Source organism: Engystomops pustulosus, chromosome 4 (genome assembly GCF_040894005.1).
Source record: "Engystomops pustulosus chromosome 4, aEngPut4.maternal, whole genome shotgun sequence".
Taxonomy (NCBI): domain Eukaryota; kingdom Metazoa; phylum Chordata; class Amphibia; order Anura; family Leptodactylidae; genus Engystomops; species Engystomops pustulosus.
Window position 1 is genome coordinate 87,410,881 of NC_092414.1, and position 144,179 is coordinate 87,555,059.

A 144,179-nucleotide genomic window follows, 5' to 3' on the forward strand; every position below is an offset into this window, starting at 1 on the left:
GCAAGGACGCATCTGATGATGACTAACTTTTTTAATGGATGGAATAAAAATGACTTAACGAATACAGGGATCTTTTTTTGGAGTGCTGGATCCAGATTTTGTTTTTCCTTTGGATAATGCAGAGACTCCCATCCTCTGTTCAGCCCATGAGATAGTGCCACCATATAGCACATATACACTGACTGCACTCGTCCATGTGAAACAGCCCTAGGTTGTTTAATGCAGGACACCAATTCCTTCCTCCAAAGCTCACCCCCATCCACTAGGTTCCAGAATGAGCTAAAATCTTGAAAAGTTCCAAGACCCTTTAGTAGGGCAGTGATCTTCATGTTATCTTTCCATGTATCAATTGCTGAATGAATGACTAAAAGAACCTGAGCCAGTTTTATTCTATGAACCTATAAAATGGTTTTCTATTACTCTAGGGCCTTGTACTGTACAAAAAAAAGTAATCAACTCTGCAGAGACATTTCCAAATAATAATTTTATTTGACCACAGAACAAAGAGTTTGCCTTGCTTAGAAGAAGGTGTTTGGTCTCTTGGTGGTGAAGCGGGGCTTGTGCTGGCGACGCAGAACTCTGTGTGGCAGAGGGAACTTGATCTTTGAGTCCTAAAAAGGTCAGAAGTAAAACATATGCATTATTTCTAACAAACAGACTTTGAAACAGAAAATTCTACTTCTGGTACCATTTTCTCCATCAACTACAAAGGGAATATTTTTCAGTATGTAGAACCTAATTAACATCCAAATCACTGGTCTAAATGTCAAGCAATTGGAAGCTGCAAGGGGTGGGGGTGGGGGGTGGGGGATGTAGATTCCTTACTGCTGCATCCAAGTTAACCAAAAAGCAGCATCTGTGAAGGGTGCAAAGTACTCGTTTGGGTTATACAAATTTACTTTCAACTACGGAGAGTTCAATAAACCCCAATTCTGATTATGAGAAGGCTCCATCACAGTCAGCGAACAGCATCACAATGAATTATAGCTGCATCCCCTAGATAAGTAGGAGAGTCAGAATCTGCTTTCACATCACTGACTGTATGCCATTATGCTAGGTAAAGTGCAAATATGTTTTCCAGGACAAGATAAGGAAAACAATGCGACTTCAGCTACCTTGTACAACAGCCTCATTATCCAGCAAGACTTTCAGGAAGTTTAATGAAAATCATTAGGCTTCCTGAAAGTCATGCTCAATGTTAAGGGGGCTGTCTTACAAGGTTGGTAGAGAGGAGTTTTTCTTACCACAACATGGAAATCATTTGAAGAGAACCCCTTAGTGAAGCATCAATGGCTGCAAGTCTCAATCCTGAAAGGAAGCTTCAACTGGCAAAGCCTACCATGATGCTAGCCATAAATATTGAAACTTGTGAAGGAGTTGGAAGATACAGCTCGCCTACAAGTCTAAAAATTCCTCGACGAGGTAACTGGGTATTTTCTTAGAGGTGAACAGCATTGCTTTTTGTGCTGCCAAGCCTAAGCTCCAAGACTAGCATTTATTTCTATACTGCACTGGTCAACCAAATATAGCCAAACTTTTAAATGTAAATGACAGGAAATAAAAACTGAATTTCATGATGAGAAGCTACTGATAATTCTGTTGTGAAACGGTGTATTACTTACATGGAACTGCTTGATGGCTGGTCTGCGACACTTGTTGGCAGGAATCACCTCTACTTTCATGATCTGAATGGAGTGTGCACGAGCACGATGGCGTGCACCCATGTCACGGTCTAGGAGTAAATGTAAAGCCTATGAAGCTGTGCAGTTAAATCAGTTTCTTAAGTTTTTAAAATTCTGAATGTAGAAAATACACAAGATATTGTATTTAACTAAAAGGCAATATGAGTTGGAGAGTAAATTAAATCACAAGAACACTGGATGGATGGTTATTGTAATTTTCAGTTTATGATTAAGATTGATACAATATATTTTTGTTCATAGGTTATACTATACATAATTATTGGTGAAAATGGGGTTTCAGGATAAAGTGGCCTTTCTGAGATGTGGCAATAAGAACCATTTTTTTTTTTTGCATTTGAGCTGTGTCATAGTAGAAGTGATTTGTGGGAGAAGATTCATTCGAAGATTGAGACAAATACGTAAGGGCTCTCACTGTTGACTAAAGAAGTTATTGCCAGATACCGCATGAGCCCAAATCCCCCTCCCCCGAAAAATAGTTTATTGGTTGGCTTTAGTGGATAAGATTATGAGATAAACTCAAAAAACCAAAAAGGATTAGATTGAAATATTGGATTAGGATATTTGGATGAGATAAAGAGGTTATTGCCCCCCTTCTTTCCTACTGGGGTGCAAGAGCATGGCTCATTGGCCAAATCAGGGTTAGTGGAGACATTTCTGGACTATGCATAGGCATTTTTATGGCTAATTTGGGTGTAAAGGATTATTCCTAGAGTGTATATGATCCTTAATAAGGAGATTGACATTTGAGGTCATTTGTGTGGTAGATTTTGTATATTTTTACATGTCAGATTATTAAAACCCCTTCAATTACTGCCAAAAAATTTTTTTTAATTTGAATGACATGGCTATCATTTGCATTGATATTATTTAAAAATTTAATAAAGATTTGGTTATTAAAAATAAAATCAAGCTGGACAGTTGCCTACGTGTACATAGAGATATTTTTCATTCCCCGAAACCAAGTCTAATGGAAAGATGCCATTAAGATTACCATTGAAAAAGCAAATTCCACCATGGAATAAAGCGCAGCTAAATGTTAAACCATCATTTCATAGATGCAGACATTAAACTTCATTTTTCAGGGAATCTGTCATTAGGGAGATCATTTTTACCTGAAGCGACCAGGGATTTGATATTGTTCATAAAAGCAGTTTTTTAAATGAACATGCCATAGGCTCTTTCAAGAGAAAGAAAAAGTCCCAATAACAGGCTCCCTTTTAGAATTTCTTTGAGTATTTATCAATGTATAAACACTAACTTGTAAAGTTAAAAGCCTCAGAAGATTAGTTACATTTTATGGAAAAAATAGAAGTACTTACAGCACTGGGTCACTGCAGCAGCTGTAGTCAAGTCTCTGTACTCCCTGTACATGTTGTGTGTTCCACTACGAGAATCATAACGCAGCCAGATGCCGAAGTTTTTCACCTTCAGAGGAGTTTTCTCATAAACCTAAAATAGTAAATATAGAATGTCAGCTCCATTTACCAATGTAGCCTGCTATTCTTGTAATTTGGAAGAAATTCTGACATTGCGCTCAGTAGTTACAGTATTCCTCACTATAAAAAAAACACATTCATGTTTAATTCCATTACAAGAGGCTTAATGTAATCCCCTTTCTAAATTGTAGCCGTTCCAGAACCATGAGGGATCCATTTGAGAGCTGCTAACTACTCCTATAGAATGAATGTAAAAAGGGAACCCATCCTCTCAAATTTACACGCCACAACAAGGGTTGTCTTCATGGTGTAACAAAGATTTAAAACCAGTCCCATGCCAATGACTTAAGCGTTTAATAGACTAAAAGTAGCATGAGAGCCCAGAAAAAACACTGCTCAAGTGCTAAAGGAGCAAGAGAAAGTTGGGCACAATGTGTAAAGTCAAATCAGAGTGGCTAGAGTAGCCCCTTAGACTCATTTACAGTTTTAAGCATTGATTTTAGAACAAAGGAGGCCATGAATAACAAATTCTGGCCTGGTTTATCATGCTTGATTCCAGATTTTTTTTTGAAAAAAAAAAATGCAAGAAAAAGCACCACCATCTCAGACTAAGCGACTTCACTTAAAGGGGACCTACCACCACGATTCTACCTCTAAAGGTAGAACGGGTGGTAGGTGGATAAATGGGACGTAAGGATAGCCCTTTTTGGGCTAATCCTTACGTCCCGGCTATCCTTTTGTAAACTTTAATCAGTTGATATGCTAATTTAATTAAGCGGCTACTGCACTGCACAGAATGTCAATGGGCTTTCCTTGATTGTTAACTCATCCATCATGGAGAACCTAGCACCTCAAAAGTTAATAAAAGCAGCAGTGGCTTCCAGAACCAATGTAGTGCAAGAAGTGGCACTGAGCAGGTTATTTTAGTTCAGCTCCTGACAACTAGAATGCATCTTCTAATTATCCATGGCAAGTGTCTATATACAGGTAGTGAATCTAAATATAAACTTGTATAAAATTGCATTTTGAAGGAAACCTGGCCAAAATTTTGGCATGGACAGGTTCCCAGAGAACCACAAGGATGCTGTTGATTCAGAAAAGAAAAAAAAAAAAAAAGATGGAAGGAAATCAAAGTTCATTATATGCATTTTGTAGCAGCTTTTTTTTTTTTTTTTTAGCTGAATCAAGGGTGTCTTGAGGTTTAAGGACTACTGCAACCCTGTCCGTACCGAAATGTCCGTTAAAAGTGGCAACAGGTTGCCTTTAACAGATTTATAGAACCTTGATTTCACTTTCATAGGCACAACAGCTCTTGAAAGGCGACAAGGTACAACCTTACTTTGGGCACAACAGACAAGATTATCACATGGCAAAATAATAATCTTTGGGTTTTGTGTGCCATTCTGCTTTAAACCAGAAACTGAACATATTATAGGCCAATTCTTGTCCTATACATAGAAACTTTCAGTGGTATTTTCTGATATGTCCTTAGTCCCAAACCAATTTCTTCTGTTTTAACAGTGTTAAAATGTCAAATGTTTATAGACCTTTAAACAGGAATATGCCTGCATTTTAGTAACTTAATATAATTTACACTGATACTATTTGGGGAACTGAACAACCTTTAGATCAACTTATACATTTTACACAGATATTTCTATGGGATACTTTATCAGTAGATCAAGCATTTTGGGACAGTTATAGCCCATGTGTTGAAGATTTTTTTTTTTTTAATTAGGGCAACATGGAAAAGGACTACTAGGGTCTTTGAAGCCTAAGAGGCCCAATAGGTAATACAGTATACATGTACTGTACATTTGCGGGTGCCAAGCTGTCATTGCATTGTGTTAATTGTCACCAAAAGTGCAAGAAGAAACCCCATTTTAATATCTGTACTGGTTTTATGCAAGGACTTACTTGTCCACAGTACACAATCTCGCCAGACGCCTTCTTCATCTTTTTTAGTTGAGATACAAAGTACCAGAAGCGAGACTTTGCCACAACATTGTTAGGCGCAAAGATTCTCATACGGTAAAGAGGTGGTGCAGGCGTCTTGGTTGTGGGCAGACTGCGCCCAATTACTTTGTACTCTCGAAGCTACAAGAAGAAGAAAAATAAATAGAAGTTACACCAGAGCTGACAAGTTATCCTTATATACCAGAGGTTTAATGTCACAAGTGTGCATAAGAAAAGTGTCAGTACCAAGTCTAGTAGTTTCTGCAGATGAGAATAGGAGATCAGAGCATCCGACTTTTCCTTCAATACTTTTATAAGATTTAACCTAATAATTCCTAGAATGGACAGATGTCACATAGGAAATATCTACAGTAACTGCAATCTGACATATCCACAGGAACTAAATAACATAAAAACACCCCTGAATGCATCACCTGCGCCATAGGGTGATTGCACATAGAAATGTGGATCCCACTTAATAGTGAGCTCTTCACCACAATCCCTAGTAAGGCTAGTCTGAGGACACAGCATGCTGCAGTCTGATCTATGACACTGGCTTGTGGGATCTTCGATTTCACTGCCATGAGCACAGCAGCCCATGGAAGGCGACAAGATCCCATTACTATGTGCACAACAGACAAGACCATCATGGAGGGAGCACAATGGTCTTTGGGTTTTGTGTGCATTGTACAGGAGATGTGTGTATACGTAGTTATGTGTGAGACGCATGGGGATGTATCGGGCGGTGTACACACGAGGGAGCGCCGGTACCGGTATGCGGTTACCGGCGGCACTTCACCCCAAGTGCCTCTACAGACTAATGTCCGCAGTCGTCCACACACACTGTATAACCCCAGAAGGCGCCTCCAGACCCATCCAGAACCCTCCACTGATGCCGCATGGCTGAACGAGGGCCGCCATGATGTAGGCCGCAAGAAACGAGTGCCGATAAAACGCGCACAAGTCGCGTCCAGCCCGGCCCATCGCACACAGGGGATCTCGGGTAAACCCTATGGTCACCATGGAGCGCCCCCGTTCTTTGTGTCTCCCCTCTGCGCCCCGGTCCCCGGCAGTTCTTACAGTGCCGGACGCCTTCATGCTGCCTCGATCCCTGCCGCCGAGCGAAAGGAAGTGCCAGGGCCTGCGCAGCGATACGTCACCCTGCTATTGTCTTCCTATTGGCTGGCTGCGAAAATATCTGGGTTCCGAATTGGTTAGACAATCTGTCAGTCAAGTTGTGCGTGGAAGTGCTGAGAGTATGTGTGCCGGCCACTGACATGTTCAACCTCAATTCAATCTGAGGGCCAGTTCCATCTGCGTTTGGCTTCCGTTTTTCCGTTTTTTTTTTTTTTTTTTAAACAGATTGTCTGGACAGATAAATTAATAGCAAAGTATCAGTTTTTTCAACAGATTGGTTTAGAAAATTGGATATTTTCCTTCCCTTCCTTAAAAGAGTGAAGAAATGGAAGTTTAACAGAGGTTTAATGTATCAGTTAAAAATCCCATTGACATCAATGTAAATTTTATCCATTATGGTCAGTTTGGCATCGTTCCGTTATTCATGCGTTTTTTTCAAATGGAGAAAAAGTACTGCAGCCTCCTCCTTTTTTTTCTGCCCAAAAAACGGATACCTGCCTGAACAGAACATGACAAAGGACATAAAATATACAAGTCAATGGGATCTTTAATTGATACATTAAAGCTCTGTTAAAACATTCATTCTTAACTCTTTTAACAGAGTGGAGGTAAGGAACGGTAGTGTGAACTTTTTTATTACAACTATTTGCTCAAGTAACGGAAGGTCTAACAAAAGATGTAAAAACGGATACTGTTGCAAGACTATAGAAATCAATGGCAAAAAAATGTTCTGTTATTCCGCTTTTTACATAAAAACTGCAAAACTGAAACCTGAACGCTGAAGGGAACTAGCCCTAAACCGAAAAATGTCAGTCTACTGAAACATCTAAAATTTCTAAGGAAAGTATTAGTCATGACGCTTACATTCCTGTAAGGGAAAAAAAAACTCCTTGGGCCAGTTCAGATCTGTTTTCAAGCCACGTTCGGTTTGGTTGCCTTTACATTACGTTTTGAAACACATTAATACCACTGAGGAGCCTAATTGCATTACTGTTACCATTTACAAAATGCAACTGTTAACGCAATCTTAATGAGGGAAGCGGGACATGTTCTGTGGCTACCTATCTACTGGGTGCATCTGTGGGGGCTACCTATCTACTAGGGGGACGGGGCGTGTACTGTGGCTACCTATCTACTGAGGGCATGTGGACTAGCTACGTATCTACTGGGAAGGCATATGCAGTGGCTACCTACCTAGTGAGGGCATGTGCGAGGACTACCTGTCTACTGTACATCATTTGCTGTGGCTACCCATTCAACTGAGGGAGACATGTGATGCACTGGCTAACTATCTACTTAGTAGCCATGTGCTGTGCTAGCTACCTATCTACTAGGAGGCATATGCTGCACTGGCTAACTTTGTACTGGGTGGGCATGTGCTGTGCTAGCTACCTATCCACTGGGAGTCATGTGCTGCACTGGCTACCCATATACCTGGGAGGGGGGCATGTGCTGCACTGGCTACCTATGTACTGGAGAGGCATGTGCCATGGCTACCTATTTACAGGGGAAAATGTGCTGTGGCTACCTATCAACTGAGGGAGGCATATGCTGCACTGGCTACCCATATACTGGGGGGGGGAGGGGTATGTGCTGCACTGGCTACCTACCTACTGGAGAGGCAAGTACTATGGCTACCTATATACGGGGGGGGGCATGTGTTGTGGCTACCTATCTACTGGGGGGCATGTGCTGTGGCTACCTATCTACTGAGGGAGGCATGTGATGCACTAGCTACCAACCTACTGGGACCATGTGCTGCACTGGCTACTTATATACTGGGGGGGGGGGGCATGCGCTTGGATAGCTACCTAACTACTGGGTGGGCATGTGATGGACAGGCTACCTGTCTACTTGGGGGGCATGTGCTGTGTTTATTTTTTTTTTAAATCAGGTAATTTTTATTAAAAAAGATTACAAACATTACATGAATAAAAAATATTTAAAGACTGACTCAGCAGTGGTTCTTTTACAATATCACATTTGTGCATTGCATCCATAGTTACAGTACAGTATGGAAATGTGCAGCCTTCAAACATACAGTATATTGAAACAAAAAACACAAAGAAATCCCCCCTTATATCAATCCCCCCACCCTCCCCGTGAGCCAGCTTCAACTATAACCAGTTGCTACCTTGTTTCCTGACTTGGGCATATGCATGTGCTGTGTTTCTACCTATCTACTTGGGAGGCATGTGCTGTGGCTACTACCTATCTACTGGGTGGGCAATCTATCTACTTGGGGGGCATGCGCTGTGCTGTCTACATACTTACTGAGGGGGCATGTACAGCACTGACTACCCTTCTAATGTGGGGGGAGGCATGTGCAGCACTGGCTACCTATCTACTGGAGAGGCATATGCCTGGCTGGCTACCTAACTAATTTGGGTTTTGAGAAGTTATTAATGACTTCAGCAGTAGTTGAATTCCAATGTTTAGGATTGGAAGGTTTAGGATGTTTATGGTCTTGTGCATGTAGCCAAAGAACTACAAAATGCTGCAGCAGTCTACGGGCGCCTTCCCACGTGCCATTTTCTTTGCGTTTTTACATGCATCCAAAATGCAAGTCGGAGGGGGTCTGCCTTAAACGCATGTGTTTCATTGCAAACGCATATGTTTTGGCCAAACCCCCTCCCGCTTTCGTTTTGGATGCGTTTAAAAACGCAACGAAAACGGCACGTGGGAAGGCGCCCTATGGTTGGTATTTGCTGTATAACATACAGCCGCTGCACCTATGTGTTGAATAGTTGTTAACAAATGACGGAAACCCGATCGACCCTCCCAGATGTTCTCAGGGGGCAGTGACTAGAATAATAATAATTCTTTATTTATGACTAGGTTTCTATCATTGTACATTTCTTGCTTTATAATATGTTCCATTTTTCATCCAGGATCACGCACTGTTATAAATAGGCCTATACTTTTCTCTGACTACTCTATAGTAATGTTAGTGAATAAGTCCTGAGCTGTAGTAGTGCAGAACCAGCACATTGTATTGAGTCATCTGCTTCTGTCTGCATGTCGAGTCAAGGTGTCAGATGAACCACAATCGAAACAATGTATAAACCTTTATGTCCCCTGATCCAGTGATGCTGATAGCAGCCATTCACATCTTCTCGTTACTGGATCAGTGCGCGGCCTGTAGGCTGCAGCCGCCATTATAGTCTCTGACTCTCACTATGGAGAACACGGAGCAGCAAACCGAACGAAAACCGCCCAGCGCAGTCACATGACCTCCTCGCGGCACGTGACCCTGACGTCTCTTCAGTGTAGCACATAACGTGCGCGGAGTGATGCGGCTGTAGAGTGATCGCTGGGGTCAGTGTAACGTGGTGATGACGTCTGTGCGTCGGTGACGTCATATATTAACTAGAACTTTGTGTGACGTCAGGCTGTAACCGTGAGATTTTCCCTTACAGCCCGCAGCATGTATCCGACCCCCGTGCACTCTCATGTTGGCAGAGGAGCTTTCAGTGAAGTGTATGACCCGGCTGAGGACACGTTTCTTCTCATTGATGCCTTGGAGAAGGAGGCAGAGGAGCTGAAATCTGGGTAACTGAAGGTTTCCTAGCTCATTGTATGGAGTTCTGTATGTTCAGCCAGTATTACTTCTATGGCTTCCAGACCACCTCTCCACATATACACAACAGGCGCCCTCTGCTGGGATCCTAATGGGCAGCAGCACACATAGGGGATCAGGGGCACCCCCATACTCATGTTTCTTGGGGGCCTTGGAACCTGCAGAGATCACTTTTATGGAAAGGTGATACAATGTTGCGTTCATGGCACTTAGCAAGCCCAAAGAAAACCCAATGTTCCCTCAGCATGTTATCACAATTGGAAGTTTTGGGTTGCGCCTTAAACGCATTAAAAAAAAGCAGTGTGTGAACACGGCCTGAGCATCATAGTGATGTTTAATACAAGAAGTACCTTCCTCCCTGCACAACAGCAGCGCTGAACTGTAATCCTGATCACAGGTCCTGCTACATATGGTCAGCTCATGGTTGTGTGAGGGACAATAAGGCTGTGGACACACTTGGCAGAATTGTTGCATTGGAATTTCTGGTGGCTGAGGCATAAGTGATTTATCAGTGTAGCATTTCTATATATCCCATCCGAATGCTGCAAATTAGAAAAGTGCAGCTGATGGATGGAGCTGCCTGTCCCTGGTTCCTCCTGTGTGATGAAGCCCGATTTCTCTTGGCTGAAGTGGCTGCTTAAAGGGGTATTCCGGGAATATGAACATCTGACACAAAAACCCATGATGATTTAAATAAATGAATACAACAATACTCAATGTCATTAGTCACAAAACTGAGCTTAAATAGTTTGATTTTATGATTTACAAAATTTATCGCCTCTCTAAAGTAGGTGGAGTTATCACTAAGATGGCCGCCACTGGAAACTACAAGTCCCATGATCCTTTAGCTCTCAGTAACTCCTCCTCCCTCTTATGCTCTGCTCCCAGTGATGATGTAACATATTTTCTTGCTCTGTTACCATAGTAATGATGTGTAACTGCCATCACCACAACACTAGCCATACAGGATGCACTGCAACCAACCGACTACAGCCAAACATAGTGGTGATCACATGACCTGCCCAGACAGGTACAGGAAATGTGATGTGGACATGTGACCAGCGGCCATCTTCTGTCCTGTGTATGCTTCATAACGGACCGCACAGAGGAAATTAACGGACTGATTAAATGGCCAGTAACATTTTAATTCTTCATTACAGTCAATGTCATCAGCATTTTCTGCTAAGGGGAGCAACATTTTATATAACAACTAATTACACATTAGCTTATATTTTGAGTACCCATTTGTATATGAATTATACTGATTCCTGGAATACCCCTTTAATCCTGGGCTGTATTATGTTCCCAATATGAGTGGACTGCTGATCCAACTGCTTGGATCCCCAGTGTTCATTAGACCTAAGACCTCATTCACACTTGTGAAATACTGACCAAATACGCTTGTTTTTTCAGTCAAAATCCGTCTGCTATGGCGGCACTGGTTTTGCAAAAGGAAGCGACTTCCCTTTGGAAGTAGTTTGTCTTCTCATACCATTTTTTCTTCTCTAGAGTTGAGATCTGCCTAGAGATCGGCTGTGGGTCTGGTGTGGTATCTGCATTTGTAGCATCGCTTATTGGACCTAAAGCCTGGTATCTGTAAGTGTATTTTACCTTTTTATGGACTAATGTGAGGAGAGGTGCAGTAGCATGACTATTAAGGAATGTCCCAGACAAGTGACGGGAAGGGTCATCTTCTTGGGACTACCTTCCATCAACCACAGTGATTTTTGTCCATCTTTGTATTAAACCATGGATTGTGTGTAATGCAGCCCTAGCATTGTTACTTTTTCACTATTTTATGCCATAACGTGTTAAACATCCTAGGGAGGCCAGGAAGTTGAAAACGTTTTTCGTGGAGCTGCTTTTATGGTAATGACCCAGCAGAGAAAGGGGAAAATAGTCCTGTGCAGGTTTATCCCCATGAGACTATTTTTGAGGAGTAAAACTGGTTATACAAGTGTTATAGACAGTTGTACAGGTGTTATTGTTGCCTCGGCCAGACATAGTACCACTACAGGTTGTGCTTTGTTTTTCTGTTATTTATAATGGCATCTGCAGATGAGAACTTAACTGAAAATTGTTTCTGATTCATGTTTTAGATGTACAGATATAAATCCCATGGCAGCTCTGTGCACAGTGGAGACCGCAAGTACAAATGCAGTTCACATTGATCCTATCATTACAAACTTGGTAAAAAAAAAAATAATAATAATAGGAATATTGGCTTCGTGTATGTTAACATATGTTCATCCATTAATTCATAAATATATATATCACCTCTCTGGTTTTAATGTGTGGGATATTCATGTGATAATGGTAAAGCTCCCGAGAGCATCAGCTTCTCTATGCAGTTCCTCGTTAGTATAGTGGTAAGTATCCCCGCCTGTCACGCGGGAGACCGGGGTTCGATTCCCCGACGGGGAGGCACTGATTTTTACATTTCTAATATTTATAAATCGTTATTATTGTAATTGTTTTTTTTTTCACATTATGAACCATATGACTTACTAACATAATATAACACGTAATACATAAAATACTGTCTGTTTGGAGCTTGTTTGCATTTGAGGGGGCACATTGTTTCTGCAGGTTGTGTTGCTTCTCGATATGTAGCTTTACTATTCAGATGAAAATCCTACTACATATGATGTCTATCACTCACTAAATGATGGTGGAAGTGTTGTGTGTAGGAAATATTTTCATTGATGGCTTTTGTATAAAAATAACTATACTGGGATTATTACTACTATTCAGTAAACTCCTACTAAACAGCACCCCTAGTGGTGAGCTCTGCAGAACTACAAGGGTCGTGGTATACGTTGATAGAAACTTCATACATATTCTACTGTAATTAAATTAGGGAGTTGTTTTTTTTTCTATATTTGTCAAAATTCTTTATTCTTGGTTGGGAAATTTTCTGATGCTGCTGTTAATTGCTGCTATGGTTGCTAGAGACTAAGAAGTATATATGGCTTTGTGATTCAGAGGTTTTCAGACCAACTAAAAGCTTATGTGACCGGCTAACACAAGAGAGCATGGCACAGTTCTGCTATGTTTGTTAATACATTGGTTATATACTCTGATTGCAGGTCAGCGGATTACTGCCACGTTTACAAGGACAGATTGACCTCCTTCTCTTCAACCCTCCTTATGTTGTAACCCCTTCGGAAGAGGTAACTGATAGATTATATCGCCTTTAGTGCTACTAATCTAAGAGAAATTCTGACACAGTTTGAGTTTTAGTTATTTAGTGTGTTGCTAATATTCATGAGGATGTATTTTACCTGTTCATTCCTACCTAGACGCCTGTGCTAATAATGCTCATTGCTTTTTCATAGGAGCAGCACAACAATATTTAATATATTATAATTATAATAAACATGAGTTTCCTTCAGTTTTTTTTATTGCAAATCGGCAAAACAGTTGATAAAATAGCAACAACAATTGATGTAAGTGCAGATGTAGGTATAGATGGAAAACATTAATAAAAATAAATATTTATATAGCGTCAGCATATTCCGCATCACATACACCTCACAAGACATTACAGAGCAATAACCTGGTTAGATGCATGCAGGGTCCTCATTCCTACTATTTCAACAGCTTACAATCCATAAAAGGTTCTGAGTCACTTCTCAGATGCAATTTAACCGTGCATTGTACTATTATCTGAATCAATACGGCTGACGTATCGAGACTACAGTAGGTTGATACAGCTCTATTTTAAAATATAATTATTTTGCTCTTTATCTTCTAGGTAGGAAGCAGAGGAATAGAGGCAGCCTGGGCTGGTGGTAAAAATGGCCGTGAAGTTATAGACCGGTTCCTTCCTGTAGTCCCCACACTCCTGTCTCCAAAAGGCATCCTGTATTTGCTTGTTCTGAAGGAGAACAATCCCGGTGAGATGTTTCATGTCTTGTTGCTTCATAGGTTTTTTTTATGTTTTCCCTTATTGGTGTTAGAAAATAGTCCTATGCTTGGACTACAAGGAGGAGTACTGTGTGTACCCCTGAGAGGCTTTATATTGTGTATATACACTCACCGGCCACTTTATTAGGTACACCTGTCCAACTGCTCGTTAACACTTAATTTCTAATCAGCCAATCACATGGCGGCAACTCAGTGCATTTAGGCATGTAGACATGGTCAAGACAATCTCCTGCAGTTCAAACCGAGCATCAGTATGGGGAAGAAAGGTGATTTGAGTGCCTTTGAACGTGGCATGGTTGTTGTTGCCAGAAGGGCTTGTCTGAGTATTTCAGAAACTGCTGATCTACTGGGATTTTCACGCACAACCATCTCTAGAGTTTACAGAGAATGGTCCGAAAAAGAAAAAACATCCAGTGAGCGGCAGTTCTGTGGGCGGAAATGCCTTGTTAATGCCGGAGGTCAGAGGAGAATGGGCAGACTGGTTCGAGCTGATAGAAAGGCAACAGTGACTCAAATCGCCACCCGTTATAACCAAGGTAGGCAGAAGAGCATCTCTGAACACACAGTACGTCGACCTTTGAGGCAGATGGGCTACAGCAGCAGAAGACCACACCGGGTGCCACTCCTTTCAGCTAAGAACAGGAAACTGAGGCTACAGTTTGCACAAGCTCATCGAAATTGAGTCACTGAGTATAGTTGCTGACCATGTCCATCCCTTTATGACCACAATGTACCCAACATCTGATGGCTACTTTCAGCAGGATAATGCGCCATGTCATAAAGCTGGAATCATCTCAGACTGGTTTCTTGAACATGACAATGAGTTCACTGTACTCAAATGGCCTCCACAGTCACCAGATCTCAATCCAATAAAGCATCTTTGGGATGTGGTGGAACGGGAGATTCGCATCATGGATGTGCAGCCGACAAATCTGCGGCAACTGTGTGATGCCATCATGTCAATATGGACCAAAATCTCTGAGGAATGCTTCCAGCACCTTGTTGAATCTATGCCATGAAGAATTGAGGCAGTTCTGAAGGCAAAAGGGGGTCCAACCCGTTACTAGCATGGTGTACCTAATAAAGTGGCCGGTGAGTGTATATCAGTTTAGGCCTCATTTTATGGGTCACATCGGGGCTACCCATGGGGTCCGCAAGGTGAGACTTGCATGGGTTGTGCCAACTTTATCAATGATCCCCTCTCCCCAGTGGTATATAAAAGTCTTCCCTTTACCTGTCTATGTAATACTAAGTGGATATTTATGCTTTCAGATGACATCCTGGAGAATATGAATTCATATGGATTAGAAGGATCCAAGGCTCTTTCTAGACAAGCCGGAAGAGAGCATCTTACTATATTAAAATTCCGCAAATCTGCAAATTGACATTGAATGCAGTGACATCTACTAGGGAATATATAAACCCCTTTATTGGCACAAGTGTCACCCCCCAGAAATTAGAATGTCCAGTCGTTTGGATCCATGTTGTCCACTAACTTAAAAGGACACCTGTCACCTGCCTTGTACAATGAAGCGTTTCCTGTTTGGCCTGACAATGTGGATTGATGGCTGAGTTAGACAACTTTCTTCAACCACCACATGTGTGTTGACCAGCTGCTTTGTTGTGGAGGTACTTACAGATGATGTAGCTGATTATATGGTAGAAGGACCATTATCTGAAATATGAAATAACAGAAAGGACCGGGATCATGCGGGAAAAAAAACCAAGGGGACCGCTAAGACAAAAAGATAATCTGTTTAACCCACTCTGGCTCCCAATGCCCGGTACTCCCGGTTTCAGGCTTCATGCTCGACTGCAAGTCACAGGGAATCACTTGACCAGGGGTCTTCATTTTCTGTGTTGTCCTCTGGTCCAGGGTGGCAAATCATAGGATGAAGCAGGAAACCGAGAGTACTGGACTGACTTGGGAACTGGAAGAGTGTTTTTCTTGCCCCAGCACCGACCCCTTTAAGTCTGTGTTTTCTGCTTTGGATTTTAACAGATTGTGAAGCAGAAGATCACCTTAAAATCCCCCTAAAATACTAGGAAATTCTGTTGATATTTTTCACTGTAATATTTTTATACCTTATTGATTCACCTGCAAATAAAACATTTCGCCTTCTGCCTGCTTTCACATTTAATATTGTATGTATATTGCGTGTTCTTTTATATATTAGGGTATGTGTTTTATATCGCATTGTGACATATCATTTTCCCTTCGGGGATAATAAATTACTATTATTGTTATCTTAGATTATTTAATTATACGCATCAGTCTCTGTCCCCATGGGGCTCACAATCTTATCAACCTACCAGTATGTTTTGGATTGTGGGAGGAAACCGGAGGACCATTTGTAATGAAGTCTACAGCCTATATTAGATGTGCAGAGAACTAGTGATGTAGTCCATGGGGGAGATTGATAAATGGTTTTTCTGGCCTGTTTTGGCGTAAAAAAGTTGCACAGTCACTCGGTCCCCTCCTGGTGTATGTTCTGCAACTTTTTATGCATTTTGAGACTTTTTTGCGAGAAAAATCCCAGACACAAGTAGAGCATAGGAACGTTTATTAAAGGGCCAAATCCTATTTTAATTAACCCCTACGGGACACAGCATCTTTTGGCCTTAAGGACGCGGCCCCATTTTTCAAATCTGGCCTGTGTCACTATAAGTGGTTATAGCGTGGGAACGCTGTGAGATATCCAGGGGATTTTGAGATTGTTTTCTCGTGACACATTGTACTTCAAATTAGTTTAAAAATTTGGATGAAATCTTTTGCGTTTAGTTATGAAAAAAAACAAAATTTGGCAAAAATTTTGAAAAATTCTTTATTTTCAACGTTCTAAATTCTCTACTTTTGATTCAGAAAGTCATAGCACCCAAATAAATTCATAACTTACATTTCCCAAATGTCTGCTTTATGTTGGCATGGTTTTTTAAGATTCCACATATTTTACTAGAATGTTATGAGGCTCAGAATTTGGGTGCCATTTTTCAAATTTTTTGTAAAATCGCCAAAACCTGTACTTAGATGGACCTGATCAACTTCTAATTGACACTGAGAGGCCTAAATAATAGCAAGACTCGTAAATTACCCCATTGTGGAAACTACACCCCTCAACGTATGAAAAACTACTTTTAAGAAGTTTGTTAACCCTTTACGTGTTTTATAGGGGTTAAAACAAAATGGAGGTGCAGTCTGCAAATTGTAATATTTTTTCACAATACACTCATTTTGGGTGGAAAATTAAACATTTAAAATGGATTAAATTAAAAAAGGCTCCACAAAGTTTGATACCCAATTTCTCCCGAGTACACGGATACTCTATATGTGGTGGTAACTTCTGTATGGGCGCACGGCCGGGCATAGAAGGGAAGGAGGCGCCATCCAAATCAGATTTGCTATGTCACATTGTACAGGCTATAATTTTTTTCTTTTTTTTAATGAGGACCTATAGGGGCTTATTTCTTTTGCCACATGAGATGCACTTTTCTGGTATGTAATTTTGGGGCATCTACATTTAATTGGTGAGATTTAATTAACTCTTTGTTGGTGGAGGAAATGAAAATCATCAATTTTTAGGAAAATTTTTATGAGTTTTTTATTTGGCCGTTAACCATACCATAAAAATAGTATATTATTTTTATTCTATGGGTCGCCACGATTATGAAAATACTTCATTTATATATATTTTTAATTTTTTACCATTTTTACTGAATAAAAAGTAATTTGGCAAAATTGTTGTTAATTTTAGCATCACTGTCTTTCATATGTATAACTTTTTTATTTTTCACCTCACAAATCTGTTTAAGGGCTTATTTTTTGCAAGAATGATAGCTCTTTTTAGTGGTCTTATTTTAGATTGCGTAACTTTTTAAAATCACTTTTTTTAGAGCATTTTTAAAGGGCATTAATAAAAAATCATCTTTTTCAGAGAGAGTTTTTTTAGGTTGTTTTTTACGGGGTTCACTTTGCGGATCTAATAACAATTCTGTTTTATTATACAGATTGTTACGGACGCAGGGATACCAAATATGTGGGGGTTTTGTGTATTTTATTCAATTGTACTGAATAAAAACAAATTTGGAGAAAATCTTATTCATTTTAGCATCACCATCTTTTCATATGCATAACTTTTTTATTTTTTGGCTGACAAATCTGGTTAGGGGCTTATTTTTTGCGAGAACAGTTGTTCTTTTTAGTGGGCTTATTTTAGAGTGCATAAAATTTTTAAAATCACTTTTTAGAGCATTTTTTATAGGGTATTAATTAAAAATTATCTTTTTTCGGAACGTTTTTTGCGTTTTTTTCCTCCGGCGTTTACCGTGCGGGTCCAGTAACAATTCTGTTTTATTATGCAGATTGTTACGGACGCGGCAATACCAAATATGCAGGTTTTTTTTGTGTTTTTATGTTTTTTATACTTTATTAAGTTTTTTATGGGAAAGTGACATTTTAGGGGCTTATATTTTATGTATTTATTTTTTATTTATTATAATGTGTAGTGTTAACTGTTTTTGCATTTTTTTTTACTTATACATACTTGAACTTAAACCAGTGATGCTCTGATCACTGGTTTAAGTCCAATACACTGCTCTACAATACTATTTTATTGTAGAGCAGTGTAAACTGTCTGAGCAAGCTTGCGCATGCTCAGACAGTTTACAGCCAGACCCGGAAGGGGTCTGGCTGCCATGGAGACCGGGCAGCTCCGGGGCACATGCCAGTCCTCGGAGCTGCCCGGAAGAGGATCGGATCCCCCGGTAAGCGGCACGGGGGATCCGATCCACAGCAGGAACACCCTTACACGCCGCGGTCATGCTTGACCGCGGCGTGTAAGGGGTTAACACCCGCGATCGGAGCCGGCTCCGATCGCGGGTGTTACAGCGCGGTGTCAGCTGTGATAGACAGCTGACAGCCGCTGCTTCTGGTACCGGCTCCGTTCGTGAGCCGGTCCCAGAAGCTAGACGTTATACTACGTCCCGGTGCGCTAAGCATCTAGCCCCGGGGACGTAGTATAACGTCGTGGTGCGCCTAGGGGTTAAAATGGTGGGCAGCGAAGCTCCAAAGACTGTCCCAAGGAGCTGGTCTAATGATAAATAACCCCCATGTGTGGGTAGAAGTGTTACCCAGATCAAATGGTATCACAAAACTGAGCGTCAAACCTTACAGATCAACACCACTTGCTTGGTCCCCTGCCAGTATTTGAGCTGCCTGTAAGGCACACATCACGTTTTGGGCTGTTTTAAAGCATACGTTTTCAGTCGGTTTAAAAGTGTCCAAGAGCGCAACGTGTGGCATCACCCTAAGGCCGGCTCCACACGTGGCGCTTTGTCTGCGCTTGCAAATGCAGACAAAGTTGCGCCCACCAGGGCGGGCCTCGGTCCGATCGCATCGGCGTTTCCATAGAAACGCTGATGCGATCGGGCCGAGGCTCACCCCGGTGGGCGTGACTTTGTCTGCGCTTGCAAACGCAAACAAAGTGCCACGTGTGGTGCCGGCCTAAGGCTACATTCAGATGACCACGTGCCCGCCGTACTGAAGCTCACCCCCGCCCCTCTCCATAGAGAAATATGCCGCCATATCCGGGGAAAGATAGAACATGTCCTATGTGCGGCACCATACCACTCCCTGTGGGGACGAATGCCCATTGCTGGCCTGTGGGGTTATGTATATGCGACGTACATACGTCGGCTGTAAAAAAAAAAAAAAAAAAACTGTCAAAACCGGATGCATTTTCAGAAACACATACGTTTTTTAACGGACTGCTAAAAAACGGACTAAAACGGGTTCAAAACGCAACTTGTGCCACCATCCTGAGGCCGGCGCCACACTTGGCGCTTTTGTCTGCGCTTGCAAACGCAGACAAAGTCGTGCCCACCGGGGCGGGCCTCGGCCCGATCGCATCGGCGTTTCTATGGAAACGGCTGCGATCGGGAACGAGCCGCCGGTGTTTTGCGTTAATTTAACGCGAAACACCGGCGGCTCGTTCCTGATCGCAGCCGTTTCCATAGAAACGCCGATGCGATCGGGCCGAGGCCCGCCCCGGTGGGCGCGACTTTGTCTGCGTTTGCGTTTGCAAACGCAGACAAAAGCGCCACGTGTGGCACCAGCCTAAGGGTACATGGATGCCATAATCTGAAAGAACCAGAGAATGAAGCTAACACATTATAGCACCACACGTAAATAGCAAAAAGGACGGGCACTGATTACTCTATTTAACACCTTTTCACACCAAAAGTAATAATATTAATAAACTATATTCTGTCTATCCAGCAAAAAGAATACAGTGACAAAAAATTGCAAGAAGTTACCTAATTGTGTTATAAAATGTACTTAAATTAAGGCATTATAAAGGTATCATATAACATATCAGCAGCTTTAGGACAGGGGCCACAAAATAACAGCTTTCTGATGTATGCAGGGTCTGAGGACAGTGAAGCCTGAATTAAGTTGATGCAACAACCATACTTCATGTAGCAGAGTGGCGCAGCGGAAGCGTGCTGGGCCCATAACCCAGAGGTCGATGGATCGAAACCATCCTCTGCTAGTTTTTTTTTTCCTCTTATTTTTTTTTTTATTTAATTTTTTTTTGTTTTAAATTCCAACTTCTATCTTTCTTTGCCATTCATTATATGTTTCAATATGTATTTTATTTTTACTATTACTTAGCACCATCGCTGCAATTAACCGATCATACATCGGTTCTAGCTATTGTTCGTCCCGCTCCCTGCTATAAGCTATAGTTACATTTGGTACTTATTTGATGTTCATTATGTATAACCGGAATAAAAGGATAAGGCGCGCCAGTAACCGGAGGCTTCAACGTGATCGCAATGGGATGGAAAGTCTGCAGTTCTTAGTGCTGCAGACAGGTGGCGCTGCTCTCCGGCTAGAGTGGGCAGCAGTCTCATTACACGCTGATCCCTGCTCCGGAGGTGGCCTGTGCTGTGACACTTTTGATTCCGTTGTAACGGATGTAGAGTGTAAAGCAAACTGAGATGATGCTGTATGCTGCTGGGCAAGTCAAGGGTTAACTGATAGCTGTCTGTGTTATGTAAGTGGATAGATAGGGCTGGGAGGTAAGTCACTCTGCGAACTGTTCCATGGTCACTCTGGTGTTCTTGCTGCAGTTTTCACCAATTGCAATCCAGGAAATGAAATCAGCAGATCCAAGGTTTAGGACACTTTGTGGTAGGAGATGTAGCTGAGGATAAAAGGTTTATTGTATTTACATCTGTCAGAGCCATATAAATATATATTTTTCTTCTTTTTTTGTATTGTATGATATGCCTTTAAGGGTGATGCTGTACGTCACATTTTTGAACCATTTAAAAACGTTTTTAAAACGCATGTATTTTTGAATGTTGACCATGCATTTGGCTGCTTTGCACCCATTAATCTCCATTTCTAGAAGTGAAGGCAGCTGTGAAATAGATTACCGTGCGTTTGGCTGGTTTTAATCTATTTCACAGCTGCCTACACTTCTAGAAATGAAGATTAACCCCTTAACGCTCTACGCCGTAGCTCTATGGCACAGAGGTATAAGGAGTGTATGAAGCGGGCTCACCGGCTGAGTCCTCTTCATACAAAGGTGGGGTTTTTAGCATTTTGCAGAAAACCCCCACCACTAATAACCGCGGTCGGTGCTTGCACCGATCGCGGCTATTATCCCTCTCAATCACCATCTTTGTTATGATCGCCGCGCCCCCGAACGTCATCGGGGGGCGGCGGCGATTGGTTGTTATGGTAGCCTCGGGTCTTGGTTTGATCCGAGGCTATCTGGCTTCTGCAGATTCGTTACAATGAGCCAGTGGCTCATTGTAATGAATGACCTGCAAAAATGCCATATATTGCAATACAGAAGTATTGCAATGTATGGTAGGAGCGATCTGACCATCTAGGGTTAATGAACCTTAGATGGTCTAAGAAATAGTGGAAAAAAAAATAAATAAAAAAATTAATAAAATATTAAAAATTCAAATCACCCCCCCCTTTCCCTAGTACTGATATAAAACATAATAAACAGTAAAAATCACAAACATATTAGGTATCGCCGCGTCCCAAAATGCCCGATCTATCAAAATATAAAAACATGCATGACGGGTTCTCTTTAAAGGGGTTCTAAGCAAAATGCATGGTAAACATTCAGAAACGTATTTAACCCCTTAAGGACGCAGCCATTTTGTAGCTTAAGGCTCAGCCCGATTTTTTAGATTCTGACCTGCATCTCTTTATATGGTTATAACTTTTGAACACTGTTACTTATCAAAACGATTCTGAGATTGTTTTTTCCCCACATGTTGTACTTCATTTTAGTGGTAAATTTTGACAGATAAGTTTTGCGTTTATTTACAAAAAAAAGAAAATATGATAAATTTTTTGAAAAATTTGCCATTTTCGAAATTCTAAATCATTGCGTTTTCAGGCAGATAGATTTACCAGCTAAATAAGTTGCAGAATAACATTTCCCATTTGTCTACTTTACATTTTCATAATTTCTGAAATGTCTGGATAATTTATTTTGATGTCACGCGGCTTACAAATAGAATATCGCTTTTCCGGATTTTCAGAATTGACTATTTTGGGGATAAATACAGTTTTGAATGAAATTTTACATATTTAGCATCAAAACCCCCTATAAAACCAACCCATTTTCAAATCTGCACCCCTCAAGCTATCAGAAACAGCTTTTACGAAGATTGTTAACCCCTTGAGATCTTCATAGTAATTGAATCAAAATGGAGGTGAAATTTAGAGTGGTCATATTGTTCCCTTATACGTTCATTTAGCCCTAAAATTTACACATTTCCAAAATATAAAAAGAGAAAACCCACCATACAATTTGTTCTGCAATTTCTCCTGAGTACAAAGACCCCCCACATGTGGCTGTGACTTGTTTTATGGGCGCACAGCGAGGTGCAGAAGGGAAGGAGGGCGCTGCAGCTGCCAGGATTTTAGTTTTCTCGTTGCCCCCTTTTGAAGGCTATAAAATTTTCGCTTTTTCGTTATTTGGGTCATGTGACGGCATTTTTTTTGCGCGATGAGATGCTTTTTCCATTGTTACCATTTTGGGGTTGGTATCACCTATTGTTGAAAATTTAGGAACTTTTTTTGAGGGCAGGAGTAGAAAAGCATCAATTCTGTACTGGATTTTTTACTTTTTTTTTTTTTGGTGTTCACCGTATAGCCTAATAATCATGTTATCTTTATTCTATGGGTTGATACGATTACGGGGATACCAGACATGAATATATTTTCTTACGTTTTACTAAATTTGTCAAACAAAACCCTAATGTGGGGAAAAATCTATCATTTATGTATTGCCGTCTTCCAAGTGGCATAACATTGTTACTTTTTTGGCTACGGAGCTGGTTGATGGCTTGTTTTTTGCGGGACATGTTGTACTTTGCACGAGTATCATGTCTGAGTACATATGGTTTTTTGATCGCATTTTATAGCATTTTTTTTGGGATTGAAAAGGTAAAAATCATAATTTTTGGAGGGTTTATACCAGTTTTTTTTTACGGCGTTTATCGTGGGGGTTCAATAATGATTTACTTTTATTCTACGGGTTGTTACGGACGCGGTGATACTATATATGTGGGGTTTGTGTTATGATTTAGACTTTTTTTGAGTTATATGTCTCTTTATATGTTTTGGGAGTTGGGGCATTTTTAGTGATTTATGACTTTATTTTTTTATTGAATAACTTTTTTTTTTTTTACTTTTTCACTTTTATACCATGGGACATGAAGAAGCAATCTTCTGATTGCTTCTTCATGATAATATTCTGCAATACTGATGTATTGCAGAGTATTATCAGTGTCAGCCTATACACTTGCATAGGCTGGCACTGTGCCAGTAAGATGACGTCACAGACGCCATCTTACTGGCAATTCTTGCAAGTAACTCTGGGGTCCAGATCGGACCCCAGAGTTACTATAGCAACGATCGGCGCCCCCCGAAAACGGTTCGGGGGGGCCGATCGTGGAGGAAAGACCCCCCAGATGCAGGTTAGATGCCGCGGTCGTGCTGACCGCGGCATTTAACGGGTTAAGCACCCGCGATCGGAGACAACTCCGATCGCGGGTGTTACACTGGGGTGCCGGCTATTAGTTACAGCCGGCACCCCGTGTTTCCCGATGCCGGTTCGGCTCTGATCCAGAGCCGAGCCAGCATAAGCGCCGTGGCGGATATATCCACCACTGAGCGCTAAGTCACTGCGCTCCGTGGCGGATATATCCGCCACGGAGCGTGAAGGGGTTAAACGGACTAAAAACGCATGCTTTAGCACATCACTTGTCAGCTGCGGGTGCATGGAGAGGGCTCATGGGCTGAGCCCTTTCCACAGCCGGTAAGTATTATACTGTAGTATGGCAGTATATGATAGGATCAATCAGACAACCTAGGGTTAAAGTAGCTTAGGGAGTCTTAAAAACAGTAAGTAAAAATTATAATAAAAAACCCCTAAAATTTCAAATAACTCCCCTTTGCCTAAATCATAAAAACATCAGGTATCGCCACATCAGAAAATGCCCAAACTATCAAAATATAATTTTTTTTTTCCACTGTGTTTAACCCTGTAACAGAAAATAGTGCCCACATTTGAAAATGCCACTTTTTTCCATTTTGAAAAACATAAAAAAAATTCTATAAAGTGACCAGAAGGTTACACAGTCCTAAAAAAGGTAGCACTGAAAACTTCATCAGAAGTCGCAAAAAAATGACACCACCCTCAGCTCTGTACATGAAAATAGTTGAAAAAGTTATTTTCGCCAGAAGATGGCAAACTCTGAAAAAAAAAATTTTTGTACAGGTTTTCATTTTTGTAAAATGTATGAAAACATTATAGAACCTATACAAATTTGGTATCCCTGTATTCTCAACGTTCCAAAGAATAAAATAGACATGTCATTTGTGGCGCACAGTGAAAGCCGTAAAATCCAAGCCCACAAGAAAATGAGTTTTTTCAAATGAATTTTTTCACCAATTTCACTGCATTTGGAATTTTTTCCCCGCTTCCCAGGAAACGGCCTGGAAGAATAAATACCATCACTATGAAGTGCAGTTTGTTGTTACATAGAAAACAAGCTTCCACACAGCTCTTTATGTGTAAAAAAAAAAAAAAAAAAAGTTATAGATTTTTGATTGTGGGGAGTGAAAAATAGAAATGAAAAACAAAAAAACAAAAGGGCCAGGTCCTTAAAGGGTTAAAACAGTCCAAAACCGCAATGTGTGGCAGCAGCCTCAGGGCGCGTTCACACGTTGCGTTTTGGTCGCATTTTCATTGCGTTAGAAACGCATATACAACAGCTGATGAGAGGTGATTTTCCTAATTACATTACCGTTTACCTTTGTAAATGCAATGTTAACGCATGAGTTAACATTGCGTTTACAATGCGTTTTGTAAACGGAAATGTTAACAGTGATGTAATTATGCAACAGCTGAGGAGGGGTGATTTGCCTATGCGTTTCAAACGCAATGAAAACGTAGGTCAAAACGCAACGTGTCAACGCGCCCTCAGAGTGATTCCAAACATGGCGTTTTGAAACAGTTTTTGGTCCGTTTTTAAGCAATCTGTTAAAAAACACGCATTAAAAAACGCATGCGTTTTTTGAAAATGCATCTGTTTTTGACAGGTTTTCCAAATTTGCGCAATTAAAAACAGACAAAAACAAATGCATTTTTGAAGTCATGCGTGTTTTAACGGACTGCTTAAAAAACGGACCACCTCAAGGTGCGTTCAAACCAAGTTTTTCAGATGAAGTTTTTGAAGCTAAAAGCAGGTGTGGATCATAGAGAACATATCATAAAGGGCGCGGTTTTGAAACGCATTACAACAGCTGAGATGAGGTGATTAGCCTAATTACATTACTATTAATGTTGCATTGACACTGCGTTTTGTAAATGCAAATGTTAACAAAATGAAAATGTAAATGCATTGTTACACTGCGTTTTGTAAACGCAAAGGTTAACAGTAATGTAATTAGGCAAATCACCTCTTCAGCTGTTGTAATGAGTTTCAAAACGCACTGAGAGAGGCTGGCCCTCTTTTTTTTTTCACTCTACTCCTGGTTTGGACATCAAAAACTGCATCTGAAAACCTGAACATTTGAACGCAGCCTCAGGCTGGCGCCACACGTAGCGCTTTGTCTGCGCTTGCAAACGCAGACAAATTCACGCCCACCGGGGCGGGCCTCGGCCGTTAATTTAACGCAAAACACCGGCGGCTCGTTCCCGATCGCAGGAGTTTCCATAGAAACGCCGATGCGATTGGGCCAAAACCCGCCCCGGTGGGCGTGACTGTCTGCATTTGCAAGCGCTACGTGTGGTGCCAGCCTCAAGCCTCGTGCGTAATAGAAGTCAAAATACAAGTCACTTTGTGGCTAAGCAGAAACCCTGCACATATCCATTCAAACAACAGCACATGGCAGTGAGCATGAGGCACAGGTCTGAGGCTGCATTTGCACGTGGCATGCGTTTTGAAACAATACAACAGCTGAATAGAGGAGGTTTGCCCAATTACACTGCGGTCAACCATTAACACAATCTTAATGCATGTGTTAACACACATTAACAGCGGTGTAATTGGCCAAATATCCTTTCTTCAGTAGTATTTTGTTTCAAAACGCATGCTTTAGCGCCTTGAGGCAGGAAAAGGTGCTGCAGGATTGCGTATATGTTGATATGAATGCCTTGGAACACACATTAGGGTGATGCCACACATGGCTTTTGAACAAGTTTTTGGTCTGTTTTTAAGCAGTCCGTCCAAAAACGCATGCGATAAAAAAGCATACGTTTTAGAAAACCAGTTTTAATTAAGATAATTGGTCACACCTGTCAAAAATGAAAGTGTTAAAAAAAGAATGCATTTTTTGGCGGACTGCTTAAAAATGGGCCAAAACGCATTCAAAATGCCACGTGTGGCATCACCCTTACTGGTGGCTAACCCACATGGATTTAGTGGCATCATAGTGGATCACATTTCTACAAATCCCACCTACATGCTGCTTATAGCAATGATTAGCGCTGTAGGAGTTTGCTAAATACCAGCTGCAAATTGGAATCGCTGCAGAAGCACTTCCATCAACCAAATTCATCATGTGTGCAACGCAATGCGGATTTTCATGCAGATTCAATGGCATTCTGGTCATATCTATGCTTCTTCCCATTGTTTTAGATAAAAGTGTGTAGATTTTACATGCACACAAAACATTTCTACCTGGCTTCCAATGCAGAAAATTTGCCAGGAGAACCATAATCCTTGAATTTCATTGTTATAAAATGTAGATTCCTAGTTCTCCTTGGGACATAGAAAAGCACCATCCAGATAACCCTAGGTATCCAAACTAATCCTTGGCAGGGCACTGAGGAGCAGGAGCACCATTTGACTTGGTTTTAGGATGATAGTTTTCTTATGTAAAGAAACTTAACTTCCAGTATATCCACAGGAAGTAACCACATCTTGAAAACTGCAAACTCAAGGGATTGATCATGGGATAACATGAACATTTTTACCCTCCAGGTGTATTAACCCCTTAACGCTCTGCGCTGATCTATCAAAATATAAAAACGGTTGTTATGGCCGGTGGTGACCTCCGAGACGGGAAATGGTGCCCAAATGTCCGAAATGCGACTTTTACACCTTTTTACATCACATAAAAAAATGGAAAAAATTATCAAAATATCGCACAGACCTCAAAAATGGAAGCAATGAAAACGTCGGCTCATTTAGCAAAAAATGACACCTCACACAGCTCCGTACACCAAAGTATGAAAAAGTTATTAGCGTTAGAAAATGGCAATTTTTTTTTCTTTTTTGTACACATTCGTTTAATTTTTGAAAATGTATTAAAACACAATAAAACCTATATAAATTTGGTATCACCGCGATCGTACCGAACCAAAGAATAAAGCTGAGGTGTTATTTGGAGCGCACAGTCGAAGTCGTAAAAATTGAGCCCACAAGAACGTGACGCACATGAGGTTTTTTTTTTTTAAATTTTTCCACATTTGGAATTTTTTTTCAGCTTCGCAGTACACGGCATGTTAAAATAAATAACATTACAGGAAAGTAAAATTTGTTACGCACAAAATAAGCCCTCACACAGGCCTGTACACGTAAAAATTAAAAAGTTATAGGTTTTTGAAGGTTGGGAACGAGAAATGAGCGAAAAAACCCTGCATCCTTAAGGGGTTAATTTATGTTTTTTTAAGTGAATTCACATCTAAGCAAAGAGAATATCAATTAAAATAAAAATTCGGTATGTTTCTGTATGCACCGTATGTTGTACACCACATGTCAGACACTCAATAAATTGTTGGAGTGTGTCTTTTTGAGACATTCTACACAAGCCTATAGGGACCTGAAATTGTGTCTTTTTTGGAAGTAACTTTCTAAAGCACTCTTAAAGGACACCTGTCATCAGGTCTCTGTCACTTGTCCTGTCACCTCTACCTGTTGGAGCAGCTCACAAGGATCCCATCCCAGCCTTTATCTAGTTATTTCATACATTATTCATTGTAAAATCATCTATTCTTTATCATGTAAATGAGGCTGGTCACATGGTCAGAGGCAGTGATGTCACCCCTGTTACCCCTCCCCTCTCCTCATGTCTGTGTATAATGTATAGTAAAGTATTGCTGGTATCTGTGCTGCATCTGCTGACATGCTGCATCCTCCTAATATACAGGTGAGAGACACAGACATCAGCTACACATGAATCTGACATGTTCTGCTGTAACATGGCTGCCTGGAGCTGCTGTATCTCTCCTAAACACACACACATGCACACACAGGCTGCAGGGGGCGTGGCCACCAGCACCAGGAAGTACATCATTATACAGCCTCACATCATTATACAGGCTGTCAGTCATGCACTGGGGGTGTGGCTGTGCCTCCCACTCATGAATAGAGTGGACAGCTTGAATATGCTAATGCTTCATTGGACATTTCACAGGTCATTTGCATACTGCTTTAGGACCTCATTGCTTAGGTTTACAGGCATGTAGAGGGACAATAAAGGGATAGAGGCAATGCTCTCTAATGGCAGTTTATGACAATATATTTAGTTTAGGGGGGTTATTTTGCATGACGGGTTCTCTTTAAGGTCAAAATGATCACTACACAAATGTATCAAAGAGTGTTCATAAATAAGGTCAGATCTAGAAGGGTAACATTTTTATTGCTCACCAGTGTAGTGTAAATGACCAAATGTGACATAATTTGCACATGGTGGTCTCTCCCTCCAGAGACCGGTCACATTTCTGGGTGGACAAAATAATTAGGTCCACATGTAAGGCAATCATAAAAGATCTGAAAGTAAATAGTGTGCCATGCGGATTTGCTGCAGGCACATCACCTTGTAGAAAAAAACCTAAGGCAATCTACACATGGGCAAAAGTTACTGCTCAATTCTTTGGTGAAGGTGAGCAATCATAGTCATTAACCTCTTAACGCTCAGCGTCCGATATATCGGACGCTGAGCAGATGCCGGTTCAGCTCAAGATTTGAGCCGAACCGGCATCGGGAAACACGGGGTGCCGGCTCTGACTGATAGCCGGCACCCCAGTGTAACACCCGCGATCAGAGTTGTCTCTGATCGCGGGTGATTAACCCGTTAAATGCCGCGGTCATCGCGACCGCGGCATCTAACTTGCATCTGGGGTGTCTTTCCCCCACGATCGGCCCCCCCGAATCATTTTTGGGGGGCACCGATCGTTGCTATGGTAACACTGGGGTCCGATCTGGACCCCAGTGTTACCTGCAGGAACTGCCGGTAAGATGGCGTCTGTGACGTCATCTTACTGGCAGAGTGCCACCCTATGCAAGTGCATAGGCTGACACTGATAATGCCCTGCAATACATAAGTATTGCAGGGTATTATTATGAACAAGCAATCAGATGATTGCTTGTTCATTTCCCATGGTGGAAAAAGTGGAAAAGTAAAAAAAAAAATTATTCAATAAAAAAATAAAGTAATAAATCACCAAAAATGCCCAAAAGCCCCAAAACATATAAAGAGACATATAACTAAAAAAAAAAGTCTAAATCATAACACAAACCCCACATATATAGTATCACCGCGTCCGTAACAACCCGTAGAATAAAAATAAATAATTATTGAACCCGCACGATGAACGCCGTAAAAGAAATCTGTTATAAACCCTCCAAAAATTATGATTTTTACCTATTCAATCCCACAAAAAATGCTATAAAAAGTGATCAAAAAAACATATGTACTCTAGAATGATACTGGTGCAAAGTACAACATGTCCCGCAAAAAACAAGCCATCAACCAGCTCTGTAGCCAAAAACGTAACAAAGTTATGCCACTTGGAAGATGGCAATACAAAAATGATAGATTTTTCCCCACAATAGGGTTTTATTTTACAAATTTAGTAAAACGCAAGAAAATATATTCGTGTCTGGTATCCCCGTTATCGTATCGACCCATAGAATGAAGATAATATGATTATTAGTCTATACGGTGAACACCAAAAAAAAAAAAGTAAAAAAACCAGTAGAGAATTGATGCTTTTCTACTCCTGCCCTCAAAAAGAAGTTCCTAAATTTTCAACAATAGGTGATACTAACCCCAAAATGGTAACAATGGAAAAAGCATCTCATCCCGCAAAAAAAATGCCGTCACATGACCCTAATAGCGCAAAAGCGAAAATTTTACAGCCTTCAAAAGAGGCCAATGAGGAAAGTAAAATCCTGGCAGCTGCAGGGTGCTCCTTCCCTTCTGCGCCTCACTGTGTGCCCATAACACAAGTCACGGCCACATGTGGGGGGGTCGCTGCACTCGGGAGAAATTGTAGAACAAATTGTATGGTGGGTTTTGTATTTTTATCTTTTGGAAATGTGTAAATTTTAGGGCTAAATGAACGTATAACCGGCACAATTTGACTATTCTAAATTTCGCCTCCATTTTGATGTAATTACTATGAAGATCTCAAGGGGTTAACATTCTTCGTAAAATCTGTTTCTGATAGCTTGAGGGGTGCAGATTTGAAATTGGGTTGGTTATATGGGGGGTTTTGATGCTAAATATGTAAATTTTCATTCAAAACTGTATTTATCCCCAAAATAGTCAATTCTGAAAATCCGGAAAAGCGATATTCGATTTGTAAGCCGCGTGACATCAAAATAAATTATCCAGACATTTCAAAAATGGTGAAAATGTAAAGTAGACATATGGGAAATGTTATTCAGCAATTTATTTAGGTGGTAAATCTATCTGCCTGAAAACGCAATGATTTCAAATTTCAAAAATGGCAAATTTTTCAGAAAATTCATCATATTTTCTTTTTTTTGTAAATAAACGCAAAACTTATCAGCCAAAATTTACCACTAAAATGAAGTACAACATGTGGGGAAAAAACAATCTCAGAATCGTTTTGATAAGTAACAGTGTTCAAAAGTTATAACCATATAAAGCGACGCAAGTCAGAATCCAAAAAATGGGACTGAGCCTTAAGCTGTAAAATGGCTGCGTCCTTAAGGGGTTAATCGCAGTTCTATTGATCGTAAGAACCTTGAACTATGCACCTCCATTTGGGTCTTTTGCTCCCATGAGGGAACTTCTGCTCTGTGGACCACAGTAATTTTACCCAGGTCTGTGGGGCACTTGAATCTTAATAGCTGTCTACAGGATGATGCCCATTACAGACAGGTAGATGTATAACATTGATAAAGGGAATTACATGTATGTAAATAATCCTACAGAAATAATGCCAGGCACCTTATACCACAAGCCATTTGTATTCCTGCTTAATATGCTAGGACAGTGATGGCGAAGCTTTTGGAGACCGAGTGCCCAAACTACAACTAAAATCCACTTATTTACCATGAAGTACCAACATGGCATTTTAAGCATTAACTTATTGCTACCTGTTATTCCACATCTTTCAATTGTATCACCCCCCCCCCCCCCCCGAGGCAACCAATACAGTTGAAAGAAGGAGAGCAAATTCAGACTCTTGTTGTAGCATCATCTCTCCAGGGTCTCTCTGTATAGGAAGAATGGTGGGACCAGCAGGAGGATCTCCAAAGACAAAGCAGTTCTGTCAACACCTTCTCACTTTTCCAGCAGTTTCAAACAGCCAATGAATTGTCACTTTAAAATAGCGCTGAGAGCAGCATCTCCTAAGTTGCCTGGGACTTAGTGGATTTGGTCCTATTTGGTAAACTCTGTCCTGGGGTGATGGTCTGAGTGCCCACAGAAATGGCTCCGAGTGCCACCTCTGGCACCCGTGCCATAGGTTCGCCATCACTGTGCTAGGACAACTCCTGACTGTATAAAGTAATATTTTGCCATTTATCCATTAGCTTGCTATGGACTTATATATAGTTTATATAAACAAATTACCAAAGTATGGATATAATACAGCCCTTTTTTTGCACTTGTGTTATCCTTTGTGTACCAGTCTAATGTACACATATGTGACCCAAGCATAAAAATGTTTTAAACCAAATAAGTGTATTAATATCTCACGATCTGCAGCCTCCTAAAGATCAGACACCACACATCGCACACAAAGCATTATGCTTTAGCTTTATAGAATTTGAATGTTAGTTGAAATATGAATACATTATTCTTGAACCCTCAAGTATTGTTGAGTCAAAACCCAATTCTAAGGACTTCATTTTTCCATCTCTAGTTCTATCGAGTCTCATGACTGGCTGGTCAAGAGTAATAAATCACACTGTAAGCAGTAGGTATACTATCGTAATGTAAGGTATACAATCATAAAGTACAATTATGACAACTCTAGAAGGAAAAAAAAAAGAGATATGACTACATAAAATTTATTGTTTCCTTTTATAAAAAATTTATAGATTAAGCTCCTATAAAGTCAAATATTCCAAGAAGCAATCTAATTTATAAATACTGTTATGGATTGCATTTCAGGGTGGTTCCATTGTGGTCTAGAGAAAGCTAATATACTGATGGGTCGAGATTCCCTTAAAAAACAAAAAAGAAAACAAAAAGTTTAATGACTATCTACAAAGTTTACTCTACTGTTTTTTTCTTTATTACTCCACAATACACACCAGGAGATCAAAAATTATAAGATTTAACGTCTTCACTTGGAGCAATTAAAAAAATAAAAATGTACATTGTGATCCTCCTTTTCGTGTTTTTTTTTTTTTTTTTTTACAGTTTTGGCTTTAAAAGACCAAATTATTACATTGTATACATCAGGTCACATTCACACTTGCTTTTTTGCAGTATTAAAGAAGTGTGTGTGTGTGTGTGTTTGTGTGTGTAAATCGAGAATGACAGAGGATTGATAATTCTTATTTTGGGTCTTCATGATTAAATTTGTGTCAGCATATATTATCAGTTTCCTAGCTTTCTAGATGATTGAGTCTCACAAATTTTAAAAGAAAACCTAGCTTACATTACAGAAAAAGCAAGTGTTAACATAACCTTATTTTAACTGAATTAGGCTTGAAACAAAATTATATCCGATTGTAAGTTCCTCACTCAAGCAAATGTCCGCCACATAGGTAACATGGCTGGTAACATGGTGAAGATGCATCTGTAGCTCCTGAGACCATGAATTCATTGAGTTTATATGGTCGGGAGCAGCTTCTGTATAGAACACCAGTTTATAGGCATGTACAAAATTAGCAATCTACATAAATTAATAACTGGAGTTCCTGAGTCAGGTGCATGAGAATTCCAGTCTCTTCCTCAGGGCTTTGCTCTCTGAAAAAAAATCTGCAATAGAATAAATAAAATCATTTATTTGAATTACTTTTCTTGGTAGGAATACACCTATTATTTTAAGAAATGACACATACCTTCAGATAATTCTTAAATACTTTAGCATCAGGCTGTTGAAGTGCTTGGCAGAATTCCTGGTAAAACACAATCCAGTGCACAGTGAAATAAGCATGCGTTATGTATCTGAAGTTACAGAGTTATTGAATGGATATTTGTGGCTCAGGCAGTGGGATGACACATGGATTTAACAACAGCCGTAAATGTAGCCCAAGTCCCAATGAAAGAACTTCCCCTTATCTCATATAATTTATACCTAGTCTCACACTATGGGGACCAGCAGAAAAACTGGTTTTGTAATAAAAGATTCCAACATGGGTGGGGGAATCAAAACCTTTATAACCTAAGAATACACCGAATAAAAGAAACATTAAGACATTTTAAGTACACACAAACATTACCTGGATAATTTCTGGTGCTACCTGCAAAGAAGGCAGATATTCCTGCTGCAGATACTGAATGCATTCCGGCCCCTAAAGCAACGATATTACAGATTAGTGAGCTCGTTATAGAAAAAGGGAATATCACCAAATAATGGACAATCATTGTCAACCTTACCCTTTTCAGATAAATGGTTTTCATTGTAACAGCGCATTCCGACAAAGCCTGTTAGAGAGAGAAAAAAAAGTTTGTTAGAAAACTCCTAGTACTAAATTCACCCATATGAGAATATTAAATGATATTAAGAGAGCTGATACTTGGCTGTGGGATATATAAATTTAAATAAAAAGTAAAAATCCTTGCAGGAGCTCATCACACAAAAAAAATAAATAAAATGTGAGATGCGCTTCCAATGTTTGTGTGTGTGTTTTTTCACTTTTAGCTAGATGAGGAAAGATGTTCTGAGCAGGAAGATATTCTGTTCCAAGATAGCAGTTTGTTTTAACCCTTTCTGTGCGACAATTTATATTCTTTGCTCTAAGAGCTGAATCAGAAAATACAGGGACAGCAGCAATAATCTGCTTGTCAGCCTCCACAGACACCCTATGAAGGCTGGGATACATCCTTATCAACAGAGACTTTGCAGCCCGATTAGTTCATAAACTAAGCAGAATTTCTTAATAAAGTATATTTGAAAATGTTCACAATGTTCCTCCCCCCAACATAATATTAAAAGGATAGTTATGCTTCAAACAAATGTTTAATATTAGAGACTCTCCTGGATCCTTAGCACTCCCTCGCTACTTCATTGTTTAACTTTTTTTTCTATAGAATTAAATGCCGCAGTATACTGCAGTCACTTTACACTGAAAATTTCAACAAAACTGTGCACTGGGAGAACCATTTCAATCACGTTCCAATACAATGTAATATGGACCTCGGTGTTTACTTACCAACATTGGGGGGGGGGGGGGAGCTAATTAAATTGCCAGGCCCAATAGGGCAGTACCCCACAGATTCTGACACCCCCTCAGGTGAAATGGTCACATGACAGACAACCATCCCATACGTTATACAAAAATGAGTAATTTTCACATTTATATGGCAAGTCAACATTTACCAAGTAAGTCTACTACTTTATTATGGTGTCTCATATGCCACTCCAACACAAAGATTTTAACCAGACTTTAGGAAAGTACAAACTCTCTAAATACTAATGCTAGCTATGCATTTTCATCGTACCAAAATGGTTTGGGCATCCGCAAGGTCAAATGTAGGCTTTAAGGGGGCAAGGAAGCAAGCAGGAACAATGTGTTTGTAGACAAAATCTGCAAAGCCAACTAGTCCATCTTTGCCACCTGTAAAAGACAAAGTTTTGAAATATTTAAGTGAAAAAAAAAAATATTTAAATCATTTTAAATAAAATCTACCATCAAAAGCAAGCATGATAAAGTAGGGGCAATTGCTCAGATCAGGGAACCAAGACTGCGGTAATCTTATATTTGTTACCCATGGCCGCCTCCAGTGCTTCCGAAAAGATGTTAAGACAAAACAATTATAAAATAAAAAGTTCGAAATATAAGAGAAACTTACAAAATAAAAGAAATTTCTGATTCCCTGGAGGTAGGAGAGATATGGAACATCCCAGCATGTACTGGCAGCCTCCATAGAGTGAACCCTGTATTCCACTATATCATATTCTTTTATATGTTCTCTGTATGGTTCAAGTTTCAGAACCTCCCATTGATTAGTTAGACCACGGGGTTGTTCAGGATTGGACAAAGTGTTAAGGAGGGTGAGAGTCCAGAAATATTTAGGGAAAATATGCAAAGTTTTCCAGTAAGGGATAAGGAAAACTGTGCCTCTTTTAGCTAATTTATTAGGCAGCGCCCTTGACATCAAGCATAACCTAGAAGAGTTCTTTTGAAATGATGCAGGATTAAAATCAAACCAGCATATCTATTGCAGAAGCAACAGACCCTGTTTCAACCTGATTGGGTCTCCTCACTACAGTGTAGGGAACTGGTTTGGCTGGGTGAGAGGCTTGCGACTACGGTTGGGAAGTAAGAGCTCTCCTTATGGAGACTGCTAATTAAGGCACATTTCTTTGAGTCTCTGTTTTTGATGCCGTAGGTTTCATTCACACTGCTGTATACGTTCCCCATAGACGGTAATGGGCACACGTGCGGCACCATACCACTCCGTACCCCGTGAAAAGATAGGACATGCCCTATCTTTGCTCCACATATGGCATCGTGCGCCATGTTCCTCTAAATGGTGGCGGTGGTGGTGGGGGGGTTGGTTTGAGCAGCGCTCACCACCTCCTCTCCCCGGCGCCGCCGTATACCCGCCGTGCGTTTTTTTTCCCCAGAATCTCTTTATGGTGCTGTAACACCTTGTCTCTACTTTGTTTTAGCAAGTTAAACTTAAGTGTAACTGTAAAGTTACTGACAAAAAATAGCATACGCACAGCTGGAGAAAGCTTTTGACAACAATTCCAATGAAAACTGTATCATACTACTGGGTTCTTCCTTCCGCCTTTCTCAGAGCCATAAGAAATAACAATATGCAAGGTGAGACTTTCTTAGCAACAGATAGATGTAGAGCCTCTATACTCGAATTCCACACGATATCGGTATAGAGGCAATACATAGCATCCTAACAGCAGCCAAAAAAGACCCCGACATTGTATCCTTTATCTGCGAAGCCCTCCTGTTCGTTCTATCCAACAACACGTTTCAATTTGCAGACCAGTGGTTCAGACAATTAGTAGGTACCGCCATGGGCACGCCAGTGGCTTGCACATACGCCAATATTTTCTTAGGATACTTGGAAGATAGGTACATTTATACACCAGACAACAAATTTTTTAAATATATTCAAATGTATTATCGATATGTGGACGACATCTTCATCCTATGGTCTGGTAATCCGCACGACTTCCAAAATTTTATGTCATACCTTAATAGCAACTCAATGAATATGTTTTTTACACACAAAATCGATTCTAACAAGATAGAGTTCCTAGACGTAGAGATATGCATTAAAAATGACAGTATTATAACAACTATGTACCAAAAACCAACTTCCACTAACTCTTATCTACGATTTTCAAGCTACCACCCTAACCATGTAAAGAGGGCAATCCCATACGGCCAGTATATTCGCCTCAGACGCATTAATAACAACGACGAATTATTTAGAGCCCAGGCCAATGACCTTACACAACGCCTACTTAGAAGAGGCTACCCACCTTATCTCCTAAAACAGGCCATGGAAAGAGCATCGCAAATGACCCCTGAACAACTATTGAGTAACCCCCATAAAGATCGAACCGAAAGGTTCGTTTTCTCATTCGACTATAATGCAATGGCCCCCAAGATCAGAGAGACTATCAATAAAAACTGGTACATGGTGAAAGCAGACCCACAACTAAAGCCTATAGCGGATAGTGGCCCTTTAATAACTTTTCGTAGGAGTAAAACAGTGCAGGATTATTTAGTAAAAAGCAGATTTCAAGGAAATTCCAAAGAAAAAAACTGGCTTAATAAATGCGCCCCTATAGGCAATCATAAGTGCGGAAGCTGTAATCACTGCTCCCAAATTTTGACAGGGAAAAACTTAAGAGTAGGAAGCCTAGACCACCACATTAAACAGTTCCTGACATGCAGGTCATGCTATGCTGTCTATGTGATTCTCTGTCCCTGTAAAAGGTTTTATATGGGCAAAACCATCCGGGCCTTGTTTACACGTTTCAGAGAACATAAAAATTCAATCATAACCGGCAAGGGGTCACCACGTTTGATAGAGCACATCCAACAGGCACACGAAGGAGACACTAACACTCTAACGTTTGCAGGACTAGAACAGGTCCCTATACCAACATATGGAGGTGATCGGCATAAATTACTACTAAAAAGAGAAGCACAATGGATCATCAAAACCGAAGCCACCGGTCCTTTAGGCCTCAATGATAAGACCGACATGAGTGTCTTTCTATAAAACAACGAATACTGTATCCATTTACCTATTAGCGGTACCATTAATGGCCCCCCCCGAGAAAAAGCTAAAAATTAACTCTCTTACTATTGCACTGTTGATACTGTGTTGTACAAATTACTGTAGAATAATATTGTGTGTTTCGCCCTTCAAAATTTCTCCCTCCGATCCTAGCGGCATCAAAAGGTAACACCCATAAAAAGTCGTTTCTATGGTTCCTACCTAGCTCCGCCCAACATCGGTTTGACTTACCTTTAGAAACGAATCGCCAATGTTGATTGGCCTATTTTAGATACATCGGTCCCCTTTCAGGTCCGTCCAGTACCTCCCTACAACGATCCACAGTCTGCCAAGACACACCTTCTCTCAGACTATACTTGCCTCCGATTGGTCGCCCATGACGATACCCAACATGTAGAAATTCCCCTTCAGGTTCGCCCGACATACTCCCGCGATGAGTGGCAGTTCACCTAAACCCTGCCCTCTATGACGTATCCTGTTCTCCCATAGGTCATTAAAGGGGTATTCTCGTCTCGGCATTCACATTCAGTTTCACTAATCTTCCATATATAAACATTTCTTCAATTGGATGTTATGAAAAAAAATGTTCCTGTGTGAAGATAATTTCTCATAAATGTAGCCATGTTGTCCCTTAGAAACGAGATATCTTCCTCGGTTACGACCACGTCACACTCTGGCAGCGGTGGCCAGACATGCGCTATAGAGTCCTGCCGGACCACCAGGATTCAGCAATCATTACTACAGGACGGCTGTGGGACATGCAGTAACTCCCGGACATTTCATATACAAAAACTTTTTATTTATTTGTGAAATCCATCCAGCAGAGGTGGCCGTATCCGGGGAAGCTTTCTCGTTTCTAAGGGACAACATGACTATATTTATGAGAAATTATCTTCACACAGGAACATTTTTTTTAATAACATCTAATGGAAGAAATGTTTATATATGGCAGATTTATCAAACTGATTGTGAATACCCAGGATGAGAATACCCCTTTAACTATGTAACTGTTTTCCTTCAAGTCTGTTCAAGTATCTTGTAACTACAAGAGGCGGAGTCGGGAATCCGATCCCGCCCCTTGCTTTGTTTTTATCCAATGGTGTTTGATACAAGGTGTAGGTGTGCACTTAAAAACCCAACGAAGACGCTGGGAACTATAGGCAAGATGAAGCGCTAATGCGCGAAACGAGTCGTCCCTAACTAGCGCTCCCACGTCCCTTCCCCTGTCTGTGTGGTACCTGTTTACGATGTCTACGATGTAAGAAATAAAGAAGATACATTTTATTACGTGGAGAGTGCCAAATCTTCTTTCCTTTCTTCCTCTGAAGTTTGAATACTCTGTCCTGTGCTAGTCAGAATTTGAGCACCACCACTTGCATTTACTTACAGGCGATATTTTCCATAAGAAGAATTGGCCAAAAGGGTTAGACAAACCCCGTTCATTCCCGCTATAAGATCAAACTAAACAAGCTGTGCCCCATACACTCTCTTTCTATTTCAATACTACTGGGTTCTTTCTAGCCTGAGATTTATCTGGCATAGTTAGCATTATTTGTTTTTAAATCAGATTCAGCTGAACTATACAATTTTTCAATGGTTACCAAAGATTAGCCTAGGGGGCAAGGTAAAACCTCTATAAGCAACTAAACCCCTGCATATAGCCAAATTAGCTTAGTGCAGAACATGGCAAAAGCTTTCATACTTTATAGTTGTACTGTAAATATAAGAAGATTACCAGTGTCACAGTGCCAGGATCTATGAGTAAGTGCCACAGGTTTATCATACTTTACTTTGATAGTAAATTTCCTTTAAGTCAAGATCTTACCCCAAAGTTCAACAAGCTTGGAAAGAATGATAAAACAAGTTTTTTGGGCAATAGGATCTGGGTATTCTACAGCCCCTTGAATGACCGTGAATAAAACACGCTCCACGTTCTCAGCGCCTGAAAAACAAGCAGTGACGGAAATTGTGAAATGAAAATATATTTTTCTGTTCCCACAGCCCTTGTTACATATTATTCAACAACTAGAACTAAACATTTACAGTGTTACACCTTTGCTATGCTCTATCTATTGCTAATTCAACACAAGTAAATGCAGAATTGATGCCACCAATGCTGGCAGTCACAGGATCGGTGATATTCAGCAATCACAGTAGAGGGATTGGTTATATTTAGCTGTAATAAGAGCCTACATTTACAACCCAGTCAAAGGAGCTGGCAGGGCCTGGTTGTGTAATGGCCAAAACAAAAGGTAGCCTACGAGGCCCTCCAGGGAAAACATTGTCTATAGTGTTGTAGAAGATTAAAATATATATCTATATGCATGCATGTATAATATGACAAAGGCATGCTGATAAATCTATAGTAACATTCTTACCCTGATTGGCTATAACTTCATTCATTCCACTTCCAGTGACTGTTTGCAGAAAAGCAAAATAGCTTCTACGTAACATTTGCTTATCAAGTGCAGCAGACTGATCGTTCTCTTCAGATGGCCGGACTAGCACCTCAAATATGGCATGAAGTAGTGGCATAAAGACTTGTTGAAGAAAAGGAGACACTTGTGCCTACAGAACACAGTTTGAGAAGTTCACGTTAATCAAAAATTCCAAGTTTTGTTTGTATTACTTTGAAATGACTTTTCGTCAAAGATAAAACTTGTCATAAAGGGTTGTTGAAAGAATCTTTTCCTCCCACCGAGGCTTTAAGCTTCAGTCTAGTTGTGTCCCCTTCAAAAGATATCATTAATGGTTTTATACTTAAATCTTTAACTTTATTTGAGATAATTTTGAAGGACATCTACCACCAGGATGGATGCAAATGAGCTTGGGGGGGCCCCAGACTGCATTAAAATTAAGCACATAAGCCAGAGGGGTGTTAAAAATTTTTTTGTAAGCACCAGGTCATAAAAAGTTAAATGGAGAGGGGATCCTGCAAGAGGACACACAACAACATGACAGTGTCATTGATTTAAAATACCTGATCCTGATAGTTCTTTAAATATTGTGTTGGGGAGTGTTGTGAACATTTTCAAAGTTTAACCCTTTCTGCTGTCTCCCTGGCTATAATATTCTACAAGTACTACCTTCTAACAGAATGGCTTAATCATTCTCTGCTCTGAATATCTTGCTGAATCTAGCTGAAAGTAAAATGTGAGAGACTTGCTGAACAGAGATTGACCAACTGTTCTGTTGAAAATAGTGCTTACAGAATACTATAGTCCGTCAGAGAGCAGGAAGGGTTAAAGGACATCTACCACCAGGATGAAGAACTGTAAACCAAGCACAATGACATACTGGTGTGTGTCCCCTCTGATAGGATCTGCCCTTTTAATGCCTTTGTTTTTACAGAAATATGCTTTTCAAATTATGAAATTGAGCCTGAAGGGCTCTGAGCTCAATAAGTTTTAATGGAGCCCCTCAGACTCATTTGCATAATTTTTCGAGCTTTTTTTTTTCTTAAAAACAAGGTCATAGGAAGCCTAAAAAGGAGTAGATCATGTCAGAGATGACACACACCAGTATGTCAGCATGCTTTGTTTACAATCCTTCATCCTGGTGGTAGAAGAGACAAAGCAAATAACCACAGAAAATTTTCAGCACAGAAGATATGCAAATCCTTTCATTAAACCTATTTTCTGTAAAAATCTGGTTTGGGACATCAAATTGATAAATCATAAATAAGACTTGTAGCTTCAAACGTATACATTTACCTTGAACTTAGCAGTAATTTGGTTAATTAAAGGAATGAATTCTTGCAGGTCCTTTGCTTCACAGTCTTTAAGCATATGTTCTGAAGCTGTAGGGATAAAAGGAAGCACTTCTTCCTCCAAGCAGATGATCATACGGTGCAAGAAGGTGCGAACGCCTCCTCTGAGGATTTCCTTTTGAACAGGACAACTCAGAGCAGGTAAAAAGCTTTGTAAACAGTCCAAATAGACTCCAGAGCAGCCACACTGCTTTACCGTCTGCTTATTGCTGAACGCTTTACTTGTACGACTATAGGGGGGGAAAAAACAGAAAGAAAAATATTAACAATATTTCTATATATATATCTTGTGGAGGGAAAAAAAAAGGGCCAACACAATTAGCTCCTGGGTGTCAAAATGTTGCTTTCTTAAAAGGGAACCTGTCAGCAGAAATTGATCTAATAAACTACCATTATGTTGCCAAGCTGCTTAACACCTTCCAGATCATGTTTTATGATCCAGTGTGGTGGCATCATCCAGAGAATCAACTTTAAAGAGAACCCGTCATGCAAAATAACCCCCCTAAACTAAATATATTTTCATACACTGCCATTAGAGAGCATTGCCTCTATCCCTTCATTGTCCCTCTACATGCCTGTAAACCTAAGCAATGAGGTCCTAAAGCTGTATGCAAATGACCTGTGAAATGTCCAATGAAGCATTAGCATATTCAAGCTGTCCACTCTATTCATGAGTGGGAGGCACAGCACACCCCCAGTGCATGACTGACAGCCTGTATAATGATGTGAGGCTGTATAATGATGTGCTTCCTGGTGCTGGTGGCCACGCCCCCTGCAGCCTGTGTGTGCATGTGTGTGTGTTTAGGAGAGATACAGCAGCTCCAGGCAGCCATGTTACAGCAGAACATGTCAGATTCATGTGTAGCTGATGTCTGTGTCTCTGTGTATTAGGAGGATGCAGCATGTCAGCAGATGCAGCACAGATACCAGCAATACTTTACTATACATTACACACAGACATGAGCAGGGGGAGGGGAGGGGTAACAGGGGTGACATCACTGCCTCTGACCATGTGACCAGCCTCATTTACATAATAAAGAATAGATGATTTTACAATGCTTAATGTATGAAATAACTAGATAAAGGCTGGGATGGGATCCTTGTGAGCTGCTCCAACAGGTAGAGGTGACAGGACTAGTGACAGAGACCTGATGACAGGTGTCCTTTAAAGAGTATAAATTGGTTGTATAAAGTCAAGGAGGGGGGGATTTTAACACTGAATTCAAGCTCTCTCGTCCTCAGAAAGCCCCCTTCATTGTAATTGATGTTCCTGCATCTAGAGACATCACTAACCAGATTTCCCGACGTCTGATGCACAATGTCAATCACAGAGGAGTTGGTGTTCTGAAGCAGGGAGAACTCTACTTCCATGTTAAACTCTCCGCCTGCTTGACTTTATAGAACTAATTTACATCTCACTTTCAAATTTGATTTTCTGGGTGATGGAACCATGCTGGGCCATAGAAACATGATCTGGAAGGTGTAAAGCTGCTAATCGGTAATCCTTTATCTGACCAATTTCTGATGACAGGTTCCCTTTAACACATGGTAGCTTCGCAACATCAACATCATGTTTGGCTCTAATTTAGAAGTACAGGCGGTCCCCTACTTAAGAACACCCGACTTACAGACTACTCCTAGTTACAAATGGACCTCTGGTAATTTACTGTACTTTAGTCCTTGGCTACAATAAACAGCTATAACAGTTATTAAATGTGTCTGCATTTAAGCTTTATTGTTAATCCTGGTTCTTATGATAATACAACATTTTTAAAATCCAATTGTCAGAAGAAAAAAAAAAAAAAAAAAAATTGTCTGGAGCTACAATTTTAAAATATACATTTCCAACTTGCATACAAATTCAACTTAAGAACAAACCTAAAGAACATATCTTGTACGTAACCCAGGGACTGCCTGTATATGTCAGGAGCAGAGAGAAGTGGACAAAACATTTGCGTTCTGGTGACACTCCTGGCCTGGTTGCTCGGTCCGCTCATCTCATCCCTGAAGTACCCTTGAATCAGCAGGCCAATCCCACTGTATGCACATACACTCAGTGGAATCCAGCGGTGGATGCAAAAACAGAGGTGTGAATGTAGCCCAAGTTCACATCTGCAATTGCCAGCTTCTGTCAAGCACGTATAAAGACTGTGTGTGTGTGTGTGTGTGTGTGTGTGTGTGTGTGTGTGTGTGTGTGTGTGTGTGTGTGTGTGTGTGTGTGTGTGTGTGTGTGTGTGTGTGTGTGTGTGTGTGTGTGTGTGTGTGTGTGTGTGTGTGTGTGTGTGTTGCCAAGCCATGGTGAGATCTTTTCTGTTTTTAACAGAATATGATCTGGAAGAATTGTATTTACAATAACAATACAATAACCATAAATCCAGCTACATTTGCAATGTCTGCCCCCATGTATCTGTCTGATCACATGAAATCACAGCAGCCTCCTTGGACCTCTATTCCACTATGGAAGCATGCTGTGATTTCATGTGATCAGAAACATACTGGTGTTACTAGGTAAAGAACCTTAGACGCCATCACCCTGGTCACATAACATGAAGTGCCCAATGTTGTAACATGGCTCTCTCTCAATGTTCAGCAGCAGCATGTCCTAGCAGTGAGACCTGTCAAGCAGACAGGGAAAGTAAAATTTAATATGCTGGACCCATTTAATCTTTTGCGTTGCATATGATCATATTCATATTTATAAACTGTTTTTTTTCATTGAAGCCATGAAAAAACACTTCAGCAATACAGACAATGCTTTTTAATATTATTTTTAGTGGGTTAATTTAAATGGCAGGTTCTCTTTATATTTCTAGCTTCCCATTGCATAAATTAATCCAAATGCTGAAAAATTGATGAAAAGACAGTTTTGACCATTTCCCACCAACTTTCACCATTCGGTCCCAAAGACACATCCACTTTATTCTTTGGGTGACTGTTATACTGAACCTGACACCAGACTGAGCCATTCTCCATATACCCATACTAACTAATGTGCCATATTTTTAAAGCAAGAGTGAATAGTGAATAATATACTAGTAAAAGGGTGAGCTCATAAATAGTTTTCTCTGAAATAAAGTCAATAAAGCAACTAGAATTACAGTGAGCTTCCATGTATACTGACTGGAGTCAAAACCATTCAAGTAGTAATGCATTTTACGGACCAATAAGGAATATAACTGATGCATTAAGTAGATAAAACCTGAACAAATTATATGTATAAAATCAAAACAAATGTTTAGTGGACCACAAAGTAAGAGTTTTTACTGCCCTTTGTGGGTTTGGGTCCGAGTTCAGCTTAAACTCCCTACCATGAATGTCCACCATTGGTGTGGGCACTGAACAAGGATGCTATGTCGCCGGTGGCATTTAAATGGCTGGATCTGTGCGCTGGCACAAATTAGCCAGCGTTTTGTGCAGCCATTTAAGTGGCGCTGACAACTTGGCCAGTGGCATTTGAAAATTAACACCCACAATCGGTGTTACTGATGACTGTTCAGGTTCAGGTTCAGTACCTGAACAGATTTGTACAATTCGGGTTTGTCGGAAACAACATTTTAACAGTTTCCACTAATCATAACCTGTAACAAATGCCATAAATACCTCCTTGTGGTACATACCTAGCAAATCCTACAGCATGATTAAGGCAGTCTGCAAGAATTGCCTGTCTCTCCTCATCTTGCTCTACTACTAATTTTTCCAGAAGAATTTTGAATTTCTCCATTAACGGATTCAGAAGATTTCTCATGAGAATACTTTTGCGCTCAGCAGGATAATCGCTATTTACTATAAGCACACCTGCAGTCTCGTATATGAAGAGCTGATCATCGCTGCTCAGCAGCATCTGGTAACCATTTTCCTACACAAAAAAAAAAAACATAAGTAGTATAAATGAAAAGAACTCTAAACAAAAAAAAAAAAAAATTACATTTACATATATGCCTAATAAAAACTTGTTCAAACTGGCTCTGGAAAGAAGCTAAAGGTTTTCCAGTTAAGAATCTGAATAGATCCACAGAACAGGCGCTCAATATCAGATATGTGGTGGTCCAACACAAAGACCCCAAATACAGCTGTTGCAGCTGATAAAGGATCAGGAAGCAAACAGATGTGCTCTCTGTGTAGTGATAAATCCACTAATGTGAATAGGAGACTAGCTGCAGTGACTAGCACTACAGTTCTGAGATCTGAGCTGTTTGCTTCCAGTTTTATTCTTCATTTATCCACTGCAATATGGTGCCAAGTGCTTAGACAGCTATTATATGGTGTTATTTTTAATTTGATTCTGAGGACCCATCCTTCAAAAATAGGTAATCAATATTTAGACAAAAAAAAATAAAAAATACAATAAAAAAGATACAACACACACAATTGCAAAGCGACTCAAACTCACTGGTGGCGAGAGTTCCAGAAGATCTTGAATCCTACTCAATATATCTTCCACAAAGGCATTCATGTGCTTACTAGAGGACAGAGAAAATAGCAAAAAGTGACCATTAACAGTCGACACATAAGCAGAGTATTCGTAGCCATAATATCAGCTTGTGATTAATTCATTTGCAGAATCGCCTGTCACACAGATCCCAAACTCTGGTGGGATCTCAGATTGCAGCATTCTCTGATATTTTTCTCTTAACAAAGAACAACCCCAGTCGTAGAAGTGTTGATGGGGCTGTCCAACGAGGGGCTGTCCATTTTCCTCAACCGTGTGCAGAGCCCAAGAGTCAGTTCACATTTCGGTTATTTAAGCAGTTTTTTTGCATTATTGTGAGCCAAAACCAGGTGTGGCGATTTTATAGAGTTGAGGAATAATGAGAAAATAACGCATCTGTTTATTGCACAATAATCTGTACAAAAAAAACCCATATAAAATAACTGTAGAGTATAGAAAGTGGGAGAGTCCATAGGGTTCCCACTTGATGGTAGCCTTCTACAGATCCCATAACGCCTATGGTGTACCTCCACTACTTCCATAACAGCCCTGTGTGCAGTCTCCTTTCACCTTCCTATCCTTTCTACAGGATACATAATACTTCTAACAGTGAACCTCAGTTCTGCAGTCAATAGCTTCCCAGCCTCCAGCTGCTCCAAACCACTTAACGACCAGGCCCTATTTAGTTTTTGCATTTCCAAATTGCAATTCATAGTAACAGTATTTAATATTTCATGCCATGTACTGGGAAGAAGGAAAAAAAAATCCAAATTCAGTGAAATTGGGGAAAAATGCATTTTGCGCCATATTCTTGTGGGCTTGATTTTTACCTCTTTCATTGAGCTCTTTATTCTTTGGGTCAGTACGATCACGGGCATAACAAATTTGTATAGGTTTTATAACGTTTCAACCAATCACAAAATTTAAAACCTCATGTACAAACAAACAACTTTGTTTTGCCATCTGGCGATAACTTTTTCATACTGTGGGGTACGGAGATGTGGATGGTGTCTGACATGTCAATGCTACCATTTTGAAGACTGTACAGCACTTTTTATCGATTTTTTTTTATGTTTTGAAAAATGGCAAAAAAGTGGCATTTTCGCCTTTGGGTGCCATTTTCTGTTAACCCCTTACCGCCACAACCCTTTTTTCCGATTTTGCATTTTCATTTTTCACTCCCCACCTTACATTTATCACTCATGGCAATAATCTTTCCATTGTGTTTTATTCTAAATTATGTAAAAATACCAATAAAATATACAACTAATGGTGGAAAACTGAGCACAAAGGAAAAGTCAAAAAGGTAAAATCCTTGAAAACCCATTAAAGGCCATGATGTGGTACAAGTTAATAGATTTTAATGGCCTCTTACAGTGAATGATTAACCGGCCAATATTAAACAATGATCAAAGAAATATATAAAGGGAAAAAATTCTAATATGCACTGTACATTCGTTATACTTACTGTAGGGACTTCACAAATCTTGAGAAAAGGTAGGCTGTTCTACTACGGACTTTCGGACTAGAATGGCGCAGGCCTCTGTGATCCAAAAACGCCATCTGCAATGTATAACCATATATACATAAAATGTACAATTGCAGTTATTGTTACTGAAGGTCAGGTAGTAAGTCTAGGGCAGTGGTTCCAACCCAATAATAATTACCGTATATACTTGTGTATAAACCGAGCTTTTCAGCACAAAAAATGTGCTGAAAAACATCCCCTCGGCTTATACAGGAGTCTATTACCAAAAAAAAATTACCCACTTAAAAAAAATAAACTTAAATACTCACCCTCCGATGTCAGCGCGTCCCGTCTTCTCTCTTCTTTCATGGACGCGGCCATGTTTTCTTCGTGGCCGCGCATACTATGACATCAGCAGCGGCCGCGTCATAGTATGCGCCTGCTAGAAGAAAACATGGGCGCGTCCAATGCTGGAAGAGAGAAGAGGAGCCGCGGAGAAGAAAGAAGACGGGACGCGCCGACATCGGTGGGTGAGTATTTAAGTTTATTTTTTTTAAGGGCCGTGGGGGCTGGCTGTATACTGCCGTGGCGGCTGGCTGTATACTACTGGGGGGGGGGCTGGCTGTATACTACTAGGGGGGGGGGCTGGCTGTATACTACTGGGGGGGGGCTGGCAGGCTGTATACTACTAGGGGGGTTTGACCAATGCATTTCCCACCCTCGGCTTATACTCGAGTCAGTAGTTTTTCCCAGTTATTGGTGGTAAAATTAGGGGTCTCGGCTTATACTCGGGTCGGCTTATACTCGAGTATATATGGTACTACAAAAAAAAAAAAAAAACCTGCAAGATGTCAAATGCAACAGTAGAACAAACTTATGATATCATCGGTGGGAACATCCTGGCTTTAAACAATGATTTAGTTGTACAGAAGTACCAAAACCATTCCATTAATGCATATTTTTAAAGTAATAAAGATTGTACAACAGTTTCAATATAAAAAAAAAAAGTTAACTTACCAGAACATTAGGAATGTGCATGGGTTCAACCGTGAAGAACTTTTCATATCTTACAACAGTTTCAAAAAATTCTAACGTAACAGATGTGTGATTGTAGGCACTCACACCCGAGGTCACCAGCTAGAGGGGAAAACAAAAAACAAAAAACTTTAATGTATTGATATGTCACAAAGCTGTATGGGAATATAATTCTTTATCCACTTTGCCACAGTTTATATGTAGCATGGGGGGGGGGGGGGGGGGGAATCCAACAGATCACAGAGCTACAGAAATCCCTAAAAACTAACCAAGAGGCAAGACCCTTTAGCCATTGGTTAATTCTTAAACTAAAGCATTGATCAAGTTCCAATTATTATTGTATGAAAGCATAGTGAGCGTTGTTTTATGTAATGAAGTATATTACATCTTTGCTGTGCCTTTCTCTGCTCCTTCCCTCTCCTGTGATGAGCAGCATATCAGTTAAAAGTTTCCTGAAGCCACGGGTCACCTGATCCCACCAGCCAGCAGAGGAGGGACGTCTCTTTAGCTCCAGTCTAAGCAGTCTTCCAGCAGACCGATGGGCTGTGTAGTCATTACCGTTTGCAAGCCCCTCAGTCATAGCCACTCCGCAATGAATGGCTGGATGATTGTCTGGATGCCCTTGGCAAGAACCTCCATCTTGGAGTTGTTATGAAGGAGGGGGTGTACAGACAGCAACGAAAGTACAGTCTTCTCCATCGCCAGACATGGGACATCACGGGAAGTCCTGAATTCTGCTGGCTGGCGGCTTCCGGGAAACTTTAACAGTGTTAGCATTAAATGCGTGACACTATTGGGGTCATGCATCTAGGCTACATTCACATGACCGTCGGGGGGGGGGGGGGGGGAAGCATGTATGGGTGCAAGCTTGCGCACGGAGCAATACTGTGCCACACACATGCGGCACCGTACCACTCCATGTATACAATGAAAACATAGGACATGTTCCATCTTTACTCATGTTACGGCTCCGTGCGCCATGCATCGCAATGGAGAGGGATGGGTCACCACCACTCCTCTTGATTGTGGCGAACGTATGCCCGCTGCGCATACGTTCGTGTGGATGTAGGTGACCAATGTCCCCAAGTCCCAAACACAACACAGCGATAAAAGCCTAAACATTAACTCCTTTCGCACCTAGAGATTCAACTCTAAGGAGATAAGACATAACTTAATTGTTGAAGGAAGGGTGAGCCAACAGTGTGCAGACAGTACATATATCTGTAGTCAACACAAACTTATGCTGATATTATTAAACAGCCTCTTAAGTGAGCATACTTGTTTTAGGACTGTCATATATGGACTTACCCCAACTATACAGTCAAAGGTCTATATTCATATTAATGCCACTGCACGTGAATGTTGGTTTAATCATGATGTTGTGTGCAATAGGCTATCCCATCAGATAGCACAAAGGGCAATTCCTTTCAGTCTTTTACACAGCACCATGAGTGAACGGACTGCCTGAGCCGAAAAACTCAGAGCAGGTCCTATTCCTGCCTGTTTTTGTGCCTTGGACAGGTCTTTACAGTCAGAGAACAAGACGACTTAGATTCTCTTTGCATATGGAACCTATTACTCCTGGATTCTGTTAACAGTCTACAGCAGCGATGTTATGAGGAGGTAAGTGACTGCTACAGCCATATAGCATAGCCAAAACACCACAGAGGCCAATACTAGACTGCAATAGTCAAGTTGTCATGGCTGCATCCTTATTTCAAAACAGAGACGGAGAGTAATGGGAGTCACGTGTATAATAAAGCGACTACCCAGCAATTCTGCACATCTGCCTATGCTCTACATCCCCATTAATAGTTTTCTACTGTTACTGGGCTAAAGAAACTAAATACTAATCTAAATGGATGACATACAATTTATCATTCACTACAATGTAGGGAAGGCTACCTTTCGCCATGCTCCCATTATATACAATGGGAGAAAACACAGTCTGTTGTATTATTTCTTCATTATAAGTAATGAAAGCATGACCTGTGGTATAAACTTAGCCAAAATTAAGAGCATATGAAACAGAAAAATGGATATAAAACAACTGGAAACAAAATGCTCACCGTCCTCATCATATCCTGTAGAGCACTAGCTTTGGCAACATCACCACAAAAATGAGCTCCATGGGATGCAGGAATAGCTTCACCTAACATGTACAGCAGCCTGATTGCAACTTCTACGTCCATAAAAGGGGCACTCTGCCAACTCCTTCCAAAAAGAAAGTTATATAGATGTTTTAGTGACGCACAATTTACCTAGCAGCAAAAAACGAATATTTCCTGCCACTATTACATTTTGCACACTTGATTATTATTTGGTAAAAAATGTACTTAAACATCAGCACCTTTATAAAAAATATATTTATAGATCCAGACATCATGATTGTGATAATTTTGTATTTCTGTCCCTGGCTTTGGGGGCGTTACAAGAGCCTCTCCCTGTTAAAGCTTCACAGGCTGTTATACTGTGCAGGAGCATTTCCTCCTCCCACTGTATGAAATTACAGCTAGCAGAGGGAATGGAGAGTGATGAGGGAAGAGGGGGAGAGTGAGAGGTGCTCCTATACACTATAACAACCTCTGAAGCTACAGCATGGAGGGGGGCTTTAGGAATTAGAATTATTATAAAAGTTGATTTTAGAAGGAGACATAGATACTGAATATAAGAAGATTAGCATAGTCATGGTGCAAGTATCTATGAGTAGGTGTCCCTGACATTTTAGGCTTGATTTTGATCGTAGATTTCTCATATGCCCCCACAGGGTGGCATAAACATAGCCAAGAACGTACACGATATGTCCTCACTACAGAGGGCTTTAAAATTGGCTCTGTGGCACCTAGAAACATCTTTTTTTTTCCTACGAAAGTGGAGAATCTTCTTTCAAATTAAGCTAAAATTGTATTATTAGGTGTCATGGAACTGGAGATATTCACGTTTAAAGTGAGAAATATATAAAAGTTACTCCCGACAACACTTTTATAGTTTACATTTTAATCTGTTTTATTGCTATATTTTGCAGGTTGTGACGCTCATAAAATTTGTAGCCGAAAATCAGATATCTAGTTATTTCAGTTTTAGTGACATTATTATTTATTCATGTGAACATATGAGTTATCTGTGAACTCTACACATGTTCATCTATTACATTTAGGAGATGTGCAGGTAAATATTTTCTGTTTGGAGCACATTATTTGTCAAAGTCAGATTTTATGTAATTTTTATAAAATTTTACACTTTGAATCACAATTGCATGAATTTATGTCTATAAACTCATAAATGCAATTTTAAAAATGGGGAAAGTGTTGGCTTCCAGAAAATATATGGTTTGTTGGGGTTTAATATACCGTATATACTCGAGTATAAGCCAACCCTAGTATAAGCCAGTTGACCAATTTTACCACCAAAATCTGGGAAAACCTATTGACTCGAGTATAAGCCGAGCGTAGGAAATGGATTGGTCACATCACAGAGTGCGCTGGCCGGCCCGTGCGCATGGAGCCGTCGTGGACCTGGTGCCGACACGAAGAAAGAAGAGGCACTGCACACGGAGCTGTCACAGACCTGCCGCCCACACGAAGATAGAAAAGTAGCTGACCGTGCCTTCGGAATGGTGAGTACTCAATTTTTTTTATATACCAGAGAATAAGCCAAGTGGGGAATTTTTAACACAAAAATTGTGCTGAAAAACTCGCCCTATACACGGATGAAATTCTTTTTGCTGCAATTTTGTTTTATTTGTTAACGTCAAGTTTGTAAAAATTGCTCTGGCCAATAACCAACAAAATTGCCAGAAACGCCTGGCAGTGAAAGGGTAGAGTAGGATTTTGCAAAGGTGCCTAAAAGGTCTCTTTTATGACAATTTTTTGGTAAATCAGTAACACAAACTGTAGCTCTGAACTTACTGTAGTGTGCCATTGAAAACTCTTCGGACAGAAGCCAGCAGTAACTCCGGTGATACTTGAGCAAGACGATCTAGTAAAAGTTTCAACTGCTTTCTGTATTCTACAAACATTGCTTCATCTTCACCCTAGTTTCAAAGAAAAGCATATGTCTGAACAATGCAATTATTTGATTGCCCATTTGAGTTTGACAAAAAAGATCAAATGTAAGGGCCAAGTATAATACAGTGCTACAACTTTCTAGTCATATTTTATGCATATGTTGGTTTGTGGAGTCACACAGTTACACATTTTAGAGAGATTACTTCAGACATATCTTTAAGCTGGAAATGAAACCGTTACGTAGATCAGTAAGTCTCTCTTCAACAGCCAAGACAATGCAAGTATGGGTACATTGAGACTCCAAAGCTGAAGCAGCTTGTACTCTTCAGTAAAAGAATGGAATTTTTTTTAAGGGCATGGTTTCTCCATTCCCTTCCAGCATTTAATCTGTTGCATGGCCACAGAATAATTCAGTCACCGCCTACAGCAGCCTGAAGATCATGGTTTTTCCTGAAATTATTATTTTTTAGCCAAAAATGACACACAATCAAATTTACACTTTAAATATAGGAACATTATCTATAAAGGGAGTTCATCTCTACAAATGTACAATAAGTCATCCTTATACATTTTTAAGATTTGTTAATAGCTTGCCTCATTCTCAAAGTTATACTCTTCATCATAAGTTAGTTTCTTCATAACCGCCAACATTACAGCCTGCAAAAGGCAAAAAAAAAACAAACCACATTTATAATTACACATTATGACATGCTCACAAATATACCCTGACACTTATCTGTAATAATATACATTCATTTTCTTTGAATCCAACACACACACACATCCACTCTAGTACTTCCTGTTTCAGGGCCAAAAACCTGAAGTACCGGAGTATCACAGGAACCAGGAGACTGAGTAGGGAAAGTTTTTTTTCCCCTTACTTCAATCCTGTCACCTTGGGGGTTTTCCATATTGGTGGGAAACCCCTTTAACTAAAAGTATCAATTTAATCGGAGAAGTACTTACCTCAACATTGGCCTTCTGCTGATCAGAAAGTAATACCAACTACAATTGAAAAAAAAAATTCTTAGAGCATATTAAAATTATAACATAAGGAAATAGGTTTCTTAAAACAGAAGAGTCCATCATTTACCTGTTTCAAGATGTGCAAATATTCATAACAAAATCCAATGATATTGGAAGAGATGTCATCATCTTCGTGGATTAGCAACTGCAACATCAGAGGCACTTTGGATTCGATAGACTGCAGAGTGTCTTGGGCACTCTTCATGTCTCCAGATTTCACCAACTTGGTCCAGCTAATAATCAGAGATTGGCCCATTCCATTTACAAGTTTAGAGAATCTGGCCAGAAAATCCACATCTTCCTCCTAGTGGAAAATAATGTGCCTGTTACTTACAAAAGCCAATACATGAGCCTCACTAGACTACACTATAAATATCTGAAGAAACAGGATATTGAAGTCACAAACCTGATTAATGCTGAAGAATCCAGCAGACTGTAACACTTGACACAAAGATTCCACCAATTTGGTTTTATCAACTGGATCCATTCCCTTATTTACAATTTCATACAAGCAGTCACATGCCTCCTCCCGCAGAACTTCCACCGACATGTGACCTAGCAGCATATTAATGAATCTGAAAGGTCAGCATAGGAAGGATATAAGGTACATTTCGAATAAAGTCAAGGTATTACCAAGGAGAGGAGACCGTTTAAAGAAAATCTACCAAGCATGACAAACCAAGGGAATATTACTAGATCCAGGCACTGTGACTGGTATAATCTTCTAATATTTGTTGTCCATGGCCTCCTTCCTTCTATAACTAGAGCCCATCAGTGCTGCAGATTTACAGGCTGTCACATTGATCAGAACATGTCTCCCCCCCCCCCACCCCCATGTTTGGAAAAACCCCCAGAGTCCTTCAGGTTTATTAGCATTATTATAAAAATTAATGTTAGTATCATGCAGCACATGCCTTGTTTATTTACTTTGCAAATATATAAAGAATAATGTGCATTAAAGTTGACCTAATTTATTTTCCACTGAAATAGTTCTAATAAGTCTTAAAAACCTGACATACAACATTATCAATTACAACGATAAATATATATCATACCTATCATTAGCAATCAATGTTAGATCTATCCAAGAAACATAGGCTCCAATCACTTCAAGGCACTGGCATGTCAGCTCAGAGTTAGTGTGCTGAGAGGTCTGTAGAATTTGGTACCAGGATTCTACCAAGTTTGGGATACACTGTTCACGCATTGTGTCCTTCAGTAATGTGTTTCTGCGTGCTTCCTGTAAGCCAAATTATAAATTATTATAACAAAAAACCTCCCAGGCCACAACATAAGGTTTTGTGGATGATGTGCCTTAGATTTTGAATAAATGGTTTTCTTATTTGCTATGTCCTCAATGGGAAGAAATCCTCATTTTTACCCATACCTGCCAATTTGGTGCACCATGGGCAAGGCTGCAAGTTAATTGAAGATAAAGTGAGAGGTGGCAGGCAGTAAAAGTGGGCAAGAGAGGTTGCATCTGATCTAATGGTTTTGATTTCCAGCAAAATGCTAATTTGCATGTAAAAATAGATTTCTCCTCTCAGGCCAGAGATATAGAGATATATATACCTGTATATACTCTTTTTCCTACGAAAGTGGAGAATCTTCTTTCAAATGAATCTAAAATAGTCTTTCTAGGTGTCAGGGAACTGGAGATATTCACATTTAAAGTGAGAAATATATAAAAATCACTTTTACAGTTTACATTTTAATCTGTTTTATTGCTATATTTTGCAGGTTGTGATGCTCTTAAAATTTGTAGCCAAAAATCAGAATCTAGTTATTTCAGTTTTAGTGACATTATTATTTATTCATGTGTACATATGAGTTATCTGTGAACTCTACACATGTTCATCTATTACATTTAGGAGATGTGCAGGTAAATATTTTCTGTTTGGAGCACATTATTTGTCAGATTTTATGTATTTTTTATCAAATTTTATACTTTGAATTACAATTGCATGAATTTATGTCTATAATGCAATTTTAAAAATGGGGAAAGTGTTTGCTTCCAGAAAATATATGGTTGGGGTTTAGTATACTGTATATACTGGAGTATAAGCCGACCCAAGTATAATCCGAGGCCCCTAATTTTACCACAAAAACCTGGTAAAACCTATTTATTTTTAACTAGAGTATAAGCCGAGTTTGGGTTTTCAGCACATTTTTTGAGCATATATGGTATGTATAATTATGACGCAGGGAAATTCAGCAACAAGGATATGTATTAAGTTTGTGTGTGTGTGACCAGGGTAACTTTTAAATCAGCTCTATCCGCTTTCACAAAATTACATCTCTTCTAGACCATGTTCCTTACCTCTGGGGTGTGAATTATGTCCCGATCAACTACCTCTGCATCGATAGCCATTAGAATTCTTAGGTACAAGTCGACACCTCGGGTGTTGAGACCCACAACAGACAAAATATCAAAGAAGAACTTAGGCCATTTTGTGAGATACTCAGTAACAAATACGAGAGCAAATACTTGTGCAGCTTTGTTCCGGATAAACGTTTTCTCTGGTTGGGCATTAAGCATCTGCAATAGAAAAAAAAAACAACTTACAATTTTATTGAAAAACCATTTTAAGAAAAGCAACAGAATTTTTTAAACATTGTTTTCCTTGCACCACTTGCGAATAATTTTCGTTAACATTACATTTGTAGGGTTTTTCAAGTTTCACTGTAAAACACCTAGAATACAAGGATAAAACAAATAAAACTACCTTTCTGCAAGTTCCTGTCATGTGGGTCCCCCACACAGATATCGGACACCATCTGAGATGCCCTTTTATCGTACTGGAGTTTTTCTGAAAAGTAGTTGCGATTTTGTAGTGCATAATAATCCTTTACAAGGTACCACTTAATTGTGGTTAAAAATAAACTGTCCAAGTGAAATCTTTACTACGTTTACAATCTAATTTATTTACCTGAGCTTGAAGCCATGCGATTAGAGTTTCCCTTATTAGTTGTTGTTGGAGAGCAGTCAGCTCGGCATACCTGAAAAATAGAAAAATATCCCTATAAAAAAATCCCACTTGGCCCATTAAAGGGGTTATGCCTCAAAACAAATTACTCCAAAAAGCTCTCAAAGAAGTTAGAATATTTAAAAAATCTATATGTAATGGTTACCTGGAATTAAAAATACCTTTCTATGTGTTATTATGATGCTTGTTCAGCCTCTACTCTGTTCCACACAGAAGCAGATGTGGGAGGGGCCAGGCACATGCACAGCACTGACAGCGGCAGTTATTCCACAACACAACCTTTGTGAATCGTGGCAGATGTGTATTGTATGAAGTCAGACAATGCCCTTTCAGGGATCTCCAGCTACTTGGTTGAACTAAATTTGCTCTACTTGTATAAATTTATTGTACCATTGAGTCAGAGATCTTTCTGATTTCATGTATTTCTCATGCCATTCATTCTGAAGGTCCAGTATCATGTTTGATTATATTTGACACTTGGCAGGAGTAAGGGGTGTTTTCAGGGAAACTGTTTTGTACTTCTCTTTCCTGAAATTAGGTACATTAACATGGTTTTTATCATTTTTACTAATAAACGTTTGCATCTTCGTATGTTACTTTGGGGCCGTTAATTGCTTCTCTTGCATATATTTATAAGGAATTGTGATTAAATCACAGCTTGTATGCCTGCTTTTCGGTGTACACGTTGTAATAAATGTGCCCCTATCTATTGTAAAAAGATTGCTAGAAAGGAAAGGTGATAGATAGATATGAGATAGATAAATAGATAGAAAGACAGATATGAGATAGATAGATCGTTAGACAAATATGAAACAGATAGAAGCTAGATAGGATAGAGAGAGAGATAGATATACAGATAGATGATATTTAAATAGGTAAGAGATGGATAGATAGAAGATAGATAGTAAATAGATGACAGGTGATAGAGAATAGGACTTAGATAGGACATACTTCCCTGCTAGTCAGGCACAGGGGCCCCTTTGCAGGAGAGCAGTGTAACATGGAGGGACAGTGAATGGTGGAGAGTACAGGGGGAGGATAGCAGTGTAACATGGAGGGAGAGTGAATGGTGGAGAGTACAGGAGGAGGACTGCATCAGGAGAGGTCAGAGCTCAGCCTGTTACTTGTGTTATCTCTGCAGCCTCCTGTGTGACCTGACTAATGGTGGAGGGAGGAGAGGGCTGCTACATTGCCATGATCCATGTTAGAAGAGCTCTGTCCTCTGTGTATCAGATACCCAGGTCTGGCTGCAGTTACCTGGCATGTGATGCAGGAAGCCCTGGTGAAGCTGAGGCTTGAAATAAGCAGTGGAGATCACAGGCATCACTATACATCTAAGCTCTCTGCCCCTCCTCCTCTCTCACCTCCTATTGGCCGCAGTGTGTCAGCTGATCTCTCAGTGTGGAGAGGAGCTGTGAGCCCGTAGAGTGATCTGTAGTGCAGAGCAGCTGCTGAGTCTCTGTGCGCAGACTCTGTCAGATCAGCTGTCGCTCAGGACGGGACTCAGCTACCAGCAGGGGGCGCCAGCAACCAGGACAAAAGCAGTTATCTCAGTAAGGCTGCAGATTTTGTAATAAGTGTAAATGGTGAAAGTACTTGTCACAATGCATTGAGCTGAATTACAGCCATGTGCAATGGTGACACAACCCCTTTAAGAATTTATAACAAAAGCTACACAATCGCGAGTATCTTTGCCATTTTCTTGTTACATTTTACAAATAAAACTCAAAAAACTGAGAATCAGGCCTTAGATTTAGGACATTTTGTTATGAAACAGAGGCCTTATTGAATATTAAAAACAGTACGTACTTGAATTTGATTTGATGTTCTAGAACTTGAAAGCAGAAGAACTTGACGTGATCATCGCTGAAAGCACATATAATATAAATATAGTAAGATTATCAGAAAATCAAGAATCATTTGCTGTAACAGTTTGTAAAAATTATGTTAATTTACCAAAAAAGTTGAACAAAAGTCTAACTATTCTCTTTTCACAACTTTCTTGAACACTCAATATAAATATACATATTAGCTTTTAAATGCTTATGAAAGCAGTTCTCAATCTCCATGAGGAAAGATATCAATGGTACAGTCATTAACAAGGCTTGTGTGACTAGTCCATGAAGAACTGTTCTGTCAACCACATAACCGTGCTCTGTAGCAAAATTTCCACAGTACTATATCATGACTTTATCTTGGGCAAAGCAAACAACCCCAAGATGACCTAATATCTGGTATAAGTTATGGCAGATCACTCTTCAGCTGGCCTCCACACACATATGCTTGCAATATGAATACGTAATCCTATTTATGAGCCAGGACACACTGGTTGGAATAGCTGTGGATCTCCACTGCTGTTCCAACTGTGGCAGAAACCAGACAAACACTGCCGAGGCTTAAAATCTTGATTTGTAACCTTCCAGAAAAATGTTAACATGCTATGGATGGGAAACCCACAGAAAAAAACATTTCTATTGCAGGATTTTTTTTCCCTTGCAGATGGACAGGATTTGTAAAAATCCCAGCCGCTGGTAATGTAACAGTTCCATTCTCCATATATTGGCTAGGCAATTGCAGCTCAGTGAAGGGTAAGCCATCTACATCAAAAAGCTTTATAAAATCTAGGTATAGGCCATTTTATATATAACTATGCGTTTTCTGTGCGTGAAAAACGCATTGAAATTGCCCAAAAAATTTGTGTGAAAAGCCGAGACACTGAACAAACTGACTGAAAAATGTCAGTTTTTCACTGACCAAATACCCATCGCACCCTGATCAGACTCTGACGTGATCTGTAACACAAGCGTGAAAGAGGCCTTATGCTAAACACAGAGAACAAAGCTGCCAATCACAATGGATTTGCCGAAGTGTCCAATGTGGTTTAAAAAGACATCTACCATCAGATTCACTGATACTAGATGATTAGTACTCACCTCTCCGCCCCGCTGCAGTAATCTTCGTTTATTTCTTGAATTGGAAGCATTTTGAATCAAATGTTTTTAAAATATTTAAATTAGCCTGAGGTGCTCTTCAGAGAGCCTCTCGCCTCTACCAGGATGTTGGCCTGCCGGCTCTCTGCAAATCTTGCGAATGCAAGATGATTCCATTACTTTAGCAGCCACACGGCTACTCAGCGCGTTGCTCAAAGAATGGAATCATCTGCAAGTAGATGCCAAGAATACACTAAATATTAAATGCTTATACATCTGACCACAAACTTAATATTTAACAAGACTAAAGAGCTTTAGGTCATAATAATCATTTAAACAAATCTAAAATAAAAATAAACCGTCCTCACCTATATATACGTTGGGCTAAAGCTTCAGCACAGACCTGCCATGCATCTGGTGACACTTTTAACTGTTCAAAATAGGCCAATGCCTGAAATAAAATCAGAAAAATGGCAAAACAAAACAAAGTTATGCATCAGAGAAAGAAACACTTAAAGGACATTACCATCAGGATCAAAGCTTGTAAACCAAACACACCGACATATTGGTGTGTGCCATCTCTGGCAGAATCTGATCTTATTCAAGTATCTAATTTCTTTGCTTTGCTCCTTTAGCATAATTTTAAGAGCTTTTTTTTGGATAAACGAAGCGAAAAGAAGAGCAGATCCTGCCAGAGAGGACACACACCAGCATGTCAGTGTGCTTGGTTTACAATACTTCACCATGGTGGTAGATGTTCTTTAAACTGCGGCCGTACAAGAGTTAGGTGTTTATAGAAAGATGACTGGCCTATATATTTAAAACATGTTATAGGGATGGTGGTTGACCCAAGTTCCCTAACAGTTTGGGGTACTCTATTGTACCTCAACTATCCCACATGCCCCATGACTTGATCTCTGCATTTTGTTCCTTCTCTTTTTATGTGGACACGCTCATTATTATATGGGAGATATCCATCATTATTCTGCTTTTCTCTTTTTAACCCCTTCATGACCAGTCTATGTGAATATACATCAACTTTAACAGTGACAGTTTGCAAAGCTGCTGTAAATATAGGGTTCCCCTTTTTTCCTCCTCAGTGTGGAAATTCTGCTGCAGCGAGGGGTAGTTTACAACTAACATCCTCTGGTCTAGGTGCAGAAATATTACTATAGGTCCTGATCATGAAATCTAGATTACACTTCTGCATCGCCAGCACATCGTGACAGCTAGCTCCCGGCAGCACAGAAGTGTAATATACAATACTGATCAGTAACCTCTGGACCTAAAAGCTTTAAATCAAGATTAGGACATTGTCTGATGCAAATTTAGTAACATTTAAACCTCCCCTACCCTCCCTGAAGCAGCCATCCCAAATCCCAGCTAAGGAGGAGAATAGCTCCTGACTTTTTTTTTTTAACAAGAAAGACACATCAATATACTTTAGTTTCACTACCTTCTTTAACCATAAGAAGCATCCAGAGTAATCAGAGTAAAAGATTGTTGCAACAACAACATTTACAGGGTTGCAGTGTATGTATATACACACACACACATCTCTTTTCATTCTAGACATAAGTCTGCCAGTGGAGAGAGAATATATATTCACTGCAACCTGAGGTTGCATAAATTATAGCACACTACATAAAGTGACTAAAAATATTGAAACAATTTTTTCCCCTCACCGATTCTTTAGTTACTGAAAAATATATACAGAATATTTCTAAACCCAGTATGCTAAAAGAAACTAAACTGTAGCATACTGCTACTTGTCTGGTCCTGAAGGTTTTGTTATCCATTGGTAATGAAGGGGTTAAATAGATTTTAAAGAAAAATGATTGTGTGTTTCACAGGTCTTTAGGGTACAGAAGGCACTAGCTGCCAGGATACATAAAATGAACAGCAATTAAATAAAACCCTGTAGATCTGTGCCCAGTGGCATACCCGCTCTCTGAAGTCAGCATTGGCATTTGGGTTTAGTCCAAGCAGGGCCTGTTCATCCATGTCTGTTGCTATACTTCAAGCTCCCTATTTCTCGCAATAGGTTTGCCCCTTTCTGGCACAGCAGAATCAACCAACATCTGCCAAAGAATGAAAAAAGCAAAGTTAGGAGAAACATGGCACTGACAGACAATAGTGCTGCTTGTCTCAGCAAAAGCCTGCAGAGAAAAACAAGGCTCATGACAACATCCTGTAACAAGTATGCAAAGTTTACACAAACACATCCTTTGACATGATTTCACAGAAAATGGTACAGAGATACAGTACTAACTTCGAAATCATCACACTGCTCAGAAAGTCAAAAAGGCTTTTGAAATTCTGTGTGGGACCTTTATGTTGATAACTTGTCCTCATTTTGCAACATTTGAAGCAACAGTGGTACTTCAAAGCCCCATCAAAATGCACATCTATCAAGGCGTCATATCATCTATTGTTATCTATGACCAATGACAGGCCACTAATATTAAAGGGAACCTGTCACCAGGAGACCCATTTTTAACACTCTGTCAGTCCCAACAGAGCATAGTACATACTGTGCCAAAGTGTTTTTGCATTAAAAATTGGTTTTACAGAACAAAAGATATGTTATATTGTACCTTTCATTAGCATCTGCAGTCTGACTAGGCACTCGTCCCCTGGGAAAGGCTGGAAAGGAGCAGTCGCCCCCCCCCACCCTTGGGAAACAGCTTCTCCATGTGTCCTTTTCAAATATATGAAAATACTCACTTGGCTTAGCAACGCCCCCTGCTCCTCTACAGCCAATCCCGAGTGTGGGGAGTTATAAATATATTTAAATAGGACACACGGAGGAGCGGTTTCCCAAAACAGACATCTGGCCACAGGATGTCACTCTTCCAAGATAGTTAGACTTAGATTAGATCAGTATTTCCCTTTTTTTGTCCCCATGGTAAGGAGACGCATAAAAATGTATAATCCAGCCGAAAATCTGCTCACTATAATTGATCAATAAAAGTTCTCCGTTGATTGTTATATTATAAAAGTGAATTTGCTGGGTGATCAGGTATAATAATTATTTGGATCATCGTAATTGAAGAACTCTGAAAATGTGGCATAAGCATCAAATGTTTTATTGCTTTTGTGTCCAATCATGCACAGAATAATAGAAAATAACAATTGGCATATTTAAAGGAAAACAACCAATATGTTAAACAAAAAACAAACCAGATATACTCACCAGGTGTCCGGTGGTCTGGGCTGCTAATTATGAGTTCATGCCCCATGTACTGTCACCTCCTTCTGCCAGCATGGGAGGAAGAGGGAGGTCGGGGTGCATAATTAGCAGCCTAGAGTGCTGGAACATCTTGTCCCTGTGCTTGTGGATTCTAGATATAAGTTTTTTTTCTAGGTCATCACAGTGTGTGAACATTAAAGACGACCTGTCCGGGGATAGATATGAAGAAAAGCGCAGGTGAGCATGTCTGGTTTGTTTTTTGTTTAACAAAATGGTTGTTTTCTTTTAGAAGGACATCTACAGTCAGTTTGATTGATGGTAGAAGTGTAGAACGTACATGGCCATTCATTTTTGCAGGTACTGAAACGGCACAATTTGCCAGAAGAGAGTTTAAAAAAAAAAATATGTAGATTAGCCGGATGTGCCAAGGCAGACGTCACCGGAGCGCCTCTCAGCGTTGCCGTTTTTCATGTATACATGCCCAGCACTGCCATAGATCTGCCTATGTTAATTTTCCATGCTCAACTAGCACAATATATGTGGATTATGTTTTCATCTAACATATACATGTTAGGGCTGTTTTTGTGTGGCAGTAGTTTATTTTTATATGTAGGATAAAACTTACATACACCTTTAATAAGAAATTATAGACGCAATATTAGGATTTGTTTTGTGCAAGATAATAGAACATTTTAAAACAAACACTTATTTTATGTCCCACAAAAGAACAGATATAACACAACGTATTTTTTTACCAGATTGGTATGAAGGTGGCAATACCAATTTGGCGTTCAATCACACAGCACATAGAAATGGAAATGCCAAGGCCACATCCACAACAGTGGGAACCAAACTGCATGGTATAGCCAGTCTAATCCTGCTGATCACATGATTATGCGCCACCTGATGCACTTATCAAAGCAAACATAATAGGTTAAGGCGATGTTACATTTTTAGACATTGATTTGTTTATAAAATTGGAAGTGTTAAATCTATAGCAATACATTTAAAATTGTTTTCCACCTCTTTTTCTTCACTAGTTCTTTAGCATGCAACAAAGAATAAAGTCCCTTGTAAAGTATGCGTAGAACTGAATAGGACTACACATGGCATCAGTACTTTTCTTCTATTAAACGAATATAGATGCAGCTATAAGGGTACCCTTTGAAAAGGGTATAATCCCTAGTGAAAATCCATGGTTGATGTTCCCCACAACTCATGATCAGGATTTTACTGCGGCAAAATTCTGAAGTGGGCAATTCATGGTGTCTACATCCTGGGAGTAAAATTTTGAGGAAGGCCGAGTAACCCTGTGGATTGCAGGATTCCAAATCAATCAGAAGCATCTTTGTGGATCCCCAGCCTGGCACGGTTATCAGTGCCCTGTGTGTTGTGTGTGGGTTAAAAGAAAATAGGGTCAAGGAGTAAGAGTTCTCTTTACAGAGACTTTTCCAATTGAGGCTGCCTTGCAAGCATGTGTAGACTTGAAAATAAATAGAAAATTTGAAATAAAAATGAAAAAGCATCTTGCATCTGAGTTTCTAAGATTTCGACATGGACCAGAGCCGGTAGTGGAGGGCAATCCACATCCTATTCACATGGCCTTTCCTCCGAACTGTTATTCGTGTATAAACAGACATGCACACAAGCATAAATCACACAATACTTATTCCAGCGGCTTTCACAAAGAATACACAATGGAACAGAATTGTCTATGCATGCTAGAAAATTGTATGACTTCCTATTCTATATGCCTTTAACCTGTATAATAACAGTATAAAGCCAGCTAGGACACACTGATACATCACATGATGCAAGAGTCTGTAAGTGACCAGCATAGGAATCATGTGATGACCGGCTACTAAATAAGTTATACACTGGGCAGAGTATCAAAGTATACAGACAGAGGGGGTATATATATCTCATACACACACCAGGCACAGTATACAGACAGAAGGTGATCTGGATCCAGACAGACATGGCACACACTGATGCAAGAGTCTGTAAGTGGCCAGAACATTGACAGGTGATGACTGGGCAGGGAGAGGAGCAGATAAGTTATACGGCCGGGCAGTGTACACTGCAGGGAGTATATACAGTATACAGCTGATGCATGTAGCACACAGCAGGTAGAGGCAGGACACGTGTGCTCTGGAGTGAGGACCATGACAGGGAACATGTGGTCGCGCGGTACACTGACACGTTGCTGGCTGCTGTGTGTGACACGTCGCCCGGGGCTTCAGCACCTCACAGCGGAGCCCACCAGGGCAGAGTGCGGTGTAAATTCTCCACTACGAGGCCGCCTGGTAGGAAACCACATGGCGCAGAGATGCTGAACCTGTTGAGCCCTTTCTAACCAGCCCGTCACTCCTCACCTTCTCCGCCGATTACTGCTCCATACGGCGGCTCCACCTCCCAGCCGCCGTTCCGCCACACCGGCAAGTCGTACGTGATCTCCGCGGCACCGCCTATGACGTCAGAGCGTCGGTTGATCAGTACGCCTGCACAGAGGAAACGCTCTAGCTAACTCCAACACGTTCAGCTAGTCGGCGCGCTCCAGGGGCGTGTCATGATGACGTACACACGTCCGCGACACCAACACCACTCAATAGGTATCGTAGACAGCGAGCGGCAAGTGCCACAGTGACATCTATAGGTGACGAGCGGCTAGTGCACCTGTGTACGCGATCTCAGCTCGTCCTGGAATCGAGTGTCTGCAACTGTATAAGTGTATCTATAGTATCCGTACACGTTTTGGATTACGCACAATTGCACAAAATTTGTTTTGGAAAATCTGCAGCATAATACAATACCCTTACAGGATTCAGCCCGTTTTCGTTTTTTCACGTTTCTGTTTTCTACTCCCCTCATTCCAAAAGTGACTTTTTTTATTTTGCCTTTAACAGAGATGTGTGAGAAGTGGGGGCACAGAGTGATCAGTTGAGGTGTGAGTGGTATATATGATATATATGGTTGCACAGTGTGCTCAGTTGAGGTGTGAGGGGTATATATGATATATATGGGGGCTTTGTGTGATGAGTTGAGGTGTGAGGGGTATATATGATATATGTAGGGGCACAGAGTGATAAGTTGAGGTGTGAGTGGTATATATGATATATATGGTTGCACAGTGTGCTCAGATGAGGTGTGAGGGGTATATATGATATATATGGGGGCTTTGTGTGATGAGTTGAGGTGTGAGGGGTATATATGATATATGTAGGGGCACAGAGTGATAAGTTGAGGTGTGAGGGGTATATATGATATATGTGGTTGCACAGTGTGCTCAGTTGAGGGTGAGGGGTATATATGATATATATGGGTGCACTGTGTGATCAGTTGAGGTGTGAGGGGTATATATGATGTAAGTGGGGGCACAGTGTGGTCAATTGTAGTGTGAGGGATATATATGATTTATGTGGTGGATACACTGTGAAGTATACTGGAGTATAAACCGACCCGAGTATAAGCCGAGACCCCTAATTTTAACACTAACTGAAAAAAACCTATTGACTCTAGTATAAGCCGATGGTGGGAAATGCATCGGTCACAGCCTCTCGAACATATGACCTGCCAGCCCCCCAGTAGTATACAGCCAGCCCCTGTAGTATATAGCCAGCCCCTGTAGTATATAGCCTGCCAGCCCCCTGTAGTATATAGCCTGCCCTTAAAAAAATAAACTGAGTACTCACCATTCCGACGGCAAGGGCAGCTACTCTTTCATCTTCATGTTCGTGGCAGGACCGCGGCAGCTCCCTCTGCAGCGCATCTTCTTTCTTTCTTCCTGCCAGCTGTAGGTCGGCGACACCTCCGTGCGCATGGCCTGGCCGTTGCACTCTGTGATGTCATTCATTATGTAATGGTCATAGGGGGAGAGGTGTTACTCTCAAGTCTTCCCCATCCCTCCTGTCACTGCAGACTACACACCAAGTTAGCAGGAGAGGAAGGGGAGATGAATGTGTTTACACCAGAAAACTGGAGTAATTTGCATCTGAAATGTTGTTAGCCACATTTACTAATGGTTTTAGACCAACTTTAGGCGGTTTTCTGACTCCTGTTAAAAAGGGGCATGTCCTCTGTAAAAGGGGGAGTTTCTGCGCCAGAAATAACCTGTGCCAGAAAATTCAATATTGTGGCGCAGTAAACTAGAACAACTAATAGGAGATGCAAAGTAGGACTCTCCAGTCTTATACTGCAAAAGATTAATCATCCAACACAATGATAAATCTGGTGCAGCAGAGAACTGTTTTGTTCTACTTCGCACTGGTCTAAAGACCGAAACATTAAGAAATCTCCCCCAAAATCTCTACTTGGGAAGCCCCTAGGCCAGAAGCATCACTTACTGACCTCTGCCATATTCAAATACAGCCTGCAGCCCATGTACACCAAGTGTGAGCTGGTGGGCTCTTCCTCCTCTCTATCACTAAGTGCAGAGAGCAGGAGGATTGTGTATATGTGCAAACGCTGAGCCAGCAGCACCATCTTCATATGATCACAGATCATATATAGCTAGCAGGGGTACTCATGGTCTGGAAGCCAGCCCTGCTAGGCCGTGGCCAAAGACCCAGTTGGGTTCACAACTGCTTGGCCATGGCCAAAGACCCAGAATTATTGCGAAGGCAGAGGAGTAAAGAAAAGATAACTTCTGCAGGTGAACAGGGAAAGGTGAGCATATGTGAGCATACATATTTTTTGTATTTTTAAGAGAAAAAATTAAAGGAGGGGGGTTGGGGGTAATAGAGGGGGCATTATAGGTGGGATGATCCAGAAAAAGGGGAATCAATTGGAGTGGGGGCTAGAAAAGGTGGGGCTCTATATGTAGTGGGCTAAAGAAAAGGGGACATTATTAGTGGGTGGCTACAGAAAATCGGGCATTAGGAGTGGGCTCAAAAAAGGACTCATAATAAATCTGGAGGGTGATAGGAAGTCTATAGAAGAGGGATACCCAACATAATTTTTAATTTGTGTCCAAGGGGGAGGCGGCAATCAGTAATTGAAGATATACAAGGAGCGAGGGTAGTGAAGTCAGGACAGGACATAAAGAATAGACAGTAAGAAAGGAGATACCAAATCACATCATAGGGAGTGTGACAGGGCTGACCTCAGTGAAGAAACTTTCATTACAGACAACTACACAGCAGTAAACCAGTCTAGGGTATTCGACTAGGTGGCTTTGATTACATAAAACATTTTAAATGTAGGTGATTTCCACTATGACATTATGTGGATTCTACATTGTAAACCCACCCCTAGACACACCCCTTATCAAAGCCCCACGTCACTATAACTTGATTTGAAAACTCCAAGCCGAGTGGGGACAAGCCTCTGTCATTAAAATGTCAGGTGCATGTGCAGAATTTTCAACTCCAGTTATAGTGTTGAAGAGCTGGTGGTTAAAATAAGGGGTGTGCGGAGGGGCAGGACTACAATGAAGAACGGCCGTGAGGAGGCGGGGAGGAGCTTGACTGGATCCAGGAGCTTTCTGGCCTCATCTACTCGATCTGAAAAGAATCAGATAAGGGAATGTCTTTTTTTTTGAGCCGAAGCAGCAATGCAGAGAAGCCCTAATGGCATCATTACGTTTTGATCACAGTCATCTATAAGGTACAGTTCAGGGTTTACTAAGGGATTTAATGATGCCCTTTAAGGTTAAGTTGCACATAAAAGATGCTCCTTTTTGGTTGATAGAGATAACGTTTTCACGCAGCAGTGACTGGGAAGAAGTGCTCCTACAAGTCATTTCACTGATTGTTGGCCCTTATGGCAAATAGAAATGTGTATTTGAAAGACACATTTACAGTTAACTTATCAAGTACAATAAAACTGTTCTGCTTTTCCCCATCACCACCCCATTTTTTATTTAAATTTACCCAAGTAAAACAGAGACATGTGCAAAGATCCTTAAAAAACAACTTTATTTTCACAGAAGACTTACTGTTGCATTCATTATCCAATAGATGTGTCAGAAGAAATGAAATAACATGCAACAATCAAAATCTCATTAGACTCCCTTATTTTGTATAGAAATAAATACATATTTTATTCTAGATCAAGCTTTCAAATACAGACTGAAAATTAATTAATAAATCAAATCAATTAAGAAATCACATTTTCAAAAAGTAAATGTAAAGTAGGAAAGCAAAACAATACTTTATATTGTAGAACTGTATACATGTATCAGAAGGATTTCTTTATAAGCACATACTGTGAACATTGTAAGTCTAATAAATCTTAGGGGGTGAAAAAAAAAAAAAAAGAACCGGATTTTCAGGATTAAAAAGGGTGGTCTAACCAGAAAGCTCTTTTTTATAGGCTGGGAATGCATTAAAAATAGTAATTACTTTTCTAATATCATACTACGCCCATTCTGAGGCTTCCCAGATTCCCTGCCAGTCAACCAATAAAGAACACGGGAAGCACTGGAAAGAGAGTAAGATGGGGATTAAGAAGCATTTATTTTATATCTGCACATGTTTAGAAAGAGTTTCTAATGGTATAATACAGCCTTTTTTCATTTGGATTAATGGGGCTGCTCCCTATACAAGACGTATCCCCTACTTGTAGTAGTCCTGAGTCTCTCACTGCATTCTGAAATATCCATAGATGGCTAAGCACTGTACTCAGATACTAATCCCTTAAAGGACATCTACCATCAGGATGAAAGACAGTATGCAAATGAGCATGAGGGGCTCTAGGCTCCATTAACATCTATAGAGCCTAGAGCCCCTCAGGTTCATTTGCATACAGTCCTTCATCCTAGTGGTATTTGCACTTTAATAATACATAATAGTTATAGAACCGATGTGCAAAGTAATAAGACTGGTAAAAATGAACCCACAGATGGACATTTATTACACAAGAACACTGCAGCTCATTTCTTGTTGAGAGCCTCTAGTAGGCGAAGCAGATGCAAGAAAAGATTTATCATATCAAGATAGAGGTTGATGGCAGCCAAGATGTGCTCTTCTGGGGACAGTTTGTGCATCAGCAGATGTGTATCATAGATGATAAACCCGCAGAAGAGCAGGGCTCCTCCAGCAGCCATGGCGAGTTCAAAGGTCTCACTGTAAAAGAAAAACTGGGAAAAGAAAATGCAGAGATCTTAATACCATCATTGCTGCAGATATATAGTTATTGGTTGCCAATTTCCATCACAAATATTTCGGCACATACACAGGAATTTCGGCATTTTTATGTCTGCTGAAAAATGTAATGGTAAGTTTGTTTAAAACTTGACAACTCCAATGGGAGTTAATGTAATTAATGGACCACAACATCTCCCAAGATCATCAAGGGCTCTTTCACACTTGCATGATTCATGTCTGTATGCCATCAGTGACTTTCACTGCTAGCAGACTGACTCAGGGCTCATTCAGGCATTTTTCATGTCTGTATGCAATCTGTAATTTTTTTTGTGCATACCGACCCATTGTTTCTTATGTCTCTATTCTCTGACTTGTGGTCTGTGTGAAAAAAAAATAAAAATTGCAGTATGCACTATTTTTTCACATGCGGATCACAGATAGGAATAGAAGTTAATGGGTCTGCAAAAAATTAATAGCACGCTGATGACATTTGTGTCGGGTCCTTTATTTTTTAATCAGGTGATGCTGAGAAACCAGGTATTTTGCTGTCTAATTTTTATGTCCATACGGACAAAGAAATCCTGGGTGGGGATACGTTACAGTCTACATTTGGACTGTATACGTATGTGGATTTTTTTTGCAGACATGACATTTGTTGATTTCAAAAATGCTTTTGTTGTGCATCTTAATAATTCCACAGCTTTTTCTTTAACATTATCTGGCTTCCTGCCAGGGGTGTGTGTTGTGTCCTGAGGCTCAAACGAGAATTGCAGCGAGGAGGGAGCAGGGGAGGGAAGGGACGGCAACTTGTACCATATGGACTGCTGGCAGGGAGCCAGGTAATGTGCACGACAAATACATTTTTTAAATCAACATGCTAGAGGCTACTGGAACCCGTCATCATGTAAAAATGACCTTCCGGATGACAGGGCAGGTTCCCTTTAATTAAAAAACAAAAAAAACTGTAATACACTTTTATTTGGTTATAATAAACATTTCTAAAATACTTTTATTGTAATTTTTTTATATACAATATATTTAATACCCTATAATGAATAAATGGTCACTCAGGCGCACAGCACATTATCCCTTACATCTCTCATTACTCTCTGCAATACAAACAAGCCTATACCTGTATGACATCACATGATCCAATTTAACTTTTTCCTAGATCCCAAACTGCAATGTGCCTTGTTCTCACTCCCTCATATTTAGCTTAGGCATAGGAAAAGCTCCCGACACATATCCATAGGCGCTCATTTAACCAAAAAGTGCTCTTTTGGCATCCATCACGTTGGTATATTTTGGCTTATGTCATAAAATCCTTCTAATATCTCTCAGGAAGACTCAAATCTCATATGAAGGGAGAATATAAAGTTTATATTATATAGGATATATATGCTAGGAGGGATACGGTTTCCTACTCTGCTTCATACAGAGTTAGGGACTAGTGGATATAGGCGACAGAAAAAAGGTAAAGGCTATGCAATCCTTTGAGCAAGATTTAAAGGGAACCTACCACCACAAATCTACCTATAAAGGTAGATTGGGTGGTAGGTGGATCAATGGGACGTGAGGATAGCCCTTTTAAGGGCTAATCCTCACGTCCCTGCACTTTTTTAATAACTTTTATTAGGTATTTATTCAAATTTACTTATGCGGCTACTGGGGCGTGGAGTAGCCGCATATGAGATTACACGAGGCGGCTACTCCACGCCCCGGTAGCCTTTTTACCCCTCCTACTCACCCATCTTCGGCGCGCAGCTCCGCGTAGCTGCGCGCCCCCTCGTCCGGCGATCCTGCCGTCTGCGCATGCGCAGAAGAGCAGGCCCGCGCCTGCGCGGTCACTACTCCGAAACAGGCGCGGGCCTGCTCTTCTGCGCATGCGCAGACGGCAGGATCGCCGGACGAGGGCGCGCAGGTACGCGGAGCTGCGCGCCGAAGATGGGTGAGTAGGAGGGGTAAAGTGGCTACCGGGGCGTGGAGTAGCCGCCTCGTGTAATCTCATATGCGGCTACTCCACGCCCCAGTAGCCGCATAAGTAAATTTGAATAAATATCTAATAAAAGTTATTAAAAAAGTGCAGGGACGTGAGGATTAGCCCTTAAAAGGGCTATCCTCACGTCCCATTGATCCACCTACCACCCAATCTACCTTTATAGGTAGATTTGTGGTGGTAGGTGCCCTTTAAGAGAAGTGAGAGCAGAACTGTTCTAGTAGTCCATGGCAGCCAATCCGCTTTCATTTTCCTACAACTGTTTAGTCAATTACAGCCATGTTCTGATTGGATGCCATGTGAAACCAGAAAAGTTCTGCTTTCAGATACATGTCCCACTATATATAGATCTCTACTAGTTTGTTTGTGGATAGGGCTCCCTTATGGTGGCATCTGGGTGATATACAGAAGACATATGTCAGTTTTTGCAGTTGCAAGAACTAGGCCAAAAAATGCATACGGGCATGTGGACAAGCCCTTAGAAAGCTGAATTAAGTGACTGCGTATCATTAGAAAAGTTATTAGCCTCTCCTTTTCTATAAGCTGTGAGCAAGGAAGGGAAAACCAATGTAAAAACACTGCAAAGAAGAAAGCAAGAAGAAGGGGATGAAAAAAAACAGGACAAATAAACAAATATCACAAGGTTTACCATCATGATCAGCACTATTGATTTATGCAAACTTGCTCAAAAGTTTAGTTACACATTAAAGCTAAGATTTTCATCTTTAGCTAGATGCCAAAACACAGGATTTGGCCATGTGATGTGAACAAGTCACACAAGAAGGAAGATAGATAAATAGATAGATAATCTGGGTTCAGTGGCGAAAAGGCAAGCAATTGATTTCTATTAAGACTAGTGATCTTATGCTAATGACTAAAGCTACTTACCCGTAGAAATCCAGCAATAATCAAGATCCACAAACCAGCAAAAAGCCTGCAATAACAAATTACATACAAATTCTTCTGGTTAGTTGCATACATTTTACCTCTCTTCACAATTGTAAAGAATTGTTGCATACAAAATAATAACAGCTGCTGTTCTGCTGCTTATCTTTGAAGTGCCATTTACAGGCACTGTAAAGCCGCATTTACACGAACGTAGGGCATATGTCCGTTACGATGGAGAGGAGGACAGTCGACCCCTCCCCTCTCCATATAAATGCACGGCTTTCCTTCTTCCATGTACAGAGCGGTACAGTGTCACATCAGTGAGGCCATTGCAGTGTATGGGACGACGACGACATATGTACGTCTGCAAGCTCCACCATAGGGTCGTGTGAATGCGGCCTAACATTATTTAATGGTTATATAGTTCAATTTCTATTTGGGTAAAAAAGAAATAATATAACTAGATTAGGGCTCATTCAGACAGGCGTGTCTGCTGTGCATCTGCAAAATCACTGACGTGTTATGTCTGTATACAGTCCATATTGTTAATGGATTCATATGTTTCCATTTTTTTGTCATCTGTTTTTTCTTTTGCTGATCCACCGACTTCTATTGAAGTCCATGGTCCGCAAATGAGAAAAATATAGTGCATGAAGAAATTTTTTTCTCAATCTGCACATCCTTGAAAAAAAAAAAGACATGTGAACAGACCCATAGAAAAACAACATAGACAAATCAACTGAAGTGGCTAAATGAAGGACATAATGCAGTTGACTATTTTCTGTTATCCATCACCTTAAAGAAGACCTGTCACCAGAATTTTAACCCTCACACCAGGAACACCTGCTGGTAAAGGGTTAATAGTCATCCCCATATCACCTAAAATTATCTGCCATATATGCAAATGAGTATAGAAGTGCTATATTCTAAATATAGGCAGTCCCTGGGTTACGTACAAGATAGGTTTACTGTGCCTGTTCTGGATGACAGGTTCCCTTTAAACCTCTAAGACCACATTCACACGTATTATGTCGTATATATATATATATCCCCCATGGGCTGGCAATGGGTGCACGTGCGGCACCATACCATTCCGTACCCGGGAGAAAGCTACGACATGTCCTATCTTTCCCCGGAATACGGCGCCGTGGGGTGAGCAGCGCTGGATTGGCAGAAAACACCTTTTAGTCCATTACATTTTAGCTTAGCACACAACAGTGGGCTTCTGTACACAATTAGACTTGAACCTGCTAAGCAAGCGTCTCCTCGGGCGCTTAGATAACCATTTTAATTTACAAACACTAAAAATATTTTGCTAGGTGTGTATTTCAGGAACGTAAGAAAACAAACATACCCAGCTCCGAACTTGCTAAAGTCTCTCTTTGACTGCAGTGTGAATGCAGTAAGACCAAGAAAAACAGCGGTCGTCAGTATAAAGGCCTGAAGAACTACAGCCACATCATAAAATGTCACTAGAGATAAAATAAGAAAAAAAATAAGTGAAGATATAACTACAATTGGCTACTGCCAATGTTAGAAAGAAATTCTACCTACCTGCAATACCAACTGTTATGGCTTCCAAGAAGGTCTGCAAAGAAAAATATCAAACTATAAGTATAAGCAATGTCTCCAGATTTCCCATCAGATACTTGCACGTGGCTACAATCTCATCTTGCTAACGTGTGTGTTAACAGTTACAAACGCAAATGTTACCAGCTGTTTATTTAGGCAAATCTCATTTCAGCCGTTGCAATGCATTGTGAAACACATGCGTTAAATACCATGTGTGACTGCACCCCAAGGCCGGCGGCACACCAGGCGTTTTTTAACCCGTTTTTGGGCCATTTTTAAGCAGTCTGTAAAAAATGCATCAGTTTTTGACCCGTTTTAATTAAGATAATTGGTAAAACCGGTCAAAAAACGGATGTGTTTTTAAAAAAACGGACTGCTTAAAAACGGCCCAAAAATGGGTTCAAAACGCCACGTGTGCCGCCAGCCTTAGGGTGCGTCCACACGTTCAGTTTTTTAGATGCAGTTTTTGATGCCCAAATCTTGAACGGAGTAAAAGTAGAAGTAGGAGCAGCACCTTTCAATTATTTGTTTCAACCTATTATCATCCATACCTGCTTTTGGCATCTTAAAACTGAACATGTGGACGCACCCTCAGGGGTGGCATTTTTGGATGCGGCAAAACGTGTGTCGAAAGACGTGCATTTTTAAATGTAACAATATGTTTGGCTACTCTGGATGCTTCCAGGAGTAGCAAAAATCATTGTAACATTTAAAAACGCATGCGTTCTGATGCATCCGAAACACCATGTGCGAAAGCACCCTTTGGTGGTCAAGGAGAAAAAATAAATAAATAAAATCAGATAAAAAATAAATAAATAATCAGGTCTGACACATGGCACCTGTGCTGATCAGAAGTTTGATGCAAAAGGGGAGCCCCTTAACCCCTTATCTCCGCACCTGTTTTCTATGTTATTGCCCAGGCTATTTTACAGGTTTTTTTTCCTCATGCCTTTTACCTATTTTTTTTTGTTTTTAAATGACCTTCACTTGCATAATGAAATCCCTTTGGGGAAAAAAATTCACAATCCTTTTAAAAGAGCTTTAGCTTTTGAATCTTTTTCTCAATGTGGCTGTAGGAGGGCTTATTTTTTGCAGAGAGACCTGTGGTTTTTATTGTTCAAATTTGAGGTTCATAAAGATTGTTGATCATGTTTAACCAATTTTAATATAAAATTTTTTATTACAAATATTGTTTTCCTTTTTCTATAACCCCTTAAAGGAATCCTAACATCTCTGATCTATCTATTAAGGTAGATCTGTTGGCAGGTTCCTCTCATGAATGCAATTTGAGCCCTTTTTAGGGCTAATCCTTCAGTGCCTGACAAGTTTGCATATTAGGACAATAAAAAATGTACAAATTGCTGAAAGAGGCTACGGGGTGTGGAGTAGCCAGAGCTGAAGCTACACAGTGCTACACGGTGCAGCTACCCCAGTAGCCTCTTTCGATCAAGGGAAAGGGGAGTGATTTAAACTTTTAGGTTTTAATTTTTTTTTTTTTTACTTTTTTTAAACAGTTATTTTTCTATTTCTTAGACACTTTAGGGTACATTAACCCTAGATGGTCTGATTTTTCCTACCCTATAGTACAATACTGCTGTATTGCAGGGTATGGCATTTTAGCACAGTATTCTTTACAGTGAGCCATTGTCTCATTGTAACAAATCTGCAGAAACCAGACAGCCTTGGGTCTGGCTGTCATGGCAAACGATCGGATCCAAAATGGTGTCAGCGGTTTTTAAGTGCTTTGAGGCATCTGAGGGGTTGATACCTGCGATTGCGGGTATTTGCTGCTATATGCAGCACTCCCCACACCTCTGCGCTGTACATGTACGTGCATGCTTTGGCCACGAGTTAGCTGTACAAACAGCCCTCCCATTGATTTCTAGTGAAGATGTTCACGGCGCGGAGCTGAATTTTTATACAGACTTATTCACACATTCTGACTGTATTACAGCATTGGTCTTAATATATAACTTAACTTTGATGCGCATTTTACATTTTAGCCAGTAGGATTAGATAACTTAGTCGGTTTTGGTTTTTCTGTGATTGCGCTCGGCAATCTCAGTCATCTCCAGAGAGATAAATGGAGCAGAGCGGACATGCGCAGCCATCTGCCCCCCTCATCTCGGGGAGCGACAGAGGTACCACGGACCCCCAGGAGTATATGAAAAGCAAATACAGGAGTATATGAAATTATTTCTCTCCAGACAGGCCTTAAATAGAATTAATATGGAATTATATATGAAAGGATATATTAACAATCCGCAACAACATTCTAATGGCAAAAAAACTACAAGCTGAAATGCCACATTATACATAAGACTTTATATACAATGATAAAACAAGCTTACAAATCCAAACAGCAGGTACAGGTTCACAGGATGCTGATGTCGATAAATTGTCAGGGCGATGATCGTACCCAAGGATCCAAGGGCAGAGATCAGAAGCAAACTAGGGCTGGAAAACACCAGAAAACAGTGTGAGAAATCTGGCTAGTACTGCAGATGTTTGGTAGAAGATTTAAAGTCATGTCCAATTATCTATGCCTTAAATTCACATTCACTTTTTAATAACCACATCCCAACCCTTGATACAAATCATATGTCTACAGTAAATAATACATGGAGTTTTGGTGTCAACCACTCGTGCTGTGACACCACAGTGTGCATTACACAACCACTCGTGCTGTGACACCACAGTGTGCATTACCTGACCGCATGCACCCCCCCAGCCACGCGCCGTGACGCCGCCACGTGCGTCGCACAGCCCAGCTGAAGTGAATGTGTGCTGCACTTTATGTACATGTTCAGGAGTGAAGCTCCTTTACTATAGATTAGAGCAGAGGTGGCGAACCTATGGCAGGCGTGCCAGAGGGGGCACTCAGAGCCCTCTCAATGGGCACCCACACCATCACAGAGTTCGCCAGACAGCCCTCAAGGCCTCTTGCAGTCCCAGGCAGTCCAGGACCCTAGAAGGAAGCTAAGCTATTAATCCAAACTTCTTCTTCTTCTTCTTTACTGGTGTCCTTGGGTGCCCATACAATTTAAACCTGTGAAAGCGCAGGGAGTAATAAATTACTGCTTAAATTGTCGCATTGGCACTTTGCGAAAAATACATGGGTTTTGCTTGTAGTTTGGGCACTCAGTGTGTAAAAGGTTTACCACCGCCGGATTAGAGGAAGAAGGCATTGAGAAGGAATGGTCACATTTATCTCAAGCACTGCTAGAGGGACCAGAAAAACAGGACTGTGGAGTCAGATTTGGTGACAATTCCGATAGAGCTGGAGTTCAAGAAATTGAGAAGTTGAAGGTTTGGCTTACTGACTCCACAGCCCCAATTACCCCATTTGCTGTGACACCACTGTGTGCATTAACCCGTTGCTGTGACACCACTGTGTGCATATAATTGTTGAGTATTGAGAAGATAAAAGTTACTACTATTGGCAGTCATTGTAGGATTGAGATAAAAGCAGTATCGTGTACAACAACAGTACAATCTAGGACTTCTGTACAAAACCCACCTTTCATGGACATATGCCCGGATAGCTTCAAAGTAAAGGAAGATTCCAGCTGTGATGGTGGTCAGAAGAACTTGTACTGTCAATATAGTGTAGACCTTCCGGAGAAAAGCTGTGCCATGAAAACACAGGAGAAAGTTATTGTTGGAGAAATAATAACATCTTTATATGGTGAAGCAGTATGAGACATGGCCATTGCCATAACATAGGGCTGTGGTTACCACTTGTCATTACTATAGAAGTCTATGGAAATGGTTATGCTGGATGACGCACAGGAATTTGCCTGTAATCAGACAGTGCGATAATGACCACGTTCATCTACACATACATTCTATATACTATACATATAAAGGTGCTGAGCATAGAAGACAGCTGTCTGGAAGCAGTAACCTCCTACCCATACGGATGTGGACACTGGCCGAAGCCACGTTGGTGCCGTAGTTGAAGTCATCCTCGATGGAGGACCGGGGGTAGCGATCCTCAGTCGCCATTATCACCACCGTCTATGACACTACCACATCCGTGTGACACTTCCTTGTCACTATTAGCAATGAGAGGGAGGTGTTGTGTGATGAGGTAACAGCTTGTGACCATCTATACTCCTCCTTCATCCTGTAACAGGAGCTAGACACGTTGCCAGTGACTAGAAAATAAAAGTGTCTCACGTCTACTGTGATTGTAGCGCTCAGCCTTAGCAAAGCGATAGAGTGAAGTGTCTCCAGAAAAATGGCGGCACTCCACAAGAGACATACGTAGCAGTTTGGCCTCTAGTGTCCAGTGTTTACGCAACTTTCCCTAGTGTAGAGCACATCCGGGGTAGTTCACTCTGCAGCGTGGGACCTGAGTGTCGTGCTGAAGCGCCGTGGGAGAGAAGTGAGCAGTCTCTTATATTATAACTACCACCTAGTTTTGGTATACGAGGAATGGGTTAATGGGAGAGGATTCTGGGGGTCACTTCTATCCTGTTTCTGTAACTTTGTACCTCAATATTTGTATTTACAGGGTTATCTGGGGGCAACTTCTATCCTGTTTCTGTAACTTTAAACCTCAGTATTTGTATTTACAGGAAGACTGGTTTCTATCCATATGTGTATTAGTCTCTCAGACGTCCTGATTCCTCACACTGATGGAAGTAATGGGTAGCTGAGGCCTGAACCAAGACTAAAGAGATTGTCATACAGGGGGCTCCGGGGGTAGGTGGGGGGCTTTTGCTTTCTTAAGAAAAGCACTTCCCTCCTGACCATGTTAAGGCTCACTTATATATTGCTGATCTGCAATACTGGCACCAACTCTGTGATTTTGAGTCTTCTGTCCTAAAATCTGCTGGATGGAAAGATCCTGGTCCAATCCCAGGGGCATAAAACTGTAGAAAGGTCCAGCGGCAACAGGCTGATTTAGTTTCAAGTGTTTTCTTGGATTATCTAAAGAAAATTGTCAATAAGTCTATGTCCTACTGTTCAGTTGTGTGGATATAAGATGCCTGATTGAGGGTGTTAGAAATGCCATTCTCATTAAATCTCCCCTGTATCGTTATTTTGCACTGTTACTTAATTTTGGCCAAATGTAGTCACTACCTTTTCCATTCTTTACTTTCCGCATTACACAAGATGCATTTAAAAACAAACAAAAAAAAAAAAAGGCTCCGTTCATGTAATTTTCATGCTGCTGTACATATAAGGGGATTGCATACATAAGAAGAGAATAAGTGGAAGCTTTCGCAACACCCTCGCCGATGCAAGGCAGAGAGGTGGTTGCGAATACGCCCCACCATGTAGCTTGCAGCCTGTGTAAGGTCTGATCAACCCCACAGCAGGTCACTACATAATAACTACATGACACAGATGAGCACTGCAGGGGTAGAACCTGCCTGGTAAGGCAGGAGTTAATTGTTTTCTGTGATGTAATTACAGCAACCAATCACAGGTGTTACACTTTGTTTCTGTGAGCTGAGATGTAATTGGAGGAGTAGCCACTACCTGACCAGTGGGAGTAACAAAACCCCTTGTCAGGAAACTTCTAGAAGTCAGTCTTAGGCTAGAGCTGACACAGCTCAGTTCAGCTAAGCAAGTCTGTGCAGCCAGCACACCAGACCAGAGCAGGTGAGCCCAGCTCCCTGTCTGAGGAGTGGAGCTAATAGCTATTTAGTGAGAGGAAAGGGGTATCATCCTACCTTCAAGGGTGATACCTGAAGCAATCCAGGACAAGCTGAAGCATCCTACTAGGACACCGCTATCTCCCAGCCTGCCCTTTGCATCCAGGCTGATGATCCATCCTGTGGCTCCCTCCAACTACATCTCCAGCATTCCACCATTCTGTTAAGGCACGTTGCTACTGTTCCTGTCGGTTCCAATAAAGAACTGTAAGTTATTTTTGTTCAACGTCTGCCTCCGTCTGGTCCCTGCTACTACGGCTGTCATCAGAAAAGGCTAGGCCCCGGTGGGGGATGTTGCACTTTGATACAAAACTTTGTTGAACTGGAAGGAGGACTCGCCTGTGAGAGTCAACACAGGGCAAGTTGAACTTTCCGGTGAGGAAGCCTCTGAGGCTTAAAGGGGTTTTCCCACAAAAGAAAATTCTAAAATTTCAATCCCCTATTGATGTTAACACATCAAAGATCATTTTTAACCCTTTACTTCACGATTTTACTCAGTTTTATTTCTGTTATAGCTCCTATCATTCCCTTAGGTGGTCAGTACAAAATCCCAGGGTGTGGGCGGAGACTCTCAAAGCAGACACTTCATGATCCATCTTGTTCTGTGGGGTGAAAATGTGGTTACATTATCAGGGTACAGGTGTATGTACACTTTCACCTGGCTTCTGTACTAACACACTGACATAGTAAGAGGGATTATGATGCCTACTATACACAGTTATGACAGAGAGGCTGGCAGACGTTTACACTGTCAGCTCTTCTACATATCTGTTCTCACAGATATGTGCCTGCCATCCCCTCCCCCAGATCACTTATCTGCTGGTAGTTTGCAGCTTCTCTGTGCCCGCAATGTGTTTGCTGGCAGCAAGTGAGTGTCTGTGAGCTCTTTGCTGTACTGCAGGGAGCAGAAACGGAAATCTCAGCAGCACGGTGTCACACAGGAATGGCGTCTCTAAGTCAGCAGTTACAGGGTCGTGTCTAGGGGCAAATGAAATTGTGTACAGCAGGACTGAGAGATGAGGGACAGCACAGGGTTATTACTGTTCATATGAGGTGTTCAGATGCAGTTTCTGATGTCCAAACTATGATTGGAGTGAAAAAGAGTAGCACCATTAAAGGGGTTGTCCGAGTTCTTTAAAAAAAGCTAAAAGTGGCCGGGACAGGGCTGCTTAAAAAAAATAAAGATGTACTTACCTCCCGGTGCCCTCCCGTATCCAGCGCTGCTGTCGCTCCGGTCCGGGCGCCATGTAAACAAACATGGTCGCCGGAGTAGCGCTGGACTCAGTTCCGGCCGGACCCGACAACCTTCCGGCCCCCATACACAATGCTGTGTATAGGGACGGATAGGCGTACCCGGCCACGGCCGGCCGGAAGCTGAATCCAGCGCTGCTCCGGCGGCCATGTTTGTTTACATGGCGCCCGGAGCGACAGCAGCGCTGGATACGGGAGGGCACCGGGAGCTAAGTACATCTTTATTTTTTTAAAGCAGCCCTGTCCCGGCCACTTTTAGCGTTTTTTTAAAGAACTCGGACAACCCCTTTAAGTGATATGTTTTTCCACCCATTACGATCCACACCTGCTTTTGGCTTTGATAACTCTATCTGAAAAAGTGATCGTATCCTAAAACTCATGGGGCACATGTGTCATTTGTTTTCCTTTGCAAATGTTTTAACCAGTTCGCGACCGCCCGCCGTGTATTCACGGCGGTGGTCGGGTTGCGCTGCATGGAGAGGGCTCACGGGCTATTGCAGCAAAGGCTCACCGGTAACACCCGCGATCGGTGCAAAGGTGCCGGCAGCCTCAAAAAGATAGCGCCGCATGGGTCCGTCTCCATGGTAGCCTAGTCTTCCGAAGACCCGAGGCTATTTCGTTTTAACCCCTTCATTACAATGTGCTGATAGCACATTGTAATGAATGAGGAGGAAAATCCCCATATACTGCCATACTGTAGTATGGCAGTATATGATTGGATCGATCAGACAACCTAGGGTTAAAGTACCCTAGGGAGTCTGAAAAATAGTAAAAATAAAAAAAAGTTTAAAAAAAAAATTATAATAAAAAACTAAAATTTCAAATCGCCCCCCTTTCCCTAGAACTGACATAAATATAAATAAACAGTAAAAATCATAAACACCTCAGGTATCGACGCGTCCGAAAATGTCCGATCTATCAAAATATAACGGTTTTTCAATGCGTTTAACCCCGTAACGGAAAATGGCGCCCAAAGTCGAAAATAGCACTTTTTTGCCATTTTGAAAAATATAAAAAAATCGATAAAAAGTGATCAAAAGGTCGTACAGTCCTAAAAATGATATCATTGAAAATATCAAATTTCTCAAAAAATGACACCACCCACAGCTCCGTACACCAAAGTATAAAAAAGTTATTAGCGCCAGAAGTTGGCAAAATCAAAAAAAATATTTTTTGTATAGGAGGTTTTAATTTTTGTAAATGTATGAAAACATTATAAAAACGATACAAATTTGGTATCGCCTTAATCGTACCGACCCAAAGAATAAAGTAGACTTGTCATTTGGAGCGCTCAGTGAAAGACGTAATATCCAAGCCCACAATGGCGCAAATGCATTTTTTCACCATTTTCACTGCATTTGGATTTTTTTTCCTGCTTCCGAGTACATGGCATGGAATATTTAATACCATCACTATGAAGTGCAATTTGTTACGCAGAAAACAAGCTGTCACAGAGCTCTTTACGTGTAAAAATAAAAAAGTTATAGATTTTTGAAGGTGGGGGAGTGAAAAATGGACATGAAAAACCAGGAAAGGGCCCTTAACCGGTTAAAGTTGTCTGAAGGCAGGATACTTTACCAGTCTTATACATCTTTTTAAATTTTCCGGTGATATGTTTTTTTTTCCCCACTTTTTCTCTTAAGGTTTTTTTTTAGCAACTTTTTAGGTGCTTGCGTGGAACCAAGCATGGAGTCAGTTGTACTGTGTTTTGCACCTAAAAAGTTGCTAAACATTGCAAACCGGCTTACTTCTAAAGATCCTGGAATATTCCCAAAAATGCACCTAAAAAGTCCCAAAAACTCAACCAACAAAAAGAAGAGAATAAAACCATCAAACTAAAGATGCATGTCCTCTATGGAGTTGCTAAATCATTAGGCAATGTAACCCTTCGGCACTTCAAAGAATTTGGGCTAATTGACTCTCATGTGACCCGACCTGATACATGGTGGCTTCTAGTGATTTTACCGGCTGTGTTTAGCCAAAGCCGCTGACACTGAAGTGCAGAGCTGCAGAAGTCCAAGAAAAGTTTTTTGTTTCAAAGCTTAAAGGAAACCTACCACTTGGAATGGCAGGGGTAAGCTGTAAGTACCGGGCACCAGCTCAGGGACAGCTGGTGCCGGTACTTACTTTTGTTAGTGTTATAAACCGCGGTATTGCGGTTTTAACACTTTTTAAACTTTAGAGCAGAAGGGGCTTCGGCGCTGCGCGCGACCGTGCGCGCGCAACATCTCTGCTATTTCCTATGGAGGCGCAGGCACGATCGTGCGCACGCAGCGCCGAAGCGTCTTCTGCTCTAAAGTTTAAAAAGTGTTAAAACCGCGGTTTATAACACTAACGAAAGTAAGTACCGGCACCAGCTCACCCTGAGCTGGTGCTCGGTACTTACAGCTTACCCCTGCCATTCTAAGTGGTAGGTTTCCTTTAAAACTGCTTGTTCAGGCATGTATAATTTAGCGGTTCTTGCTGTCATCTGGGAAAATCATGCTTCATAGATCCTGTAATATCCAGCAGAGGGAGTAATGATGTGGAAAATATGGCACTACATGGAATCCTGATCTGAAAGTTTTGAACCTTTTAGAAGCATCACAATGAGAGCTAATTTTGTGCACCATGACGTACAGATCCTTCATGTTGCAACATCATTAGTGTGTGGTAATACCAATTACAGACCCCTCTTTATTACAAGTGTGAAATAAGAAGCAGACTGCTTCAATATTTTTCCACTATTAAAGGGTTGTCCCAATTAGGATGTTATCTACAATCCACATGATGGGGGTTAACTTCCTATTCGCTAAGGGTCAGACAGCTGGGACCCCCAACGATCTTGAGAGCAGGGCCCCCCCCCCCCCCCCCCCCACAATTAGAATGGGGATCTTGAATGGAATGGCAGGGCGTAATTGTATCCCTGTTCTCCTAATTTCTGGGCCATCCAGTTTTCGTGATCGTCCAAGCTGTTGGAACCTCACTCATAAAGTAGTTATCCCCTATCCTGTTGATTGGGGATAACTTCCTAAGATGAGACAACCCCTTTAACGGAATGTGTAATGGAACTTTCTAAAAGCAGGTGTAAACTTGTAACAAGAAGATCTGTTCTGCATTGGTGAACCACTTAGTAGAGGGTGCCGATGTGTTGCCATGGAAGTCAGATCTAGTGGAGGCCTCCAGTCATGCCAACATTAACCCTATATTGGTATCCGAAGGCAGCAACCATTTTTCTTATATTGCTTTTAAATCTTTTTTAATGTAACACAAATACCAAAAACCTCCCCTAGTTATCTCCACGTTCATAAAGCCCAAAAGTCTAAAGGAAATCCATTATTTAAACCACTTTGTGAGTGCAGTAAAATCCCTATCAAGTTGCATAAAAATGCAGTTCCCTTCTTTCTAAAAACTTTAGGTCATTTCGCATCCTCTCCACAAAGAGTAAATATAATTTAATCAATACATTTAGGTACCCCAAATGGAAACGATCAGTAGCAGTGCAGAAAATAAGCTCTTAACCAGCGATATACATGGGAAAACTAAGTATTTAGAACTAGATTGTGTTCTGCAGGTCACTTAAGGTTACAATTACCTTCCTGTTAGGGTTTTTAAAATGCTTGCAAGAAAATCTTGAAATTGGTCAGTCTCTATACAGGATAAGACGAGGCTTCTACCCCTCCACTCAGCAGTGTATTGTGAGGGGCTTTGATGCCCAAGGCTCAGGCCGATGCTGCACATATAGTTTATCTTTTTTACACTATTCATTACATAATCTTCAGTGTTCATACAGTAACCAATTGTTTCCTATTATTACCAGCACCGATTAAAATGGCTAAAAGTCTTAGAAGTAAATGGAAGAGGAAGATGCGGGCCGAGAAGAGGAAGAAAAATGCACCCAAAGAACTTGCTCGCTTAAAAAATGTTTTGGCAAAGGCAAATGCTGATGTGTTGATGGAAGATGTGAAAGAAATTGCGACTGTTGTGACGGCTGATAAAGTGAAGGAGAAGGCTACTGTAGAAGTGGAAGCTGCAGAAGGTGAGCGCTTTTTATGTTCAATTTGCATCTTGTATTTTACTCCCTTTGGATGCATTAATGCAAATATATTAAACAAAATAGCCATTATCTAGGATGTTTATTTTGTTTATATCCTACCCATAATAGGGCACATTCACACGCTCCATAGGAAACAGCGGCACACAGCCGCACACTTGCCGAAAGATAGAGCATGCTCTATGTTTTTGCGGTGTGCGGCACGGATTGGTGCCACACATTTGTGGCACCATACCGCCGCCATTGGCGTCTATGGGAACATATATGCTGCTTTAAATTTGCGGCCGTATGTACGTCCCCATGAACGGCCGTGTAAATGAGCCCTAATAGTTTTGCCGTGGTAATAATTGTCCCCCACACATACAGTTTCAAACAAAATTCTAAAGGTTTTTCCCTAGAACCGATATAAAAATAAACAGTAAACACGTTGGGTATCGCCGAGTTCCAAAATGTCAGATAAGTTATACCTGGCATTTAACCTCGTAATGGAAAATTGTGCCCAAATGTCCGAAACTCCACTATCTTGCCGTTTTGCAAGGTATAAATTTTATAAAGAGATGTTGTACCAAGTTTCAATGTTATGGATAGGGGATGACAATCTGATTGATAGCGGTGATCACCCAAGATTACAAGAACAGGTTGAGTGTGTGCTCCATTCTCTATCTAAGGGATTGCTGCTAGGTGCTGACACTCCAATGGCTCATTATGTGAGAAAGGGATCCCTGTTCTTGTGGGAATCTGTTCCCATGCCCTCTGGGGCTGGATCCTGTACCTACCTTTTACTAATGACCTATCATGTATTTTCAGTTTTACTTGTGAACTAAAGGTATGTGTTGTGGGGGTTAAAAACTGAAAGTATAGAAAAGAGTATTGGCAGAGTCATAAAATTATTTATTATGGTCTGGATCCTCTGGTGTGCTCAGCCTTTAAAGATATCTCTGTAAAACATTTCCTTTTCACAAAGGAATTTTTAGTTTTGAAATGAATCCACATGATTGTCTGCAGGGCGGGAGGTGGTGGGAGATCCTGGCACACTCACTATTGTGTCTATTTGAAGACTTTTGTTTTTGTGGTATCAGTTTTCATCTCCCTAGAAGACAGATTTACAATCCAGTGTGGGTCCTGGGCATGCTGTGTGCGCTGCCCCTCTGGAGAATTTCAGCTGACATTTTCTGGGCATGGTACACGGTTGTAAATTGCAAAACAAACACTGTAACATATTTAGTTGTGTCTCTTTTAGTTAGTGATGTACTGCATGGCAACGTTTATGGATCTTTTATGAAGGAAGTAAAGAGAAAACGGTCTGCTTTTTGCCACAAAAGACCAGATGTTTTGAATACAATGTAAAGTTTTTATATAATGGATCGTTGGGGGTCTGACCCTGTGCCCCTTTCAAATGAGCTCTTTGAAGGGGCCCAAAAATTGTACCTCTTTATTTAGCCTGTTTTAACTAACAGCGTGGCCTTCGTATAGTAGCAGCTGTGAAGGGTAGTGCAAGTGGATGGGCTGAAGCTTCAATACTGTGTCCTGCTGCCACTCCAAGTGGTTCCCATGCAAGTAGATGGAATGAGATAAACAATGGCTAGGAAGTAGCATGTTTGGGTTCGGTCTATGGTTGAGGTCACTACTTATAGTGTAGTGTATATGTGAAGGTGTGATCCCCCTGTCTATGATCTGTATGCAGGGAAATATTATTTTATTAGCCACACATTGGTGGTTCATTGTGACCTGTCTGGTGACAATTATCCAGTTTATGCTTCAATCGCCCCTCGTAATTTTTGATAAAAGTAAATAATTTGGTTAATCTTTCATATTAACAAGTAGATCTTCATTGAGGTTAACACGTCTAAAGCAGGTATTCTCAGATCTCTAAAATGTAACCTTTATTGGTATGTATTAAAATCAATATTTTACTAGTTTTTTTATTTTTTTCACTTTTCCACTTTTTTATTTTTCTACTTAAAGAGCTGTGTGATGGTTTATTTTTTTGTGTTTCGAATTGCACTTCATAGTGATGGTATTTAATATTCCGTGCCTTGTACTGGGAAGCTGGAAAAAAATTCCAAATGCAGTGAAAATGGTGAAAAAGCGCATTTGCAACATTTTCTTGTGGGTTTGGATTTTGCGGCTTTCACTGAGGGCCCCAAATAACGTGTCGTCTTTATTCTTTGGGTTGGTGCGATCACAAGGATACCAAATTTGTATAGTAGGGTTGTGTAGTGAGGCTGTCATGGCAACCGATTGCCCCACAGCCCCTTGATGACGTCACGGTGAGTGAGCTTCACCAAGATAGTGGTTTTGAAGCCGCCGGCAGCAATTAACGGGTTTACACCCACGATCGGTGCTAGCAATATGCAGCAAACACTTACTGGCAATGGAGCTCAACCCGTTCACCAGCAGCCGACGTGTGACTAGTATGTCATGTGTCGGTAAGGGGTTAATGCTGCTAGCACCAATTGTGGGTGTTGGTGGTAAGTGTTTGCTGCAGTATGAGGGCTGAGCCCTCTTCAATCACCTACTGCCGGCACGTGATGTACTACTACATCACGCAGCAGTAAGGGGTTAAGATGGCCATCAGAAATTAGATGGGTATCATATCACTAGACTGGTAATTAAGATGGTGAATAACTGTCATTATTATCTATTGAAAAAGTAGGGAATATTGTTCTTTTGTTTGTGAATCTAACTAATATTGGTATGTATTAGAATAGATAATATAAAGGTTACGTTTTAGCGTTCCAACCATTTCAGTCAGTCTATATATGAGTAGGACATGTACGTTTTTACGAATTTGATTCAGTTCACTAGTTTAAATGTAAGTATTCTCTCAACTCCTCTGATCTCTTAACCACTCCTCCAACATCATGCTTTATTTAATTTGGGGTAGATTGTGACAGCCATAGAATTCTGCACCGGCCTTAGGTATGTATGTAATGCAGAAATATACTCGTAACTGGAATATTTCCATGAAACCCCTGTTTCCTAACCACAGAACAGATGATAACTTCATGGGACCACAGGTGATGGTGGGCAGGGGTTGTCACAAACAACTCCTGTAATATTTGTTCAAGGCCCACATGAAGTATACCAGTAAGATTTTCACTTCTCGTAACAACCGAACGAGGAGCAGTAAACTTTATCACGTGTATTTGTAAGAATCTTTAAGATGAGATCAAGCTGAATGTAGGTCTAATAGAGTTTAGTATAATTGATTCTTTTTCTTTGTAGGTGGTGATGTATACATTGTTTGGGTTTTTTTTTTTTTGTTAAATATTGTTTACTCTTCTCCTTAGGTGACACCATGAAAATGGAAACTGATGTAAAACGAAACAAGAAGAGTCTCCTAAATGAGCATGGACAGTACCCTGTATGGATGCACCAGAGGCATTGCAAGAAGCTGAAGTCTAAACGGGGGAAAAAGGGAAAAGCAAAAGCTCCAAAGGGCTTGGCATGGTAGAATCGCTTTGGAGTGCTTGTGTATATAGTATTGGTGAGGAGGCATCAGCAGTCGTGAAACTGAAATCAAGAAATGTTTAAATTTGTCAAAAGCCCCTTCACATTCTATTGATGTGATATGATGTGTAGAGATGATATGTTTGTATGGAAGAGTAAAATAAAACAAAGGAACTTTGTATTTACCTTTTAAAGAGAAAGCTTTACAGCAAACGTTCTATCATTTCTTACCTGGTTTATGAACAGTATGGTGGCTGTCATTATTTCTCTTCATTGCATTGGATAGCTGTCCACTAAACAGGAAGACTGCTTGCAATATATACAACTTAGAATTTGTATATTGCACACACAATTTCTACAGCTTGTGTAAATGCACAATTTGCGGCAGCATTCTGACCTCTATGGATGACTATGGCACCCGGTCACAGTGTGGTGAGCACACAGTCTCGCCGCACCAGGACAGAGCCGGGCGATTTTGCTGCAAAACATAGGACACGTCCTATATATTACTGTTTTTCAACAGGAGCGCCCTCCCTTCTTCCCTCCTGAACCCAGCTGTATGCTGAATACGTTCATGTGCAAAGGGCTGATCCTGAATTATTTATTTTCCGAAGCTGCAGGGGCTGATAAGCAGAGTACAAAAAAATGTTCATATACACGACCGCGGCATTTAACCCCTTAAGGACGGAGGGTTTTTCGCCTCATTTCTCGCTCTCCAACTTCAAAAATCCATAACTTTTTCATTTTTCCGTGTACAGACCTGTGTGAGGGCTTATTTTGTGCGTAACAAATTTTACTTTCCCGTAATGTTATTTATTTTAACATGCCGTGTACTGCGAAGCTGAAAAAAAATTCCAAACGTGGAAAAATTGAAAAAAAAACGCACGTGCGTCATGTTCTTGTGGGCTCAGTTTTTACGACTTTCACTCTTCGCTTCAAATAACACGCCTACTTTATTCTTTGGTTCGGTGCGATCGCGGTGATACCAAATTTATATAGGTTTTATTGTGTTTTAATACATTTAAAAAAATAAAACGTATGTGTACAAAAAAGAAAAAAAATTTTTTGCCATCTTCTGACGCTAATAACTTTTTCATACTTTGGCGCACAGAGATGTGTGAGGGGTCATTTTTTGCGAAATGAAACGATGTTTTCATTGCTACCATTTTGAGGTCTGTGCGACATTTTGATAATTTTTTATTTCATTTTTTATGTTATGTAAAAAGGTGTAAAAGTCGCATTTCGGACATTTGGGCGCCATTTCCTGCCTCGGAGGTCACCGCCGCCCATAACCGTTTTTATATTTTGATAGATCGGACATTTTGGGACGCGGCGATACCTAATATGTTTGTGGTTCTTACTGTTTATTATGATTTATATCAGTTCTAGGGAAAGGGGGGTGATTTGAATTTTTAATATTTTATTAATTTTTTTTCTTTTTTAAACTTTTTTTTTTTCACTATCTTTTAGACCATCTAGGGTACATTAACCCTAGATGGTCAGATCGCTGCTACCATATACTGCAATACTTCTGTATTGCAATATATGGCATTTATGCAGCACATTCATTACAATGAGCCACTGGCTCATTGTAACGAATCTGCAGCTGCCATGTAGCCTCGTGTCAAGAGAAGACACGAGGCTACCATGGCAACCGATCGCCGCCCCCCGATGACGTTCGGGGGCGTGGCGATCGAAAAAAAGATGGCGGCGCCCGCGCGCCGTCTTTTAAACGCCGCCGGCGACTTTGCCGGCGGCAAAGAAGGTGTTGATAGCCGCGATCGGTGCAAGCACCGACCACGGTTATTAGCGGTGGGGGTTTTGTGCAAAATGCAAAAACCCCCACCTTTGTATGAAGAGGACTCAGCCCGTGAGCCCTCTTCATACATCCCTTAGCGTTAAGGGGTTAAAGGGGTTGTGCCACCATAGCAAATGGCTGTAATTCTGCTCAATGCATGGTGACAAGTATTTTCACAATTTACACTTATTTAAAAATCTGCAGCCTTGCTGAGATAACTGCTTTTGTCCTGGTTGCTGGCGCCCCCTGGTGGTAGCTGTGTTCCGTCCTGAGCTACAGCTGATCTGGCCGAGTCTGCGCACAAACATTCCCCCAGCTGCTCTGCACTACAGATCACTCAACGGGCTCACAGCTCCTCTCCACACTGAGAGATCACCTGACACACTGCAGCCAATAGGGAGTGAGAGAGGAGGAGGGGCAGAGATTGTGCTGTGATGGCCACTGCTTACCAGCTCCACAGCTTACAGGTTACTGCAGCAGATACAAGGTAACTGCAGCCATACAGACATGACTATCTGCTGCACCGAGGAGTCCTCCCCTAACATGAGTTATAGCAATGTAGCAGCCCTCTCCCTCCACCATTAGTCAGGTCACAAAGGAGGCTGCAGAGATAACACAAGTAACAGGCTGAGCTCTGATCTCTCCTGATGCAGTCCTCCTCCTGTACTCTCCACCATTCACTGTCCCTCCATGCTACACTGCTCTTCTGCAAAGGGGCCCCTGTCCCTGACTAGCAGGGAAGTAGCTAAAGATCAGTAACATGTGAGAAGCTGTCACCTATTTATCTATCCAAGTCCTATTATCTATCTATATATCTAATATCTATTATCTATCCTATATCTATCTCTCTCATATCTATCTATACAGGCGGTCCCCTACTTAAGAACACCCGACTTACATACGACCCCTAGTTACAAACGGACCTCTGGATGTTGGTAATTTATTGTACTTTAGTCCCAGGCTACAATGATCAGCTATAACAGTTATCACAGGAGTCTGTAATGAAGATTTATTGTTATTCCTGATTCTTATGACAACACAACATTTTTAAAATCCAATTGTCACAGAGACCAAAAAAGTTGGGATTACAATGATAAAATATACAGTTCCGACTTGCATACAAATTCAACTTAAGAGCAAACCTACAGACCCTATCTTGTATGTAACCCGGGGACTGCCTGTATATCTATCTATCTATCTATCTATCTATCTATCTATCTATCTATCTAGTGATTTAGTTGCAATTCCTTACCAAATACAAAGAGATCAACATACAAAAATACAAAAGTTTATTAGTAAAAGTCATACAACTAAAAAGGTCCATGTTAATGCACCTAATTTTGTACAATCAATGCACAAGTAGAGCAAAACAATGTATTCTCACAGCATCATGGTCGTCAGGCGGACAGTAAAGTGTAAATATGTCGGAGGTCTAGAAAAATGCAGGGACGGCAAACTCCATGCGTATCCTCACTTCAAAGTGACTTCCTCATGGGTAAGTGTGACTTTGGAGTGATGATACACGTGGGGTTTGCCTCCCCTGCACCCACCTAGACTTCCGCCATGCATGTCAGCCTGATCGACCATGATGCTGTGAGAATACATAGTACATGTGTAGTGTGCAGGGGGCGCCAGATTCAGGATTTGTGGCGCACGTTCTTCATGAATCTGGTGCCCCCTGCACTGCTCCGACAGACTGCACCAACTTTTTTTGTTGCACTTTTAACATGGGGCGTTTGACACATTTCTATTGGATCAGTAATGCAGGGACTATTTGAGCACAGCAGGTGGAAGGAGACTCTGAAGGCTGAGTGCTCTGTAGCACCGAGTTGTGCAATAACTGCTGCTGTCAGTGCTGTGCATGTGCCTGGCCCCTCCCACATCTGCTTCTGTGTGGAGCAGAATAGAGGCTGAACAAGCATCATAATAACAAATAGAAAGGGATCTTTAATTCCAGGTAACCATTACAAATAGAATAGATTTTTGAAATATTTTAACCTCTGACAGCTTTTTGTAGTCAATTGTTTCGTGGCATAACCCCTTTAACCTGCCTTCCGGGGGGTCTTTCCCCCACGATCGGCGCCCCCGCTCCTATGGCATTGAAGGCAGTGCCTTTAAGATGGCGTCTGTGATGTCATCTTAAATGCACAGTGTCAGGCTATGCATGTGCATAGGCTGACACTGCTAATACCCTGCAATACATAAGTATTGCAGAGTATTATCATGAAAAAGCAATCAGATGATTGCTTGTTCATGTCCCATGGTGGATCAAGTAAAAAATGTAAATCATAACACAAACCCCACATATATAGTATCACCGCGTCCGTAACAACCCCTAGAATAAAACGAAATAAATATTGAACCCGTACGATGAACGCCGTAAAAAAAAAAAAACTTTAAAAACCAGCCAAAAATTATGATCAACAAAACAATGATACTGTTGCAAAGTACAACATGTCCCCCAAAAAACAAGCCATCAACCACCTCTGTAGCCAAAAACGTAACAATGTTATGCCACTTGGAAGATGGATGCGCAAATGATTTTCCCCCACGTTAGGGTTTTATTTGGCAAATTTAGTAAAACATAAGAAAAAATATTCATGTCTGGTATCCCCGTAATCGTATCGACCCATAGAATAAAGATAAAATGATTATTAGGCTATACGGTGAACACGAAAAAAAAAAAGTAAAAAATCCAGTACAAAATTGATGCTTTTCTACTCGTGACCTCAAAAAAAGTTCCTAAATTTTCAACAATAGGGGATAAAAACCCTAAAATGGTAACACTGGAAAAAGCATCTCATCCCACAAAAAAATGCCGTCCCAATAACAAAAAAGCGAAAATGTTATCGCCTACAAAATGGGCCAATGTGGAAACTAAAATCCTGGCAGCTGCAGGGCGCTCCTTCCCTTCTGCGCCTCGCTGTGCGCCCATAAAAAGAGGAACTGTCACATGTGGGGGGGTCTCTGTACTCGGGAGAAATTGCAGAACAAATTGTATGGTGGGCTTTCTTCTTTTATCTTTTGGAAATGTGTAAATTTTAGGGTTAAATGAACGTATAACCGACAAAATTTGACCATTCTAAATTTCACCTCCATTTTGATTCAATTACTATGAAGATCTCAATGCTAAATATGTAAAATTTTATTTCAAACAGTATTTATCCCAAAAATAGTCAATTCTGAAAATACGGAAAATCGCTATTCGATTTGTAAGCCGCGTGACGTCAAAATAAATTATCCAGACATTTAAAAAAATTATGAAAATGTAAAGTAGACATATGGGAAATGTTATTCAGCAACTTATTTAGGTGGTAAATCTATCTGCCTGAAAACGCAATGATTTCGAATTTCGAAAATGGCAAATTTTTCTAAAAATTTATCTTTTTTTTTTTTTTTTTAAATATACGCAAAACTTATCAATCAAAATTTACCACTAAAATGAAGTACAACGTGGGGAAAAAACTCTCAGAATCGTTTAGATAAGTAACAGTGTTCAAAAGTTATAACCATATAAAGAGACGCAGGTCAGAATACAAAAAATGGGACTGAGCCTTAAGCTACACAGTGTCCTTAAGGGGTTAATTATATGGCATCTGAGCTGCTGCTCCTAAGATCTCACTTGGAAACAGCTGAGGGTCAGAGATGCTGTTATAATAATAAAAAATAATAATTCTTTATAAAGCACACACACATTACTTTTACATTGCTGTGCCTACAAACAGAATAATTCATCACTTTTAATAATTTTCCTTATATATATATATATTAAATAGATCCATTGATTTATCCCTTTTTGATGAGCTGTAGCTTTTTACTCAACAGAGTAGGCTCCATTCACACCTTTTTTTTGCCATCCATTGTTAGGATGCATTGGGAGAAATCTTGATCGTACTGGGATATAACACCTTATGCTTATGCAGGAACACCAAACGAGTTCACAAAGAATAATATACATACACAATGTCATGAATCACTAGTCTTTATTATAATACCATCAAAGATAAAAAGACAGACAACACAGATAATGCACAATGCCCAAACGTAAACAATAAAATATCTAACCCTTGTATATCATAAAGTGCTGAGTCTAAAGAGGACATGTGAGTACAAGAAAGAATAATATTCTAAAAAAAAAAAACTACATAAAAAAAGGCCTCAATGTGAGATTACTGTAATAAACAGGTAACAATAATTCCAAAATGGTGCCAATGGAAGCGTCACAGCCGTTAACCATGACTTCCTGGCATAATGGCTCAAGTAAAAATACATATATAACTAAGAATTCATATAGGTAATTGAAAATAGGCAGCACTCCAAGGCTCCAGGGAGCCTTTTTCAAGCCTTTTTTTTCCCTGGAGCCGAAACGTCGCTGCTTATGTACTTTAATGTACTCTAACATGGAATAAAGAACACCACTTTTTCACTGAATACCTTGGAGTGCTGCCTATTTTCAATTACCTACCTCTGGAGGACCTAAAGCCTGGTTCTGAGTGCCTGCACCCACCACTGCTATTTCTTTGATGTGCTGTTTTGGACTTTCCCTACGTAAGAATTCATATATATATATATATATATATATATATATATATATATATATATATATATATACACTCACCGGACACTTTATTAGGTATACCTGTCCAACTGCTCGTTAACACTTAATTTCTAATCAGCCAATCACATGGCGGCGACTCAGTGCATTTAGGCATGTAGACATGGTCAAGACAATCTCCTGCAGTTCAAACCGAGCATCAGTGTGGGGAAGAAAGGTGATTTGAGTGCCTTTGAACGTGGCATGGTTGTTGATGCCAGGAGGGCTGGTCTGAGTATTTCAGAAACTGCTGATCTACTGGAATTTTCAACTATAGGGTTTACAAAGATGGGTCAAAAAAAGAAAAAACATCCAGTGAGCGGCAGTTCTGTGGGCGGAAATGCCTTGTTGATGCCAGAGGTCAGAGGAGAATGGGCAGACTGGTTCGGGCTAATAGAAAGGCAACAGTGACTCAAATCGCCACCCGTTACAACCAAGGTAGGCAGAAGAGCATCTCTGAACGCACAGTATGTCGAACTTTCATAGTATCATAGTATCATAGTATATAAGGCTGGAAGGAGACGCAAGTCCATCAAGTCCAACCTTCAAGAATTAAATAAATGTTTTATCCCCATAACCCGTGATATTTTTTCTCTCCAGAAAGTCATCCAGGCCTCTCTTGAACATGTACATAGAGTCCGCCATAACAACCTCCTGCGGCAGAGAGTTCCATAGTCTCACTGCTCTTACAGTAAAGAACCTTTGTCTATGGTGATGGTAGAATCGCCTCTCCTCTAGGCGTAGAGGATGCCCCCTTGTTCTGGTCACAGGCCTAGGTATAAAAAGATCTTTGGAGAGATCCTTGTACTGTCCGTTCAGGTATTTGTACATTGTAATGAGGTCTCCCCTCAGTCGTCTTTTTTCTAAACTGAATAATCCCAAATTTTGTAATCTGTCATTGTATTCTAGTCCCCCCATTCCCCTAATAATCCTGGTTGCTCTCCTCTGCACCCGTTCCAGCTCTACTATATCCTTTTTATATACTGGTGCCCAAAACTGTACACAATATTCCATGTGTGGTCTGACCAGGGATTTGTATAAGGGCAGAACTATGTCTTTATCATGAGAATCTATTCCTCTCTTGATACATCCCATTACTTTATTTGCTTTAGCAGCAGCCGCCTGGCTCTGGTCACTAAAATTAAGTTTACCATCCACCAATACGCCCAAGTCCTTTTCAGCTTCAGTTTTACTAAGTAATTGACCGTTTAGAACATAATTATACTTTTTGTTTCCATGGCCCAAGTGCATAACTTTACATTTATCTACATTAAACCTCATCAACCATTTCTCTGCCCATCCCTCAAGCTTCCACAAATCCCTCTGTAATGCTAAACTATCGACCTCAGTATTTATAACTTTACACAGCTTAGTATCATCTGCAAATATTGAAACTTGACTGTGTAAACCCACTACAAGGTCATTAATAAAAATATTAAAAAGAAGTGGCCCCAATACTGACCCCTGTGGCACTCCACTGGTAACATCAACCCAATCTGAGAATGTGCCATTAATGACCACCCTCTGTTTTCTATCACTAAGCCAATTACTTACCCAGATACACAGATTTTCTCCTACTCCCAGCAGTCTCATTTTATATACCAACCTTTTATGTGGCACGGTGTCAAATGCCTTTGAAAAGTCCAGATATACAACATCCACAGCGTCCCCCAGATCCAGTCTTGAACTTACCTCCTCGTAGAAACCAATCAGATTAGTCTGACAGGACCGATCTCTCATAAACCCATGCTGACGCTGGGTTATAAGGTTGTGCACAGTGAGATACTCCAGGATAGCATCTCTAATAAACCCCTCAAATATTTTCCCCACCACAGCAGTTAGACTTACGGGTCTGTAGTTTCCAGGATCGCTATTTGATCCTTTTTTGTATATTGGTACCACATTTGCTATGCGCCATTCCTGTGGAACATAACCAGTCCTCAGTGAATCTTCAAATATTAAAAATAACGGTCTGTCTATCACCGTACATAATTCATGCAGAACCCGGGGGTGTATGCCATCTGGCCCAGGTGATTTATCTATCTTAGTGGATGCGAGGCGGCGCCGTACCTCTTCCTGGGTTAAACTGTTGACATTATAAAAAGAATTTACATTATTCCTCATTGTGTCTTCCACCAGGGGATTTTCCTGGGTAAAAACAGTTGAGAAGGCGACATTCAGTAGATTGGCCCTTTCCTCATCTCCTTCCACCATGACCCCCATGTTATTTCTAAGGGGACCCACACTCTCTGTTTTTAGTTTCTTATCATTTATATACTTGAAAAATAATTTGGGATTATTTTTGCTCTCCCTGGCAATATTTCTCTCAGTCTCTATTTTTGCGGCCTTTATCTGCTTTTTACAGGATTTATTTTTCTCTCTATAATCCTGTAATGCCTCATCGCTACCTTCACGTTTTAGCACCTTAAACGCTTTATCTTTCTCGCTTATTGCTTTCCTTACAAGACTAGTTAGCCACATAGGCTTTTTCTTGTTCCTTTTATGCTTTTTCCCATAAGGTATGTGTTTCTCACAGGACTTTTTCAGAATATATGAGAAAAAGTCCCATTTTTTGGGGGGGCTTTTGTCTTTGAGAGCATTATCCCAGTCTATGCCTTTAAGGTCTTCCCTTAGTTGATGAAAATTTGCCCTCCTGAAGTTTAGAGTGTTGGTTGCCCCTTCACTAACGTGCTTAGTAAAGCGTAATACAAAATCAATGATATTATGATCACTATTCCCCAGGTTCCCCCCAACCTGTAGTTTTGATACCCTATCAGGTCTGTTGGTAAGGATAAGTTCCAGCAGTGCCCCCCCTCTTGTTGGCTCCAGGACTAGTTGCGACAGGTAATTGTCTTTTGTTGTTGACAAGAACCTGCTACCTTTGAAGGACCTGCAGGTTTCTGCCCCCCAGTCGATATCTGGGTAATTGAAGTCTCCCATGATAAGTACTTCACCATGCTTTGAAGCCGCATCCATTTCACTTATCAGCATTTCCTCTGCTGCCTCCATTATATTTGGAGCCTTATAACAAACCCCTAGTAATATTTTATTATTCTTTTTCCCTCCTCTTATCTCCACCCATAGGGACTCCACATTTGCGTTACTGATGTCATCTCGCAGGACGGGCTTGAGGCAAGAATTCACATATAAACAAACCCCTCCCCCTTTTTTATTTATACGATCCTTTCTAAAAAGACTATAACCATCTATAGTAACAGCCCAGTCATAGCTACTGTCCAGCCATGTCTCGCTGATACCCACTATATCATATTTCCGTTCCAACATCAAGAGTTCCAGTTCCTCCATTTTGTTTGTGAGGCTTCTGGCATTTGTGTACATACACTTTATATGGTTTTCCCTGTCCGTATTCCTTTTGTCCTTATTCCCCAATCTCATTCCAGCCCCCCTTCCTCCCCCATGGACTATGGCTCTTCCCAGCTCTCTATGTACACCGTCTATTTGCCCTGCACAAGTGTAGTTGCCCTCCCCCCAGGTCTCTAGTTTAAACACTCCTCCAACCTTCTAGCCATTTTTTTCCCCTAAAACAGCAGCCCCCTCCCCATTGAGGTGCAGCCCATCCCTACTGTAGAGCCTGTAGCCCACAGAAAAGTCAGCCCAGTTCTCCATGAACCCAAACCCCTCATTCCTACACCAACTTTTGAGCCACTTATTTACCTCAGATGGCACATGGGCTACAGCAGCAGAAGACCACACTGGGTGCCACTCCTTTCAGCTAAGAACAGGAAACTGAGGCTACAATTTGCACAAGTTTATCGAAATTGGACAGTAGAAGATTGGAAAAACGTTGCCTGGTCTGATGAGTCTCGATTTCTGCTGCAACATTCGGATGGTAGGGTCAGAATTTGGCGTCAACAACATGAAAGCATGGATCCATCCTGCCTTGTATCAACGGTTCAGGCTGGTGGTGGTGGTGTCATGGTGTGGGGAATATTTTCTTGGCACTCTTTGGGCCCCTTGGTACCAATTGAGCATCGTTGCAACGCCACAGCCTACCTGAGTATTGTTGCTGACCATGTCCATCCCTTTATGACCACAATGTACCCAACATCTGATGGCTACTTTCAGCAGGATAATGCGCCATGTCATAAAGCTGGAATCATCTCAGACTGGTTTCTTGAACATGACAATGAGTTCACTGTACTCAAATGGCCTCCACAGTCACCAGATCTCAATCCAATAGAGCATCTTTGGGATGTGGTGGAACGGGAGATTCGCATCATGGATGTGCAGCCGACAAATCTGTGGCAACTGTGTGATGCCATCATGTCAATATGGACCAAAATCTCTGAGGAATGCTTCCAGCACCTTGTTGAATCTATGCCACGAAGAATTGAGGCAGTTCTGAAGGCAAAAGGGGGTCCAACCGGTTACTAGCATCGTGTACCTAATAAAGTGGCCGGTGAGTGTGTATATATATATATATATATATATATATACACACAAAAACAATATCATAAAAAAACTTAGTTGTGATATGTTTTGTACAACTCTTAGGGAGACAAATATATATAGCAAGTGACGAAGCAGCGCTCCCGGATGAAGAAAAATTGACTTTTATTCCACCATCAAACAGCAACGTTTCACCTTTTCCATAAAGGCATTATAAAGCTTGATAAACGTTTGATGGCGGAATAAAAGTAAATTTTTCTTCATCCTGGAGTGCTGCTTTGTCACTTGCTACAGCTGAATGAGATTTTTGTCAGAACCTTTTTGAAGACCTGCACCCGCTTTGCCTTAGAGCAGCCATGGTGCTGTTCTACATCGTTTTGTTCTATATATATATATATGTATATATATATATATATATATATATACACATAAAAGTCAGTGAATAAAACATGTTGATCATACAAAACAACTACATTAGTGAAAAGTACATAGTACATTAGTAATACATTAATACATAGGAAAATATAGCCATGAATTTGTGTTTATACATACATAGCACTAATATAGAAAAACAACTAACTACCCCTCAATATATTTTATACGACCCTAAATACAGAAAATATCTATACATTAATGAATCGTGACCAAAAATACAGTGGAATGCATTATATGGTTCAGCCCTTCTACCCTGAATTGGAAGGAGGAGCGAATATAAGCAGATGCCAGTGATGTGCTGCTGCCAATGTTCCAGGTGTCTCCCAAGTGATATGTGAACAGTGATGTAACTGGAGAACAACCACAGTAAGGGATGGGTGAAATATAGTTACATCTATCCTCCATAGCTTCTAATGGACTCTGCTGAATGTATGTAGCACTTTCCAGGACTAAGCAGGATAAAAAAAAAGCACAACCTGCTTATTTTCATCTAGTGTTTCCTGCTGGATGCAACATATAGGAGCTTATTTACTAAGGGTTGCGGATCACACTTTCATCTGACTTTTCACGGGTTTTGGCATTTGCGCAGCGTTGATAGGTATTTTACAGGTGTCTGCACTGGGATTGTGTCGCACGTGATCAGATTGTGGCGCAGCTGCGCTGGCTTCGGACGATCTGACTGTTTCGGACTGAGCGCGGGATTTAAGATTCAAATTGTGTCGCAAGACATTGCACTTTACATACACCGGGAAGAAGGTGAGCGGTGAAGCGACACATGCAGGACATCGGGCGCACGATCTTAGTGAATCGCGGCACAGTGCATTATTGTCGGGCAATGCACTCTCGTGAATTACGCGGCACCGGGTAAGTAAATGTGCCCCACACAGAGCAGAGGCAAAAAGTATGCCGCCGCCACCTGCCTGTAAAGGTCTATAGCAGTGATGGTGAAGCTTTTAGAGATCGAGTGCCCAAACTACAACCAAATCTCACTGATTTATCATCAAGTGCCAAGGCTCCCGTAAGTTATTGTTTTCTGTTCTGCCACAACTTTCAAAATTGTATCGGCTCCTGAGGCCACCAGCTCCTGAGACCACCTGCAGCTTCTCTACAAGATCTGTATATGAAGAGGACCTTTAAAGATAATCCAGCTCTGTCCACACCTTCTCAATCTTCCTGCAGTCCCAAACAGCCAAGGATGTGTTGCTTTAAAAAAGCTCTAAGATTAGCATCTCTTAAGTTGCTTGGGACTGCTGGAACATTCTTTGAGTCCTGTCTGGTGAACTCTGTGCTGGGTCGATAGCTTGGGTGCCCACTGAGAAGGCTCTGAGTGCCACCTCTGGCACCAGTGCCATAGGTTCGCCATCACTGGTCTATAGACATGTTAGGCTTACGCATGAGATCTGAACGTGGCTGAACAGCTATAATTCATAAACAAAACAAACTTTTCCCTGATGAAGTCACCTCGTGTGATGTAACGCGTGGGGTGAATTCTCACACCTCCTGGCTGAGTTAGGTGTTCATTACCCCTCGCGCATTCCTTTGTCTGTTTATTGATTGACACACCTTGCGAACCTTTTCATCTGACAGGTTGTATAGACTTCTGATGTATCTCATCTGTTTACATTATTGTTTACAAAAAATGTTTACACAAACACCGCTTGAATTTGTTACAGCCAGAGGGGTTTGTGATGGTGATTGTATTGTTTTCACCTCACTGAGTCTTTGCAGTGTATACCAGTACACTTTTTTAATGTTTTTATCTATTTTTTGGTCTCTTGTTCTGTGTATGTATTCTAATAAAGATTGTTAACCATTGTCAGGTAAGCTCAATGAAGTACATATAGTTGTGACATATGATCTTCAAGACCAATTTGGGCATAGAAAGGGCAATATTCCACTCCTCTTCATGGTCGTTATGATACTTCTTGTTCTTGTGAACAGCTATAACTGGAACCACTGTATCATCGGTAACCCTTTTCTGGAAAACTTATAAGGGTGCAAATATACAGCATGGGGATGGTGTGGCCGGGTTCAAATTAGTCAGATACAGATTTAAAAAATAAATGGCCGAGGTCTCAGCACATTTAGGCCAGAGGTCTGAAAAACCGGGTGGAATTTACTAACTCTAGCCATTGTCAGGTAAGCTCAATGAAGTACATATAGTTGTGACATATGATCTTCCAGACCAATTTGGGCATAGAAAGGGCAATATCAGTCAGGTGGACCACCTCATTCTCAAAATGAGTCTTTGCCGGAGCAGAAGCCTACAGTAATTCACAATACAGATTGGATAGGAGAACTCTCCTGGGGGCTTTTAGGAGAAGGATAGGTATCGGAAAGGAATTATCAGCTGATCACCCACAAACATCTTAGTTATAGCATGTGGAAGCTGAAGGTATGGCAGGTGAAAGCAATGCATAGGTATCGTTCAGCTGCTGGAAAGAGCGGAGTGTACCCCCACACAGATATCCCCCATGTCAATAGCACCTAGGACTGGACAACTAGCCCCTCTGGGTACCGAAAGTTCAGGGAGAAATAGGTTGTACCATGGTGGCAAATTTTTCAAAACCATTGATATGGACCATAGTCCATATTGGGAGCAGTTGGCGCAGTTGCGAGAAGTCCCACTTGGCACCCCACCATCACTTTAACCAGGTTTACTCGAGCAGGAAGAAAAAGTATAGCTTTAGTCATGCCCTAGTCAGCTGAGGAATCAAGGCTAATGGAGAAATTACATTTAGTAGGCAGTAGTCAGTAAAATTTTGCATAATACGCACCCCCAAGATAAGTGATTTCTGAGGACGGGAAGACTTGGCGGATGCCACTTGCTAACCAAAACTGCCTGGATGGAAATCTGTTAACCATGACCAAGGTTGTAGGGGAGCTATACAAGGGGTGAACCCCATGTAATGAACTCCCTGGGAAAACCGAATTTCTCCAGTGTCAACCAGAAACAGATCCATTCTACGCAATTGAAAGTTTTGGCAGTCTCTAAGTAATAATTTTGAAATGAAAATAAATTATTGGCAAGATGCAGACGGTCACGTCTGCATAGTAATGTTAATACTGTTAATACTGTTAATGTTAATAATAGTAATGTTAAAAAGTACAATACTAATATGGCAAGCCCTTTGGTTACGAACCAGTCCCAATGTCTGTGTCTTCAAAAAAATCTGTACAAATCCAAGGCTTCAACCACATGTTCTCCAAATCAGTTCTTCAAGTCTTCTGTTGTTGGAGTGGATAAACACTCACGCAGATTTCACAGTTGTGCTGTGTTCTCCAATTCTCAACGTTTTCCCCGTAAAGTTACTCCTTCACTAGGTCTCTATCAGGAATAGTAAACAAGCTTAGCACAGTTCCGTTTGATAAAAATTCACACACTTTTATTTCTTTTACTTACTACAAATCATTACTAAAAGGTCAATAGTTTAATCAACATCTCGCACGTTCTGCATCCTGCCCAACCCAGGGTTTCACCTTCACTCACGGAAGATTCCCCTTAAAGCAATTCCCTAGATATTCCCTTTCAGGATATTCCATAAAGTGAAAATCTTTGTTAAATAACGTCTCGTATTTTGCATCTTCCTATTTAGTGCTAAGCCCCTACTTATAACACTTCTATACTTATGGTCTGTATCTTCTGTTTCTTTCAATTTGATCAATTGTCTATGCTGCTTCAGTTGCTGAAGAGGTCTGCAGTTTGTTGCTTACACAGTTAGGACTTTAATAATTGAAAATGGTATCCATATGCGAGCTACATCTGAAACCTTTTATGCATTGTTTAAACCATATGAGAGCTTTCTTGTCTATGTGATACAGCATCAGTGCTAGTATCTATGGGGGACATGTATCATTATTTCTGCTAGTGAATTGTCTCATTTTTGCGACTTTTTTTGCAACTTTTCACATGTCGTTTTTCAAGTACGCCTTGGTCTGCACCTTGTGCAGTGCATTATGTATCTTGGTTTCCCAGATGTGCTGTGCAACTTTTCACTTATGTATCACTTTTTTTTGCTTATTTTTGCAACTTTTTAGGCTCAAATCTGCACCTGGTCCAGGGCAGGTGCAAAAGAAGGATTTGTTTAATGGATCCTATTTTAACATGTAAATTGGAATAATTTCACATGCTTTAAATGTTTTAAATTTTGCACAGTAACCTCTTTCTGAAAATTTTGAAATTTGTGCATTTACATTTTTAAAAAATGTATTGGTTACTTCTAAGGGTGAGGGCACACGTATCGTTTTATTTGTGCTTTAATTGCATTTTGAAACCTATTACAACAGCTGAGGAGAGGTGATTTGCCTAATTACATTACTGTTAATATTTGCTTTTACAAAATGCAATATAAACGCAACATTAACGCATGTGTTTACATCGCATTTACTATGCGTTTTGTAAATGCAAATGTTAACAGTAATGTAATTAGGCAAATCACCTCTCCTTAGCTGTTGAAATAGGTTTCAAAACGCAAAACGGGTGTGACTGCACCCTTAACACCACGTGTGACCACAGCCTCATATGTCGTCATCTCCCTGGGGTGTGACTACAGTGCTTAAAAATGCACGACACAGCCTTAAATCCCAAATGAACAGTAGTGTCCACTCCTGCATATAACCCCCTCACTTGGCTTGTGTCCATGTGGATTTGAGACATTTTCAATGAAAAGTCTCAAAAAGAAGCCAAAATTTGCGCCTGCCATGATAGGAAACCTGCACATGTATCACAAGTAAAAAGACATGATCATACATAAGGCGCAAAAAAGAGCTGCCTCAAAAATTCACCGCAGAGAGACAAAACTATGATACATGTACCCCTATGAGTCCATCCAATGCAGCACTAAGTTATAGTATAGAGAGTAGCAGAGAAGCTGTAATGTTCACAGCACAACAATGGAGACTTTTTATACAGCTTAATAAACTATATATTAACTGTTGATGTAGTGGTTTTATGACTCTTGAAAGCCTTTTTTTAGGTTGTATTCAGACACTGTGTAGAAGGTCATGTTTTTTTCCTACACAGGATAAAAATGCATTCAGCTTAACCACAAACTGGGAAGAAGTGCAACCTCCCCCACCGGAATCTAGCCTTTTCTTGGTAGCCAGGAGTCAGCCAGGGCCTAGAGTACTGTAGTGGCTGGCTAGTGCGGCCTTGGGCCTAGGAGGCGGGGACGCGCGCGCACGGCAGTCCGGGGAAGAGCAGGCGCCGGGAGAAGTGAGTGAAGAGACCGGCCTGCAGCGGGGGCAAACGGGGAAGCACGGATGCGCCCGCGATCCGAGACAGGGATCGCGGGAGCACCCGTGACAGTACCCCCCCCTTTGGCCTCCCTCTCTTCTTGGGCCTGAGAAAACGTTGGAGCAGGCTCTTGTCCAAGATGTTATCCTCTGGCTCCCAAGATCTCTCCTCAGGACCAAATCCCTTCCAGTCTACCAGAAACAACCGCCTACCTCTCACTGTCTTAGTATCCAGGATCTCCTTCACCTCGAAGACATCAGTAGAGTCCGCTTGTGGGGCCGGAGGGAGAGGAACTTGTCGGGAGAAGCGGTTTAAGATGACTGGCTTGAGGAGGGAAACATGGAAGGAGTTGGGTATGCGCATGCTAGGAGGCAGCCGCAATTTGTAGGCCACCGGGTTGATGCGACTGAGGATTTCAAATGGACCCAAGAACCGGGGTCCCAATTTGTAGCCAGGGATCTTCAGTCGGATGTACCTTGAGGATAACCAGACCCTGTCACCAGGAGCTAAGACAGGAAAAAGCCGACGTTTCTTGTCCGCTTGATGCTTGGTCTTGGCAGAGGTTTGGAGCAATGAGGTACGGACTTGTTCCCAGATGGCTTTTAGATCCTGTACCAAGTCCTCCACAGCAGGAACATCTGCAGACATAGGTAACGGAAGAGGAGGCCGTGGGTGCAGTCCGTAATTAATAAAGAAGGGAGCAGAACCAGCAGAAGTGGAGTCCAGGGAATTGGAGGAAAACTCCGCCCATGGTAAAAGAGAAGCCCAGTCATCCTGACGAGCGGACACAAAGTGGCGGAGATAGCACCCCAAAGTCTGATTCACCCTCTCTACTTGGCCGTTGGACTGAGGATGATAGGCAGAGGAAAAGTCCAATTTCACTTGCACAGAGATCTCCAGAACTTGGACACGAACTGAACACCTCGATCAGAAACGATGTGCCGGGGAAGGCCATGAAGCCGGAAGATGTGCTGGAAGAAGAGACTGGCAAGACGTGGGGCTGAAGGCAAACCTGGTAGAGGGACAAAATGGGATATCTTAGAGAAGCGGTCTGTTACCAACCAGATAACGGTATTGCCAGATGATGGCAGCAGATCAGTAATGAAGTCCATAGCCACGTGAGACCACGGGCAGGTAGGCACGGGTAACGGCAACAGAAGACCAGCTGGTTTTTGTCGTGAGGGCTTATTGCGAGCACAAGAGGCACAAGACCGCACAAAATCCCGAACGTCCTTGACCAAATCAGGCCACCAATAGAAACGGGAAATCAGGGCCACAGAGCGCTGCACCCCAGGGTGCCCAGCCACTCGAGAAGAATGTCCCCTGGTCAGGATCCTCTTTCGAAGTCCAGGTCGTACATAAGTCTTGCCGGGAGGTAATTGCCGAAGGTCCACCGGCGCTGCCAGCACAAGCCTCTCTGGAGGAATTATGTGTCTCGGAGGATAGTCCTCCCCCATAACATCGGAAGCACGTGACAGGGCGTCAGCCTTGATGTTTTTCTCGGCTGGGCGAAAATGGATCTGGAAGTCAAAACGGGAAAAGAATAGGGACCACCGGGCTTGGCGTGGGTTCAACCGTTGAGCTGTCTGCAGGTACTGGAGGTTCTTGTGGTCCGTGAAAATACTGACTGGAAATCGAGCTCCCTCCAGTAGATGACGCCATTCCTCCAAGGCAAACTTGATAGCCAGAAGCTCACGATCCCCTATAGAATAATTCCTCTCTGCGGAGGAAAATGTTTTGGAGAAGAAGCCACAGGAAAGAGTTCGGCCCCTAGGCCCCTTCTGGGTAAGAACCGCTCCAGCTCCTACGGAAGAGGCATCGACTTCCAGAAAGAATGGCTTCTCGGTATCAGGTCTGGTAAGAACAGATGCAGAGGAAAACGCAGTCTTTAATCTCGTGAAGGCCTCCTCAGCCGCAGGGGGCCAGAGACGAGAATTGACACCTTTCTTTGTTAGCGCCACCAGTGGAGCTACCAGGGATGAAAAATGTGGAATGAATTGCCTATAATAATTGGCAAAGCCCAGGAATCTTAGGATAGCACGCAGTCCCACTGGGCGTGGCCACTGAAGAACTGCAGATAGTTTAGCGGGATCCATCTGCAAGCCTCTGTCGGAAATAATGTAGCCAAGGAATGGAAGGCTCCTTTGATGAAAGTGGCATTTTTCCAGTTTGGCATAGAGATGGTTAGTCCTGAGGCGACTGAGCACTTGCCGTACATGGGACTGATGGGACTCGAGATCAGCAGAAAACACGAGGATGTCATCCAGGTAAACCACAACACAGCTGTACAATAAGTCCCTGAAGATATCATTAACAAATTCCTGGAAAACGGCTGGTGCATTGCAAAGACCATAGGGCATAACTAAATATTCAAAATGCCCATCACGGGTGTTAAAGGCAGTCTTCCACTCGTCACCCTTCCTGATGCGAATAAGATTGTAGGCACCACAAAGATCCAACTTGGTAAAGACTCTCGCGCCCCGTAGACGATCAAACAACGGTGACTTTGTTAAGACCGCGATAGTCTATACAGGGGCGAAGAGAGCCATCTTTCTTGGTGACAAAAAAGAAACCTGCGCCAGCTGGAGAGGAGGATTTACGTATGAAACCTCTTTGCAGATTTTCCTTAATATATTCAGACATGGCGGCTGTTTCGGGTACCGAGAGCGGGTACACCCGACCCCGTGGAGGAGAAGAGCCGGGCAGCAAGTCAATAGGGCAATCATAGGGACGATGTGAAGGAAGAGTCTCTGCCTGTTTTTTGGAGAACACATCTGCGAAATCTAAGTATGGAGCGGGGAGCCCCTCCAGGGGCTTAGGAGACGAGGTGGAAGTCCAGACAGGGAGCGGACGAGGGACATCCATACAATGAGAAGAACAAGCCGGGCCCCAGAGGACCAGTCCAGCACAGGGGCATGTTGCTGCAACCAGGGGAGACCCAACAGGAGGGTGGAAGTGCTTTGGGGTAGTACAAAAAAAGAAAGTCTTTCTTTATGCAAGGCTCCAACTGGCAGAAGCAGGGGTTCCGTGCGAAACCGGATGGGCACGGAAAGAATCTGGCCACTGACTGAGGCAATGGACAATGGTTTCTCAAGACGAACCACTGGGAAGTGATGCCGGGAGACCAGGGCTGCGTCCATAAAGTTCGCTGTAGAGCCTGAATCCAGGAAGGCAGAAACTTGAATCTGGGTGCCGGTGTCTACGCTGAGGAGCACAGGAATAATCAGACGTGGAGAAGCTTGGCACACACCTAGGGACGCTTCTCCCAAGAGCCCTAGGTGCTGGCGTTTCCCGGACGTTGGGGACGAACAGGACAAGTCCCGATGAAGTGCCCTGGACTGGCACAATACAGACAAAGGTTCTCCTGTCGTCTTCTGGAACGCTCTTGTAGAGAGAGCCGGATTCTGTCCACCTGCATGGGTTCCTCAGCAGACGATACAGGCGGAGGCTGGAGCGGTCTTTGGAAGGCAGGTGCGAGGCGAAGAAAACGTCTTACCTGAGCTTGAGGATGCTCAGAGCGAAGTTCCTCGGCGCGTTCCTTAAACCGGACATCTATCCGAGTGGCCAGTGTGATGAGACCACCCAGAGTTGACGGTAGATCCCGAGCCGCCAGCGCATCTTTGACCTGCGGCGAGAGTCCTTTCTTAAAGGTGGCGATGAGAGCTGCATCGTTCCAGGCAAGTTCAGAGGCCAGGGTGCGGAACTGAACTGCATACTCTCCCACAGATGAGTTGCCTTGGCGCAGGTTCAACAACGCAGTCTTGGCAGAAGAAGCCCGTGCTGGTTCCTCAAAAACGGCCCGGAACTCCGCCAGAAAAGCTGCAAGAGTAGCCGTGACTGGGTCGCCTCTGTCCCAAAGAGGAGTGGCCCAGGCCAGGGCCTTCCCAGAGAGAGGACTGACGAAAAATGCCACCTTGGAACGCTCCGTGACAAATTGCGAAGGCATAAGTTCTATTTGTAGGGAGCATTGAGTAATAAAACCCCTGCACTGTTTGGGGTCTCCGTCAAATTTGCTGGGCATAGACAGCCGTAGTCGTGGTTCAGCAGCAGGAAGGCAGACCGGGGTTGCAGGAGCCACGGGAGCAGACACGGGAATCTGTTGCTGTTGCTGGGCGGCTAGCAGCTGTTGCAGCATGGTGGTGACTTGATCCAGCTGTTTGCGTTGAGCGGCAATCTCCCGGGATTGCTGGACCACTATGGCGGCAAAGTTTGGTCGAGTGGGAAGCGGAACCTCGGCGGGATCCATGGCCGGATCTTACTGTTAGGATCAGTGGATCCTCTGGACCACCGTGGGAGATGTAACTAGCCAACACCCGGAACCGGAGCCTAGCGGCACCTGGTATTCACCAGAGCCCGCCGCAAAGCGGGTTGGACTTGCTGCGGCAGGATACCACTAGGTCGTTCCCAGGTGTGACTAGCCCACGGTGGCAGCCGAGGTCGAGGTACCTTAGCGGATGACAATCTCGTAGACAGGTCCAGGCACAGGGTCAGGGCAGGCGGCAGAGATGCAACGACAGGTCCAAGTCCGGGGTCAGCAACAGGAGTTCCAGGCAGGTGGGAACGGGAACACAGGCACACGGAGGAACACAGGTAACACGGCAACACAGGACTCAGGAGCGGGAACACATAGGAATACACAGGAATACAGGAATACGCAGGAATACTCGCTTGGAAGCTTTCTCTAAGGCTATGAGGGACACAGGAAGAGGCAGGATTCTTAAAGGTGAGGTTCAGCCAGTGCACCAATTAGCGCTGCGCTGGCCCTTTAAATTTTCGTCAGGAGCAGCGCGCGTGCCCTAGGAGGTGGGGACACGCGCGCACGGCAGTCCGAGGAAGAGCAGGAGCCGGGAGAGGTGAGTGAAGAGACCGGCCTGCAGCGGGGGCAAACGGCGATCCGAGACAGGGATCGCGGGAGCACCCGTGACAGTCAGAAATATAATGTAGACTCTTAGTCTTGCTCCTCTGAGCTGGACATGTCATGCAGAAAAGTTTGTACGCTTTTCCAAAAGGTCTGGACCTTAGGACAGGTCCATATAGAGTGAAACAAGTCCACTCCCTGTAAAGAGCATTTGGGACAAGTTATCCTCTCTGGTCTCATGGGATCTGGATGGAAATTAAAGGCGTAAATAGCTGAGTGTATCAGCTTAATATTGGATAGTTTCCCTCCAATATTCACTTTTACCAAATTCCATCAATGCAAAAGTCATTTAGAGGTCTCTGGCACCCTAAGATTTTTCTCCCAATTGGTGAAGGACAGTTGTGAGTGTATGGGCTCGCCCTCATGGCGCAAAATTTGGTACAGCTCAGAGATGGACTTTTAAAATCCCTGTTTTGTAGAATACAGTCAAATGTATTTTTCAACATTTCTCCCGCCAAGTTTCATAGGCGACTATCTACAAAAGATTTTAGTTGTAGATACAGAAAATCCTGACTTGGGAGGTAGACTAAAGTTTTGTGTCAGTTCCTCTGATGTTTGGAGCCTCAGCTGGCCTAATGTTGTTATACCATCGTTCCATGTGTGAAACAATTTACTGGATACGCCGGCTGGGAATTCCTGGGGGTGCCACAATGCTAGGTATTTAGACACTAGGTGGGAGAGTTTGAATTTCTTCCGCACCTTCTTCTATGACACAGGTGTGTCACGAAGCAGAATTGATTGTTTTATTCTGGGGGGCATCTTTGCAAATGCTGTATGATGCATTGCTGCTAGATTGTACAGGCTTAAAGGGGTATTCCAACTTTGGCAAATTAATGTTATTGTTTGTATGATGAAAAATGATAACATTTTCCAGTATACTTTCTGTATCAATTCTTCACAGTTTTCTAGCTCTCTTCTTGTTATATCACGGAGTGATCAGAGCTGAGTAATATAATGAGCCATGCATCTGTTTGACCATAATCAGATTTCTGTCCACTGGAAATAAACAATGAAGCTTTCTATAGAATAACAGCAAGCAGAGATCTAGAAAACAGAGAGGAATTGATATAGAAAGTGCATTGGAAATGTGTATAACTTTAAATTATTCTCTAATTAAGTCTCATATTAGAGAAGTGTTTAGTCTGAAGCACCTAGTCTTTTTTTTAAATAGATTTTATGATAGAAATAACATGTAACAGATAACACAGTATATGTATAACAATATTTACAATACATAATACATTGCCCAAATGGAATTCCTCCACTCTCTTTCAATGATTTGAAATGTGCCACTGCTGATTGATAAGAGGTTTAGGTAGTTTGATCATAATGGATGGTTAGAAAAGTATTTTCTGCCCATTTGTCTTCACAAGAGTTCTGATGACCCTTAGGCCGGCGGCACACGTGGCGTTTTGAACCCGTTTTTGGGTCGTTTTTAAGCAGTCCGTTAAAAAACGCATGCATTTTTGAAAATGCTTGCGTTTTTGACAGGTTTTACCAATTATCTTAATTAAAACTGGTCAAAAACGGATGCATTTAAAAAAAAAAAACGCATGTGTTGCTAAAAAACGGCCCAAAAACAGGTTCAAAATGCCACGCCAGGTTCAAACTTAGTGTTTGCTCTAAGAAATTCCATTTTGTAATTATTGTTTACTGTATTCAAAATTTTTTGTACAGAAGGAAGAGTGGAGGATTTCCAAATTTGGGCTATTGGGTTTCTCGTCACATTTAAACAATGCAAAATAATTGTTGCATGAGAGATTGGAAAATTCTCTAATCCCAGATAGCAAGGCAATACCTGCATCCCAGGGGATAGGATATGGAATAATAACTTCCCTATCAGATTAAATGGGATCAGGAACTAAATAAGGTGTATAAAGCATCCAGATGGGAACATACTTTTTTATTCTTTACTACCACATCAAAATGTGTTAATCACCAAGAGACAGCAAGGAAATTAATGTTATTTAACACCATACAGAATGGCAAAAATGTATCCACAATCATGGAACATGTGTTAGACATGCAAGGAAGAAACTTGCTTTTTGCTACATATTTTCTGACATTGTAAAACAATCCAAACTTTATGAAGCACCCAGTGTTATGTGCCTACAAAAGCATGCCAGATTATAATCTTTAATATTTGGAAGGTTCAGTCCCCCTACACATATGTCCTTATGTCCTGGGATAATTTTCCTAGGGAAATTGCTTCTTGCTACAAGAATTTGACAAATGCCTTGTGTAATTTTGCGACATCTCTTCAGAAACAAAGGGAGAGTTTGTAGTGGATATAATAGCTTTGAGAAGCTCATCATTTTTATTAAATGAACCTGGCCCATCAGGTTCAGTGGAAGGTTCTGCCATCTCTCCAGTTCAATGACTATTTTCCTGATTAATAGGTTTAACATATACAATGATTCTAGCGTTTTGCCAATCTTTATCCCCAGATACTTAATATTGGTGGCCACTACTTTTATTCCTAAGGGTGATGCCACACATGGCGTTTTGAACCCGTTTTTGGTCAGTTTTTAAGCAGTCCATTAAAAATCGCATGTGTTAAAAACGAACCTTTTTTTTTAAAACGCATGCTTTTTTTTTTAAACGCATCAGTTTTTTTTACCAATTTTAATTAAGAAAATTGGTAAAACCTGTAAAAAATGCATGCGTTTTTTAAAAAACAGATGCGTTTTTTAACGGACTGCTTAAAAATGGGCCAAAAACGGTTTCAAAACGCCATGTGTGACATCACCCTAATGCTTGCAAGTACTCAGGGTCCTGATGATGATAGGGGATCTAGGTTTAATAGGTCGCACCTGGATGGATTTATTTTAACTCTTTCTTTAATCGAAAAAACTGTAGGCACAGTCTGGGGTGGATTTGAAAGGAACACCAGGATGCCATCGACAAAAAGAGATGTTTTGAAACCACTTGTTCCTACCCGGAAACCCAATCCTGCCGCCGGATCAAATCATTTTCTCGCTAAAGGTTCAAGTGCTAAATCAAACAGCAGCGGCGAAAATGGGCAACCCTGCCACGTTCCCCTGCTCATTTTGAAAATGCGGGGAGTATAGAACTGCCTAGGGCACATCATGTATGGTAGACAAAAAAAGAAGACAAAACGTTCCCCGGAAACCAAACTTATCTAGAACTTGATTCAACCAGTGTCAGTGGACATTATTGAATCATTACCTATAAAAAGCCACATAAAAACACAAACACTGACCTGTGCCAGCAGGAATGTAATTCTTTACTGGTCTAGATTACAAGTCGGGCATTTAATGAAACACACGAAGCACAAGTTTTGGAAAAAGCGGATTCTTTCTTAAATGCTCATTTGTATTGAAGTAGAACAAATGAGAAAATATGTTAATGCACTTCAGATGTTTTGATTTCACCGTCTTGAAATTTCATTACTTTTCTCAGCATGGTTATGACATTTTATTGATCTATTCTAGAGATAGTGTGTTACTGTTAATGTTTATTTGCTGGGGTTCCAGATGCTTTGCATTTGAGCTCAATTCATGCAGGATGCTTTCAATCAAGGTCTTTTTCTTTGGTAGCTCTCCACAGAACAGGCTCCTTGATGTTCCCAAGCCAGTAAGACCTTTTCTATAAGGTTGTGAAATGCGAAGTATTGCTGAGAACATAAATACATGTCTCAGTCACTCGGATATGATTGCCTGAGTTTCAGAAACAAATGAGAAAACTGAAAAAGCTTCTCTGAACATATGTGATCATCTCACAGCTCATGGCTATAGACGTATGTTAATTTCTACTTTCACTAATACAGAATATTCACATAAGGGATTTAGCTCATACTATGAAATCTATATTGTGGTTATTACCCTGCAAGTGATGTATATTGTTCACTGTTGGGCTGTTGAAGAAGGCGATTTTACACTACAAGAAAGCTAGCATTAAGTCATAGATTTAAAGCATAACCAAACCTTTGAATCAATTTTATTTTTTTTTTATTTCAGAAACAAGTACCAGTGCGGGTCATGCACCCTGTAATATACTAGACTGGCTAAATGTAGACATTATCCAATCTAAGCTCAATAAAATCAATGTGTACAAAGCTCCTGGACCAGATGGGTTACACCCCAGAGTTCTTAAAGAACTCAGTTCTGTTATTGCTGTACCACTGTCTAAAATCTTCAGGGATTCCGTAATGTCTGGTGTGGTGCCAAGTGACTGGCGCAAGGCAAATGTGGTGCCAATATATAAAAAGGGCTCTAGAACTTCGCCAGGCAATTACAGACCTGTAAGCTTAACTTCCATTGTGGGGAAAGTATTGGAAGGGTTAGTAAAAGACTACATACTGGAGTATGTGACATCAAATAGAATAATAAGTGACAGCCAGCATGGGTTTACTAAGAATAGAAGTTGTCAAACTAACCTTATCTGCTTCTATGAAGAGGTGAGCAGGTGCCTGGATGGAGGAGCAGCTGTGGATATTGTGTTCTTGGACTTTGCAAAGGCATTTGACACTGTTCCTCATAGACGCCTGATGGGTAAAATTAGGGCTATTGGTTTGGCAGAAATCATTTGCAATTGGATTGAAAACTGGCTGAAGGATCGTATCCAGAGAGTTGTGGTCAATGATTCCTACTCGGAATGGTCACCAGTTATGAGTGGTGTACCTCAGGGTTCTGTGCTTGGCCCACTACTATTTAATATATTTATTAATGATATAGAGGTAGGAATTAATAGCAATGTGTCTATTTTTGCAGATGACACCAAACTGTGTAGTGTAATACAGTCTATGGAGGATGTACATAGGCTGCAGGGTGACTTGGACAAACTGAATGTTTGGTCATCCACTTGGCAAATGAGGTTTAATGTGGATAAATGTAAGGTTATGCACCTGGGGGCCAATAATCCGAAGGCAAAATATGTCCTTGGGGGAGTAAATCTGGGAGAGTCCCTTGTTGAGAAGGACCTGGGGGTACTAGTAGATCATAAATTGAATAACAGCATGCAATGTCAATCAGCTGCCTCTAAAGCTAGTAGGATCTTGTCGTGTATCAAAAGTGGTATGGACTCTCGTGATAGGGATGTAATATTACCCCTGTACAAGGCACTGGTTCGGCCTCACCTGGAATATGCTGTCCAGTTCTGAGCACCGGTCCATAAAAAGGATGCCCTGGAGCTGGAGAGGGTTCAACGTAGAGCCACAAAAATGATAAGGGGTATGGAGGGTCTTGGTTATGAGGAAAGATTAAAACAACTAGATTTATTTAGTCTGGAAAAGAGACGACTACGAGGGGACATGATTAATTTATTTAAATATGTGAATGGTCCATATAAAAAATATGGTGGAAAGTTGTTTCAGATTAGATCAAATCAAAAGACGAGGGGGCACTTTCTCCGTCTGGAGAAAACAAGGTTTAATCACCGGAGGCGACAGGGCTTTTTTACTATAAGAACTGTCACTCTGTGGAATAGCCTGCCTCAGGCGCTGGTCACAGCAGGGACAGCAGAGAGCTTTAAGAAGGGTCTAGATGCCTTTTTACACCTAAATAACATTGATGGTTATGTTATATAGAATTGTTTCCCCTAAATCCCTTCCTCATCCAATCCCTTCCCTTCCTTGGTTGAACTTGATGGACAAGTGTCTTTTTTCAACCGTATAAACTATGAAAGTAGAGCAGGTGATAATAGTGAACTTTGTAGCATATGTCATTAAGTTAAGCAGCTTCTCAGTGCATTCTCTTTGCCCTGTAGTGAGCCTTCTGAGGTCTGTCCACTTCAGACAGATAAGGAGGCTAATGATTTACTCTTTCCATACCTAGAGAATATTTTATCTGATGATTCAGGTCATTTAGGAGATAATTTCCAGGGACTCTCTGTAAAAAGTTAATTGATTAGGTGCATTGTTAGATTCCTTTGTATCTGAGCTATCAATAGAGTACAGAGCATAAAGCTTATTTGCACAAAGATCCATGCACTGTGACTGTGGGAATCTTCTTATATTTGTTATCCATTGCCAACTTCCTTCTAAAATCAAATTTTAACATTATGCTAATGAGTTAGAAGAGGGGTGTTACTAGAGCCCCCAGGTCTCTTGATTTACTGACTCTTACGCTGCACTTGACTTTGTTGCTACACCTTTAAATTGCAGAGAACCATCCATAGTTACTCTGGCTTCCCTGCTGTAAGTTGATTGATGTTTTTTTTTCACATTGCTGCGATTCTCAGGAGTGGTAGTGCCGTCTTTACTCTTTGAACAGTGTATACTGAGTAGGCATTGTGTTGTGTACTGTGGGTGCAGTGTGCTGGCCTGTTGGTACGGCTTGTGCACCCCCTTTTAGTTAAAATGATTGTGTGTTGCACTTTATGTACATGCTGAGAAGTGAAGTTCCTCTGCTGTAGATGAGAGGAATAAGTCACTGGGATGGAATGCCTGTATTTATCTTAAGCACTGTTTGAGTAACCAGCAAAAAAAGGACTGTGGAGTCAGAGTCAGTGGCCATTTTGGTGGAGCTGGAGTTGAAGTTTTGGAAATTGAGGAGTTGGAGTTGGAGGGTTGTCTTACTGACTCCAGAGCCCTGAATTTAAGGGGGGCACTGTATGTGTTAGAATCTAAGCAGCAGTATCTAAGCTAATTTAGTGGGATAGTGCTGCATACACTATAATCTATACATAAATGTATGTCTCTAATATTTTTAATTTGGGGGGGGGGGGTGTTTGTTTATTTAAAAAAAGAAGAGGTCCTATTCCTAGCCAAGCTTTTGGCTTAGCCAGTCTTTTTCTATTGTCATTAACGCATGATCTCTGGTCACCCACTGATAACGCACAGCCACAAACAACGGACCAAAGGATCAATCAATGCAGCAGAGCGATACTCAGGACTCTCTTTACCGCAGTTTAGGCTTCCTGCACACAAAAATAATTTTTCTATGTCCACAAACTATGAGCCTCTTGCCCATTTTTTTGGGTTGCGTGTCAAAAGTATTTAACTTGATAATGACCCACATGGCCACCAAAAAAACGGGCTGCATGTCAACAATATGTCACTGTTTTTTGCGCATCTGTGGAAATAATGGGAACCCTTCAGGAACACTAGTCTTAGTCTTTTAAGTGCATCAAAATACAAGAAAACCTATAGATAAATAGGTACACACCTCTTTAGATGACAGTAGTGTGGATCCACAGCTACTGGTGCCGAATTTCCTGCACTGCTCCTTCCGACCTGACTGCTGCACGGTCATATTACACTGCCAGGGAGCTAGTGAACAAGAACACTTCCCCCATTAGGCCTGCTTTGCTGAGCAGTAGGAAAAGCCTCCTGCACAGCAGTAAGGTACTATTGTCACACAGGGGGGCCTTTCTCGCAGTTTCAGACTTTTTTTACATTGTACAATGGAAAGGAACCATTTAGGGATGAGGTCAATGCTTTTTAATCATAGTTTTTTTAATGAAGTATTTATTTTGGGAGGGGTTAATTTAAATGGCAGGTTCACCTTCATTGGTGGACTTTAATGGAAAACTCTTCATAAGGAGAATGATTTCTTCCCTAACCAAAATCATGTACCGCTCAATAATATTTCACTGTAATGTACATTGCTTTGGAGTCCAACATGCCTCCTACTTGTAATAGCCAAGTATGTTGCTAGCTGTATTCTTATATTTAGTGACTATTGGTCTAAAATTTTTGAATGTTGCTTATTCTGTTTGTTTTTATCAATTAGGTTTGCATATGAATAGGTTTTATAAGATCTAACCTATAATTGTCTCCTCTATATTGTGCCATGACTCGGGTCAGGGGCTTAACTTGAGGGGGGCAGAGAGTGCGGTCGCATCCCGGCCCTAGAGGCTTAGGGGGCCCATAAGGTGTCACTTTCCCATATGAGAAGACTAGTACTATAAAACATACATTATAGTCGGGGCCTGGCACAGACTTTGCTCTGGGGCCCATCAGCTTCAAGTTACATCACTGACTGGAGTGAATAACTTTGTGATTCTAGTGCTTGTGTTGTCTCCTCTTCTATATCGGACTTTTTTTTCCATACCTATGTATGTCTGCTTAATACAGCACCAGAAGTCCCAGTCTTTCCTGCAATAGGTTTAATATGTAACTTTTGTATTTCTATGTCAGCATGCATATATATTTCCCCGCTGTTCTCTGAAGACTCCCTGACAACTTTCTCTGTCTCTCAACTAATTTGTTGTGTGTATATAAACTGCAGACTTTTGGTCTCACAAGACCTTGGTCACACACAGTGCAACTCTTAAGTGCAGAAACTGAATTATACCAGAATTGAACCTGAAGTGAACAAAGGGACTCTTTCTATAAGTAGTTGTCTAACTAAAATTACTAATTGTTAATTCCACACTTTCAAAATGTTATCTGAAAAGCAAAGTCACACCATTACCTCTGTCACCTTAGGAAGATGACACCACTCTAGTCGGCTCCATGTGCATCAGTTCCAGCTCTCACCCCCACCCTACGACACCATCTTGGGACCTTATTTTCACTAAATACAGGTTGCAGAAGCCCACCTGCATTGCAAATATGCCTTTCTGCTTTTCTAAGCACTGGCATTACAGTATAATTGTGTATTATAACTTACCTGGCTTCCTGACTAAATTCTCAGTTTAGTCCCAAGGGTTGGATTTGGTTTGCATGTGCAACATCCCCCACTGGGGCCTAGCCTTTTCTTGGGGCCTGGAGTCAGCCGGGCCCACAGTACCTGAGTGTCTGGCGGTTGCGGCCTAGGCACGCTAGTGTCACGGTGCTTGGTATGGGGAAGCGGAGGGCTGTCCTACTGCCTGGCAGGTCTCCAGCAGGGTGGTGTTGGCAAGTGATGAGGGAGAGGCTGCTATAGCGGTTCTCCCTGGGGCAACCCTTTGGGGTCTGGAGTATGAGTCCCAGTGTAGTGGATAGGGTGCCCGTGATGATGACAGCCGTAGTAGCAGGGACTAGATGGAGGCAGACGTTGAACAAAAATAACTTACAGTTCTTTATTGGAACCGACAGGAACAGTAGCAACGTGCCTTAACAGAATGGTGGAATGCTGGAGATGTAGTTGGAGGGAGCCACAGGATGGATCATCAGCCTGGATGCAAAGGGCAGGCTGGGAAATAGCTGTGTCCTAGTAGGATGCTTCAGCTGGTCCTGGATTGCTTCAGATATCACCCTTGAAGGTAGGATGATACCCCTTTCCTCACACTAGCTAACTCACTACACTCAGGCAGGGAGCTGGGCTCACCTGCTTTGGTCTGGTGTGCTGGCTGCACAGACTCCTCTGAGTCTGTCTTCCTGTCTAACTAGATTAGACTGCTCTCTTCAGACTCCTTGGTCTGACTGACTTCTTCTTCTCTGAGAGAACTGACTCACTTCTTCTGAGCTCTAGAAGTTTCCTGACCAGGGGTTTTGTTACTCCCACTGGTCAGGTGGTGGCTACTCCTCCAATTACATCTCAGCTCACAGACATACAGTATAACACATGTGATTGGTTGCTGGAATTACATCACATAAAACAATTAACTCCTGCCTTACCAGGCAGAATCTACCGCTGCAGTGCTCATCTGTGTTATGTGGTGACTATGTAGTGATCAGACCCTACACAGGCTGCAAGCTACATGGTGGGACATATTCGCAACAACCACTCTGCCTTGCATCGGCGAGGGTGTTGCACATACACTTCAAAAAACAACATGTAACTTGTCTATGCTGCTCTCTTCTCAGTCCCCCCTCTTTGTACTCCTTCACAGGAACAGAGCTCACAGCGTAGGGAGCAGACATTAGTGGGGGGTGAGCTATACAGGAGCACAGTGGTGGTGGCTGAGAGAGGAGTGAGCAGCATGGACCATTCACATGATGTTTTTGAAATGCAACCAAACCAAAGCCAACCCCTAGGTATGTCATGCAGATATAGCTATCCGTTGCTTTTATTCCTATCTGATACATGCTGGATGCTGTAGGGAATAGCATTTGTGGTTAGCATACAATACATTTTTTTTTTAAAGAATACTTACTCATAAATGCAGGCACTATGACTGTGGTAATTTTTTTATATTTGGTAACCATACCCTCCTTCCTTCTAAAATCAACTTTACAAATGATGTTAATGAGCATGAAGGGCTTCTTGGGGTGTTACCAGAGGCCCTCCGTGCTGCAGTTTCTGTTACAGTTAGAGATGAGCGAGCACTAAAATGCTCGGGTACTCGTTATTCGAGACAAACTTTTCCCGATGCTCGAGTGCTCGTCTCGAATAACGAGCCCCATTGAAGTCAATGGGAGACTCGAGCATTTTTCAAGGGGACCAAGGCTCTGCACAGGGAAGCTTGGCCAAACACCTGGGAACCTCAGAAAAGGATGGGAACACTCAGGCTTCAAACCAATGGGTGGCAGAGAAGAACCAAAGGAGGTGAGCAAGAAGCGCTCAAATAATATCGGTACATGATAAAAGTTTGCCAGTATATTTTGTGGATTACACAGCAGGGTGGCGACAAAGTTAACATGGAAGCCATGAAAACAACCCAAAATTCTGCCTGACACAGCTCGTTTGATAAGGGGACCATGTATGGAGGCAGTGAACTAGTAGTAGATTAAAGGTGCTGCAGTTAAAACTATGTTAGTTGGATCTTGGCATGGAGCTGGCGCTCCGCTGCCAGGCGACCTTTCGCCAATCCAAGCCCCTGTCTCTAGGCTACTCCCCAAACAGCACTTCTAAGAACCTTTTGTATAAGATCAAGTGTAGTAGCGTTCTTATAAGTTTGGGATATGGCGGGTGAGGGGAATGTAAACAGATGCGCAAGAAGCGCATGATGCGCATGGAGCTGGCGCTCCGCTGCCAGGTGAGCTTTCGCCAATCCAAGCCCCTGTCTCTAGGCTACTCCCCAAACAGCACTTCTAAGAACCTTTTGTATAAGATCAAGTGTAGTAGCGTTCTTATAAGTTTAGGATATGGCGGGTGAGGGGAATGTAAACAGATGCGCAAGAAGCGCTGAAATAATATCGGTAAATGATAAAAGTTTGCAAGTATATTTTGTGGATTACACAGCAGGGTGGCGACAAAGTTAACAAGTTTGATGTGGAATGCCCTGTAATAGCTCTTGGGCGGTGTGCCTTTTATCGCCTAGGCTCAGCAGTTTGGGCACCGCCTGCTGTCGCTTAGCGACGGCACTGCTGCTGTGCCTAGAGCTACCGACTGATGGCGCCATGGCCACGGATGGTAATTCGGAGGAGGTGGAGGAGGGGTGGGAGGAGGAGGAGGTATACTAGACCTTTGAGACCTGGACCGAGGTAGGCCCCGCAATTCTCTGCGTCGGCAGTATATGACCAGCCCCAGGGTCAGACTCGGTCCCAGCCTGCACCAAGTTAAGTGTAGTAGCGTTCTTATAAGTTTGGGATATGGCGGGTGAGGGGAATGTAAACAGATGCACAAGAAGCGCATGATGCGCATGGAGCTGGCGCTCCGCTGCCAGGTGAGCTTTCGCCAATCCAAGCCCCTGTCTCTAGGCTACTCCCCAAACAGCACTTCTAAGAACCTTTTGTATAAGATCAAGTGTAGTAGCGTTCTTATAAGTTTAGGATATGCCGGGTGAGGGGAATGTAAACAGATGCGCAAGAAGCGCTGAAATAATATTGGTAAATGATAAAAGTTTGCCAGTATATTTTGTGGATAACACAGCAGGGTGGCGACAAAGTTAACAACTTTGATGTGGAATCCATGAAAACAACCCAAATTTCTGCCTGACACACCTCGTTTGGAGGTAGCAATGGAGACAACGTGTGGAGGCTGCTATGGAGACAATTTAATTTGGATAGTGCCTGTATGTGGCAGTCCAAAAAAGTTTTCAAACCAGAGGAGCAGGTAGGTGGCCCTCCAGAAAAATGAAATAGATTGAGTGCCTGTATTTGGCAGTCCAAAAAACTTTTCAAACCAGAGGAGCAGGTAGGTGGCCCTCCCGTAAAATGGAATAGATTGAGTGCCTGTATGTGGCAGTCCAAAAAAGTTTTCAAACCAGAGGAGCAGGTAGGTGGCCCTCCAGTAAAATGGAATAGATTGAGTGCCTGTATGTGGCAGTCCAAAAAAGTTTTCAAACCAGAGGAGCGGGTAGGTGGCCCTCCAGAAAAATTGAATAGATTGAGTGCCTGTATGTGGCACTCCCAAAAATTGTTTAAAACAGAGGACCGGGTAGGTGGCCCTCCAGAAAAATTGAATAGATTGAGTGCCTGTATGTGGCACTCCCAAAAATTTTTTAAAACAGAGGACCGGGTAGGTGGCGCTCCAGAAAAATTAAATGCATAAAGTACTATAGCTAGAGCCAGTGGGCCCTGTCAAAAAATAGCCAGTTTCCTCTGCTTTACTGTACAAAGAGGAGGAGAAGGAGGAAAATGAGGAGGAGGAGGAGGAGTGGATAAATTATTCAGGTTGAGCTTCCTTCACCTGGTGGAGATTGGAAATTATGAGAAATCCATGCTTTATTCATCTTAATAAGCGTCAGCCTGTCGGCGCTGTCAGTCGACAGGCGTGTACGCTTATCGGTGATGATGCCACCAGCTGCACTGAAAACCCGCTCGGACAAGACGCTAGCGGCAGGGCAGGCAAGAACCTCCAAGGCGTACAGCGCCAGTTCGTGCCACATGTCCAGCTTTGAAACCCAGTAGTTGTAGGGAGCTGTGTGATCATTTAGGACGATGGTATGGTCAGCTACGTACTCCCTCACCATCTTTCTGTAAAGATCAGCCCTACTCTGCCGAGACTGGGGACAGGTGACAGTGTCTTGCTGGGGTGACATAAAGCTGGCAAAATCCTTGTAAAGCGTACCCTTGCCAGTGCTGGACAAGCTGCCTGCTCGCCTACTCTCCCTCGCTACTTGTCCCGCAGAACTACGCACTCTGCCGCTAGCGCTGTCAGAAGGGAAATACTGTTTCAGCTTGTGAACCAGGGCCTGCTGGTATTCATGCATTCTCACACTCCTTTCCTCTCCAGGGATGAGAGTGGAAAGATTTTGCTTGTACCGTGGGTCCAGGAGAGTGAACACCCAGTAATCGGTGCTGGAATAAATTCTTTGAACGCGAGGGTCACGGGATAGGCAGCCTAGCATGAAATCTGCCATATGCGCCAGAGTACCAACGCGTAAGAATTCACTCCCCTCACTGGCCTGACTGTCCCTTTCCTCCTCCTCCAACTCCTCCAACTCCTCTTCTTCTGCCCATACACGCTGAACAGTGAAGGACTCAACAATGGTCCCCTCTTGTGTCTCGCCAACATTCTCCTCCTCTTCCTCCTCATCCTCCTCCACCTCCACCTCCTCCGATATGCACTGAGAAACAGACCTAAGGGTGCTTTGGCTATCAACAAGGGAATCTTCTTCCCCCGTCTCTTGTGACGAGCGCAAAGCTTCCGACTTCATGCTGATCAGAGAGTTTTTCAACAGGCCAAGCAGCGGGATGGTGAGGCTGATGATGGCGGCATCGCCACTGACCATCTGTGTTGACTCCTCAAAGTTACTCAGCACCTGACAGATATCAGACATCCACGTCCACTCCTCATTGTAGACTTGAGGAAGCTGACTGACCTGACTACCAGTTCTGGTGGAAGTTGACATCTGGCAGTCTACAATCGCTCAGCGCTGCTGGTAAACTCTGGATAACATGGTCAGTGTTGAATTCCACCTCGTGGGCACATCGCACAACAGTCGGTGAGCGGGCAGTTGGAGGCGGCGCTGCGCTGCCCTGAGAGTGGCAGCATCTGTGCTGGACTTACTGAAATGCGCACAGATGCGGCGCACCTTCGTGAGCAAATCAGACAGATTGGGGTATGTCTTGAGGAAACGCTGAACTATCAGATTTAACACATGGGCCAGGCATGGCACATGTGTCAGTCTGCCGAGTTGCAGAGCCGCCACCAGGTTACGGCCGTTGTCACACACAACCATGCCTGGCTTCAGGTTCAGCGGTGCCAGCCACAGATCAGTCTGCGCCGTGATGCCCTGTAATAGCTCTTGGGCGGTGTGCCTTTTATCGCCTAGGCTCAGCAGTTTGAGCACCGCCTGCTGTCGCTTAGCGATGGCACTGCTGCTGTGCCTAGAGCTACCGACTGATGGCGCCATGCCCACGGATGGTAATTTGGAGGAGGAGGAGGTGGAGGAGGGGTGGGAGGAGGAGGAGGCATAGTAGGCCTGAAACACCTGGACCGAGGTAGGCCCCGCAATCCTCGGCGTCGGCAGTATATGACCAGCCGCAGGGTCAGACTCGGTCCCAGCCTCCACCAAGTTAACCCAATGTGCCGTCAGCGATATATAGTGGCCCTGCCCGGCAGCACTCGTCCACGTGTCCGTGGTCAGGTGGACCTTGTCAGAAACGGCGTTGGTCAGGGCACGGATGATGTTGTCTGACGCGTGCTGGTGCAGGGCTGGGACGGCACATCGGGAAAAGTAGTGGCGGCTGGGGACCGAATACCGAGGGGCGGCCGCCGCCATGAGGTTGCGAAAGGCCTCGGTCTCTACTAGCCTATAGGGCAGCATCTCCAGGCTAAGCAATCTGGAGATGTGGACATTAAGGGCTTGGGCGTGCGGGTGGGTTGCACTATATTTGCGTTTCCGCTCCAGCGTCTGGGGTATGGAGAGCTGAACGCTGGTGGATGCTGTGGAGGATCGTGGAGGCGACGATGGGGTTTTTGTGGCAGGGTCCTGGGCAGGGGGCTGACTATCAGCTGACACAGGGGAAGGAGCAGTGGTGTGCACGGCCGGAGGTGAACGGGCTTGTTGCCACTGAGTGGGGTGTTTAGCATTCATATGCCTGCGCATACTGGTGGTAGTTAAGCTAGTAGTGGTGGAACCCCTGCTGAGCCTGGTTTGGCAAATGTTGCACACCACAGTCCGTCGGTCATCCGGTGTTTCCTTAAAGAACCTCCAGACTTCTGAAAATCTAGCCCTCGCCGCAAGAGCCCTCGCCACGGGAGCTTCACTAGTTGACACATTTGGCGCTGATGCACCAGCTCTGGCCCTGCCTCTCCGTCTGGCCCCACCACTGCCTCTTCCAACCTGTTCTGGTCGAGGACTCTCCTCTGTCTCAGAAGCACTGTGTTCACCCGGCCTATCAACCCAGCTTGGGTCTGTCACCTCATCATCCTCCGATCCCTCAGTCTGCTCCCCCCTCGGACTTCCTGCCCTGACAACAACTTCCCCACTGTCTGACAACCGTGTCTCCTCATCGTCGGACACCTCTTTAGACACTTCTTCCACTACGTCAAGAAGATCATCATCACCCACAGACTGCGACTGGTGGAAAACCTGGGCATCGGAAAATTGCTCAGCAGCAACCGGACAAGTGGTTTGTGAGTGTGGGAAGGGTCCAGAAAACAGTTCCTCAGAGTATGCCGGTTCAAATGGCAAATTTTCCTGGGAAGGGGCAGACTGGGGGGGAGGAGGCTGAGGTGCAGGAGCTGGAGGAGTGCCGATTTCGGTGACATGGGTGGACTGCGTGGAAGACTGACTGGTGGACAAATTGCTCGAAGCATTGTCGGCAATCCACGACATCACCTGTTCGCACTGTTCTGGCCTCAACAGTGCTCTACCACGAGTCCCAGTAACTTCAGACATGAACCTAGGGAGTGTAGCTCTGCGGCGTTCCCCTGCTCCCTCATAAGCAGGTGGTGTCTCACCCCGCCCAGGACCACGGCCTCTGACCCCTGCAGTAGTTGGACGCCCACGTTCCCGCCCTCGTCCTCTACCCCTAGCCCTCGGGTTAAACATTTTGAAAATGAGAGTTATAACTTTAATTTTTTTTTAACTTTTTTTTGTGTTTTTTTGGTTTTTTTTGTGTTTTTTAGTTTTTAAAACCAAACGATGCTATCCTATTGCTATGGCTATTTTCTAGCCAAGTATGAAAGCACACTACTATGCCAGATGAGATGACGCTGAGTTATTAAACAAAATAAACGTAAAATAAAAAAGGAAATGGCAGACTGTGCCTAATTGAAATCCAACCCCTAATAAATTTTCCCACTTCGGTCTTTGCAATGGATATGTGCGTCACTAAGCGCAAAACACAGCGGTCGCAAGTCTCACTACAAATTGCTCACAATTTGCTAGCATATGCACTGCAGCAAGTACAGCCACCAGCAGATCAACCAGAAATCAAATATATATAACGCTACTGTAGGCGTAAGTAAGCCGTTTGGATTCTCCTATGGCTATTTTCTAGCCAAGTATGAAAGCACACTACTTTGCAAGATGAGATGACACTGAGTTATTAAAAAAATAAACGTAAAATAAAAAGTAAATGGCAGACTGTGCCTAATTGAAATCAAACCCCTAATAAATTTTCCCACTTTGGTGTTTGAGGTGGATATGTGTGTCACTAAGAGCTAAACACAACGGTAGCAAGTCCCCCTGCAAATTCCTCACAATATGGTACTAGCTGCAAATAAAAAAAAAAAAGTATAACGTTATTGTAGCCCTAAGAAGGGCTGTTGGGTTCTTGGAGAATCACTCCTGTAAGCTAATAGAACACCCTAACGCTTTCCCTGACCAGCAGCAGCTCTCTCCCTAGCGGCATCCAGACACAGAATGATCCGAGCAGCGCGGGCAGCGGCTAGTCTATCCCAGGGTCACCTGATCTGGCCAGCCAACCACTGCTATGGACGTGTAAGGGTACCACGTCATGCTGGGTGGAGTGCAGAGTCTCCTGGCTTGTGATTGGCTCTGTTTCTGGCCGCCAAAAAGCAAAACGGCGGGAGCTGCCATTTTCTCGAGCGGGCGAAGTATTCGTCCGAGCAACGAGCAGTTTCGAGTACCCTAATGCTCGACCGAGCATCAAGCTCGGACGAGCATGTTCGCTCATCTCTAGTTACAGTGTTCAGAAGCACAAACCCCCTACCGTGTGGGAAGCTACAGCATGGAGGGGTTCTGATAACACCCCCAGGATCCTTTCAGGCTCATAAGTTGATTTTAAAGAAAGGAGGTGATGGATTACAAATCTAAGAAGATTACCACAGTCACATCGCCTAGATTTATGAGTAATGGTCTTGAGTTTATCATGCTTGATTTTGATGGTAGATTTTTGTTTGGTAAGCTAGGTACACATGTTGTTCCTATTGATTTTGTTAGATCTTTGGACTTAAAAGGGGGAAGCTAAGATGAGCTTAGCTCCAAAGCTGGCTATTGCTTTGCTTCCTGGTGAAAGTAGTCATGGAGATGATATATGAATATTTCTTCCACATGTGTAAACTCTTTTTTTATACAATACAATGTATGGAATCAGCAAGCAATAAAGGCTGAAAGATCTCAGTATAGTATTAGTATCTTTGTGTGCAAATATCCTTTAAGAACTGTTATATTTAACACTACCAGTAGGTGGCAGCATAAGCTTGATGTATTTAGGCTTTTTCTAGAAAAAAAACATGTGCTGAATTAGTGTTGTGAACTGCAGGCAAAAAATAAACCAAACATAAATCTATAGGGAAAAGTAAATTTTTTTCCAAATGTATTTTTTTAAAATAATTTTTGTAAGTGGTAAAGTTCTCATAATTTTATCTACACTAAGTATAGTTGTCTTAAATATACAGATAAAAGGCAGTGCTGTTTATCTGTGATATTTCTGAAACAGTATAATAATACTACCATAAATATCTATGCACTATGATATACAATCCAATTATTTATACTCATTACGTACTGATTTCTTGCTGGTGTTATAAAATATTTTATTATAGCCAGTAATAAAAACTCATATATAAACTCCTAATATTATAGGATTTTTTCAGTGCAAAACAGAATGTAAAAGTACAAAACAGTAACAACAAGTGAATCATCCCACAAGTAACTAATAGGATTTTGAACTTTTTGAGGTTGCAGCCAGAGCAGAGACAGGAAGCCAGCAAGCGCGTTTACTGTGGTACTATGGCTTGTCGAAACTAAATTCTGACACTTTAATATCTAAATAATGATAAACCAGCTTTTTCTGGGTTATGTTGTTTTCACTTTCCCTTTCCTTGAGAGTGGAGGAAAAAGGCAATATTGTTTTGTGGTCAAAGGCGTAACGCACAAAGACAATTACACATTAATGTATCTGAAATATGTGGGAAAGAGCCCATGGGAGAAGAGCTGGGGCAGACCACCCAACTCTATTCACATGTTTAATTACAGTTGTAAGCTCACTTCATTTGTGATCAAAGCTGAATTGGAACATATGTCTCCATTGGTGAAACGTAAGTTGCAAGATCTGTACATATGGCACATTTAAAAGGCGGTGAAAAATTGTTTTAGGGAGCTGAAACAAAAGGTGATCATTAGGGTGAAGGAAGGAGGCTGCTTTGATAGAGTTCATGCTGAGGACAGCGCCTATTCAGAATGTGCAGACACTACTTGTAAACAGACACTGATGTTCTCATCAGGAAATGTGGAAAAAAAAAGATCCAGACAAACCCAGAGAGAAAGTGCCTGCAGATATGAGACGTGGATACAAGACCAGTGCCATTCTCAACATGAAAGAGGAATTCAGGCCACATCGAAGCATTCCTCATCAGGTCCATGTTCTTGTCCACAGAGTGCAGCACTATAGCAGTTGGTGCTGATGTGAGTGGTAAAGATAATACATTTGTTTTGTCTAATGATGACAACATTCTTATGCAATAACGAAACCTAATTTATCAGTTAACCAGATATTAAAAAACACACTACAATCTACAGTCCATCTTGAGACAGAGTGGTATTGAAATTAAGAACAAAGCAGAGTCTGCAGACTTTACTTCACTATTGTAGGCAGGGGCGTTACGATCATGGTCGCAGGGGGTGCGACCGGGCCATATTATTAGTATTGTACGGGTATGTGGGTGTTGGTATATATTTATGTGCAAATGTATTTTAGTATTTCTCATATATGGTGTGTGTATTTGTATGTGTAGGCTAAATATAGTGTGTGTAGAGTATATATGGTGCTGTATTTATATGTGTTTATGTGTGTTATGCATATATAGTGTATGTGTGCTTATGTCTGTGCAGTATATATGTGAAAAATGTGTATTCTGAAGTATATTGAGTGGGATAGGGCCAGCAGCAGTTTTATGGTATGTTCATGTCTTAAATTCTGTACTATGCTATCTTCATAGAGATTTGGCTGTACATTGATCCTAGGAAAACACTGAAAGCAGGGAATCCCAGTGTAAGAGCTTAACACGTGTCAATTGTCCTCCAGTATCATATGGTAGTATACAGAATTAACTATTTTATAGTTACTGTGACCCCTAAAGGTTAATTCCTTATATGCATAGACAATAGAAAGCTGTTTTATGGAAGAAGTGGGCCACCTTATTCACTGGGCCTTTGAAATTGAACCGATTGCATCAGTGACAGTCCATCTCTGTCACAGACATAAATTTTAGCAGTTGCCACATAAGAAAACATAGTAACTTCCATGCTTACAATTTTATTCAATACATCTACAAAAAACATTAAAGCGAACCTGTCACCAGGGACCTCATTTTTCACTAAAGACAGATTCTAAAAGCCCATGACACCTGCAGTGCAAACATGCCTCTCTGCCTTTTCTAAGCATTTGTATTACAATATAATTGTGTGTTATAACTTACTCTTGCATCCTGACAAAATCCTGGGGTAGTCACAGGGGCTGGACTTTGGTTTGGATGCATTTCAAAAAAACAACATGTGACTTGTCTGAGCTGCAGGCTGTCTCCATGTTTGTGCTCCTGTACAGCTTGTCCCTCCCCCACTGATGTCAGGCTGACCAGGCTGTGACCTCTGAGAAGGAGCAGGAGGTGGAGCTCTACAGGAGCACAAAGGTGGGGGCCAAGCTCTGAGGAGTGAGTAACACAGACAAGTCACATGTTGTTTTTTTGAAATGCATCCAGACCAAGTCCAGCCCCTGTGACTACCCCAGGATTTTATCATGGAGCAAGAGTAAGTTATAACACCCAATTATATTGTAATGCAAATGCATAGAAAAGTCAGAAAGGCAGATTTGCACTGTAGGTGTCATGGGCTTCTGCAACCTGTCTTTAGTGAAAAATGAGGTCCCTGGTGACAGGTTCCCTTTAAAGGGAACCTATCATCAGGATCCTATTTTCTGGTTCCCCCATGTTCCCATAGAGAATAGTGGGCACATTGCCAAATTGTTTTTATAATAAAATTGGCTTTTTCCGATAAAAAGAAAAGTTAGTTGAAAGTTGTCCTTCCTCTCTGCAGAGCAGAGTCCCATGGGATTGGCCAGTGAGGAGTGGTTCCCCTCTCCCCACTCTCTGGAAACCGCTATGTAATGCATCTTTTTAAAATAGGACGGATATGGATGTTTTTTAAAATTTGAAATAGACGGATGACAGTGCGGTTTCCCAAAGGTGGAGGGTGGGAGACCACTTCTCAATGGCCACTCCTATGGGACACTGGACATTGCTCTGCATAAAGAAAGATAAACTTTCATGCTTTCCCTGCGCCAGCACTTAAACAAATATACTACAAACATACTCATAGACTGTAAGCTTTTGCTAGCAAGGACTTCACTCCTATGTTTCCATCTGACCATGTAATTGCTCTGTAAAGTCCTATTTTTTGTATATGTACCCCTGTACCCCATCATCTGTAAACCACTACAGTGTATGAAGGTGCTAAATACATAAAGATTTATTATTACCATTATTATTATTTACATCTTCATGATTTTTTTTATTAAAAATATTTTAAGGCACTTAGGTCAGTGGCACATGACCATGTTCTTTTTGTAAAAAACTGACCACTCGCCTATTTCAAAGACCTATGTCACTATGATGTGCATTGTTCCTTCCTTGACATGTGTCAATGTTGATAGAGCATTAAGGGAAATAAATATTGGGCGATATTAAGTTCTGGAATAAGCATGGCACCTTTATAAACAATCAAAAATGTAAAAAGAAAATAAAAAAATATATAAAAAAAAAAGATAAACAAATCATCATTTAAAGGTATTTGTCGTTGTACAGGCTATATTGACTGTCAATGGCTTTTTATGCTGTAGTGGATGATAAAAAAGGTTGTTTCTACAGACCTTTATTTAATGCATATAAACCTAGTTAATGTGGGAGTGCAACTGAAAGCCAAATAAATGCATAGTTCCCATATTGCTTGGATTATTTTATATTACTAAACTTGAATTGCACATGTGTTTTCCACTGATTTGTTTTTACTCTTCCTGTGAGGCAAAAGAGTTCATTATTAGGAGAAACTTGTGAAATAAACTAAAACTAGCTATTATTTGTACAGAGGAAGGAAGGAATTTGCTTTGTCTGAAGAACTGATTTGGACTGATCTTGCCTGTTGATCATACAGTTTATCTAAACAGCTATAAATGCGTCTTATATCATATTGCCATCAAATGAATATATCACTAATGTGTCACAGTCACCTGTAGATCACACATGTTCATGGTTCCTAAGACACATCTGATAACTGTAACAAGCCGTCTAGTTGTAACTTCATTACTTCACAATATAAACAATTTAAACACCCCCCTCCTGAGTAAAACCACACAAACCAAGACAAAGCCAGATACTATCAGTGGAAATATTTTTGTTCCTTTTTATATTGCACTTGTAGCGCAGACACAGGAAACGTCATGTGTCACTTGTCATAATACATTTCCCTTTCCCTGTTCCCTGGTCTTAACCTCTACGCTTCCTGTCTGCTTGTTAAGTTTCTGACTTTTGACATGAATGTAGCAGAGAATATCTGTGTCCTGGCTGTTTAATAATGTGTGTAAATACAACATACTATGTGCTATTGTTACACAGGGGTGCAGAGAGAAGATTTGAGGAGGTTTCTGTGTATATCCTAATTTCACCTAATTTAACCAGCTATGATCTCTTCTTTTGACGTTAGTGTTAAAATAACAGTATTCACTTTAATCAGATGTGTTTAGCAGGGGTAAAAGGATTGTGGTCACAGGGGGCGCAAATGCAACCGGGCCCCCAGGGATAGGTGGGTCTGCAGCTTTTCCAGTATCTGCCCCTTCTTCCTGCACACAGCCACGGACCCCCTGATTTAGCGCATTAGCCAGATGTACAAAAGGAGTAGTGTCCTATTATCCAGGTGAAAGCCATGGCAGAGCCTGGGGCTATATACTCTCTATTCTGCCACTACGTGCAACACCGCACTGGACATAAGATTACTGTGCCAGCAGAGCAATGACTCTTTACTCCATGACTAGCAGACAGCTGGGAGGGTTCAGGGAAAAGGTGGGTAAAAGAGGGAGCATTTATAAAGAATGGTCACCAAGCAAGATGCGGGCCTCATTAAGTGACCTAGACAGATGTTGGTTCTATCGATACCTACAGCTATGGCATACATTGTGAGCACAATTCCCTAATGAACACCCCCCCCCCCCCCATATCTAAATATCTACTGTCTGGTCTCAACAGTGTGCACACATCTGATGTCAAAGAGATTTAAGCATACTCCATTACGGGTATTAAGTGAAAGGAAGGAACACAGGCCTAGTCTTCAGGATGAGGCAGGTGAGGATATTCTTTCTTCCCATCTTAAAGTATCCCCATCAGTCAACAATAGAATGACACAACTCTATAAAGTGAACCAGTCTTATTTAACCCTAATACGTTTGCACAGAATGGGACGTGCATCTAACACAGCCAGTCCATGATGTGGCTCTCTGGAAGTCGACTTTTGGCACATGTACTGGGTGTGTCCTCTTATTGCCCTTTTTTTTGGGAAAGGGTAACAACCTTCCTATTGGACCTGCTGTCACTGCAAGTGCACAAATCTTCCAAAGGACTATATATGTATAAGGCAACTATGAAAACAGGCTTTATAATAGGGAACAAGAGTTGTTTGTATATATACCACTTTTTCTGTGTAAAGAGGGCACATTGATTAAGTAGGGGGCATTGTATGGCATAAAATAGAGAGCATTTATTAAGAATGGGACAAAAGAGGGGATATTAAGAACAGGTGCAAAGTAGGGGGTATTTATTAAGAATGGGGGCACTTATTAAGCACACAGGCAAAAGAGGTAAAGACGTACCCCATATTTAGTCATCCAAGAAAGGAAAAATATATTTTACACCAATTAAAATATAGCTGTTGGTTGCACACCAGTACAGCACACTCAACTCTGCTACATCCATACAGTTACACACACAGCCCAGCTACATCCATTCCTTTACACACACAGCCCTGCTACATCCATACATTTACACACGCAGCACTACTATATACACACATATACACAAATAGGAACACTCTTATCAATGTGATACAAATACAAATAGGAACACACTGTCCACTGTTACATACACTGGGCACTGCTGTACACACTGGGTACTACTATACTCTGGGCACTGCCATACACACACAAACAAACACACTGACTGGGCACTGCAATACACACTGGGCTCTGCTAAATACACTGGATGCTGCTATGTACACACACATAGGAACACTGACTTGGCACTGCTATACACAGAAACATACATACAGCTCTGCTATACACACATAGTAACACTGACTGGGCACTGGGCACACAGAAACACACACCCCTCTTTATCTTACAGTACTCTTCTTCTTTATTTAGTATCAGTATGATGATATTATACAGTCACTATACAGTAACGTTTATGGCGTAGTGGTATCATTTGGGCCATGTACGGTATTATCATTGCTGATATTTTTCTTTGTATGGTACTGTAATATTAATCACTTTATGGAGGTAATTTTTGCTCTTGGCACAGCAGTACTATAAGTGATATAAATGATTTTTGTTTATTTATCAGTTTGATGGTTTTCTTTTGGTTTTTATGTTGCAATTATTTTAGCTTCTTTCCGTTCAAATCACATGTCTGGGTTAGTAATTCTGATGGTCAGAGGCTAAAAGGCGATTGAAAGTGTAAGGCCAGCACTGAACGGTTCTTACATCCTACTTGCTGTTGATTGAAATGCTACCTGTATGTTAAATGCAGTGATGCTGACACAAGGGGGGCAGTCTTAACAAGCAAGGGATGAAGACCATGAAAATGTGAAGTAGGCTAGGGTAACAAGGTATGGCCTCTGAGCCAATCCCATGTCCCAAGTCAACCCAGATGCTCCCTTCCCTCCCATACTATTTTCATATTTAAAATGCACAACCTTGCTTTCCCTGATGCTAGCTGAATGTCAGCCGAATATATCAGATACACCTTATGTGGTTAGCTGGTCCCATAACTTTAGTCTAACGTAAATAAAAGGTTGAATGTTTGTGTTTTCTTCTATGCATTTTAAGATGGATCTTATGGGGTATACTGTAATATTCCTGTGGTACCTGCTCATTTTGGTTGCTACTGTGCTTCTCCTGCTGGTTGGGCTGGTAGAGGTGCTTAGCAGTGAGTATGTATTGTGTAGCTGTGCATCCTGGTGGATGATTCACCATTGCATCCAATCATGAGGCTTAGTAGGCAGCCTATTGTGGGTATAGATGGGGGAACCAATCAGGGAGCTCATTGCCTGCAATGCTAATATCAGTTTTTTGTGCATTAGTTCTGCTTACACCATTGGTTTTGGAGACTTATCTGTATTGACTTCTCGTATTGCCTTTCCCTATATTACATTTATACTCTTCACCGATTTACATTGCCATTCAACAACTACTTAGCAGATGCATAGAATATTGAAAGGAACCTTAATTGTAAAAAAAAATACGGTAACCTAAAATATATCATGGCACATGATGTCTCTCTTGGAAGCATACCTTCGTAGATTATTGTAGTTTGGCAGTACTGAATTGGGTTGATGTATAGTGATACTGATGACAGATCCAACTACAACTTGGTATTGGCAAATGCCACTGTACAGCAAAGTTTTCTATGGAACCTTTCCTAACACTATTACACATGGACTACTGATACCATGTTATTATTAGGAGCATCCCTTTCCACAACTCTTTTTTTTTTTTTTTTGTGAGCAGGGCTACATAACTTTGCTAAGACATGATGGTAGTAGTGGGATGGTATGCTGTTTTTTTGGTTTTTAAAGCATATTTAAATTAATGTTGGGCACATGCATGAAGTAACTTTTTAAAGAGGTTTACAACACCATCGATTATATATAGTCCTTTTTCCTACTCCCCCCTATAAAAAAAAAGTAAAAGATTAAAATGACCTCACAAAGGAGGGTGCTACCTTGTAACAAACCACTTGTCAATTTACAATTTTGTTCATGTCTGGGACCATTTTGCTTTTTAGAATAGCTGTAAGAAAGCAGCACAGAAGAGTTTCCCAAAAAGCTACAGAGGATATAGACACCATAGTGCCGGTATTGATAAATAAATGGAATATTTATTCACGGAAACTCTGAATAGCTGTAATTCCAAAATTACTATTGAACTTGGCTGTTTTATGGAACCTTAAAGAACATCGCTGAAAGAGGTTATCCACCGCAAGCAGTAAATTGCAATCACCCACTTGAAATATTATATTCTTTAGACTCAGTTTCCAGGGAAAGAACTTTAGTTTGTGTTTGTGATCAGTAGCTATGTAGTAAAAATAGAGTAATGCAGGCATGTGGGGTCAGGGAGATCATTCCAAAAATTAACTCCATTAAAATAATGTCTATATAATTCTTAACCCCAAAACACTGGTGTTGGGGAACATTATGGTGTGCTTGTACTTTGTGCACCATGACATTCCCCACTTCATGGAGATCGCACAGGCTTAAGCCCCTTCCACACTGGCGTTTTTCACGCGCGAGTTCTGCGCGTGCATTTGACGCGCAGAACTTGCATTGCACTCTGTCCCATTGTATTCAATGGGTCTTTCTTCATTAGCGTTGTTTTGCACGCGCGTGCTTGCGTTCGTTTTCACGCGCGTCAAAATCGCAGCATGCTCTACTTTTGCGAGTCACGCGCGTTTTTCACGCCCCATTCAAGTCTATGGAGATGCATCAAGAACGCATTGCACTCGCAATCATTGCAAGTGCAATGCGAGTGCAATGCGTTTTAAATGTAAGGGTTGCTAGGTGACCAGAATAACAGTATTTCCCCTGCTCACGAACGATCATTTAATTAAAAACACACAATGAAGAACAGTGAAGAATAGAATAAAAACAGTGAACACAGTGAACACAGGATCATTTAAGAGAAAAACACAATGCAGAACACAGTGCAGAATAGATTACAGATGTTCGGCACATCTGCTTACTTGTCGGGAGATACGCGCGGAACGGTGCGCCCAAAATAGCATGTGAAGAACAATATATATGTGTGAAGAACACATTGCAGATGTATTTAAACATCTGCAATTTGTTCTTCACACACATATATATTGTGTGTGAATAAAAATATATGTTTTTATTCTATTCTTCACTGTTCTTCACATCTGCTAACTTGTTGGGAGATAATATACACGGGGAACAGTGAAGAATAGATCGCAGATGTTTGCAAGAAGACATTATTTTTCAATTAAATAACACATTTTAATCCCAAACCATGGTCCCTTTGAAAAATGCTCGAGTCTCCCATTGACTCGCGCGTGAAAACTGCGCCGAAAACGCTAACAACACGCGCGTGAAAAACGCAAAAACGCTAATTACTCCAAGGAAAAATGGAACAAAAACGCAGCCAAAAACGTCCGTTTTTCACGCATTGCACCCTGACGTGAAACGCAACGCTAGTGTGGAAGGGGCCTTAGAAGCAGAGCCTGTGCGATCCGTGCAGGAGGTTATCTGTATGTGACAGCTGAGCCCCTGCATTAATTAACATCAAGGATCGTGATAGTCTTGATCCTGGCAGTTTAATCCTTTTTGTGTCACAGTCACACATATTAGGTATTGCCATGTGTGTAACAACATGAACAATAAAATTAAATAATAACTGAGGCCATATGGTGAACACACAGCAAAAATTATGATTTTTGTGCATCCAACCAAACAGAAAAATACCATAAAAAGTGATCAAAAGGTCACATACACCCCATCGTACCAATAAAAAAATACAACAAATCTTAAAACAGATTAACACAAAATAAAATTTAATAGCAGAATTGTTTTTTTTTGTTCCCCACCCAAAAAAAAATATTAAAGGTTAAACAACAGTGTATTGCGCCCTCAAATATAGTGTTACTATATTACTTAAGGGGTCTAGTTTTTAAAATGGGTCCACTCTTTGGAGGTTTTTACTAACCTACTATTTTAGGGGCTTAACCAATGCAAAATAGTACCTGAACTTTGTTCCAGCAAAATCTGCCCTCCAAAAACCAATAGACACACCTTCCCTTACGAGCCCCCAGGTGCGCCCCTACATCAGTTTGTAACCATGTGGGGTTTAACTGCATTCTATAGAAACTGGGCAACAAACTATATGGTGCTTTTTCTTTTTAAACATCTTTCAAAGATTTTTTTGAAAAAGATTTTCACTTAAACGAGCTAATGTTTACACTTTTTATAAAACATCTGTGGTTAAAAACTCAATATAACTGTCAGGCTCAGAGGTAGTGGATCCTCTGAACCACCACGGACGATGACACAAGCCAACACCTGGGACCGGAGTCTAAGTGGTACCCGGTTTTCACAAGAGCCCACCGCAAAGCGGGTTGGACTTGCTGTGGCGTGATACCGCCAGGTCGTTCCACAGGCGCGACTTGTCCACGGTGGCATCCAAGGTCAAGGTACAGGAACGGCAGGCAATCTCGTAGTCGGGGACATGAAGGAGGTCAAGACGAGCGGCACAGGGTCAGAGTCGGGGATGTAGCAACAGGTCAGGGCAGGTGGCAGAAGAGCATAGGCTGGAACAAAACTGGGGTCACAATGGGAAATCTCAAAAACAGCACAAGGCATCATACACAGCTTTCTCTAAGGCACGACGCATGAAGCAGGCAGGGTGTGCAAGAAGAGGTAGGCTTTTATGGAATTCTGAAAATGGCCAGCGCCAATTAATGGTGTGCTGGCCCTTTAAGTCTAGAGAAGCCGGTGCGCTCCCTAGGAGTTGGGAACACGCATGCACGGCGGATGGAGCTGAGTCAGGAGCTGGGACAGGTAAGATGTAAAGTACAAAATGTTCCACAATGTGTTCCTAAATATTAAATACCCCCACATGTTAAATAACACAACTATGTAAAAACTGCCAAATGATGTCACAAAACCAGAAGAGAAGTTAATTCTACACTTTTCTGGCTTCATAATTATTTCCATTGTGAGAAAAAGAATGGCAAAGCTGGGACACATGGAACTTTTCGTTAGAATAATATCATTTTATTGGTAAAGACCATAAAACTAAGGTTCCGTTTAAACAGATTTAAAATTGCACAAAGCATTGATGATAGGTATCCTTTAAAGCAGAGCAACATCGTTTATATCAAGCTGTGCTCCTCCAGCACAATATACATTTAATGGTATGTGTAGTATGTCAGCCATGAAATCCTCTATACATTTTGGCAGTGAGAAGATTGCTTTTTGTTCTTGCTCCTTACAATGTTCACTTTTAGTTGTCCAAGTAAAACATAATTGGAATTTCATTAGAAGCAAAAAAAATATTATTGTTCGGTGCAGAGTCCTACATAATTTTATCCCTTTATGTAAAGCTGAAAGGTTTTATATAGGCAATATGGTGGCGGCAATATGCAAAATCTTGAAGAAAATAGTCAAAAACTCATTTTGAGGGAGGAAGGGGAAAAAATATTGGGTGGTATGACCTTTCTGGCATAAGGGCCTCAACAAGAGGTTTCTTCTGTGGTCTGAGAGAAAGTTGGGCTAAAAGCTGGCGAAACGCCTTGAACTTGTGGTTTAAGATATCTGTACCATATAAATTTATAAACAAGGTTATTGCTGTGTGGGAAGAAGTGGTATTAAGCAATGCTTATACAACATACCAAGGCAAACTAATGTATCCTTTACGTATATTAGGATAAATTTACCCTTTATTGCCAAAGAACTACAAATCTGCCTTTTTAATTTTTTTTATACAAACTCTTACCTGGTTAATAGAGACATCTTTACATCTTTCATATAAGTTAACAGTCATCCTCACTTAAACAACACAATATAACTCCAAGTAGATCAGACTTCTGAGAAATCAAACTGTCTGCTTAGGAAGAATTAAGACCTGAGAAAAGACTCGGAGTCTAGGGAGTCTTTACGACCTTCACACCTTGTGCCTCCGGTAGGAGTCAGAGAAGGGAGACAAAAAGAGACAGGGTCGCTCTCCTCGTGTAGTATTGTTAAAAGAAATAAACATTAAAATGATCGCACAATTAGATGCTCACCTTGTAGCACAATACAGTGTGTATGTAGTATTAAGATTCTCGTCTGCAATCTTCGTTAGTCCTACCTTTCTTCGTCCAGGGAAAGACAGACGGGTAGTGAGTAAGGATCTGAGCCAGGAGTGTCAGGATTCGGGATGGTACTAGCTGACACCTGGGACCAGAGTCTAAGTGGCACCTGGTCTTCACCAGAGCCCACCGTAAAGCAGGATGGACTTACTGTGGCAGGTTACCACCAGGTCGTTCCACAGGTGCGACTAGCCCACGTTGGTTGTTGAGGTACCTTAGCAGGAGACAGTCTCGGGGTCAGGTCCAGGCACAGGGTCAGGGCAGGCGGCAGAGATGCAACGTCAAGTCTAATTCGGGGTCAGCAACGGGAGGTCCAGGCTGATGGGATCAGAAGCACAGGCACACAGGAACATAGAATACGGGAACTCAGGAGGAGGAACACACAGGAGCAGGAGCGCAGGATACACGGGAACACACAGGAAGGCTTTGAGACGCATGGATCCGGCAGGGAAGACATGAAGCGGCTGGGAATTTATGAAGAAGGGCATCTGGCCAGCGTCAATTATCGGTGCACTGGGCCTTTAAATCTAACAGAGCCGGCGCGTGCGCGCCCTATTCGGTAGGGACACGTGCAGGGAGCCGTGGGAAACGCCGCTGGATCCCTGCGAGGTGAGTCGCGTGGAGAGCAGAGTTGCCCGCACGGAGGTACACGGGTGCACCTGCGACCCGAGACAAGGGTCGCAGGGGCACCCGTGACAAGGAGCAATTGGAAGTTGCGGTCATAACGTATCAAATCGGCCGTATAATCGTACACAATAAAGTGCTTCTTTTTATTAGTAGCTACGTGTTTCGGTCCAGAACCTGGACCTGACAAAGGTGTCTGGAGACACCGTGGATAGAGTGATCTGCTGCCTGCAATGTCCCTCAGAATGACTGGTTTGGCAGTAGGTCAGTAATGGTGCAGGGTGGCATTTCTTTGGAGGGTCACCAAGCCCTCCATGTGATCGCCAGAGGTAGCCTGATTGCCATTAGGTACCTAGATGAGATCCTCAGACTCCTTGTGAGACCATATGCTATTGTGGTTGGACCTGGGTTCCTCCTAATGGTGAATTAAGCAGCATTGGCATTGCAACAACTGTTTGCTGGTAGACAATAGGGGTCATTTACTAAGGGCCCGATTCGCGTTTTCCCGACGTGTTACCCGAATATTTCCAATTTGCGCCGATTTTCCCTGAGTTGCCCCGGGATTGTGGCGCACGCGATCGGATTGTGGTGCATCGGCGCCGGCATGCACGCGACGCAAATCGGGGGGATTGGCCGAACAAAAACCCGACGGATTCGGAAAAAACGCTGCATCGCACTGGATTGCGAATGGACCGGGTAAGTAAATCTGCCCCAATGACTTAAAGGGATATTACCATTTCAACAAGTAATTGATATTGTTTGAATAATGAAAAGCTATGCAAATTTCCAACATACTTTCTGTATCAATTCCTCACAGTTTTCTATATCTCTGCTTGTTGTCCTTCTATAGAAAGCTTTTATGTTTGCTACCATGGTCATACAGGTGAACGGCTTGTTAGTGTCAGGGTACGTTCACACGTTGCAGTTAAAACTGCATCGCAATCAGCTTTGAGGTGCTTTTAGGTGCAGTTTTGTCAATTGAACAGGTGGAAGACATTAACTGAGCGAGTGAATGACATTTGTGGAGCAGGTTTCCCCTTCAAAATCAAATTCACCCATTCAGTTCATGTCTTTCACCTGTTCAATTGACAAAACTGCACCTAAAACCACCTCAAAGCTGATTGCGATGCAGTTTTAACTGCAACGTGTGACCGGACCCTCAGAGAGAGTAATCAGAGCTGTGTGATATAACGAGCAGCACACCTGTGTGACCCTGTGTGATTTCTGTCAAATGGAAGCAAAGTGATGCAAGTACTCAGGTGTTAGTTGTGGCCAGCACATGGCCAGTTTCCACAGGTCGAGCATGTTTATGTGCAGGAGTCTCTTATAGAAAAAATTAAACTGGAACCACAGTGGCACCTAACAAAGAATGCAAAGAGATTAAATTGATGAAGGTGGTGAAAGGGGGGATGCAGGCTGTGTGACAAGAAGGGAATAAGGGGGTGTAGGTTGTGTGATCAGTAGGAGGGAATGTGCAGGTTTAGGCTTTGTGACATGGAGGAATGTGGGGGTGTAGGCCGTGTGATGAGTAGGAGGGAATGTGGGGGTGCAGGAGAGGTGAGTAGTAGATTTTATTATTTTCAAAAGTGGCCACTGTATATTTTAATTTTACATTAGGAAGAATTCTATTAAATAATCTCAACAATGTTACAAAAGTGTACTGAAATTGAGGAGTCCATATGATCAGACTACAAGCCAAAATGTAAAGAGATAAACAATGCATAAGGACCATAGAAAAAAGATTAACAGGAGATGTAAATGTAGGTAAATCTGATACAGCAAACACTATGTTATGCAACTGAAAATAAACATATGATGGTGCCAGATAACTTTATTAAGAGGGAAATAAAAGACAGTAAATGAGTAGGAAAAGAAAGAGAAGAAAGGGTAATAAGCAGGGATGGAGCAGAAAGGGCAATGGGATGATTTACATATACACATACACATTGATATAACCATTTCAGATAACCCCTTAAATATATATAGAAAAAATCCTAATACATACAGGTGCTCACTATCAGAGAATGTCTATTTCTACATGTGATTGAAGAAAAGTCAGCACTCTGGAAAATTGTGAGAAACTTGTGGAGCAATCCACCTGTTGTTTTGCAATTTTCTGGAGTTCTGCCTATTTTCAAATTTTGTATATATACAGTGCCCTCATGATTCATTACAGGGTACTGTATGTGTTTACAATTTTATTTCAAGGGGTTGGGATTAGGGGTTTTAAAAATAGTCCTTTGGGGGCAGGAAATTATAAAACCTCTTGATTCTGTTCAGTATTGTGATGCCAATCAGGTGTGCTGAACCAGAGCACTGGATAATGTATTTGTATTTAGCAATTGTAAGTCAAATAACAGACAGCAGCAGGACTGGCGACTTCCAGTGATGTCAGTGTCCTGCACTCTACATGCATGTCATTGGTTGGAGGGATGTGCACACCCCTATAACCACTGACACAGGAGTGATGTTCACAGATAAGGAGGGCATACCCTAATGAGAGTAGAGACCTCCTTTATCTGCCACAAGTATTCAGAACACTGGACATCACAGGAAGTATCCAGCCCTGCTGCCGACATTCACGTGACCCACGGATGCTATGGCAGCTTGGTTCTGTAAAAATATAAATATAGTAAGCCTAATTCTGTATAGATACTAGCAAGCATTTTGTTGAAAGCTTTCTAAAGTGTTTGGGTGGATGTATTAGCTTGATAGCACCATCAACACTAAATGCAGCCCTGGTGATGGGTGAGACAGCTTGCATATTTAATGAAAAATTAGATGTAGTTTTAATAATTTCATCCATTTCCTCTCTGATATTACTAACCTAGTTTTCAGTAACACAGACAAGGTCTTCAATGTAATATAGATTCACAGTGACCTCTGAATATCTCATTTTTTCCCCTCTTCCTTAATGTCTGTACCCATATGGTTTGCATTTATGATTCTTATGAGTCATTTCATTTTGATACAAGCACCACGCTTTAGAAAAACCTCTGCAAATATTTTACCATTTTAAATCAAACACTACACATAGAGCATTACCCACGGCTGCTTGAAATTGCAGTGGACAACCACCATTATACTTGGTTGTGTAAATAGCTCTGATAGCTCTATATTAGATATTTTTTAATATGAGAACTGTCAATCTGTGGAATAGCCTGCCTCAGGTGCTGGTCACAGAAGGGACAGCAGAGAGCTTCAAGGAGAGTCTAGATACCTTTTTACACCTAAATAACATTGATGGTTATGTTATATAGAATTGTTTCCCCTAAATCCCTTCCTTATGCAATCCCTTCCCTTCCTTGGCTGAACTTGATGGACAAGTGTCTTTTTTCAACCGTATAAACTATGAATATGGGAATTATCATAAATGTGTTCCATAATTGCACTATAACTTACATTGTTTTTATTGCTTGCGCATACATTACACAAATCTTATACCAAGTCCTTACTGTGTAAAAGAGACAGAAAATACCACATATTCATTGTCAGGCTTGCGGGATGTGGATCCTCTGGACCACTGCAGACGATGACTGAAGCCACTACCTGGGACCAGAGTCTAAGTGGCACTCGGTTTTCACCAGAGCCCACCACAAAGCGGGTTAGACAAGCTGCGGCGTGGTACCACCAGGTCATTCTTGGGAGGAAGGCGCAACTTGTAGGATACTGGATTAATACGGGCCAGGACCTCAAAAGGACCCAAGAATCAAGGACCGAGCTTGTACCTGTGTATCTTCAGCCGAATGTACCTAGAAGATAACCAGACCTTGTCCCTAGGGGAGAAAACGGGAGGAGATCTGCGTGTCTCGTCGGCCTGGATTCTGGTGCGAGCAGACGCCCGAAGTAGAGATAGACAAGTCTGTTTCCAAACAGAACTGAGGTCGTGCACCAATACTTCCACCGCAGGAACATCTGAGGGAACTAAGAGAGGGAGTGGTGGGTGTGGAATATTTCCATAGACAATACGGAATGGAGCTGCACCAGCAGATTCTGAATCCAGAGAGTTGTAGGAGAACTCTGCCCACGGCAACAAAGTGGACCAGTCGTCCTGATGGGCAGAGATGAAATGGCGAAGGTAGCATCCCAGAGTCTGGTTGACCCTCTCCACTTGTCCATTGGACTGAGGGTGGTAAGCTGAAGAGAAATCCAACTTCACCTGCAGTTGGCTGCAGAGAGA

General features: G+C 41.7%; 5 protein-coding genes and 3 non-coding genes across 10 annotated transcripts; 3 read left to right on the plus strand and 5 right to left on the minus strand.

The window, feature by feature from the left end:
* Positions 1-465: 465 nt before the first annotated feature.
* Positions 466-6,334, minus strand: RPL18A (ribosomal protein L18a). The gene is made up of 5 exons (XM_072146615.1): positions 6,176-6,334; positions 5,057-5,236; positions 3,023-3,152; positions 1,623-1,732; positions 466-611 (listed from the first exon to the last, which is right to left on the minus strand). The coding sequence occupies exons 1-5, from the start codon at positions 6,191-6,193 to the stop codon at positions 519-521; spliced, it is 531 nt and encodes a 176-aa protein (XP_072002716.1). The 5' UTR covers positions 6,194-6,334; the 3' UTR covers positions 466-518.
* LOC140129329 (small nucleolar RNA SNORA68) lies at positions 4,410-4,541 on the minus strand. Its single transcript, XR_011855522.1, has one exon. It is a non-coding gene; the product is annotated as a small nucleolar RNA SNORA68 (small nucleolar RNA).
* LOC140129328 (small nucleolar RNA SNORA68) lies at positions 5,651-5,782 on the minus strand. The gene has a single exon (XR_011855521.1). It is a non-coding gene; the product is annotated as a small nucleolar RNA SNORA68 (small nucleolar RNA).
* A 3,080-nt stretch (positions 6,335-9,414) lies between the features above and the next one.
* On the plus strand, positions 9,415-15,864 carry HEMK2 (HemK methyltransferase 2, ETF1 glutamine and histone H4 lysine). Of its 2 annotated transcripts, XM_072146617.1 has the most exons (7): positions 9,415-9,550; positions 9,652-9,784; positions 11,322-11,408; positions 11,912-12,002; positions 12,902-12,985; positions 13,570-13,711; positions 15,015-15,864. In XM_072146617.1, the coding sequence occupies exons 2-7, from the start codon at positions 9,660-9,662 to the stop codon at positions 15,125-15,127; spliced, it is 642 nt and encodes a 213-aa protein (XP_072002718.1). In that variant the 5' UTR covers positions 9,415-9,550; positions 9,652-9,659; the 3' UTR covers positions 15,128-15,864. The 2 variants fall into 2 exon arrangements, with proteins under 2 accessions (XP_072002718.1, XP_072002719.1); XM_072146618.1 differs by lacking the exon at positions 9,415-9,550 and having other exon boundaries at positions 9,557-9,784.
* On the plus strand, positions 12,165-12,236 carry TRNAD-GUC (transfer RNA aspartic acid (anticodon GUC)). Its single transcript has one exon. It is a non-coding gene; the product is annotated as a tRNA-Asp (tRNA).
* Positions 15,865-32,882: 17,018 nt separating the features above from the next.
* Positions 32,883-65,385, minus strand: XPOT (exportin for tRNA). Its single transcript, XM_072146619.1, has 25 exons — positions 65,161-65,385; positions 61,537-61,673; positions 59,961-60,043; positions 58,472-58,528; positions 56,606-56,675; positions 55,996-56,214; positions 54,731-54,915; positions 54,082-54,250; positions 53,743-53,979; positions 53,616-53,654; positions 53,244-53,306; positions 52,551-52,675; positions 50,712-50,856; positions 48,625-48,744; positions 47,608-47,702; positions 46,101-46,170; positions 45,328-45,566; positions 41,655-41,940; positions 40,320-40,509; positions 39,767-39,883; positions 35,164-35,279; positions 34,099-34,146; positions 33,942-34,013; positions 33,561-33,617; positions 32,883-33,477 (listed from the first exon to the last, which is right to left on the minus strand). The coding sequence occupies exons 2-25, from the start codon at positions 61,594-61,596 to the stop codon at positions 33,451-33,453; spliced, it is 2,889 nt and encodes a 962-aa protein (XP_072002720.1). The 5' UTR covers positions 61,597-61,673; positions 65,161-65,385; the 3' UTR covers positions 32,883-33,450.
* A 3,293-nt stretch (positions 65,386-68,678) lies between these two features.
* TMBIM4 (transmembrane BAX inhibitor motif containing 4) lies at positions 68,679-78,619 on the minus strand. Of its 2 annotated transcripts, none has more exons than XM_072146621.1 (7): positions 78,509-78,619; positions 77,847-77,955; positions 76,678-76,783; positions 74,309-74,342; positions 74,109-74,226; positions 72,755-72,800; positions 68,679-69,863 (listed from the first exon to the last, which is right to left on the minus strand). In XM_072146621.1, exons 1-7 carry the CDS (start codon positions 78,591-78,593, stop codon positions 69,657-69,659), a joined length of 705 nt encoding a protein of 234 aa, XP_072002722.1. In that variant the 5' UTR covers positions 78,594-78,619; the 3' UTR covers positions 68,679-69,656. The 2 variants fall into 2 exon arrangements, with proteins under 2 accessions (XP_072002722.1, XP_072002721.1); XM_072146620.1 differs by lacking the exon at positions 78,509-78,619 and adding an exon at positions 78,241-78,463.
* Positions 78,560-88,932, plus strand: LLPH (LLP homolog, long-term synaptic facilitation factor). The gene is made up of 3 exons (XM_072146622.1): positions 78,560-78,716; positions 85,046-85,264; positions 88,573-88,932. The coding sequence occupies exons 2-3, from the start codon at positions 85,057-85,059 to the stop codon at positions 88,734-88,736; spliced, it is 372 nt and encodes a 123-aa protein (XP_072002723.1). The 5' UTR covers positions 78,560-78,716; positions 85,046-85,056; the 3' UTR covers positions 88,737-88,932.
* The last annotated feature ends 55,247 nt before the right edge of the window (positions 88,933-144,179 follow it).

Coding starts and splice junctions, on each gene's coding strand:
- RPL18A (XM_072146615.1), bottom strand. Junction 1,733..3,022: donor TGCTGCAGTGACCCAGTGCT/GTAAGTACTTCT, acceptor ATTTACTCCTAG/ACCGTGACATGGGTGCACGC. Junction 612..1,622: donor CAGCCATCAAGCAGTTCCAT/GTAAGTAATACA, acceptor TGACCTTTTTAG/GACTCAAAGATCAAGTTCCC.
- HEMK2 (XM_072146617.1), top strand. CDS start 9,660: ATGTATCCGACCCCCGTGCACTCTCATGTTGGCAGAGGAGCTTTCAGT. Junction 9,785..11,321: donor GCAGAGGAGCTGAAATCTGG/GTAACTGAAGGT, acceptor TTTCTTCTCTAG/AGTTGAGATCTGCCTAGAGA. Junction 13,712..15,014: donor TCTGAAGGAGAACAATCCCG/GTGAGATGTTTC, acceptor TTATGCTTTCAG/ATGACATCCTGGAGAATATG.
- XPOT (XM_072146619.1), bottom strand. CDS start 61,596: ATGGATGAACAGGCCCTGCTTGGACTAAACCCAAATGCCAATGCTGAC. Junction 53,980..54,081: donor GATTCTTCAGCATTAATCAG/GTTTGTGACTTC, acceptor ATTTTCCACTAG/GAGGAAGATGTGGATTTTCT. Junction 50,857..52,550: donor GTTTTCAATGGCACACTACA/GTAAGTTCAGAG, acceptor TCTTTTTGGAAG/GAGTTGGCAGAGTGCCCCTT.
- TMBIM4 (XM_072146620.1), bottom strand. CDS start 78,334: ATGGCGACTGAGGATCGCTACCCCCGGTCCTCCATCGAGGATGACTTC. Junction 77,956..78,240: donor CAGTGTCCACATCCGTATGG/GTAGGAGGTTAC, acceptor TTCATGGCACAG/CTTTTCTCCGGAAGGTCTAC. Junction 74,227..74,308: donor CATAACAGTTGGTATTGCAG/GTAGGTAGAATT, acceptor TTTTATCTCTAG/TGACATTTTATGATGTGGCT.
- LLPH (XM_072146622.1), top strand. CDS start 85,057: ATGGCTAAAAGTCTTAGAAGTAAATGGAAGAGGAAGATGCGGGCCGAG. Junction 85,265..88,572: donor AGAAGTGGAAGCTGCAGAAG/GTGAGCGCTTTT, acceptor TCTTCTCCTTAG/GTGACACCATGAAAATGGAA.